Source organism: Lepidochelys olivacea, assembly GCF_965140295.1.
Source record: "Lepidochelys olivacea isolate rLepOli2 genome assembly, chromosome: 2".
Classification (NCBI taxonomy): domain Eukaryota; kingdom Metazoa; phylum Chordata; order Testudines; family Cheloniidae; genus Lepidochelys; species Lepidochelys olivacea.
Window position 1 is genome coordinate 208,525,368 of NC_140412.1, and position 135,634 is coordinate 208,661,001.

Here is a 135,634-nt window from a genome sequence, read left to right on the forward strand (position 1 = left end):
GCAGGAGTTCACACCAATCCAGATTAGACTATGCCAGAGGCTCTGCCTCCTGTCAATCCCCTGCCTTCCCCCAGCTCAGCAGAGTAGAGGATTGTTCATCCTGGCAGCTGTGGCTACTCCTGAAACAGGCTATTTAAATCAGTGCAAACATTCAGCTATAATAAGCAAACCAAACAAAGAAAAAGAGATATGGACAGAAGAGAATGGAAATGGAAAGGATGTGGGAGAGGGAAAGAGCATAAGGAAACCAGAGGGAGAGGAAAGGAGAAGGAAAGAAGGGATAGAAACACAAGAGGAAAGGGAAAGAGCATAAGAAAAGATGGGGAACAAAGGGCAAAGAGTGATCTGTGTGGAAATGGAGTAAAGAAAGAAGATAATGGATGAGAGAGCAAATGGAGAAGTAGGGAGATGTGGCTAGCAAGGAACACAGAAGAATGGAAACAGAAAGGAAAAGAGAGGGGAAAATAGGGAGAGGGACGGGAAAGATGAGAGGAAAGGATCTAGGAAGAGTATGGTTTAGTCTACACTCAGTTTACCCTCAAATAATGGTAGGAAATGATGTGGCCAGTTTATTAACAATGGAAACTCCACAACACTGGGACATGGTTATTGAGAAAAAAGACAATCTTCCTCCCTAAGTCAATGATTTAAATCCAGAGTCTAAATCAGAACAAGATGATACTTTCCATCTCTCCAAAGAACCCTATGCAATCAACTTTTCAGATTTAGGCACTGATTTTGGAGGCCTTCAGTTTTGGGGTGCACAGCCCTACAGACTTTGGGCCTGGTTTTCAGGTGGACACCCACATGTACGTAGCTATGAAGCCCCTTTTGTGCCCATGAAAGTTCTGACATGGTCATCCAGGGAGGTGGGATTGGGGGTCTTACTCCCCCTTGATCTTCAGCGCAGCCCACAGACACCCAGCCACAATCTAGCTTTTGAGAAGTAATGGGTCTACTCATGGTAGCAAGCACTGTTCTTGGTAGCATGCACAAGTTCAGGCCCCAAATTTGCATTTCTCCTCAAATGTATCTCGATGCAGAATGGACACTTTTGCTCCTAGATGTTGTGACTTTCTCAGAACACTGAAATCTGAAGATCCTAGGCCAAATTCTGCTCTTTAGTTTCAAGGGAGTTTCGATTTACTGGCATAACCAAGAGCAAATTTGGGCCAAAGAAAGCCTAAACAGAACGAAACTCAGTCCACCACATTTGTTATTGAAGACAATGGAACTGCAAGTGCTCATCATCTCTGAAAATTGGGCCACAGTGTTCAATTTTACACCAACTTTTCAATACCACCTTGGCCTGATGATTTTTAAAACTTATTTAGAATTCTAACGGGCATACTGATTTGAATAAGTGGCCTGGCATATTGTGATGCTCTCCTGTGCCCTGCTCACCTTCCCATCCATCCTGTCCAGGAACTGAATGGTTTGACAGTGCCCTTCTGATGCCCTGTAGACTCATGATGTGCCTCTTGATGTCTGAGTGTTACTCTCTCTGTCTGCTAAGAAATTAATTTCAAAGTACACCATGTTTTTCCTGAGAACTCCCATTCGGTCTTTAAAAAGAAATGCTTATCCTTAAGAAGGGCATAGACTCCATTTATTTACCTGTTACATATAGTGAAAACCCTTGACTGAAAGCTCTTTGGGGCAGTGACTGTCTTTGTGAAATGTGCTCGTATATATAGTGCATACTAAAAAAGGGACCATGGTCCCTGACTAGGGTCCTTATGTGCTACTGCAATAGAAATAACAAAAATTAAATATGCTTCCCAGTTCTAGGGTCACAGTGATACCATTGTCTCCCATTCTGGTCATGTTCATTGTCCCACATGTATTCATATTGTCATTTAATTTCCCAACCCTGATATAGTCTTTATGTAAACAAGACAGTGCAATTTATAATGTCCATATACTCTATGGAAAGCACTAGTATGATGTAGCATTTTAACCTTTTAATGTCCTATATTTCAGCTGGCACAGGTGCTCAAACTCAAATCAAACAGATCCAAATCCAGTCAGGTTCCAGGCTATGTAATCAAGGGGGATTAAACAAGGTAATGGTATAAATGTATGTTATTCATTAGTTAGACCTCAATCATATAACACGGATGCTAGGGGCAAGATTGAGGCATTTAACCACATGCCTAAATAGGGGGCATAATCCTTCCTGGAGCTACTAGGGAAATTGGGTCTGTGTGGAATGGAGGTAAGGGGTACAGTTATGCAGACCTTGGGTTTCCCCAAGTGCAGGGGCAGTGATTGTCCCTGGCCCTTGTACTCAATGAGATAGTTGAAGGTTCTGTCTGCTGTCCTACTGCACAGAGGCCTAAGAACAGGAACAAGATTCCTCCAGGCCTGTAATAACACCACAGACAGAACAAAACACACTCTCAGGGGTAGTTATTATTATAGCTATTTTACACAGCACAACAAATACCATTTAACAGACAAGTCCCTGCACAGAGAGCTTAGAAGCTAAGATATGACCTGATGAGGGATGTGATCAAATGTTGATTAGCAGAAGGAGGGAGAGTTACAACAATAAGCTCATGTGGTTGCTTCAGCCATTAATGAGCACATCATAAGAGTTATATGTAAGTAGGATGCCCCTAGGCCATGATAGTATATTATAAGGCAAAGCAGAAATATAAAGAGTAGAATAATTTCAGAGACAAAAACTGTTTCCAAATTTATCCACTAGAAATAAAAAAAATAAATGGGAGACTAGATGCTCAAACCCTTGAACAGGGAGTATCCTAATAACCAGTAAGGCTGCAGAAAAATCAGAAAGAAGTCACTAAAATTTTACAAAAAAAGATAATTTCTACTTTGTTTAAATTCCATTTTCATCACAACTTCCCACCAAGCTCTACCTGACCCAGATTCTGCATTGTGCAGTTCTCAAACAGACTTCTGGACACGTGCAGCGCCCTGGCACTGGTAACAATCAATAAACCACACATACCATATTTTTCTCATTGCTCCCAATTAACTTACTTCATAAGTTAAAAGTGCTCCACAAAAGCTGGAGTGAAATTTTCCCAGGTCGCCAGATGGATGATAAAAGATGTTGTGCTCAATTTCTACAAAATGTTTGCTTTCACAGAAAAGTCCACATGCACTGCTGTATTTTTGAGACTCTGTGAACTCTAAAGGTCAAATTTCAAATGCTTTCACTTTTCCAGCAAATATTTGGCACAGTTCTACAGCTGACCGTACAGCATAAACCCAACTTGTACTGACATCTTGCTAGATCACCAGTGGGAGTGAACTTGTGGGCTTTGCCTAGGGCCCAGTGGACATTTCATTACAATCACAAAACCTACCAAGCTGGCACCTTTGTTGGCATTCTCAGCAGCGACACAAGGAATATGAGTGGACAGGGAGACTGAACTAATGCACTTTCGTTTGCAGGGCAGCTGATGTGATGAATCTAGCAAGAACCAAATTAAATTGATAAAAACAGAGATGTAGAACTAGAAAACCAGCGAATGCTGCAAGTTGGAACCAGTAAGCATTAGAAAAGGAAAGTGTGGAAGTTTACACAAGGCCTTCATTATACTTAAATCTAGCCAGTATTAATCATCCCTCATTTTCATAAGCATCACATTCAGTCGCTTAAAAGAAAAACCCCAACTCCAAATATCAAAATGAACTGAATGAACATAGTAAGTCACTATGTTCACTCAGTTCATTCTTCCTAACCCAAGGGGGCAGAAAATAAAGTACACTCAGGTACTTACATATGCTGAGGCATCCAATTGGATCAGCTGAACACATCATAAAAAAGACACTGTGGCTGAAATTCTGGCTCCACTGAAGTCAAGGAGAGCTTTGCCATTGACTTCAATTGAGTCAGGATTTTCACTTCTCTGTTTATTTCATTTCCTCCAGATTTCCCCTTCTCTCCTCCTGGACATTTCTCCTACTGTTTCTCCTCCCTCCTTCCTCTCAACTCTTTTTTAACTTTCATTGTTCCTCTGCTCTTCTTCTTTCCCATTCGTTCTTTTCTCTTCTCTATGTCTTACAACCTACCTTCCTTTCTGAGCTTGTCTACATTACACAATTTTGCCATGTTCCAACGTAGCTGTCAAGTTAGCTGACACAATGCTGTCTACGGCTTAGTCCTCAACAGCTTGTCAGCTAGCCAGAATTAAACCCTGTTGGGAGAAAAATTCCACCTCTTCCTGCGGGGAATCCCTGGTGCAAGAACTAGATTTGCAAACGTCACCAATGTTTTAGTGTGGCAACAGGCTGTGCACCATTGACGTCGGTTTGGAGCTCAAACCAGTTAGCACATGTTGCGCCAACCCCTTCAGTACAAAAATTCCATTGACTTCAGTGGTAGTTTTAGGCGCAGAGGGAATACAGAATTGGGCCTTGTGAGGAGGGGGAAAAAAGTGAAGCAAACTTCTATGCTAATCAAGATAAATCAAGCCATGACGTAGAACATAAGCACCATGCTCCATTCAATTCAACTAGGGAGCTCAACTTGTTCAGCACTGTAGGTTCTTTTCCATTTGTAATTAGAGCAACAAAGAAACAGCCTTTTCCTGTTCTGCTCCATCAGCACAGCTCCAGCAAACATCCTCATTTTCAATAACTCTTCCCCTTTATCTCACTCTGCCTGATGCCTAATAAGCTGATTGCTATTTACTTTGGACCAACAGCTAATCTGTTAATGATTGATTTTAAATTTTTACAGCCATTTGTCTCTGGCAGAACTTGAGACTGTGAGCAGCAGTCTTTTCCTACCTGATGAATGGCCTTTTCTTTTAAAAAAAAAAAAGATTTAAGTCAAAAGTCTTCACTGTTACGTTTTGCTGACAAACAGCTGATACTCAGTGAGCAAGGCTGAGAAATAAATGGTAAATCTTCATATAAAATTCACCAGCCTTTGAAACCGTCAGCAAATAATGTAAGTGGATATTTTGTTAATAGTGGTAAGGGGGGTAAAGACCTTCTACGTGTGAAGTAAAACATAATTGTACAATAAATTTACAGAGCTTAAAATTCTTAATTAACAAAATTGATGCTCATCAGCAGGACTGGGTAGGGGGAGTGTAAACTAATACAGTTACTGTCCTCGAAAATTATCTAAATTGTATACCATATGATATATGCATTGGCATGATATATGCCTAAACGGGAATTTCATTTCCCATTAAAGGACTGCCAAATAGACAGTAGTTATTTTAATTGGTAAAACACAGCAGTGCTGTGCAATTTAATTGTTGATTCTAAAAAGGGAAGAGTGAATGACAGCTGGGCTTATGTATTCGGAAAAGAACAGGCAAAATTCTACACCAGAGGGCTATGCATATTTATAAATACTGATTCTTCAACAAGCATTTAAGGATAGGCCCTTTAAGGAAAAAACTCCTATAGTGCTTTCCATCTGTAGATCTCAAAGCACTTTACAAAGGTGGGTAAGCATCACTGATGGGGAAACTGAGGCAAAAAAGGTCTGAGTTCAGATTCCAAATCCCCTAAAATTCAGACGTGGTCAGATCCAGAGTTTTGGTTCAGGTCCACACCTAGATAATGATCTAGCTCTTTGGATGAAATGCAACAGCTTTGTACTGAACTATCAATATACTCTAGCTATAAACTCTGTCTTATCCAGCTCAGAGACAGTGGTACATAGTGCAAGACTGATCCTGCAGGATCAAAGATGCAATGTAAATGGATTCTATGCCCTGAGGATGGCAGAGGGAAAGGGTGTGATCAGGACATTTCTATGCCATGTCAATCCTGCACTTCATTTTGGCTCCCTGTGGAAATTACAGGCAGGGTGTAAGTTTAGAGCAACCTTTAGGTTGCTCTAACACAGCACCATAAGCAGCTCAGTGAACGGGGTGCTTTAAGCCACCTTTGCACACCACCCATCCCATGCCTCACACTTTGTGCATTTTGGCCATATGTGTAGATCTGGACCAAAATACTTACCAAATTGCATCCATAACCTCTCAACTTCAGACAGAATTACACTAAGCTTAGCATCTTCAACATAAACTTAACTCTTTCTAAGGATGTTTTAAAATATGGAGTATCATTTTAACTAGATAAACAGGAAATTTACTGGTGGGTACAGTATAGCATTTTGGTATTACCAGTCAGAGTTACCAAATATTGTTATAGAGCCCTTGCTTTACATTGACAGGCTGGCTATTTGCAGAGCACCAAAAAGGAAATGCTCAACTGTCTGAGGGATAAAAGCTCTAATATTATTAATATTTTAGAAGCTGCAAGACATGGAGGTTCCATCCGCTTTCAGCAGTATCATGGAAAGAATCAAGCCAGCTTGAGAGCAGGAATCATGGGCCTCCACAATGGTCTATTGACCTTCTTGTGAAGCAGATATCATGTGACAGAGATTGCCTATCTCTGCAGACACAATGGAAACAGGAGAAAATGTTAAATATAACCAGGTAGACAGTGATGAATTGACACACTGAAAAATCGAACGCTTCAGTAATCAGCCTAAGGATCTGATACCAACAACATTTTTCAGTTTTGTCCAAATTCATTGAAAGGTGTAGTTTAGCAAGTTCACTTCTCATTGGGAAGACCTTTAATCTTTATGCCGGTTTTCTGATTGGATTCTGTGCCATCATCATTGGATTCTGTGTCATTGTTGTTCTTTGCATAGCAAACAGACAAAACATTTGCATACAATCAAAATATCCAATGGATCAACACAGCAGAAATTGTTTGAGTAGTAACACTCATTAAATAGAGAGAGAGAGATGGCCATGGGAGCTCAGGGTCAGATTGTGTCCCCACATTTGCATGGCTGCACAAGATCTCAACAACAGTGAAACTGTGGTTCGGCTACTATGTGCTGGAGACAGAACATGGAGAAGTCAAAGATGGAGAATCCATGTCCCTGTTTAGCAGTATTCCACTGTGGCATATGCTGCAGCAGTGTACAAAGGGATGCTGTGGACAAGTCGGGCATGATCTGGGAGAGTGGCTGGGGTATGGCCACTAGCTTCTCTGGTGATAACCCACCCTAATGTGTACACTGGTGCTGTGTGCCCCACCACCAGGCTGGGAGGGCAATTACATCTCTCCAGCTCCTGTATAGGTCTCTCACACTAAGCTTGTTTACTAAAAACTTGAAAAAATGAAATATTACCAGTGTATTTAGCACTCTGAAGCTTTTGTAACCATCATTCTAAATTACAGAAGTCTTATTAATGTCTTTATGGCTTCATTAAATCTTTAGGATATTTATATTATCCAGAGAAATAATCTCTATCCATTAAGAGTATATAAATCCTTAAGCACAACTTTAAAAAAAATGCTATAGATATGCTTATTTCATTGAAAAATACATAGAAAATTTAAAGAAATCCATTAACAGGATTATTATACCTTTCCTCCAAAATATATTTTGACCGTAATATTTTACTACAAAGGTCTGACTACTTGTGAAGAAATGCAGGGGGAAGATGTACTAAAGCAATTAGCTGAATGGCCAAATGGACAAAAATCATTCAACCAATGTTTGAAAGATCCTTCACCTGCGAAAAGTTGGACATACCTTTTCTCGGTGTAAAAAGCCAGGTTCCTTTTACCTCTAAATTAAAGAACAGGGGAATTTTACTACGTATATCCATCTCAGTTATGTGTATTGAAATAATGGGGGCTCATTACCACAGTTATAACCTACATGTGTTAAAGCCCCAATCTACCAAAGTGATGCATACAAGCAAGTGCATGTGCCCACACAGACTCCTATTGCCCAAGCTTTGTGCAGGACCTGGGGGCTGCCTATATGCATCATATTGTAAGATTGGAGCCTCACACATTAATTGCCTCAGTCTGACACACTGCCCATTCAAGTCAATGAAAAAAAACCCGGACTTCAATTTGGATCAGGCTCTGTGCAAGTATTAGTTGTGCAAGTACTAAATAGTTTCTCCAAAAGTTTGGAGAAAATGTATGTGTAAAAGAAAAGCAAACTTAGCATCCCTAGAAAATGTTTTGAACAGAAAACTGTACTCATACACACATTGTTTGGGTTGCACACACATGCATTTCACACTCACACACTGTTTCGGTTGCTAAGATTTAAAACAATGCTTTCATAAACTCTTAGACTCTTTTTAAAAATATCAAATGGCATCTTTCAATAGAGTTATCCCGGCCCTTAGTTTCTAGGATGAACCATACTGTTGTTGGGCCATTGCCACATGGGATCACAAGTCCATAAACAAATTTCAGGATCTGAAAAACATCATTATGCCGGAGAAATATCATCCTGAAGATATTTTGATTCAGCCCCATCCTGGTGTGGTTTGAGAGTGCAGTAATGTCATGACTTTGTAATGAATGAGTTTGTCCCAGATAGCAAATGCACAAAAGTGTCAGCCCATATCCACCAGGCATTTCACATGGGATGTATCGTCCTTTAAGACAATTTTGAGGGATTAAACATGTGATTATTATTATTTATTTGTATTACTGTACCACCCAGTCATAGTCCATAATAGGAACACAGAACAGAGACAGTCCCTGTCCCCAAAAATGTACATGTTGCCCCTGTTATAGACATTCTATTTGTAAGAGTCAAATACTATGACCAGCGTGTTTTTCCTAATCGTTAACCTTTTTAAAACAAGTTCACAGTTGTTGGTAATAGTTGTACAAAGCTTGAAAATGCAATATATTTCCTTAACTATATTGTCTTCTTCTACTGTATGAAACGCACTGATTGGTTATTGCAGGGTTACTCAGGAACACTAGACTGCTTACTTTTGCTTACTTTTAGAAATACAAGAATTGAACCATTTGGTTTTTAAAAATTTCTATGTGGATTTTGCAAACAGGTATAATAAAGAAGAATAGGGCAGAGTTTCGGGCCTACTAAACTTGGATGAATGTCCTTTCGACCCATTACACTATCAACATAACAACACTGACTCATTGCTGACAATGGTTGTCATCAGTGTGTCACCTAGAACCAATGATATTAATGGTTTTCACCCATCCACACTTTCAGCACCACTACAAAACGCCTATCAAACAGACTTCAGGGTGAAGAAAGAGTTTGTCTTCAACAGATAGTTTCTTAGCTTACATGGGAGTTTACTATTGTAAGCAGTGTCAGGATGAGCTCCACCCTGACATCTGGTGGTGAGGTGTGGCAAGTTGTGGAAAAGAACTTCAGGGGCTGATCTCATTTGCATAGGCACACCCCCCACGCCTAGAATGAGACCATAGCTGCCCAAATGGTCACTTTGGCTGCTGTGGGATCCCCAGTGTCTCTGTTATTGGGGCAGGAAGAATAAATTGTTATTACCCTGATTATGGGAACTGTGCTTGGAACTGTATGTGGCCTTTTGTTATGATGGAGGGATTCACCATCAACTAAGTAGCACTCGCTAGGCAAGGGTCATGGGTTCCAAAACTGTGTGAATAGAGAGAGGCTGGGGACAAGTATTAATGCCCTTGGTGAGGGCCTTACATGCTAATTGCACTTCCTCCTCTCTTCACTGTGGAATATCAGAGCTAATTTTGATTTCATTAGAAGTCTAGTTATAGGCTGCTGAGCTCATTTTGGGCTGACAGTGTACCAGCACTGGGGCTCCCCTACTACAAGCTGAATTCACCTAAGAGCTGAAATCACTGAGTGTTGTGTTAAGTAGTGGGGGAGCCTGAAGATATATTGTGGAGCAGTTTGCGGGACGGCTGGAGTGCCTTGAGGACCGGCTGGTGAAGCAGTTCGACGCGGAGCAGTTTGTGGATGGCAGGAGCTGCTTGTGGGCCGTGGAGCTGAGTGAAGGAGTTCGTGGGGCGGCTGGCAGAGCGGAGAGCAGCTGAGCGAAGGAGTTTGTGGGGCGGCTGGCGGAGCGGAGCGCTGCTATGGAGCTATGGGGCGGTCAGCTTCAGATCATGTAAGGTGCCTCTTACCCCTGTCCCATTTCCACCCAGGTTGGGAGGTAAAGCTCCGCAGATAAACTTTTGAACTCTGGGGCTGCCCTGACCAGGGACAGAGACTTTTGGGGCATTGGACTTTTGGGACTTTGGGTGATTTGGGGTTGCTGGACTCAAGAACCAAAGGGAAAAGGGCATGCCCCAATTTGCTTGGGGTGGGTTTTTTTTTGCTCATGGGTTGTGTTATGAATCCTGTTGGTGGTGTTTCCCCAACATAATGCCATATTGTTTCTCTCTGTTATTAAAAGGCTTTTGCTACACTCAGACTATGTGCTTGCGAGAGGGGAAGTATTGCCTCTTGGAGGCGCCCAAGGGGGTGGTATATATTTGTCCCAGGTCACTGGGTGGGGGCTCGAGCTGGTTTGCATTGTGTTATTCGAATGGATCCCCTAGATATTGAACCCGGCCCTTGTTGCTGCCAACTCTGACGGGCAGAAGGGTTACACTATAAAAAATATGGAAGTAAATTCTATGGGTATAAATGGGGCTATGAAGGGGTTTGATGGCACTGGTTACGTCAAAGAGCAATGCAGGTAGGTGCTGTGCAAGCTTCCCTCCACAAAGTCCTGTTGGTGCACCATACATCTTGACTTGCAATACTACTGCTCAGCTGGTCCTGGAATTCTTTTGAGCCAAGACAGAGAACTGTGCTAAGAGATGCACAAATATTCACTATACTAAAATGACACCACCAAACCAGGGCTCAAATTCAAGGAGAACACTAATTTTTAGAAAAAGATATTAGCTTAATATATCTGGGGAGCAGATAGATATTCAGGACAGCCTCATCTTATTCATCATATCTTTGAGAGCTTAGTCATTCTCAATGGGAATTGGTACAATTTTAGGGCCTTACCCAAAGCCCATTGAAGTCAATAGGAATGTTTACTTTGATTTCATTGGGTTTGGGTCATCTCCTTAGTACATCTTCTTGCACATTGAAGGCTGGGAGAAAATACCTATCAGTGACAGTCTTAAAGAGCTCAATTTCATTTAAGATTGAGAGGTGACTTGATTACAATGTATAAGTACCTTCAGGGGAAGAAGATACCGGGTATTAAGGGGCTTTTTATTGTAGCAAAGAAAGGTATAACAAGAATCAATGGCTAGAAGCTGAAGCCAAACAAATTCAAAATAGAAATTTGGCACAATTTTTTAACCGTGAGGGTGATTTACCACTGGAACAAACTACCAAGGGAAGTAGTAGATTCTCCCATCTCTTGATGTCTTCAAATCAAGACTGATGCCTTTTTGGAAGATACACGTTAGCCAAGCACACATTATGCTAAAGTCAAATTCAAGTTAAACAAGGGTAACTAGGTGAAATTAAATGGCCTGTGATAGGTCACATTAGGTGATCTAATAGGCCCTTCTGGCCTTAAACTCTATGAAATCTATGAATATCAGTATATTTTCTTCACATTTGACCATAATGGATGACTGCAAGGACTTTCTGAAGTTTTTACATTTTTTTCTAGTGTCCTACTATAATGCTGTGGGTTTTGGCTAGACAGAACTAATGTTAGTGGGGATGAAGCAGTCGGGCACATAAAATTCTATTTTCAGTTATTTGGAGCAAATATTCAAGCAGATTTATCTTCAGATGTTTGTATTAGTATGCAAAATACGTACATAAACCTATCTCCAGGCTGAAAATTTGTCTCAGTGATTTTCTGCTAAATACCACAGAAAATTTGTGGTCCTTTCCAAAGACTGCCAACATTTGTAATTCATATAGCCCATAATCTCCTCAATCCTGCCCTTATTAGTTGACTGATTTCTTGCAGGCATCAGGATAGAGGTGAGTCATGAAGGATTTTGATAGTTGTCCTACTGTTCCATTCACGAAGATCAGCATCAAAAGAGGTCTGCAGAAGTGGACAAATGAGCACTCAGGAACGGCTGTATTGGCAGCAGGAGTGGCATTGCAATAAGCAAGATAAGAGCAGAGCTATACAGATCTTTGAAGCAATGACAAGGTAGCTTGAACATAAATAGAAAGGGGAAGTCGGTGTAAGGATTCAAAGTGGTGAGGGGTGGACGATGAGGCTAGATCAAAAGTCTATTTTCTCAAGGCTCCCTATGGCATGTTCCCTTACCCTTCTGAAATCAGGTCACCTGTCCATGACACAGTTTCTCCATTCAAAGAGGAGTTTGGCCTTTTCTGGACTAAACAGCTTCTTCTTTGTCCCTTCCCAGGGCTCAGCTTCCCCCAGTTGGTGTAAGACAAGTGGAACTTCCTCATATCCTCTCCGGAAGCCCCAGCCGTGAGCCTAAAGCTGCAAGCCAATGCTCAGTTCCTATCCCGAGCCATCTATACTCCTTTGCCCATATGCCCTTCTTTCGTTTATTTCATTCCACCCAAGAGTCCTATCTATGCTTCTCTCCAGGAATTTTCTCACAGCCCCCTCCCCAGGCTGCTTTCTCAGCTGTAAAATTTTCTTCATCCCTGATCACCCTAAATTAAGAAAGAAGTTTGACTTATACAGCCCCAACCCACAGTTAACACGGTTCCTGGACTACACTTCCCATCCAGACTACATTCCCCAGAATACTTTTTTTTAGGCCATGCTTGAGCAATAGTTTTCTTAGAGGGCCAGTGTAGAGCCCATTACATACATTCCCCTTTTTCTGTTCTTTACCCCCTTTGCTCCCTGCATTCCCTTCTCTGTTTCCTTCCATCTCTTAAATCCACTGCCTCTCCCTGCTCCCCCACACAATCCCATCTCTTTCCCTCCAGAGGTCAGACTCCGTTCTCTCTTCTGCGCCCCCTCCCATCGTGCCTCATTTAATCTTTGCTTCTTTATGGGGTTTCTATTCTATTCAACTCCCAAATATGCCTACCTTAATAAAGCCAACTTTTGCTACTGTTGAGATTCGGGGTACACGGGTGTCCCTTGGGTCTCCCTTCATTCTCACCATGTTACTTCCGCTTTGTGTCAGAAGAGCTGTTGTTGCTAGCAAGGGTGTTTGTGGGAAGATTCCTCTATTCTGTTCTCCCCAACTTGTGTTAGCTGCCTGCAGCTGGGCCAGGTCCTCCATTATATTTCCTCCCATTGTGGCTGGAGGCTTCATTGGCAGTTCAGCAACTGGAGTTTATATAAGAGCTGAATGCCATCCAGAATCTGAATAACTGTAATAGCTGGAAGTAGAGCAGCTTTAAAAAAAACTTAACACATTGAGATAATTTTTCCCAAAAAATCTTTTAGTGGTGTTCCTCAACTGTTAAATTTCAAATCCCAACATTTGTCACCCAAAAATTTCAGGGTTTTTTATTTCCTGCCCACAATTAAATGATAATTCTTGAGAATGAACACTGACTAATAAACTCTTATGTGTTGCATTAAGAAATACTTTATCTGAACCCTTTTGAATTTGATGGGAGTAAGATCACGCCTGCTACAAATACAGTAACATTTTCCAGGGAAGTTGCATATATCAGAGCTTTGCCATTGCAAGGTTGTAAACTGAAAAATTGATCAGCATTTAGGCACATGAACATTATTAATGAAATCTGGACCTTATTCAGTTTTCTTTAGGTCTCAATAGTGTACATTTTCCCTCAGAAGACAGAGTTAGGTAGGGTTTAGGTTTCCATTAATGTAAAATTGAAAATAAAATTGAAAATAGCCCTAAAAACACATTTAATATGCACACAACACCTTTTTTCTTGGACTGTTGGAAGTCAAGGAATTTAAGCATTACAAAGAAGAGTATATTATAATGGGAACGTTTATGATGAACTTCATTGGACCTGAAAAAACAATATATTGCAGCTAAGCAGCCTTTCACCAAAGGGCCTGGTAGTCAATGTATAATGTATTCGTTTAAATCATAATCAGAGTCAAAGAGGTTCTCTCTTTTTCAATTAAATGAATTCAAATTATTATGAGCTCTGTGGAGGTTGGTAAGCCTCAGATTGTATTTCTACATTTAAAATGTTACATTTCCTTTCCTGTTGACCTTCTGAAACCTGCAATATAGTTTTTTTATTCAAAATAACTGAGCACTTTAGTGCATTTTTGAACTCAGAAGAACAATTCCAGCACTTCTGAGTGACCCTACAAAATTCAAAACATCCCGTGGTTCACTAAATGTGTATTAGTATGACAGAGGTATGCACGTGCTCATGCCACTTATTCTTAAGGGTCTGACTGCTCCACTCTTAGCAGTCACCAGTACACTCAAACTGTCCGAGGCCCCTCCTACTCTCACAAAAACAAAGTCATCAGGCACAGGGAGCTGAGCAAGCGTGTGTCAACATCTACAGTCCAAAACACAATGGGTGACTCACACTTTTGACCTACCAGCTTTGATAGCAGGCATTTAGGGCCCAATTTTAGAGATGCTGAACAGTAGGAGCTCCCATTGACTTCAGATGGCGTTGTGGCCAGGACTTCTAACATGTGAATGGCTTAATCTAAAAGCTGCATTCAGAAATGGATGGGAATCCAGTGAATTTTCATTACTCAGGAGAAACAAGATGCATTTTTCATAACAGTTACATGTTACACTCATTATTCCATAAAGCACCTAGATACATTGACTCTTTCTCAACAAATCACCCTAATCACTCATCTGATTCTATTCCTTGAAACACTGATATCTATAATTCTACCTGATGCATACTGTGGAAAGTATAGAAGATCTTTTATAAACACAAAGCATGAAAAAATGGGTGTTTACCACTATAAAAGGTTTTCTCTCCCCCCACCCCACTCTCCTGCTGGTAATAGCTTATCTAAAGTGATCACTCTCCTTACAATGTGTATGATATGCAAGAATACTTCAATCTCTCTGGTCACGCGATTACAGACATGAAACTTGCGATATTACAACAAAAAAACTTCAAAACCAGACTCCAGCGAGAGACTGTTGAATTGGAATTCATTTGCAAATTGGATACAATTAACTTAGGCTTGAATAGAGACTGGGAGTGGCTAAGTCATTATACAAGGTAACCTATTTCCCCTTGTTTTTTCCTTACCCCCCCTCCCCCCTCAGACATTCTTGTTAAACCCTGGATTTGTGCTGGAAATGGCCCAACTTGATTATCATACACATTCTAAGGAGAGTGATCACTTTAGATAAGCTATTACCAGCAGGAGAGTAGGGTGGGGGGAGGTATTTTTTCATGCTTTGTGTGTATAAAAGATCTTCTGTACTTTCCACAGTATGCATCCGATGAAGTGAGCTGTAGCTCACGAAAGCTTATGCTCAAATAAATTGGTTAGTCTCTAAGGTGCCACAAGTACTCCTTTTCTTTTTGCGAATACAGACTAACATGGCTGTTACTCTGAAACCTATCATTCTACCCTGTGCCAACTTAATTCCATGCAATTTTGCACTGTATCCCGCACATCACTCTGCTATATAAATCAGCTCAGGTTTCACATACTGGAGTCTAGAGTCAGAGACAGTGAGATGATGGTACAAACCAGAGCACTAGGACTGCAGAAGCTGCTTTTTTAGTGGGAAAAGCCAGGTTCTCTCCGCAATCACCAGTGAAGGTAAAGATGACTACAGTGTCTGTGCCAGCTCCTGATTTCCAGCCCTTGCTTCCTGCCCATTTCTACCCTTCCCCCCCAACACATACACTTTTTCTTCCATCCCTGTCTTTAATGAACAATGTGAGCAGTTTGCTACTTTCTTTCTTTCTTTTGAAGAAAAAGAAAAATGTATACAACTGAAAGTCTGCTTTCAACACAGGAATCTCATTTTCCTCGTAACCTTCTAATTGAGCAGCATCAAAAGACAGACTCCGAACACAGAGGCTGGTTTAAAAATGGGGTCACCAAAATCTTCAGGAGTCCCAATGCTTGGAAGAAACCTTAGGGCTCTGGACACCGATCCTATCAGGCTAATAGATAATCTGACCCTAAACTTCCTTATCTCTACTTCCAGAACATTGTTAGAAATCATCCTCACTTTGACTCTGCCTCTGCTGAAATCCTATTTATACCTTTATCTCTTCTGATCCACCCTGACTACTAAATTTCTTTATTTTCTGGGCTTTTAAATCCCTATTGACTAAACTTCAGGAGGTATCTAGATCCTGACAACAGCAGACTACTTTCTTGCTGGAGGAAGAACACTATTGACCATTGACTTCTTTTCCATCTCCAAATCCAGTTCCGTGTTGTCCTGCTAGTTTTCAAAACGCTCTATGCACATGTCAACCTTGGCTCATATAATCTACTTCCCAGCCTGTTTAAGCTTGGTCTAGAGGTGAAGGCCAGTAATTTCTGCATTCAAGCTTCGGATGTGCCACTGGCCTTGACAAGCCATTTAACCTCTCTACATTTTAGTTTCCCCATCAGTAAAATGGGAATAAGAATGTTTACTTAGCACCTTCTTAGGGTGTTGTAAGGATTAGTTAGTTATTGTTGAGGAAGCAGTTTGAAGATGAACAGCACTGTATAACTGTAAAATATTATTGTTATTTATCTTAACTCATTCACCTTCCCATTATTCTCTGCACCAGGGATGGAGGGGAGTTTTCTCTGATGCTAGTGCTACTCATCTGCTTGACATTCACTTTGAATGTCATTTCCTCACTAAATTTTCCCTAAAAACCCAACTCTCCTCTTTAAATTACGATAGACTTTCTGTATAAAAACATTGATATTCTGTGGTAATCTAGCTGAAGAAAGCTATATGCATCTCAGTAGCATTACTCTAAACATATACCCAAGCGTAGAAGGCAGGCAGGCCAGTAACAGTGTTGTATACGCACCTTGGATGTGTTATGAAGTATGGGAACATACACTAAGCTTCTAGGGCACCCAAGAAGGGCAATATGACTAGAGTTGAACAATTTTGTTTCTTCCATAACCACTCCAGTCTCAATAGATATGCACAAGACACTGTCATTATCCCTGAATAATTGATACGATAGACTGGAGTTGTTTTGGTCTATCATGTCAGTGTGTACTTAGGGAGTCCTCAGTCCATGGATCATTGGCATGCTATACTGTAAAATCTCAGTAGGAGCTGCTATGGTGTAGCGAGTCAATGCACACTTAGGGACTCCACCATTTGTGGATCATTTACAGTGCATCATGTCAAAGTATATTTGCGGAGCCTTTAACCGACAGGTCTGTGCATACAGAGTAACTCTGTATCCTAAAAATACAGATGGAATAGTTGTTTTAGTGTATAAGCTCACTTCATCGGATGCATCCGATGAAGTGAACTGTAGCTCACGAAAGCTTATGCGCTAATAAATTTGTTAGTCTCTAAGGTGCTACAAATCCTCCTTTTCTTTTTACGGATACAGACTAACACGGCTGCTACTCTGAAACTTGTTTTAGTGTATATACATTTCCAATGAATTTAAGTTGTGAAAAAAGAAAATCCTAAAGGCATAAACACTGCTAGTTTCACTACTATGTATCATGCACTGTAAATCCATGGACCTCCCAAATTTCTAGGGATCTCCAAAATCTCATTGTAAGAACAAAGGCAGAACAAAACAGCAGCTAACTGAATTTTTTTTAGCCTTCTGTACCTTTTAAAATGCTTGAAACCATTGTTTTAAAAATACTGCTTACAAAATAAATTACTCCCATGAGTCTTCTGTGCTAAAGGATCATTGATCATTTTCATAAGGGCACAGAAAATACTCTTTCCTGAAAATAATGAATAAATTGGTGATCCAAAGATGAGAATATGATGGCAGATAAATACTTATCAGTGGGTTCAATTTTTATTAGCCCTAATTTTGCACCCTCTATCAATTACAGGCCCAAAGTAAAGAATGTAGATTTCTAACACCCTGACTGAATCTGCAAACCAATCAGTTTGTTGTCTAAATGTGATCATTTGCACCTGCAATTTTGTAATCACAACAGATGCCAACTACAAAACTGGAAGAGAGACTGAGCTCCCTTTAAAACTGTGTCCCTCAGTGGCCTCAAAATCAAGCACCTGATCCTCATCTGGTGTCAATCAGCGTCATTCCATTGACTTCAAGGGAGCTATGCCACCGACACCAGCTGAAGATCTGGCTTCAGATTTGGAGTAACGGGTTTCCAATGCTAGCAGGGCTGCCACCCCCTTCATGCGGATGTCAATATATAGAATTCCAGGGCCATCTGATCAGGAGGGAGTTTTTCCAAATATGATCTTAAAAAAAAAAAAAAAAACCCACCAGCGCCCAGTCTGATCTGCCTTGGCATCACGTCTCAGCCCCTCACATGGCACTGGCTGCGCGTAGGGGAGCAGCCAAAACACCCACCCTTTTACCACCCTCAACACGACAGCCGGCTGCCCCCGCCGGGCGTCACGTGGCTGCTGCCTTCCCGCGGCCGGCGGTTTGTGGGAGCCGGCGGGAGCACGCGCGCAGTCGAGCGGCCAAACCCCCCGGAGAGCGCGGCTGCGCCCAGCACCGGCTCCGGCGGGAACCCGACGGCTCCGCCCACTGCCCCGAGTAAAACCGCCTCGCCCCGGGCCCGTCATAAAACGCCGCCCAGTTTCTGCCCGGCGCTCACGGGTTGCCCCACTGACACCCGCTGCCCCGCTCCCACCGAGCCCGGCGCACTCAGCGGGCTCCCCAACGACAGCCCCGGCCCGGCCCGGCCGGCAGCAGCGCCCGCCGCCAAACGGAGCCGCCCGCGCGCCCGCGGCCCCCTGCCCAAGAGTGCGCGCGCAGCAGGAGCCCGGGCGGCGGGGCTCGGCGGCAGAGCCGCGGCGGTGGGGGGAGGGGAGAGGACGCCGGCAGGGTCAACTCGACTCGCGTGGAAAACGGACTGCCGGGGACGCAAATGGCTTTTGCGCCGCGCCCTCGCCTGCGCCCTCGCCTGCTTGCCCGGTGCGCGCGGGCTGCGGCAGGGACCCCGAGGCAGCCGAGCTTTTGTCCCGTGTAATGAGCTCATACGCCTCCCCCCCCACACACACACACCCCCCCGGGGCCCGGCTCTTCCGGCCCGGCTCCGGGGGGAGACCTGGCTCGGGCCTGACCTCATCTGTCAATCAAAGCCGAAAGACAGGGGAGGAAAGCGGGGGAGATGCCTATCTCTCGCTGTAAGAAATTCCTAATGAATGTTAAGCAAATTCCCTCCAGCCTGACAAGGTGGATCTAATTAATATCCTAGAAATGTCAGCAGCATATCATTCTGCAGCTAGGATTTATCACCTTGAACCGCTGCATAAGGGATGGGCACCCCCATCAATAGGTTACTTATTGCAGACAGAAATGTCAGGCTATGGCTCCTCGGTTGGCTCTCAGGCTCCCACTTCTGCCTGTCTGATAACACAGGGGAAGGGTAGTGACAACAGGACACGGGGGGGGGGGGAACAAAAATCCAGCCCAAGGCGGCAGAGGGGGCACAGAACAAACTAGGGAGGGTTTAGCTTAGGCATTCTGGTTCTGCCGCTCCTGCTGAAAGTTTAAAACAACTAAGGAGAACTTAAAGAGCTTTGCCAATTAATGCTGCAAGGGATTAGGGTAACTGTCATTACATTTTGGAATGGTGAAACTACCAAGGAAAAAGGGGAATTTAAGGTTGTCCAAGAAAGTGTAACTAGGAGTGATGGGATGAAAGAGCACAGGAAAATGTTGGCAGAATAACAGGAAAGATTTCCTACCAGTGAGACCTGAGACTGTAATAGTCCCCCAAGGGAGGTGATAGAAGCCCTTGCACTTGAGTAATTTAAAATTAGATTGCATAAAGCACTAGGGAATATTCTGTTGGGAGCAGTCCTGGACTGGTAGTGGAATAGAGACAGGATAACCTAATTGGTCTTTTTCAGGCAGAACTGGGAGTCTGATATGAGTGATCTGCCCCTCAGGTATTAGGTCTTAGCAGGACCATTTTGTATCACTAAATGCCTGTTCCTGATTTTATGGATGGACAAGTCAATGAACTTCTAGGTTTGGTTAGCGGACATCAATATTGTAGTATCTGATGTGAGACAAAGAAACATTAGTCCTGGAAGTAGCCCTGATGACAGATAACAGGATTTGTGATTCTGAAGCATAAAGTTGGAGTTGCAAACTAACTTTTTGCTACAGAGTTGAATGTGTGGCTACCAGTTTTCTTTTGGTGGTCGTGATATTTTGATGCCTTGAAAAAGAAAGCATATGCTCTTAGCTAGGGTCATTTAGATAGGCTGAAATATTTATCTCTTATGGCCATCCTGAGATGATTTTCATTCTGGATCCCAAAATATGACGTGGTTCAACAATGAGGTTCATATGATATATTGTGTATTAAAATACAACAGAATGCCACTGATGTGTTAGCATCTCATGTGTAGATAATTGTCTTATTATTTGCCTGTGCTAATTATGTGCTTCAGACATCATATTGAAAGACGTTTTAAACATAAATTTAGCAGTTAAGCTCAGAATATTATTTGGGGATTGACAAATGTTCATTCTGAGTCCCACAATTACAGGTGTTTGTCTCCAAAAGGTATTTCTCTCACTTTTTGTGGTACCCCAATATACATGAACTCATAGCTTTTTTTTGTTATTGTTAAATAGAACCATTTTTTGTTTTCCCACACAAAAGGTAGAGGCAGCTAGACATCAAGTTGAAAGCATGCTAATAAAGTGATACATTAAATTTTTTGATTATGTGGACACAACTACCCAATGGCCTAATACTTATATCCAGATGCTCTAGTCTTCATTCAGCTAAACATAGCTTGTGGAGTCAGGTTATAACTGGCTACAGACTCGGACTGTGAGCTAAAGGAGGATTTTCATTGCTCCACAATTAAGAGGTATTTTAAATGAACTACACACGTCACACAGACACACACTCCTATGTGTGACGTATTCTGTCTAGTGCACAGAACACAATGCAAGCAAGTACATAACATGGCAAGCATCACTCCACTCATGAGTCTGTGTGCAGTATTGTTCCTGTTGTTGTTTTTGAAATATGAGAATTTATTGCACATTTCTGATCCTAACATTCTAACACCCAAATGTTGGTTTGCTTTATTTTAGTGTTTATTGGAACTTCAGTCTCGTAAGAAATAAAACATGCAGTAGTCTATTGAATTTTAAGTGCTGGGTGGATGCAGAAAATCTCTACCTATACATTACTATAGTCAGATAGCAGTACATTTATTTACAAAGTGAAATTAAAATATGCATTCTCAACACCCTTCTTAGAGGATGCTCCTGTTACAAGTTCAAAGCAGGGAAAATCAAAATGGACAGCAGTTTACCAACGTTTTTAAACTATGAACTGCAGCTAAAGAGGACCAATGGTCACTTTCTTTTTCAGCAACTTCTCAAACCTACGCTAATGAGTAGACTTAGAGATTTTCTTCATTTAGCATTTCTCATTATTAATAAATTTTGCACTGACAACTACAAAGTGAACACTTTGGATTTATGCACCTAACCTAATTACATATGCTGCATGTACGCATTTCATTATTTACTTGACAGATTCATTCCTTGGCATCATAAATAATTAAAGAAGGATCAAATATTAACAATCAGACACATGTTAATTCTCCTCAAATCTGTGGAAACAAACACATTTTATTTTCTGTTCAACAAATACTGAATAAAATGTTTGCATTTTGAAGGGTTGATGCTTTTTGTTACTAAATAAAATTCTTGATTTTCATTTTTATTTTACTTACAATGAAAACTTAAAATGTACAACTGTTCCATGGTTCCTGGAAAACTTGTAACTATTTTTAATAATCATAAAATGTTAGTAATTCCTTCCTGACAGCTAATAAATTAAACATTTTGGTTTGGTATTTGTCAGGCAATTTCAAAGTTAGGGAATTTAAAAGATAAGGTCTGACCCTACTCCCATTAAAGTCGATGGCAAACTCCTCAGCTGGCACAGGATTGGTCCCATAGTTTTCATTATTAGCCAATAGCAATAATTTGTGCCTCTCTCAAAAATGAATAAATAAATGTGTAGGCAAATGATCTGGTGTTTTCTTTCATCAGAACAAAGACCTGATTCTGTGCTGAATGCCCACAACTCGCAGTGAAGTCAATAGGAGTCACAGGTGCTTAGCACCTCTCAGGTTCATACCCCAGTATTAATAAAGGGCCAGATTCTCCCTCCGTCCCCTTATTCACTCTGATTAGTATCTTACTCTGCAAGGAGTTCCACTGAAACCAGTGGGGCTTTCCGTGAAGTAAGGTACTACATAGTGGGAGTCAAGGTAGCACCGTCTGGCCCAACAGCCTATATGGTACAGCCTGCCTCCTGTGAATTGCTAGCGCCCTTAACTCCCAGTCACGGGAGGCACTCAACACCTTACAGGATTTAGTTTGTTACCTTTTACTGCTTTAGCTTTACATTATAATTAAATATTCAAGTGAATTATTTGTGACCAGAACTTCTTCCCAGTAACAAACCTGTCTGAACTCTCTTGCTTGCTGTGTGAGCTAAATTGATGTTTAAATATTTTTCTACACATTATTCAATCTCTCCATTTGATCAGAAATATTCTCGGATTTGATCAAATTTACTTTTGGATATCACCTCCCACAATTTCATCATTTTAAAGGTGTTAAAAATTCATAAATTGCCACATTATTCATCATGCAAGATTAATGCCAACCTGACAGGTTTTGTAAAGATACGATTTTTTTTTTCTGAGTGCACATAACCATATCTGTGTGAGATATACCTCGGTTGTTGAATATTGATTATTCCTATCTCCTTTCTTATTTCTGATGCGAAAGAGAGAATCTTAGGGTGTGATTGTCAGGGTTAGTGTCTCTCTGACCTACACTTGTATGATTAATAATTTATGAGTTGATTTGAAATAGATCTCTGTGAAATGAGCAGGCAATAAGCAGAGCTGTCTGAGATGACAAAGATTCAGAACAGGGCAACTCATGTACATCAGCTTCTCAGGTTCAATTTAAAAGCAAAATGAAACAAAAACTCAATGTGCCTAATTTAGTAGTTAGGAGTTTGTTATCTGAATGCACAAAAAATATCACTGTTCCCTATTAAAAGTTAAATCTGGAAAACAGTTGATTTATCAGCTTTTGGTCAAACTTTCTAAAGCATTCAGTTTCTTACAATATATATTTTAGTGGAGAATGAATGAGCACTGCAATGTGAGAAAGAAGAGAATTTGTTGGTTAACCCTATAGCTGCTGACTATAATTGAGGTGTGAAGCAGTATTAGTTCAGGAACACAAACCCACTCTGCAAACCCATATTCACATGCGCAGTTCTTATGTGAGTAATCTCCTTGACTTCAAAAGATAACTCTGAGGCAAGTAAGGATCAGGCCCCAAAAATGAGACCCTACTCTGTTGTGCACATTTGGTAGAAGCCAAAGAGGTGCTGAAGCACACCTGCTAACTGTCTACACTACCATTTATGTCAATATAACTTATGTCACTCAGGGGTGTGCACCAGTTCTAAGTCAGCTGCTAGGCACCAGCCAAGGCAGAACGCCATCCCCCACTCCATCTCCGTGGAGGGGGAGAGGGTACTTTCATCTCAACGAAGCCACTCCTTGCAGCATTCGGCCCTTTAATTTTAAAAGCTCATTGCATTTGTTTTGCAAACAAGGTTCATCACTTAGGGTAGGATCAGATCCTGCAAACATGTACTCACAACAGTCTCTCTGAATTAAACAGAGCCAGGTCCTGATACCTTTATTCATGTCCAATACTTTACTCCACATATAGACCCCTTGACGTCAATAGGATTATTTGTGAAATCATGTGCTATTGAGCAAGTAAAGGTATCAGACTAGGACCCATAAGGACCACCCACATGCATGTTTATAGGAGGGGCCTCAATGGGATTGCTTCTCTGAGTAAGGTCCAGGTTATTGATTACCAACTCTCAGAATGATCCACTTCTCCTGTAACAGTTTTAAGTCCAAAACAAAACAAACAACATTTAGAATGATACAAACATGATGTACTCACCGTATACACAGGCAAAAATAAGAGAAACACTTGGATGAGCTGCCCATTGCTTTTCAAAGGATATTCTCAGTAATTTTGCACTAAGAAATGGACTAGCTGGTAGTTTACCAATGAGAGAGAATAATATTACTGTAGTACACTGATGGCCTAAATGTATAGTATTTGGCGTCACTGCATGGACAATGTTCTTTTACCAGTTATTTGTAACTCATTGAAATAGTGTTGTCTAGTTTGCCCGTCAAACACATTTATGTGATCCTAAAATGCTTAATCTGGATGGAGACATCACAGAGCTTTTCCTTCTGTGATGTGCTACAAAAAATGTGGATCAAGGAAATGTGCGGTTTACCTTATATGAAGGAGAAAGGAGAATGTTATTCAAAGCAACATACAGCCAACATGCGGAAACCTAGAAACTAGTTAATGCCTTGTAACAAGTCTGAAATGAAGATGTTCAACCAAGAAAATGACATTAAGCAGCACTAGCTAAGGCAGAAAAGAACAGCTTGTCAGAATCATGTTAGTGTTGTAGTGACATATAGACAATAAAATGGGATGACACAGGCTCTTCTCAGTGGGAGTGTTTTCTCCTGCTGTCTCTTGGGAACTTCAGTGCACTTTCTTTGTAGGAAACCTTTCCACTAAAAAATGGCAGCAAGCCCCTTGGAGGTCTTATTAAAATTCTTCTTCTGTGCTGTAAAATATGTTGTATATGGCAGATGACAGTACCCCAACAGTTAATGCTGTATAGTGTAAAAGAAAGTAGCAGAGGCCGTCATACCAGCTACTGACATATTCCAGGAAAACCGCACAGTTGGCATCTTGGAAAGGGAAATTAATCAGGGGGGAGAATCAGTTCATAATCCCATGTGCAGCAGGTGTCTAAAGTCATTATTTATTATTTACCATACATAGCATCAAATGTGTGTTTCACAGACAAGGGCAAGGTCCGTGCCCAGAAGAACTTACAATGTATACACCTAATCCTGAAAGATGCTGAGGGCGTCCTGGAAGGAAATGAGTACCTTCACCTCTAACAGAAGATAATTTTTGCACATCTCAGGAAGTCCTGCTTGCCTTTCTCACTTGAACAGTCATACTGACCCCTAGGGTTTTCTAAATCTTGTAAGTAAAGGGAGGATTTGTCTCTTGCCATGTGATCTTAGGTAAGTCAAACCCTTGAACTCTCTGTACTTCAAGTTTCTACATTCATATACTATTGGTACCTTCCTACATGACAGGAGAGCTCTGAGACTTCAGCCTGGGAGAGACTGTGAAACATCATGGACTCACATGCCAGAAACATGCAGACAACACCCAGATCTTAGACATCGCTCCCATCAGGGATCCCAAAATTAGCATGCAGTTGAAAAACAGCCAGTGAAAGCTAAACCAAAGCAACACAGACATGAGTTTAGTGAAACAGGGAAAGAGTTCAGAGAACTGGCCAAAGTGATAACAACTGAGGGTGTTGCTCCTCCAGTCATTCAGAGAATGAACAGTCTCTGGGTCATTCTAAACCAGAAACATCTTCCTCCTGCTAGCCAAAAGGCTAAACCTCATCTAAACAGACATAGACCAAGCCACAATGATCCACACATTTGTGACCTCCTGCCTGTTACTGCAATGCACTGTAGCTGGGAATTAATCCAATGTCTTTGAAGAAACTTCAGCTGGTGCACAATATGACAACTACCCTGTTAAGTAACACAGGTGAATGCAAACACAGCCCCTCAATGCTTTCTGCATACTGCACCGACTTCCCAAAGAATTTTGGATAGAACTCCAAGTTTTGGCCTTGATCTTTATGGTTTCAATCCTGCAAATGTTGAACTCTCTGACCCTGAGCCAGCAAAGCACTTAAGCAAGTGAATCTTCAGAAGGAAATGTAAGACTCATATCTTTCCCACCAGAACCAACCCCACCCAGGGAGATGGGAAACAAAGAGGGGAAGACTAATATGAAAATCATACTAAGCGAATGGATGTTACTCAAGGGAAAGAAGAGAGCCTCTTACTACAGGCTCATGGAATAGAGGGAGAGAACAAGAGTCCAATTATTTAAGATTCCGGCCTTTATTAAATTTATTGTAATGCATTCAGAGGCCACTGTGATTAGATAGGGAGACAGACAGACATATGGCAAAGCATCTGAAGTCCTCAGATGCAGCCCCTGACACCAATGGGCACAGCAGAGGGTGGGCGGGAGTAAAGGAGTCAATTGTTCCTTCAGTCTCAGGCTGTCTTTATGCCAGCCCCGGCATAGTTTAATGCTAATGAAAAGAAGCTGTATTGTTTTATGTGAAGAATACAAAATCAGGGCCAATCCTGTAAAATCCTATTCAAGGGTGTCTTAGTCATAGGCATAAGGACTCTTTCTGTCAGTCAAAGTTGCAGAAATGTGTCTTAAGTATGAACAAGAAAATATGTTTCTCTGTAATTGCTTGATGGCCTCTCTGTTAGCAATGGAAGACAAAAATCTTACTCTGTAAGTGCATGTGATTTCTGGTAACATGCAACACATACCTGTGAAATAAGAAACAAGATTTTGTTTTGTTTTTATATACAAGCTGTTTGCATAATTCTTCCTGGCCAGAAACCTGTACAAATGGCATTAAGGGGAAAAGACCTTTTCAGAAAAGAAAATATGTATCTCAATACATTTTCAATATATTTGGTTAAATTGATTGTCATATGCTACCAAGTTTTATATCTCTAAAATGATAAGTTGTAAAATAAGATCAATTTTCAAGAACTAATTTTATTATAACATGAGGAAATAATAATGGAGGGCCATATGATAGCATAATTTGAACAACAGAACTCCCACTTATGGGGAGTTCTGCTTGAAATTAACAGCCCAGTGTGGCCCATATTTATTATAAGATATATTTAAGACACTTACTCAATGAGTAGTCCTTACTTATGCTAGTAGTCCCAATAACGTTATTAGGGGCTACTAATGACTGCAGGATTGGCCCAAAATCAATATCTTTCCTGCAATTTCTAATCAACACCAATCCTGCTTTCTCAGGCACCAATTCCAATTGATATTAACAAGACTACAACATTGCTACTAGTTTCCCTAAATGGAAATTCTGTTGATGCTGCCCATTTAACCAATATGTAGAAGCATACACTAATTACCTCCGTCTTCTCTCCCCTTCTCTGACTCTGTAATCAGCAAGGTGCGTACGCTGCTTCTCGCTTCCCCAAAATAAACACAGAACTCTACTATGGGTGCTGTAGCCTGAAAAATACTTTGGCCAATGTTATCAAATGTGACTAGTGATTTTAGATGCCCTGGTGTTTGAGTGCCCAACCTGAAATGCACCAAAAGGGACCTGATTTTGAGTGGATGGGTGCTTATTGCCCTCTGAAAATTAGGTGTTTTTGAGATGTCTTGAGTTGGGCATTCAAAAATTGAGGCCCCAGAAATCATATTTTTAAAAGTACTCTGCATCCACAATTGTGGCCAGATTCTCAAAAGAGCTTGTTACCTAGCATCTCCCATTGGGAAGTCCTTTATAACACAGAAATAGGCAACGGACAATTGCTATTCCTTTCCAAGATCGCAACAGACTTTCTGTGCAACCATGGGCAAGTCACTTAACTGCTCTATGGCTCAGTTTTCCCATCTGTAAAACAATAGTACCTACCTCCTGAGGTGTTTTGAGACTTGATTAATTGTTTGCAAAGTGCTTTGAGATCTTTGGATGGAAAGCATTAGAGGAAATATAAAGTATTTTTATTAATTGCCCTGTATCCCTCCTTCAGCATCACATGTAAGTGATGTGAAGATACTCAAACAAAAAGGTGTTTTAGATCTGCTGTCAAAACTCAATCACCAAGATCAACTGATAGTATACAGTGGTCAAGGTTTTTTTAACAACAGTTCTGTATTTTATGGGCCAAGAATGATTTTCCTGATCTGGATAGATGAAGTCACATTCTGCTTCTTTCCCCATTTCCTTAGCCTTTACAAAGCAGCAATAACAAAGGACACTGAAGTGCGATCTTTTATATCACCAAGAAGTAGCAATTATTGGGAAGCTTAACATGAACAGCGTGTCTAATGCATTTTCCAGCCCTATACTATGAAACTATCCAACCAGCTGCTATACATAAGGTACACAGTATGGATGAAGCTGTATCTTGATGCTTGGTGAAATCAATGTAGTAAAATTCCCATTGTCTTCCATGGAGTTAGGATTTCACTCTGAGAGTGCGGGCGAAGGTACTACATGCTGTGTTACTTTACAACCCATCTAGACTTATACTAAATTCCCCAGGGAGAAGAAATGGGTCCCAAATATTGCTAAATACCACAAAAAGCAAAATATAGTCCTGTGTCTACAAAAAACACTGAGGGCTTGTCTACATGGGGAATTCACAGGTTAGTTAGTGTGAAACAGCTAGCGTATGCATTAAAACTGCAATAGCCATTCCATACTATCCCCTGGGCGGGGCGGGGGGGAGGAAACACTCTGATTCCACATTAGGGCTCCATCTACACTGCACACTACTGGCATAGTGCGTAGTGTATGGGGTGCAATCCAAACCAGTGAGGGGTTGAGTCACAACCTGCCCTGTAACCCTGGGTCCATGAAATGCCCCGCTACTGTAGCTCACAGCCTAGATACTAGCAGCCAGCAGAAAAACATGCAGGTCACACCCAAGTGTCTGTGTGCTGTACATCCCTGGATCAGCAACTCCGGCTCCAGCATCCTGTCTATAGCACAACAGCCCCACCCTGGCCACCACCAGCCTTAGTTACTTCTTACAGGGTGACCTCAACACACTTCCAGTCCCAAGTTTTCCCAAACCGTGTGCTCTGCAAGTGACAAAAGTACATTACAGCTTATTAACTTGACTGAGGTAAATACACTTTTCCCACAGAAAACACAGAGTTGGTTTATAGTAAAAATAAAACAGATTTGTTAACAATAGGACATGGTTAAGTGATGCCAAGTGAAAGAAATAAAAATAGAGATAGTTACAAGCAAATAAAAGTGAAAACGCGTAGTCTAAAACTTAAAATCTAGCACAGTACAGGCTTTGTTCAAGATGGTTCCTCCTGACAGTCATTCTTCTTCCCAGCCATGGCTGACTTTCCTTCAATCAGGACCTTCCACAGAAGCACAAGGTGCTAGGTTCCCTTGTCTTCCAAGGTGAAAAATCTTTGCCAATGCAGGTTTCTCACCTATATTCAGTTCTCAGAGACTGCAATCCCTCCTTAGTTGAAGGACCCATCTTTCTCAGCTTGCAAGAGCTCTGGCCTCTTGTGTCTGTCCAGTGATGGATGACAAAATGGCTTTCTCTCTCTGCTTAAATCTCTCACAGTTTAGTGATCTTGTTTCAAGAGGCAGGTTGACCTCATGCTGGTCTTCCCTTCCTGTGGGCTTCCCATTCCTTTGCTGATTTAATGTAAATGAAGCTTCCATTGTTGTTGTCACACCTTACTTAATTTCATTGGTGACATATAGATTGCTGTGATGGTCCCTTCTGTCTGGGAGAGACATGTTTGTTTGGTCACAGAGTGTAAAGCATAACAGAAAGAAGTATTCATAATTCTTTATGTAGTATTAATACATAGAATTAACAATTATATGAATCATCAGTGGGTTTTAAACTTTCAGAAAACACTTCACTCGTTAAACTTTTATTGTACAGTAATATGTACATAATCAGGTGAGTCAGTTGCTTGTCACTTGAGGTTCAGACCCCTCTCTTGATAGCTCAGATAAAATTTCTCTCTACTGCTGGTGTGTAGACATCTTGCCAAGCTGTCTCCTTCCCCTCTTGTTAGCTTTGTTTACCTTTTATGTAAATGGTGTCTGCCTGAAGACCAGACTGGTCAGAGAAGCAAACACTTTCCTTTGTCTAGAATAGACCTGTTTACCAACTCCCCATGACATGCCTGGTTTAAACACACTTTAGTCATAACTTCAGCATATGTCCATAACTCTTAATACACACCACAACATACACCACACAAGAATATTAATGATCAGTGAGTTATTAGATTTCCAATGACATATTACATTATACCTTTTAGATATAGTTTATAACCATAATGAGTTGGGGTACACTGAATTGGTCAGGCCAGCTGAAACTCATTACCTGATACCAGTGAGGTCCTTGCCCTCTGGCACTGGCATGATCTTAGGGTAACAATGGGTAGCTATACGCTGCAGTGAAGAGCATAGATAGATGTAACTTGAGAGAAGAAATATGAGAAACAGAAATGAGAATGGTGTTTACAGCCTTACTCATCATCATTACTATTTATTATTCAACATTCAAGAACCAGGACCAAGAGAAAAAGTAGACATCTAAAAACGTTTACTGCATGAAATCAATTGCATTACAATACAGATTAGAAAACAAAATAATCAAAAGTTTGTCTACCATGTTTTGCATAAATAAAAATACATCCTGATAGTATTTGAAAATATACCTAAACTCGAATCAGACTTTCATCGGTTTTACAGGCAAAAACTAACTACATTCAAAAGGCCACCTGTTGGTTCAAAGAGGACATAATTTTAACCTAAGCTGCATGTAGGAAAGGGCACTTTTTCAATTTGAGCGTAAGCAGCAAACAAGGTGGTACTAAAATAATGGTAAAAATCCACCATTTGAATGAAATCCTGGCCCCACAGAAATCAATGGAAGTTTGGCCATTGACTTCAATGGGGCCACCATTTCATCCTTCATTGGGTCTAGGTAGAAATTTGTATTTACCCTCTATAAATAAACTAAACTTTTAATGAGCCATATATGTTTGTATTCTTCAGGTACAAAATATCTGAAGCAAAAACGAATTAGTCTGGAAGGTTTGACTATACTGAATTATAATATACATAGTTTTTGCCTTGCATTGTATGTTAATCATCTCAAAACAAAATAAAAATCTGATCTCAAAGTTTCTATGACATGATGTTTGTTTTTTTAATCAACATATATCTTGCAAAAACCTTCACTATTACTAAAAATAACCACTAATTTTCATTTTGCAAGCATCCAAAATATAAGGTAATATTAAGAAAAGAATGTAAATGATTCATACTTTGAATTTGGTCACCTGAGAGAATCAAAGAGGATGAAAATACTTAAAAATACAGGACCTACAAATAAACAAAGCCTTAAACATGCTTTGTTTTGTTGTTTTTAAATAACGTTAAGCTTCACCATATGCCAGCGCATTTAATTTAACAAGGAAATTAGTTACGCTTGATCAACACTTAATGAGAGTAAAAATTTGGTAAAATGTATACTTACAGTGTAAACTGAGCCGTTTGCTGTTCTTGATCACTTAAGAAAAGCAAGTACAGAATCGATTAAGCGACTATTAGGACAGATTCATGTAAATCTGTAAAAGATAAATGTTGTCTTACCTGTGGATAAATAAAAATCTCCATGGCATATGTTAAGATTAATTTATCAGGAAGCAATAAAAAGATACACTTTAAAGGGGCATGATCAACTTGCAATCTGGTCTTTTTTAAATAAAATGAGTTAAACCTATTATCACTATTATTATCTAACATTTATATGGGCAGGCTAAAGGCCACCATTGTGCTAAGCACTATCCAAATGCATAATAAATGATAGGTCTGCTTAAAGAGCACAAATCTAACTGTATTTTTGGCACCACATTTGCCCCCTGTCAAATGTTGTGGTTTCACAGCCATATTTGCCTATTTTTAATGCTGTTCTCTCTCTTTTGCTATTGTGCAGAAGACCCACACAAATGAAAGAGAGACCTAGTGCACTGACTATGCTGGGGAAACACTGAAAGTGACTAGATACAAAACTTGCTGTCAAATGCACAAAGTAGAGAAATCAGAAAAAAGGGAGAAATGTTTTTTCTTTAACGTCTTTCAGTAAATTGTATTAGTAACAATAGTAGGTAAAAACTTTATAGACAGAAATGTGATTTTTAAGTAGATGGGATCTGGTTCAGTGCATTTAGTGTTCCTTCTAAGAACTTTATTGGTTTTCTGCGCAATAATTTATGACTTGCCACGGAAAGATAAAAGGTCTAAGACTGTTTTCTTCCAGATATAAACCGGAGTCTGGATACCTTATTATTACATTAGTGCCCAGAGACCACAATGGAGATTGGGGCCTCTTTATGCTACACACTGTGCAAACACATAGTCAGAGACAGTCCCTAAATAGGGAAAACAGACAAAGGGTGGGAAAGGCAGTATTATTATCCTCCGTTTTACAAATAGGAAACTGAGGCACAGACGAATTAAAAGCTTTGCTAAGGTCACACCAGTAGTCTGTGGACACGCCAGAAATTTAACCTAGATCTCTTGATCCAATCCCTTAACCATTAAACTACCTTTTCACACTGCTTAAGAGATGACTCATAAATTCTGCACAGAGGGACTAAGGCACATATTAAAGTACAGGAACCTCAACAGATTCATTATTTTTGCACAAGACTGTGTGTAGCCCACTGTCTAGGAGACAGTAAGTGTGCTCCAGGGAAGGCCAGCCTGCATTATGAGTTGCCCTGGTGTGCTCACTTACAATTAAAGCATTGCACCAACTCCCTTTTGGCCTAAACCTAGAATCTCCTGGCTTCTGCAGCCTTTGACTCTCAGGCTCTGCGCTACAGGCAGAGAATGTTTTGCAGAAACGCCTGCCTCCTCACATTTTAAACCTTAAACTTCCCCCAGAACATCTTCAGCCTGTGGTCTTGTCCTCTCCTTTTAGCTCCGGGTAGCTGCACTCTCGTTGTGATGGGTATTAAGGTTTTCATTCAGCTGCAAATGCTTGGGACCTATATAAATATTAGCAGAGTGAGCAAAAGGGCCACTCTTCCCTACACCACCAGGGTAATATCTTCTCTCCCTCCCCACACACGCACACACACACTTTTTTTGTCTCCCCTATCACCCATTATCCCTTTAACGCAGAGCAGGGCTGCTGATTACAAAAGAGGCAGTTTGACTCCAGCAATAGGTCTTCTTCACTAATCCTCACTGTCATGGAAACTCCAGCTGCTGCAAGAATAAGAGGTTCAATCCATATTTGCCAGCTCTAATATGAAATCTGTCAGAGCCCAAATTAATGAGTTCCAAATTCCTTACATCACGATAACAGGTTAAGACTGGTCAATTAATTACATAAATCCTTCCCGATTCATTGTGCATTTGCAGGCAAGATTGTGTCTTACATTACTCCATGACACAGGGCCTTTTGGCTCTTGTTGTTCCGCAGAAAGGCCCCCATTTAAAGGCAGCCTGCCTGCCACAGCGAAGTGTTAAATGTCACGCGTTAGATTTTCACTTTTCTGTAATTGCTTTTGTTAAAAAAAATAAACTAATTAAAGGGCTTAGAGCTGCTGTGTGTGTATGGGGGGGAGGATTAAGGAGTGGGCCCCTCAGAAAGCCATTGTCTCTGCTCACACACAATCTAACACCCCAGCACACTGCCACTGCACATGGGGAAGGTGGATCTATATGTATTTTGTAGCAATGGATCCTTTTCCTTGGCTAAAGAGATGCCCAGGTTTGGGAACTGGCTGGGTTGTGTGTGTGTGCCTGTGTGTTTTAAATGCAATGAACTCATTAAGCTCTCTGTGTCTGGTGCATACTCCTAATCTCCACCTCTTGGGAGGGTCCCATACAAACCAGAAGGGCCCTGTCACCCACCACAGAGATTTAATGCATTGTTAAGAGGGGCTGGGGAACAGATTGCTGGAGTGGAATGTCCCAGGGAAGGGCAGGTGGCAGCGGCTCAGCTTTGACCTCTGCTCCCAGCCCCTTCAATCTCCCCGGGCGGGCTCTCCGCCTGGAGCGCCTCCCTCCGGCCGGTAGGTGCATTACACACAGAGGTACCAAGAGGTCCCTCGGCCCAATCGGGTCAGGCAAACTTGGTGGTGGGAAGCAATGCCTGCCTCATGCCCAGGCAGGATAGAGTCTCCCCATCATCATGCACAGAGGCGATGCTCTCTTCCCAGCAGAGTCTCAGACTCTGCACTCCCATTGCAGGCACTAGGTTTTCTAATCTAATGTAAAGGAAGGACTGACCAAATTGCATTGGCTTGTGGTCATGTGAGCAATGCACAGAGGTTATTTTGCTAGTCTTTTACTTAAAAACAAAAAAACCCACCTCACAAAGCATCAGTTCCTTCCAGTCCCGGGGGAAAGAATTCGTGGGGGCACAAGTGTCGCTGCAACTAGATAAAGCCATAAAGATTTGATGGAAGGTGGGGATATTGAGGGCAGCAAACAGGAAAGTGTTGGCCACGCTCTGGTAATTGCGTTGATTGGGATTTGAAATGTAACTGCAGAGAGGAGCGGGCTACCCCAAAACGAAGGGACCGGCACACTCCTTTCGGATCCCGCACTCCTGTACACACCCACACACCCCCCCTAAAAAAAAACAACACCAACACGGTTTCCTCTGGCTCGGAGCCTCCTCCAGCCTGCCCCGAGGAGCCCAGCCCCCTGGGCTTCTGCCTACCAAAGAATCCCACCGGCCCAGGGACTGGCACTAGAGGCCGCCTCCCATTCTCCCAGCCTGGCTCGCACGCACGCGCCCCCCTCCCAGCCTTTTGTTTTACATTCGGGGCGGGGGGAGGAAGATACATTTAAGAATAAATCAGCAGCGCCCTGAAAATGTTCGATCTCTGCAGAGCTCCCCAGGCACCACCCCCCCCCCACCACGCTCCTCCAAACTCTGCTTCCTTGGGTGTTGAGGGGGATGCTGCTGGCTCCCCCCTCTATCCCCCCCCCCCAGGCGGCAGCATCTCCTGGTGCTTTTGTATTTTGCAAGTGGGGGCGGGTGGGTGTGGAGACCCAGATCTCACGCACGAGACTCCGGGGTTCTGGCTCTGGGGGCGGAGAAGCGGCAACTTGCTGCGTCTCCCTCCCCTCCCTTTTCCATCCCGGCCCCCCCCCCTCCTTCCCCCACTGTTGCTATGGGTTGCGGTTGCTACGAGTTACCGGATCAAGGCCGGCGAGCTTCTTTACCTGACAAACAGCCCCCGGCAGAGGCCGGGCGCATGGAGGCGCCTGGAACACACACTCCCGGGCGGGGAGGGAGCGAGCTGCCGCGCGAGCCCCCTGCACACACAGTCAGTCTGGGCTTGCAGCTGCAGGAAAAGCCACAGCAAGTGGGGTGGGGGGGAAGAGAGGATGAAGGCCCTGAGGTAAGAAACTAGCAAAACTCAACTGAAAGGGCTGCCAATGCTGCCTCCAGGAGGAAAGGCAGGAGGCGATTGGGGGGCGGGGGGGGGGGGAAGCTGCTGATGACTCGGCACTTGTTGGAGGAACTGTTTGCCTCTTAGCATGGAGCCAGATGGCTAGTGAGGGGAATTTATAAAGTTAGGAATTCATGGCAGGAAAAGGTAGCTTGAAAGCTTCACGGCGGCCTTGCGGGAGAGCACAGGCAAGGAGAGGAAAGGAGCAGGCGCTGGAAGAGTTTGTGCTGCTAGATCAATTGGTGGCAAATGTAAAAAAAACTGGGGGAACTGTGTTCCTAACAATTAGGAAAAGGTTTAGTTACAGGATCAGTTAGTGAAAGGTTTGCCATTCTGTAGGCAAGAGGAACTGCTTACTAACATACAGCTACCAAGAGAGAGCAAGGTTTTGGAAAGTATATTTGGGTTGGGAAAGTTTCTGATTTGCAGGTTTTTCAATATGATTTCCAGCAGATGTGCTCAGCTTTGCCTTAGTACTTGCAGAGATTTCCTCATGGAACTGGAACAGTTTTGTATTTGCCAAACTGTAGATGATGATTTTAAGTAGTATATATTGTAATTGCAAACTTAGATTGTAGAGTTATCGTATCAACCAGGTATTATTATTTAACTTTCCACCAGCAATCCTACAATAAAATAGCAAAACTGCAAAACATAATATTGTATAATTGCTCATGGAAAATTGATAGGATTAGGAATACTTAGAAATATATACATATACGTTATGGGTATCTCACAATTCAAGAACTCTAAATGTTCCAAACCAAAAGGAGTATTTTTGGTTCCTGTTACAAAAGATAATTCAGTTATCTTCTAAATATGGTTTATTCAAATAGGCAAAAAAGCAGTTTAACCTACAATGGAATATTTTTAATTTTAAGAGGGAAAGTCTATCTTTCTTTAAGTATTGAAGGCCTTGCATGAGCAGAATCAGTCTTGACAGTGGAAGTACTGAATTACATTTTTGTGTTTAAAAGAAAGAGTGCAGCATTGTAAAAGTAGTTTAACAACAACAAAAACCCCACCTTTTTGGGATAAACATTGATCATCATTATTGATCCTACTACTGTTGTTATAACTACTTAGAAACGTATGGTTTTATTTTACCCAGCCCTTAAAAGGGTTGCTAACTTTACACGCTTCTTGTATTACAAACAGATAATGTCACAAATATAATTGGATACTTTTTAATATAGTTCTGAAAACCTATCTTCAACAAATCACAAAAATATTTCTAGAAACAAAAATGCACAGAATTTGGAAAAGGGGGGTACAGAATTTAGAAATGTGTGTTGAGAAAATAACTGTCAAGTTTCTTACTCTTAATGTTTATAAAAACGGAGTTGTCTGTTATTGAATGGTTTTCTTTTAAAAGAGGATTTTTGTTACCTTGTTTATAGAAATGTTTCAGTTGCATTATGAGTAACAGGTTGTTGGAATGCTGATTTAGAATATCCTTAAGTTAAATATGCATTACAATTCAAAAATGTAAATGACTGGAGCTATTTATGTTTGTTTAACAACATAGCAAACACAAAAATATGTGAGAAACAGAAAACTGTGGAGAGTTACTAAAAGTCATGACAAAAATAAATTAGGAAATGGATTTTAAAAATAAAATAAATCTCATTTACAAGTTAAAACAGAGCAATTTATTTTTGTCATTTAATTACTTAAAGTTCTGTTTCTACTAAACTTTCTTATAAAAGTGTAAGTGTAGCAAAGCAGCAAAAGAGGAACAATTAAAGTGATGTAAGGTTTTGGATGCAGGAGTGGCACATTAAAAACCCTGACTGAAAAACTAGACAGAAATGTCACTTATAGTCAAAAACAACAAAAACCAAGAATCAAAACCTCAAAAAGATGTTTCTTGTAGAAAAAAAATATTTGATGTAGTGCTAAAATCACAACACACACTAATTAAATATAAAACTTCTTAAAATTTTTGAATTTCACAAAATAAACATATCCTAAAACATTTACAATGTTTACAATTTTTTCTTGCTACATAACAAACCCTAGAACAGAATATTCTTCATTATCATTTAACATGAACGTTTCCACTAATAATAGGTATACAGAGAACTCAAAAGAGTAACATTTTAAATTAATTTCCATGCAGGATAGGAAGAAGGTAATGCAATAGATTTTAGAGCACAGATATAACTTGTGAAGAGTGTGATAAAGTTAATAATACAATTATTATGAATCCCAAGTATTTATCACTGAAACAGGCTGCTTTGCAAAATCTCTTTAATACACAAAAGACAAGATCCCTGAATTATAGAAAGTAGTCACAAAGATTCTTCAACTCTTACATTTGTTTTACTTTCAAACAGACAGTCAGGATGTGTGTTAGCAGGCCACAAAGCGTAAAGTGCATTCAATGATCTAGCTCAACATTTAAAAAAAAAAAAAAAACCCAACCCCCAATAGTATGGTAAACAAAGTGATAATTAATTTCCTTCTCTAAAAATTATTCCAGTTCTCAGTTTTTGTTCATTTCAAGATTTTTTCACTGATGTTTTGGGCATCTTTGCTAAATAATAAGTCTATCAATGAGGCAATATATTCCAAAAGAAGTCCGCACTTTGCAATAGCAGCTATCTTGCCATGATAACTTGTTGCTTTAATTAATGCTAGTGCTGTGATATGAAAATATTTTGTTGACTCTTCTACACACAAGCAGAGATGGCAACTAGATATATTTGTGCAATTCAACAAAACTGAGCAAAAGAAACAGATATTTATCTTATGAAAGTGCTACCATGAAGAGAAAACTGGGTCAGAGTAACTACCTAAGAGATGAGATGTTATCCTCAAGATCTTAAGATACACCTTTCTAAAACTATACAGATTCCCAGCTGGATGATTTAAAAACACATCCACACTCACTTTTATTAGCTGGCCAATTAATTATATATTGTTTCTGTAATTCACAGGTTAAAAGATACTAACTACCGCATCTTTGTCAGAGACAAAATCCATACTGGACCTGAACTTGCAGCACTGAAATCCAGGGGAGTTTTGCCATTATTTCAATGGGAACAGGATCAGACCCACTGCGTTGTTTTTAATAACAGTTAAACATCAAATATAAACAAACATTGAAACATCTTTAATTTTTTTTTTTAGCAGTTCTTTTAATGGGTTTCAGAGTAGCAGCCGTGTTAGTCTGTATCCGCAAAAAGAACAGGACTACTTGCGGCACCTTAGAGACTAACAAATTTAGTGGGTGACACACAGGAGACCATTCTATTCTTGCATCTTTTCAATGGTTTCTTCCTTGTATTGACAGGCTCTGGGACAAGCCAACTCATAGTTGCTGCTATAAAGAGCAAAGTAGATTATAACAAATGTTTGTGGTTAAAAAGTTGTGTCCAGGCCTGCCATTTGTGAAAAAGTCAATATTTCAATGTGTTGACTACAGTAAAAGTGAAATAAAAAACTCCAGTTATTTCAGTTTGTACCCAACAGCTTAGCGTTCTATATTTGAACAATGTGTTATAGCTATGTGACTATCAGCCTTTTGGAACAGGGCCATCCAGAGGATTCAGGGGGCCTGGGGTCTTCGGGGCACTTCGCCAAAGACATGGAGCGGCAGGACCATTGCCGCCGAAGACCCAGAGCGGAAGAAGCAGCGGCAGGTCTGCGGCAGCGGGTCCTTCACTCCGCGTGTGTTCGGCGGCACTGAAGGACCCGCCGCCAAAGTGCCACTGAAAACTCTCGTGGGGGCCCCTCTGGGACCCAGGGCAAATTGCCCCACTTGCCGCCCTCCCCCCGCTGGGCAGCCCTGTTTTGGAAAGACAGTTTCACTTCCTTTAAAATGTTAATCTAGAACAACTTAGCTAACATTTTCAGACATAGGTCCCTCAGTTTGATACCGAGAGTGAAATGTTGGCTCCGTTGAAGTCAGTGCAAAATGCCCCATTGACTTCAGTGGGGCCAGATTTTCACAGGGAGGGAGCAATCATAACTCCTGCTACCTTCCATGAGAGCTGAAGGTTTTCAGCACCCCTGGAAATCATTTCACATTTATGTGCCTAACTTTAGGCATCTATGTTTGAAAATGTTGGCCTCTGGCTCTTGTGCATGATAAGAGCAAGTTTTCCATAAATATTGGAGAAAGTCTATATCTTCAATGGTCAGCAACAAATACAGTACAGATTCTGTTTTCCTTAAGTCACCATGCTGTTTTAAAAAGTTAATACTGTGGTCTATATAACTTCATTACCAATGTTACACAACTGTTTAGAATGAAACTTCTCTGGTATAAAGTACACAAAGTTGCTTTGAGTATATTTTAATTTAATACACAACTTTTAAACTAATGTAAAATACCTTTACTTTTTTAAGATCTAAAATACAGCGTCACCCAGGGAAATATTTTATCAGCCATACTTGGCAATAAAGCAACAATGGCCCAATATTTGTCAAGATTTTAATGGCTGCATAAACCTAAATACAGTAGGCGACATGTAAATATAAATCAGTGCAATTTAATAAAAGCAACAAACAAAGAAACAGTTTCAAAGCTGTTTGAAAATTGAGAGAGAACACATTATTTTGCTGGTCTTAAGATGGCAATATACAAATGATTTTTCAGGATTCTTCGGGGACTGTGCTTGCTTTACATCTATGTGAAATGCTGTCATCACTGGTGTGTCCAAGCCCGGAGGATGAACTACAGAGAAGGGGACAAAAAAAATAAAAAATAAAGAAAGGAAATTGGTTTTCACAACACACTCGAAGCCTGAGTAACAGAGGAGAACTTTAATTATCTCCAGTCACAAAGAGAGACAGGAAATTTGGACTTTTAATTAGCCATTTGGAGTGCAGTTGGATATTTTTTTAGCAAGATAATTTAAACGCGAATAATTCAAGTCTGACTAAATGAAATTCACATAATCAGAATGCAGATAATTGAATTTCTACTGCATTCATTAATTCAGTGTGGAGGTGTGTGTGAAGACTTCTATGATGAGCTGTCACAGCTCAATAAAATCTCAGTCAATTAATTTTTTCATTATCTTAGTATTACATCAACAAAAAAGTGAAGTCTGTGTATGTATATATGTATGTATATCGGAATGTAAGGAAGAAAATAACCTCTCTGAATCAGAATCTGCATCATTTTTTCCTCTTTTTCTCTCTTCCTCTTCAATAGGAAAACGTCGTTTCAAAGAGGCAAACTTATGAATCGCATCAGCAACGGAATATTTTGTCTGTCCAGATACACAAGCCTCAATATCTTCTGGACTTAGCTGAGTCTGTAAGAAGAGGTGAAGTCTACTGTCCGAAAGCAATAATGCATTTTGTAGGATCCTTTAAAAAAAGAAAAACACACAATGACTAGAACAATTTCTCAAAGGTGTCCTGCTTTTAAATGAATCCCAAATTAGCTTCAGAATGCACTGCACATAATAAAATGATTAGGCATGTGTTACCTTTTTATTACATTATCTGGAATTTTAGGCGAGTAAAAACATGAAGTTAATAGTTAAGAACATCTGTTTTAAGAATAACTTCAAGGGCGTTTCTTCCATTTAACCATCTGTTATTACCATGTGGATCAATTAATGATTGTAAGGGGGGGCAAAGGCACATGCACTTATGGAAATTTGGTCTACATTCAAGAATTGTCTATATTTAAAAATACTAAACTACTTTAAAATTTCAATTGCCTGATTTCTCTTGGGGGAGTGGAAGAAGGTAAAGGAGTTTAGAAGCATGAAAAGTCAGGACTTTGACATACTTGTGAAATAGAATGCATGTGCACCAACAAAAACTAGAAGTACATATTTACACTTTTACAAATTTATATATATTTAAGGGATAGTAAAAATGCCATTGATGTACATTGATTTAAATCTGCTTATAAAATGTTTTCAGTAAGTTCTGACAATACTCTTCATTTTAGCTGTTTTTTGAAAAAGTCTGTCTTCAACTGTAGTTTATGTTTGTGAAAATAAGCCTTCAAATGCATTTAGCATAACCTGTTTAATCATGTGAACTGTGTAATCCAAGTACAATGCATTCAAAAAAAACTGGAAAATTAAGAGTTTCTCTACAAGGACTGAAATCTGAGTATTAGCATTGCTACTCTGAAAATGCAACGCTCCTGCAATATTTGTATAAGGAACAAATTACACAATAGATCTATTCTAACATGATCAGCAGACGACAATAAGGGTCTATATCTACAAAATGCTGATGTGCATGCATAACTTTACTCATGGGAGTAGTCTTTTTGAGCTCAATGGGAATACTCAGCATTTGCAATATAAGGCCTATGACACTAACAACTAACATTGCGTGCAAATTTACTGCAGTATATTTAAGCAAGCCAGAACCATTCAGAATTAATGTTCGCCTACTTACAAATATTTAAGTTAGTTTTTAGTTATCAATATCTTTTCCATTTATTTGGCAACATTACTGAATATAATCGGATACAAGACAATAACATAAGAACTGGTGAAAGCAAAAATAAATAAAAATCAACTGTATTATAAATACCCTAATTAACATGAAGGGTATAACAGACTGGTTCTTCCAATTTTAACCATGTGTTTGGACTGTAATATTTTAAATATAAATGAACTCTGAAAATTGTTCTCTATTGTGACCAATATACTAATAATTTTTAATTATGGTAATATACTTAAGGATTTCTGTCTTTCTGTTAAAGGAAAGCAAAATGAAAATAGACCTATAATATTAAACTTTAATTTTTGGGGTATTGTGTGTGTTTGCACACACACTTGAAATTGATAAGTTTGCAGTAATGAAAAATATTTGCAGTGGCCCATAATGATCTATCACATTCCATGTGAAATTATATATATCTGAGAGAGTGGGGCTGCAACAGAGATCACTTTTGGCTACTGTCCAAGATAAGGACATTTTTAAACATTGATAAAACTCAGCTTTTATTCTGATAATTTTCTTAAAAATAGACATCGCAAATATAGTCTTTCTTAAAATCCATGCCTACAAAGTATTAATGCACAGTACATTTAAAAATATCTTCTCAGTAACCCAAAAGAAACCACCTAATAGTGTACAAAAATGAATCAAGCCACAGAACCTACAAACCCACACACCTCCCTCCTCGACAGCAACAACTTCATGAATACAGTTTGAAAAGCCATCATTCATTGGCCACTCCTGGTCAACGTGAAATCCCAAACAAGAAATGACACAAACATCATGAAACAAAAAGGAAAAAAAAAAACCCAACCATACCACACAATTAATACAGATTCATAGCGTAAGCACTGGAGGCGTAAACTCATTCCTTTTGTTTCCTTAAAGTAAATCTTACTGGGATTTATGTTCCAGGTTTAAAAACAGATAACAGTGAGGAGATTCACATTTTTGCAATACTAATGTCTGCATTTCTAATTCAGAGTAATATAGTAAAAAGCCAGCCCATTAAATTCAACGTGCATAAGCTTTAGTCTCCCTAAAGATTTTCCTGTATTGTACCTTTAGTAGCTTCCTGCCACCCAGGCTAAAGCGCAAGTAACTAACTGTTCATGAGATTACGCTATACTTGCAGCTTTGTTGCTGCTTGAAATGTATTTTCTTTTCTTTATAAAATAATGGATAATCTTTAAAATTGATTTTAGATGGTTTGAGGCTTTACACCACAGAAGTAATGAGCACTAATGTCAATGATATTGGACACAAATTCATTTTAGCTTTATTTCATGTCCACAGCAATTCTACTAAGCCTTGAACTGCTGAAGCACTATTATTAACTTGCTGGTAACCTAACACATGGCAACAGCAAACAAAACTGATAAGGGTACAGGTTGATCAGAACCTCAAGGCTACTGTCCTTTTTCAGCAGCTATAATTCAATTTCCAATTTTACTGTACATTGGACTCATTATTTCACAGTTATTTTCTCTTCTGCTTAATAGTGCCATCTGGAGGTTAAATGAGTGAAGACACACAGAGAGGAAGAATTAGAGAAAGATGTTCATTGAACCAATCACACACACCACATCTGTAAGGGAAAACATTTAGAGTTCTTTACCAACCACTGTAAGCCAACATGTGAGCAGTCATATACGCACTCTTCACCTAGGTATGCCTGGTCTACTCTTTAATTGAGAAATGACAACTTCTGCTTTTTTTCCTTCTGCACCAGCCATTTATATTGCTTGAAGGATGTAATTAAAAAGCAATCAAAATGAAAAATAAAGTGTCTACACTATCCAAGTTCTAACTTTTTGTTTTTATGTTCAAAATATTCATACCTCCAAACAAGGACATGCAAGCTTCGTCACCTGTTGTTGTTAGTATTGGTGAATATTATTACAGTAGCCCTCAGGGGCCCCAACTAGGTTGGGGCCCCATTGTGCTAGGTGCTGTACAAGCACATAAAAAATGACAGTCCCTGCCCCAAAGAGCGTCCAGTCTAAACGACAAGACATGACATGTAGATGAGACAAACAACTAGGCAGGAAGAAGTGGAGGAGGCAGGGGGAGGTAACATACAATTAGGATGCGGCAGCAGTGACTAACCATGTGTGCAATTTTTAGCCAATCAGCAATTATCACAATGTTCAATGAACATCAGCCTGTTCATTATTGCAAGTACCAATACAGGAACAGATTCTGACCTCGGCAGCTCTGGTATAAATCTACGGTAATGAGATCAAAATCTGGCCCACACAGTTAGTCTATTTTAAAAAAAAAAAAAAAATCACAGCTCACACTGATGATTCTAGTATCACCCGAAAAAAACTGAGTAGGCAGATTTAAAGGAAAGTCAAACTTTTCCTATGCCTACCTAGGATAGAAATTAATGTCCTAATCCTGCAAACCTTTCCCCATGTGAGTAGTCATTACTCTCACATAAGAACTCCCTTACATGAGTAAGGGTTTGTGGAACCAGGCCCTATGTTTGAATTAGAGATAATAAAATCTTTTTTATTTGTTGTCACAAGGATCTTGGTTTGTAAGCAGTCTTGGTAAAAATTTATAATATCTCGACCTTTACAGAAAGAGGGCATAAAATACGTAGTCTTGCAACCCGACCGAAACCCAATGGGACCTAACTATAGGTGTTGGGTTCAGGTCAGTTTGAAGACGAAAATGAGTTGACATGCTTAGATTGGGTTCGGGTCAGGCTTTAAAATTAGGCCACAGCAGACTGGGGGCAGGCGCAGGGTCACAGGCAGCCGTAGGGATGGCTTGGTAGGGTGGTGGTAAACAGTCCTTTGTCTACATGGGTCAATGACTGGTGGAGGTGCTGCCACCAGGAGAGGTGGTGCTGTATTCACATCAGCTGCCTTAGGACACACATGGGTGCGGTTCAGGTGTGAACAGAGAGAAACAACAAGCTGGCTGGGACCCCACACCAGGCACTACCTGCCCTGCACCTCACCCCTCCTGCACAGCAGGAGGCTTTCATTGGGGTCTGCAGATGGGTACCCTCCCTGCATCACCCCTGGGCCCATGCCCCCACCCACCCTGCAATAGGGCCAGGCAGGAGGTGGCAGTGGAGGAGAGAAGGGGAGCTGCCCTGTGCCTGGCAATGGGTCTGTCCTGCCGTGTGGCTGCCCTGGCTGGGAGTTTGGGGGACTGAGGCTTCACTGAGGTATGGGCAACCCTGGGCTTCTTGGCGCAGCTGCAGGGGAGAGAAGGGGTGTGGGCCAGGTTTCTGAATGGCAGAAACACCTGGGTCTCTTTGCAGCATCCTGGACATGCTGCTATGCTAGCTCTGGTTCCTGCCACTCCATCCCTGACCTTGCAACCTGACATGGCCTGACTATAAGGGTCAGGTCAATTATGAAAATGACTTGAGACTCTCAGATTCAGAGTGGATTCAGGTCAGCTGTGGTCTAGATGACCTTTAAAATTAGACCCGAGCAGACCTCTAATAAAATTCCAATTGATACACAAAAGAAAGCACATAGCTTTTGAGGAGATGCTGTATGCTACATGGGGACTGTTCCCTCGCCCAAGCTAAAGAGAGAACATTTACAAAAGGCAAAACATGTGGTGTGTCTGATTTGGACAAAGGCCAAAATCTGGTTTTCTTCAATGTGATTTTATTAGGTATATTATACATTGTTCTGCTGGAGGAGAACAGCATATGGCTGAACAGTACAACTTAATCCTAACTAAAGATTTCCTGTATCTACTGTAACCTAATACAATGACAGATGCCCACTTGAATGTGTGTGGAAGGTTAACACTCTGATTTCGTTTTCAGCAAATTTACTCTGCCCACTTACATCAGATCACGAGAGGGGGAAAAATAAAACTTACCAGAAACAACTGATCACAGCCTGTGTTCTGGTGCCCTCTATTGAACACACACACATATTCAAACACAGAGAATGGGGAAATACAGGCCACAGTCAAAAAAGCTCTATTTCCTCATTTGCAAAATGTCCTATATTTCTTCATACTTTTTATAAAAGAGGAAACAGTACTGAAAATAGGCCAGTGTGAAAGGCAGCAGGTGCTAGTTGGGAATATGAAAGAGAATTTAACTAAATAGAGCAGCTACGAGGGGCTGCTGGATCCCATACTAAGTGTTACTCATTTCAGCACAACTCATCAAATTTGAAATATTTGGAGCATTCTATTAAGAATAATGCTAATAGAAAGATGGGGCCCAATTCTGCATCCCTTATTAGCCTGAGTAAACCTTACAGGTAGTCAATGGACCTGGTTCACTATTTTCCTGTACCTTGTGTAGTCATTTATACAGTGCAAAGTGAGAGTAAAGTACAACCAGATCAGAATATTAGTGTTTAATATCCACTTTGCAGTGATGCAAATGACTACACAAGGTACAGGGCAAAAGTGAACCAGGCCCATTGGGACTACACACATAATATTTACGCATGCAAGGTAGGGAGGCAGGATTAGGAACTGGTTTGGCGAATCAGAAGTGGACTTTTAAAAACATTATTTAAATCTATTTCCATATTAATCTCTTGTCAGGAGATGTAATATTAAAGCATGTTTCCCAGTTGTAATTTCCAGGAATAGCCACTCTCAAGAGATTACTAATAGATATTTACCTTTTTTTCTAAACCACACATTGGTAATGAGCAAATAACTCCAGTTTCATTCAATTAAAGCAAAATAATGGAATGCAACTTAAATACAATAAATTGCTTTTGGTAAATACATATTGGAGTTGTTATAAACAGGAATGCAAATAATCATTTTAGGTAATTTTAGGCCCCAAAATTAAATTTTGTGCAGAACAAATGGGTGAAAAGGAAGAGGGTCTAACAAAACTTAGTATTAGTAAAGATAATTTTTGATTTTTTTTCAATTCAGTAATAAGCTTTCTTGTTTGAATTTAAAGGAGAATTCATCAGCATCACAATATGTCTTCAGGAATATTTCCAATGGGAAATGTGTAGTTTTCCTCATTCCCAAAAAGCAATTGATGACTGAAAATTAGCAATCTGACGTCTAGCTAATGGAGGCAGAGTTCTCAAACATTGAACTTGACAGTAACAAGGACTGAGTTATACAGTTCTTTTGTCAATCAAAATGATAATCCCCTATAAAACAAATGGGATCAGTGCTGGAAATATATGATAAAGCCAGATTCATCCAACCTCATCTTCCAACATGAATTATAATGCTTTACTTCTGTTTCAAACTAAGGGTCAAATCCTGGCCCTGATTTATGCATCAGGAAGAGCTGCAGAAACCCTGTATGTCTAAGTAACTAGCTGTTCAGAGTTAACTAATCCAGAGGATGGTGTGTGGAGGTGGGGAACAACGAAGATCCACATCCACTCTCCAGCTGGGTAGTACAGAGTGCTTCAACGGTGCAGGGTAGGAACCTCATGCAAATGAGCCTCCTCTCCCCACCAGCCCTCCATAAATTCTCGCCCCTCTGTCTTCCGTGGGTGCCCTGGGAGCTGCTGCAGTAACCTTCCCACACAGAGAGGTGGATGGAGGAGAGGAAAAAAAAGAAAAGAGCTAGGGATGGTGCATTACATTTTCAAAAGCAAATAAGTGATTTAGGAGCATAGGTCACATTTTCAGAAGAGACTTAGAAGCCTAAGATTCAAGGAGGGTTTTTGAAAATTTTACCATGGCCCCATCTTCCTCAAGCTGATTAGCACGTGTGGCTTGTGATCCCTGTTCTGCTCGCTCCCAGAAGAAATTGCCAGGCCCGGGGGGGAGGCACGCTTTGTGTCATTCTGCCTGACAGGCACCTGTCTCCTTGCCCTGGCTAATAGCTCACTTTTGCTGTTTTGGCCTGTAGGGTCCCATTCAGTTTCTCCATGACTGATTTCCCCTATTGCTCCCCCTGGAACACTGGAGGCACCAAACTGCTGTGTGGGGGTGTATAAAAGCACAGAGCATCTGTATAAGTGCTACCTTGCTGTCTCAAAGGATGTTCCGTCTCCCACAGGAAGTGGTTGTTTACAGATGCACAGCCTGGCGGCCCTAGGGAGCTGCTGAGGGCTCTGTGCTATAGGCACTGTGGGGCAGAATTTAGACCTAAAGTACTAAGCAATGTCAAAAAAAAAAAAAAAAAAAGTCCATAAATGTACATAAAATCAAGACAGAGGAATCTGAAAGGCCTCAGACTAACCATATGTCAGTGCCACTATTTTAAATTGTTGGAGCATGTGTCATACAAAAAAAAAATCTGCAGTGATCCAGTGCTGGAATTATGCAGATCTCATGCTTGTCAACGAGTCACATAAATACAGCTTCAGGGAAAGAATTCATGACATTATGTTCTAAAAAAAGAAAAAACTCACAATCTCCAAAATAGAGGCGTCCGGAGCAGCATTCTAGTTCAGCTAATGGAGAGAACTTTTCTGCAAACTGGGACGTCTGACATTCCATCCAGCAGAGGGCAGCGCCACAGGATGTCAATGCCAAGCCAATTTATCCTAACACAACCATATTTTTAAAAACTCCTTTCAAGTCTAGTTTTCCCCTGTGGCTGAGAATGTCTGGGAGAACGATGCCACCTTTCATGCAGCACTGAAGCACAAACATTTAAATCATTACTATAAGAGGAAAAACCCGGTTTAAAAACTTTGATGCACCGAACACTAATCATTTTAATGTTCATGGAGCAATATGCTTGAAATGCTCAACATTCTCCTATCCCAGTACTCAGTTTAACTACAAGTATCCAAAAAGCTGAAAGAAAGTACATTTCTGTTTTAATGTCATTTCTGGAAACATAGCCACTGGATGGAAATACTGTGTGTCCTGTAATAAAAGTCACTTTGGAGCAGTTTGGGCTGATCACCATTCCTGCAAGTTTCATTTTAAAATTAGAGTATTTTTAAAAAATAACAATTATCCACATCATGGCACAGAGAAAGCTGAGAGCTCACACATGGATACCTGAACAACCACAGGCTTTGTCCAAACCATCAGTATTCCCAACTCTTGAGTTGTTTTTAATCAGTGAGATTGAGGGGCAATCCCTAAATCCTCCTCCACTCTCTGTATTAGTGTCATGTACCCTCAAGCAGTGTCATGACTAAAGTCCTGGCCAACAAAGATTAGATATGACTCTATGCAGGAACAGACAAGACTGTTCCTGAAATGACTAATGGGGTCACAGTAGACACACACCCTCTTGCCAGTTATTGAGCACACTGCTAACACAGATCTTCCCTTGCTTTTCCCAAACTAGGAGCAAAGGACTCCGCTTAAAGCTACGTGACACTGGCCAGGAAGAGCATGCACCAAAAAGCATAGTAACTTGCTTAAAAATTCCTGCCTTTGCTACTACTAGTAGAGGTCCACACCGGTAAGTTCTACGGAGACTAGCATTGTAACTCTCATGTCATCTACCCATGCTCAGAGTAGCTCTAAACAAAACAATGGATAAAAAGCTGGTGGCTGGTAGCAGCCTGACTTACTAGTGCTCCTACCACTGCAGCCACAAATGGAGCTGCACCAGTGACAGCAATGGTAGGACATTTTACAAATGGTAGAAAAAGCCACAAGATGGTACAAACATGGTTGGTCTAGTGCAGAGGTGGGCAAACTATGGGTCCGTGAGCCGTTTTAAGCTGGCCCGTGAGCTCCCACTGGGGAACAGGGTCAGGGCTGCACCACATGGCTTGGCCTCGCTCCAGCCGGGGTGCTGGGTCAGGAGCCGGATCACGCGGCTCGGCCCTGCTCCAGCACTCTGGCCATGGTGCAGGGTCAGGGCCACACTATGCAGCTCAGCCCCGCTCCAGCCAGGGCACTGGGTCAGGGGCTTCTCCGACGCTCCAGCCGGGGCGCTGGGTCATGGGCCACACCACGCAGGTTCTGGAAGCCGCAGCATGGCCCCGCTCCGGCTCCTATGTGCTCCAATAACCCCTCCAGCATGCCTGCAGATGGGCAGCTTGTAGAGCCACATGGCCACCCCTCTGCATAGGAGCCGGAGAAGGGAGATGCCACTGCTTCCGGGAGTCACTTTAGGTGAGGTAAGCGCCGCTTGGAGCCTGTACTCCTGAGCCTCTCCCCATGCCCCAACTCTCTGCCCCAGCCCTGATCCCCGTCCTGCTCTCCAAACCCCTCAATTCCAGCCTGGAGCACCCTCCTGAACCCCAAACCTCTCATCCCCAGCCCCACCCCAGAACGCACACCCTCCAGCTGGAACCTGCACCCCTTCCCACACCCCTGCCCCAGCCCTGATCTCCCTCCTGTCCTCCGAACCCCTCGGTCCCAGCCCAGAGCACCCTGCTACACCCCAAACTCCTCACCCCCGCCCCACACGAGAGCCTGCACCCCCAACCAGAGCCCTCACCCCCTCCCACACCGCAACCCCAATTTTGTGAGCATTCATGGCCTGCCATACAATTTCTATTCCCCGATGTGGCCCTCGGGCCAAAAAGTTTGCCCACCCTGATCTAGTGGCTAGAATGCTAGGCTTGGACTCAGGGGACCTGGGTCCCAGCTCTGCAGCTAGCTGCTGGATGATTTTGAACAGGTCTCTGTGCCTCAGTTTCCCCATCTGCAAAACACAGATAATGATACTAACCTGCTTTGTAAAGTGCTTGAGATCTACAGATGAAAAGTGTTGTATAAGAGCTAGGTATTATTAAACAGCAAGAGTGTTGAGCTAAATGCCATGTTAAAACCGTTCTTAAAACCTTTTTCTAGCTCAGGTTGGACCCTAGCCTAGGAGACTATTTTAAAAAATTCTTTTGCTCCATCCCTTTAAACAATGTTTTCATAAACCATGTCCCTTGCAAGAAGAGACAGGGCCTGGTTCTACTGTCCAAGTCTACACTGGAGAAATTTACCAAAAAATTTCCACTGGTGGTGTCACCAGTTCGGGTGAAGGAGTGTTGGTGCTGCTGGGAGATTATTTTGATCACTGTTTTAGTTATGCTTGCTGGAATAAAACTTATTTGGCAAAGTGGTAAAAATGGTGCCAATTGTGAGATTGCCTTATCTACACTAGGGGACCCAAATATAGGTATTAACCCCAGCTCAGCTAAACCAGCTGTAGTATGAGAGGGATATTTTTTTTAAATGATTCCTTATTACAAAGTGTTTCCCAAAGCCCATTGTGTTTAAGCAGAGTTTGCTAGAGAGGTGTTAACACTAGTTTCCTCACCACTGTAAACCTGTTTCTTTGTTTTAACATAGTTATCTCATTCTTGAAAGATAACAGATTTTACCAGAAGAGCATTTTTAACCAAAATAAGGCCATGAAATAATTTAAACACTGATGCTTCACAAAAATGCCAATTTCTAATCAATACACTGAAATGTGCAGAACTTCAGCTGAAATTTGGTAGCAACAGTTCAGCTGAAGTGGTATATACAAAAATGTGTCCATGAGAGACAGAGGAAATCTAAAAGAGCAATATATAATGCTCACCACAAGATGGCTCTCCCGTACAAGAGATGAGCTGTCTAATACAGCAAATTAGTGACTTCAATAAAAACACACTAAGATGCAGTACTTACTTCTCAAGAAATTCTTGTAGGCCCTGTCGACGATGGTCCACATGATGGGGATTATTCATATTAAAAAAGGGAGTTTTAGATGGAAGTTCAGGTAATTGGCTTTAAAAAATAAAATACAGAGTTAAAACCAAAAATGAAGTGGCTGAGAAAAATAGTTTATGCGAGTGATCTAAGTTTAGGAGGATAAATTACAACATCAGGCCAAAGGAAAAAATATCTTGGACAAATATAAAGCAAAGCCAGTCTCTGATGAATGGAGGGAAGAGAGAGAGAGAGAGAAATGTATCTTTGTGTACACATTTTGTCATTTTGGGAGGTGCTCAGATACCACAGTGATAAGGACCATATGAGAACCTTGGTATATAGACACCTAGACTCCAAGGATGAACAGTTGGGTCAGGAAAATGTAGAACAGTGTAATTTACATTTTTGTTATCTTTAATGGTTCATCAAGAGCACTAGCTGTTCAAACTTGTATACAACAAAATATAAGATTAAATACGTTAAGCCTTACTAGTTTGGGGAATAGTTACCAAAAGGTAATAGTGGAAGCCCCACTACTTGAGATGTTTAACTCCAGGCAAGGCAGGGGTACGTCTACACAGTGATAAAAAAAACTGTCAGCTGGCTTGGGTTCTTGGCTGAAAAACTGCTGTGTAGACATTCAGGCTTAGGCTAAAACCCAAGCTCTGGGACCTTGCAATGGTTACAGCCTGAGCCCGAACAGCTACATAGCAGTTTTTCAGTCCCAGAGGCCAGGTCAGCCACAAAATTTTTATTACTGTGTAGAAGTACCCGCAAACCACTAGAAAATATATTGTGGAAAACAACCTTGCACTGGTAGGGTACAGAGGATATGGGCTAAAGTCTTGCCCAACTCTAACTTATATGATTCTTTAGTAATAGTTCCGAACAGATAAAAACCCTACCTGCGTGTCATCTTCAGAGTATTAAATTTGTATTTGATGGAAGAAGGTAAATTAAAAAAAAAAAAAAAAGTCACTCACAGTAGCACAGCATTCTTCTGAAGTCTCTGCCGCAGCCATACAAATTCTCGAAAGCGTCGTCTAACACAAGATGTTTTCCTTGTAAAGCACATGCTATTTGTCTGTTGGGAAATGAGACTCACTTTACCTGTAAATCCTTTAGACTTAAGAAAACAGCATAGATATTTCATACTAAAAAAAGGCACTGAGAATTCTCTCCCTGAAAGCTGAAGGACTGACTTCTATTCAGTTCAGTATAATAGCTATGTAAACAGTTGCATCTTGAACCAGATCAGGATCAGTTTCTAACTTCTCAGGGAAATATATTTTTCTTCACTTTGTTTTAAAAGCAAAGAATGATCAGAATGAAGACATCAATTACATCAGGTGAAAAAGTTTGTCAGAAAATGACTTCCAACAGAAAACTCCAATTTTTGCATTTAAAAAAGGGTGTTTTTTTTAAAATAGCTTTGGTCACTACCTTGCAAACACTTACTCCTTCCAAGCATGCATAGTCCCAGTTAAATCAATAGGAAGAGCCCTGCAAATCCATGGGTATCCACTTTGTATCCATGGACTATATCTGCAGATACCATTGCAGATGCGGAAAGGCTCTGACAGTATCTGCAATGTGGCGCGGATCCTCCACCTGCCTTGGGAGTAGGGACAGGATTCATGGGCTGCTTGGGTCCCACGCCCAATGCAGGTGGAGGGTCCACCGCAGCTCCCCACAGCTGCCTGCCCAGCTGTTATTGTGGCTGGTCTGCAGCTCCGAGCTACCCCCTTCCTGGCCGGAGCCCGGCTGGGGAGAGCTGCGCTGGCAGCTGTGGAGACCTTGGGTCCCTCCACAAGTCCTGGGTGGGGGGCTGCTTGGGCCCCTGGCTAAGTTCGCTGTAAGCTGTGTCTCCGTCCAGCAGCCTTCTTTGCACAGCGCAGGCGCTCAGAGAACCCACCCAGGGACCTGCCGCAGCCAGGGAAGGCCACAACCTAGCCCGGCACCCAACCTGCTGCGGCCGGGACGCCCTTCCCCCGGCCCCAACTCTGCCACAGCAGCCCTCCCATGGCCTGAACCCAGCCCCAGCCTGGACCTGCTGGGGAAGGAGCACCTATACTGCCGCCCTAGCTCCGAAGCTGCTGCAGAGGGAAGAAGCACCTCTTCTTCCCCAGCCCAGATGCTGCTGTGGGGAGAGAGAGCTCAGGGGAGTCCTCTCTCCCCATCATAGCCCCAGAGCACCCTTCTGCACCCCCTCACATCACCTCCATATTGCTTTACATAACAAAATTCATTCCGCACATGGGTGGGAAAAATTTGAGGGAACACTGCTCCCTACCCAGGATAGATGGACGGTCCATCATGGCCCCCCACAGCTGCCAGCGCATCTCTCCCCGACCGGGCTCCAGACGGGGGGTGCCTCGGAGCCTCAGTTCAGCCCCCAATGTAGAGCTCTGCAAATCTGCGGATATCCGCATCCGCAGATAATTTTTGCGGATCGCATGCGCAGGGCTCTATCAATAGGACTAGCATGAATACTTGCTACACAGGGAAAAGCAGATGTAATGATTGGGCCCTTAGTTACCAGTCACTTGATTGTTTGCCCTTACTAAGATGAATGCTTTCCTCCCACACACAAGTAATAAGTGCTGACAGACTTGTGGCTTTATTTAGCAATCATATGACTTTATGCTCTCAAACTCTCACCTCAATATTTGAGTAATTAAGCAAGATTTTTTAATTTATATTTTCCACCCAAAAAATAAGAAAAGAAAAAAAGGGAGGGAAAAGAAAGGAAGGGAGTGGAGCAGGGAAGGAGAGGAGAGTATTATCTCAGTTTCCATCCACTATGAGTTAATCAAAGACTTCTAAAAAGTCGGACCAAATCTGTTCAAATCTGTTTGAGGTCCTTCTTCTCAGAAATGTTACCTGCTCTTTAGCTGCTAGGTCAGCCCAGTTGCTGAGCCAAGCTTCTAGCCCTGAAGGCAGTCTGCCCTGCCACCTAAGCAGTATGAGACGTTTGGCTACCAGCACTGCTCTAGAGAACAAGTTTTCCATGAGGTGGAAAGTTTCCAAGATGATGCGATATATCCCAAAACACAGTTCTGGGAAGTAATTTATAAAGAGATATCCATTATCATATTAATCCTCCTGCCCACTTCTAGCCAAAAGGATTGTATCCTGGGACAGTCCCAAAACATCTGAGCTCTGGGAGACCCACATCTCCAACAGCAGTTTGTTTTGGCAAAGCATTGTAAGCTGTGCAGTGACCAGTGTGAATGAAATATAAATTTTCTGTTGAATCAGCCTCAACTGTAGATACATACAGTTTTTAATGCTTTGTAAGGTATTTCTCCGTTGGCTAGTTTTCAAGAATATATACAAATCTTTGTTCAATGCTTGTTGCTAGCAATCTAAATTAAGGAGGGGTTTTTGGGCCACAAAGTCGTAAGAAGCTATAACTGGTCAGGTGAACCTATGGAGTACTCTCCATATCTGCAACAATTCTGGAGTCTCTAGTGCTTCCAGTATAACAGGATCAAATAAATCCTTCAAGAGAGGCTTAAGCCGAAGGTAATGGCAGAGAGCTGGACAAGGTATGGTGTACTGCTGTTGGAGTGCTTGGAATGGCAGAAACCGAACCTCTGAGAGACCCAAATTATCCTCTTATGCATTCACTCTGTCCACATTACCAGTTTCTTGTCAATTTTCCAACAATGGGCTTCCCCAAAGTACAGCATCAATGTGTGACAAAAGATGTAATTTCACTTTTCTCCAACGTGATCCATGTTTGTCTGATAGCCAATATTGTAGGGGACACTTTACACTCAAAACAGTAATAGGCTGAACCCAGTAATCCTGCCAACATGAGGGGAAGAACGAAATTTTTCATACATCATATTTTTCAATCTCAGGATCTAGATTGAGGAAATTATTATAATCCCTTCAATGTTTCATCCAGCAAAGTGTGGTAATGGAAGAATAATCAGCAATATTTAATTAAATGAAATGTATGGCAGATTTAGGATATGATAGAATCACAATTTCAAACGTATCCTTATTAAAATGCAGTACACTAAAATTATAAGCATTAAGAAAAACACTTGAAGTACCCAGATACCACAGAACTGGGCACAATATAAATGTCTAGCCACATTGAACATTTACACAGTTATGACAATCAAATAGCTTGACAGATAAAACAGCTTCAGGAATTTTGATTATGAAGCAAATAACTGGATTATTCATTGAAAAGAGAGTTGTATAAACACGGATGCTTGAAATCCAATGGTTTTTCTTACTATGATAAAACCAGTGACTATGAAAAGTCTGCCACATTGGTCGTCTTGCTAAGAATTTGAACCATGAACAGTATCTGCCAGAGAACAGAGCATACTAGAGCACACAAATGTGAGCCAGTGTGTATCATGATTAAATTCCCAGCTCTGTCACTGATTTGTTGCATGACTTTGGCCAAGCCACTTTATCCGTTGCTTTGTTTCTCCATCTGCATAAAAATACCTGCTAATGTCCCAGTGCTGCTGTATGGCTTAAATCATTAATATTTCTGAAGTGATCACAGCCTTGAATAGATGTGCTACATAAGTGCAAAGTATTTTTACTATGTTATTTTCATACTTACATGAATGAATATCTCATAGTTTATATGTGAATGCCAAGAGTCTTCCTTCTGTATCCTAGGGTCCCGTACCAGGACGGTTACAAATTCCTGTAAGTGCATAATAAATCAAGCAATTAGTTTTAGAATAAGAACGGAGCCTGAAAGATTCTTTGATTGTTTTGCTTTTCTGTGTTCAGACTAAAAGCTAAACTGCTGCTTTATAGAAAGTTGCAATCCTTTAAAAGGAGAAGCAAAAACCAATGAATCATCTGAACTACAGTACATGTCCGGAAAACTCCTTGCCACACAGCTAGCTAAAAAGGGAATTTTTAAAATTAAATAATATTGTAGATTTTTTAACTGTCAAACACACTATATTCATGGGGACTCAGTGATCTGAGTGGCGACAAACTGATTATCTAACTTGTAAATCACCGACTAAAAATAGTTGTGTAGAAGTTTTTTCAAATGCCAATCATTTCATTAAATAAAAGAGGCTTTACAAAAAATACTCCATGGTATAGAATGACTACTACATTTTATTAGCATGCTGCTGAATCTATGTTTCCTCACCACTCTGTACAATTTTTCTTAAATCAAAATATCTGAAATTAAGTTATATAAATGCTTAACACCAGCCCAAGGAGGCAGGAATTGTCTTTTTCCTATGGTCTAGAAGATCATCTCTTTGTGATCCACACCAGAGTAAGGGGAGCACATCACAGGCTACTCCAGGAGCAACACAAGTGGAGAGATTTTGCCTTGCAAAGTCACAATCTCTCTCCTAGCTGCTCTGTGGAGGGAGGCCTACACCCGTCACAGCACATGCTCCCTGATGCACCAGTGAAACTGCATAATTGGGCACACTGGAGGGGAGCCGAGTCAAGGCTCTTTCCCACCTACCTGAACGTAGCAGCTCTTCAGAGCCCACTTCTCCCTACACACAGGAAGCGGTGGTACAGTGTATTGGTCCAAGGGAATAAGGGACACATGCCCCCTCAAGTCCCTGGGCTGGCTTGTGGAATGGACCATGATGTGGCCCAGTATTTATCCAGTGCCCAGCAGAATGGAGTTCCAGTCAGGACTGAGGCCTTTGGGCAATTCTACACTATAAACATGTACTGCTAATAACAGCCGTATGAGATTGAAGAAATGCAGACACTTTCAGCTAACATCTCTGGAAGATCCTACATCATGTTAAGGAAATTGGCATAGCAAGCCCTAAATTCATATGTGAATATTAAAGTATCCTTTAAAATATAAATATTTGGCAGTGTATCTAACTAATGTGTTTGTATGGTAATTTAATAACCTGTTCAACTTTTGGAGGATAGTTACTGAACCAAATCATTCCCCCAGAAAAGAGCCCAAAATAGAGAGGAAAAACTGGACAGGATGCTCAAAGACATATGAATACATTAAGAGCTTGTCTACACATAGTTGTTGCAACGATTTAGTCTCTAGTATGGATAGTTATACTGGTATAAATGTGTTTATATTAGTGTTTGAGCCAAAACAAGCTATACCGATATAAATATCTCTGTAAATACCACTGTAATTTCATCCACACTAAAGGGTTGCACTGATTTAACTAAATCATTTTTTCCTATCAGTTTAGTAAAATCAGAGAAAATACCGTGTTAGACAAGCCTCCAAGATGGAGAACTGACTATGTCCCATTACTGCATGTGTGGTGATAATACACTTTAGAAATGCTCTAAATTACATATAGAAACAAAAAAAAAATCACTTTAAGCTATACTTTTTGAGTGGCAGGGGAAGAACAGGAAGGGGAGAATTGCATCAGCTCTGTTGGTAAGTGAAACAATTCTGGGAAAAGGGGCAGAGTTACTGACAAACTAACTTATTTTAGAAGAAGATGGTGTTAAAAATGCAATGATCTATTTAAAAAAAATGTTGCATAGAGAAGACTAGACTGTCAGCTGATGTAATTTTTACTTCAATCGAGAGCCACCCTGATTGACATCTGCTATGGGTCTGGCCCAGAATTCTGAACTCAGTGTTATTTATAGACTAATTTATACTTTTCTTTTCAGAAACCAAAAGTACTGACACAGAGCGCTCCCAAGAATACTTCTACCACCAACCCACAGATACCGGAAAAGACTGCTTAGTTCTTCAACTGAATTCTTCTCTGCCTCCAACCCATCCAACCCATATACTCCCACCTGTAAACTGCTAACTAGATAAACAAGTGGATGTTTTAAGAATTGTGACATCTGTGACAGGAAAGGGTGTGTTCAGATTGAAAGAACATTTGTGCATCACATGTGCAAAAAGACATTTGTGGTCTGGATTAAATAATTCATCAGATTGAACAACTGTTTTCATGGTGATTCCATTTCCTCTTCAGCACCATAGAAACATTCAGGACCTAATTCTCCATTGCCTTGCACCTTGTGTAGCTTTTAACGCTAGTGCCATCTGGATTCTGATCTGGTGGCATTTTACACACATGTCAATGGCACAGTGCAGAGCCATCAGAGACCATAACCTTTAGGGCCAGATTCTCAGCAATGTAAACTGGCACAGCTCCACTGAAGTCAACAGCGCTATGACGATTATTTCAACCAGCTGAGGACCTGGCTCTTAGTTTGCAGATCTATCACCTGTAGGGTAACCACAGGTTTAAACTGAAAGAAAAACACACAGCTGGAACATGCAATGGGAGAGTTGGATGGGAATGAACACTCCCTCTCCAAAACAGAAGAACTCGACTTATCAAGTAAAAACCAGGGCAGGAGAAAAGTTAATCTCCCAGTCTCAAATGTCTATACTGCATTTTCACTCTCCCAGTCTAATCCTATTTTACTGTCTGCATATCTTGCTCCCCATGCTTACATTTTGCTCTTCTCCTGCTAGATTTTCTGTTTCTTAATCTTGTTTTGTCTTCTCTTGTTTGAGTTTTTCCTCTGCTCCTCAGCCTTATCTCCCTGCTCCATTTTAGTGCCATGTACTCTTTTACTCTTCTCCTACATGCTGTTCCCTTTCTTTCCCCACCCCCAAATACATAGCTTCAGCTAGCTGAAAGAAGAGGTCTCCATCAGGAACTGGGTCACTGTTCTTACCTTCCACAAAAGGCTTCCACCCCGGGGGGCAAAGTGGGTTGACGTCTTCTTGCAATCTGACCTTTGATTCCTTTCCCTTCACCATTCTTTGTATAACCTGCCCATAATACCTCCTTATACATAGGTCCCCTAAATTATATTATTTCCCAATAAACTTTAACTCCCCCGCCAGCCCCTTTGCAACAGATCAAAAAAGCCATGTAAGTAAAATGTTGCTTTCAAAATCTGTTATTCCAAAGTATTGACCATTTAGGGTAAATACCTCCAAATACCCCCAAACCAACACCCCAAACATTTTATGCCCAAAGTTTGATTCAGCCCTAACCTCTATGATCCCATAGTAGGGCAGTAATAGGCCAGCTAACATCTTTCACATTCTATTTGTATAACTAACAAAACAAGAACTGGCTTCTGTAGTTACTATGTACATTAGTAGCTACTGGGTTCATCATAAACTGTACCATTTTCCGATGAGGAAGTGTGGCAAAGAGCTAACTCAAAGCTCATCTAATTATATCATTTTAATGAACACAGTGTGACTTTCACTTATGAACACCACAATCTCAAGCTAACAACATGTAGCAGGGTTTTTAAAAAAAAAAAAAACAAAAAAACACAACAACAACAAAAATACCAAGGCTAAAAGGAAAGAAGGAAGCAAGACAAATATTAACTAATGGGAAGAAAAGAAAATGTACAGCATTTCCCAAGATCTATGAAATTTTCAATATTAGTGACTTGACTCCAACAAGCGGTGAGCAAACCACAGCTATTGTTGCAGTCAGTGCTCCTTTGAGCCAGGAACTGAATGCTTAGAATGCCCCCACCCCTCTCAACTCGTAGGCACTGTCTACACTAGAAAGTTGTACTGATTTATGTATACCAGTCTAATTAAAAGTTTCAGAGGGGTAGCCATGTTAGTCTGTATCAGCAAAAACAATGAGGGGTCCTTGTGGCACCTTAGAAACTAACAAATTTATTTGGGCATAAGCTTTCGTGGGTATAACCCACTTCATCAGATGCATTGAGTGAAAAATACAGTAGGTAGGTATAAATATACAGCACATGAAAAGATGGGAGTAGCCTTACCAAGTGGTAGGTCAGTGCTAAGGAGGCCAATTCAATCAGGGTGGGTGTGGCTCATTCCCAACAGTAAACAAGAAGGTGTGAGTATCAGAGGGAAAATTACTTTTTGTAGTGACCTAGCCACTCCCAGTCTTTATTTAGGCCTAATCTGATGGTGTGAAGTTTGCAAATTAATTCCAGTTCTGCAGTTTCTCACTGAAGTCTGTTTCTAAAGTTTTTTTGTTGAAGAATGGCCACTTTTAAATGTGATATATGCCATCATGTTCCAGCAATGCCCGTCTGCCATGTACATTGGCCAAACTGGACAGTCTCTACGTAAAAGAATAAATATACACAAACCAGATATCAAGAATTGTAACATTCAAAAACGAGTAGGAGAACACTTTAACCTCCCTGGACACTCAACAACAGACTTAAAAATGGCCAATCTTCAACAAAAAATATTGGTGCTGTAAATTGAGGCTGCCTTATGATTATTACATCACAAATGTTTCACAGAATATATGCTTAAGGTGCTGTTATATTCTTAAAAGTATAATTATTTGTGATGCAGTAGCACCTGAAAGCCATATTCAGGGATGAGAGGCCCCAACGTGCTAGGAACTGGTCAAACATAACAAAAAGACAATGGGAAAAATGGCATCATGAGGTTCTCATTTATTCTCTTTGAGTAACTTTATAACAAATAGCTAAGTTAACAAATAAAACATTTTTTTCCCCTGCCAGTCCTGTAACCTTCACCTGGGATCCAACAGTCATGCTTGGTGTTTTCTGGCTCAGATACCATGGCCAGCAGTACAAATTCTGCAATTAGAATTTAGGACTCATCTACACAGGGAAATTAAGTGGCAAAATTACACCGGTACAACTATACTGATATAGTTACACTTGCATAACTCCCTAATTCCAGCATAAAAATGGCTTTTTCTGGTATTGCTTAAGCTACTTCCAAAGTGACATAAGCTGACCCAGAAAAAGTCACTCTTATTCAATGTAGGGAACTGCCAGTATAACTATAGAGGTATAAATTCATACCTTACACCAGCAAAGAGTCCTGTGGTACCTTATAGACTAACAGACATATTGGAGCATAAGCTTTCGTGGGTGAATGCCCACTTTGTCGGATGCATCCCACGAAAGCTTATGCTCCAATACGTCTGTTCGTCTATAAGGTGCCACAGGATTCTTTGCCACTTTTACAGATCCAGACTAACACGGCTACCCTTCTGATACTTGATACCTTATACCAGTATAACTTTCCTGTGTAGACAAGGCCTTAGTTAAGAATATTGTTGATTATGAGGAAGAATGCAACCTCAGCTTACTTTCCTATATCTGAAATAGCTACAGAGGGCTAACATATCTTTCAGAACAGCAAGCAGACAGGGCTTGGAATACTAAGAAGTCCTAGCTATTTAATAAGCAGGTACCAGCATACCCTCTCTTCTGACCATAAATGCACTTCAATGCCTCTCTGCCTTTGTCTATACCACCCTTTTCATCCAAATATTTCTCTCCATTGCAAAGATTGGTGCAGCTCCACTGATAAGTGTAAACAAGGCACCAGTGACGTTATTACTAACATGTTGTCTGGAATGGGGGCATTCCAGACATGTAGGGATACATGTGCATGACACAGCGATCAAGATAGTGCAGGTGGCTTTTCTACACTAGCACTCTCACTGCTGCTTCCCATGGTGGAGCTGCATTGGTGTTGGCAACGGTGGGAAATATGTAGGGGGAAAAGGCTAATATAGACACAACCACTGAAAGCTGAAGGTATCAGGAGTCTTCTTGTTACGATTAGCCATAAACAGGAGAATACGTTGCAAAAGGAACTGAAGCAAATGCAAGAAATATTCTTAAGGTTTGCTTCTGCTGCCAATTTCATTTGTTCACAATAAAGCATGTTGCTTCGCAATAACTGGCAAACCAGGTGCTCTGTACAAAGTTTGAGAGCAAAAGCACTAGGTCTCTGAGAAAGCATAAATAACATGAAGAATTGTGGTGGGTTTTTATACTTTTAATTGTAAAATAGGATGTCTGCCATGGAAATAGCTATCTTTAAAATAGTAAAAATTACTATGAAGGATAAAAGAAACCCTCTCATTGTTTAGCTATTTACTTCATCTACTCAGTTGTGATTTCAGTCAAATCACTGTAATGAGGGAAATATCAGGTGATAACCTCATGTTTTAGAGTGTCTGAAACCACAACTGGTACTCATCTACTTATTCACTAACTCCAGTCCAGTCATTTTCCATGAAGCTCCCTTAAAAAAAAAAAAAGTTCTTCCAATCAGTCTGCCTATTATTAGCAAACCAATGACATAACTTCAAGGATGAAAATGGCTACGTAGCCATCACATTTCTCCAATGCATCCCAGCACTCCTGTTATTGTTATATTACACGTTCAATTCTCTTTAGTGAGTCTCTCACCTAACAGATCTAATTCATACTTTAAAAATTCAAATGTCTCATATTGCCCTCCAAATTAGCCAATGGAACTACTTTGACATACATAGTGGAATCTGCTATTTCACCACCTCAAACACAACAAAACAATGGGTGAAAAAGGAGGATCGGTTCCAAAAGAATTTGGTCTTGTATTGCATACAGGTCCTAACTGTGTTTTAATTGTTTTCCAAATTGTGCCGAAGTCCTGGACAAAGAATCACAGAAATTTAGAGCTGGAAGAGACCTTGAGAGGTCATCTAGTCCACACCCCCATGCTAAGGTAGACTAAGTATACCTAGACAATCCATAATAGATGTCTATCTAACCTCTTCTTCAAAACCTCCAGTGATGGGGATTCTACAACCTCCTTAGGTAATCTATTCTAGCACTTAACTGTCCTCATAGTTAGAAAAGTTTTCCTAATAACTTAAATTTCCCTTGCTGCAGATCAGGCTGATTACATCTTGTCCTACATTCAGTGGACATGGAGAACACTTGATTACTATCCTCTTTATCACAGCCCTTAACATATTTGAAGACTGTTATTATGTCCATCTTCATTCTTCTTTTCTGAAGACTAAACACGCCCAGTTTTTTTAGCCTTTCCTCATAGGTCATACCTTTCTAAACCTTTTATCATTTTTGTTGCTCTCTTCTGGACTCCGCAGTTTGTCCATATCTTCCTTAAAGTGTGGTACACAAAACTTGACACAATACTCCAGCTGAGGCCTCACCAGTTCAGAGTAGAGCACAACAATTACCTCTAGTCTTGCATACAACATTCCTGCTAGTAGACCCTAGCAGAATATTAGTCTTTTTTGAAACTGCATCACATTGTAGACTCATATCCAATTTCGGATCCCCTATAAATCCCAGATCCTTTATGCAATACTACTGCCTAGCCAGTCATTCCCCATTTTTGTACTTATGCATTTGCTTTTTCTTTCCTGATTGTAGTACTTTTCACTTGTTTTTATTCATGTTCATCTTGAGTTTCAGACCAATTCTCCAACTTAACAAGATCATTTTGAATTCCAGTCCTGTCCTCTAAAGTGCTTGCCACCCCTCCTAGCTTGGTGTCATCCACAAATTTTATAAGTATGCTTTCCACTCCATTATCTAAATCATTAATGAAAATATTGAATAGTACCAGACCAAAGAAAGATCTCTGTAGGACCTCTCTGGATACATCCTCCCAGTCAGAGGGTGAACCACCGATAATTACTCTAGGAGTATGGTCTTCCAACCAGTTGTGCACTCACTTTATAGTAATTATATCTGATCATACTTCCTTAGTTTGCTTATGAGAATGTGATGTGGGACCGTATCAAAAACCTTACTAAAAATCAAGATATATCATATTTACTGCTTCCCCATCAAGTAGGCCAGTAACCCTGTCAAAGAAGAAAATTAGGTTGGTTTGGCATGATTTGTTCTTGACAAATCAATGTTGGCCTATTATTCTCTAGGTGATCACAAACGTATTGTTATAATTTGTTGCAGTATCTTTCTGGGTATAGAAGTTAGGCTGCCTGACCTATAATTCCCTGGTCCTTTTTGTTTCCCTTTTTAAAGACAGAATCTACTGTGACAGACTGTACCCCTGTATTCACCCCTTGCACACTATTGTAAGTCTTTGTGCAAGGTATGCCTTCTGAGGTATCATTTGAAAATTTACAGTTTTGGTCATTATGGTCAATAATGCTGGTCATTATTGTTCTGGTAAAATATGTGTGGCAACACTGTTTAATGTAAAATTATAAAATTCCACTGTATGGTGTTTCTAACACATGTTCCAAGTCTGGGTAGTGGCCAAACCAGTTCCTCAGAGACAAAGTCAAGCTGGCACCTCAGCCAGGTGTAAACAAGGCCAATGGGCCATTACCTGCTAAATGGCCTTTCTTTGATAGGAAACAGGGCACAAAAAAATTTACATCTTAGCAAAGAAACAGCATAGGGTTCCCATCCACACAGACTGCCTGTCACCATGCTCCCAGCTGGAGAGGCTTCTCAAAGTGGGGAAGAGGACTATAGAGAGAAAGGGGAGATACCCCAAGAGTGCCCCCCTCTCTCTCGCTCTCTGCCCACAGAACCTGAAGGACAAAGGAAGCAGCACTGGACAGGGAGAGAAGTCCTGACCTAAGAGTATGGCCAGTAATCTACTAAAGCATGTGGTGAGAAAACCTTGCTTTGAATTTAATATAGTTTGTTAAGTTAGGCACCAATTGTGTTTTATCTTTATTTTGCTTGTAACCATTTTTGACTTTTATGCCTCATTACTTGTACTCACTTAAAATCTCTCTCTCTCTCCGTAGTTAATGAACTTGTTTTATTGTTTTATCTAATCCAGCGTGTTTGAATTGAAGTGTCCGGGAAACTCCATTTCTATTAATTAAATGACAGACATTTTATAAGCTTGTACTGTTCAGGTGAGGGCAGGGCAGTACAGGACATACATTTCTGTGGGGAAATCTAAGACTCGGAGTGTGTTGGAGTCACCCTGCAGTATAAACAAAATGGGTAAGAGTCAATGTGTGGCTGGCTGCAGCACACACACACACACACACACACAAAACTGGGAGTGACTTACATGCTGGAGGCCTATTTGTGAGCAGTCCAGACTGGAGGCTACAACAGCAAAGCAGTGTAAAGGGCACCCCACGTTAGAGGGCAGGGGGACATAGCTACTCATTAGTCTGGATTGTACCCTGGATATGTCACAACTATGTTTGTTCTTCTCCAGTCCTTGGGACCTTAACCATCCTCCAGGAGTTCTCGAAGGTAATCATTAATGGTTCCAAGATTGCTTCAGCTAGGTCTTTAAATACCCTAGAGTGAATTTCATAGATTTCAAGGCCAAAAGGAAGCATTGTGATCATCTAGACTGAACTCCTGTATAATACAGTCCATAAAACTTCCCCAAAATTATTCCTGGAACATATATTTTAGAAAAACTTCAAATCTTAATTTTTAAATTTCCAATAATGGAGAATCCACCACAATCCTCGGTAAATTGTTCCATTGGTGGTTTTTTTGTTTTTGTTTTTCACTTTTACCATTAAAACTGTATACCTTATTCACAGTCTGAATTTGTCTAGCTTGAACTTCCAGCCATTGGATCATGTTATACCTTTCTCTGATAGACTGAAAAGCCCATTATCAAACATTTGTTCCCCATGTAGGTACTTACAGACTAATCAAGTCACCCCTTAACCTTCTCTGTTAAGCTAAATAGACTGAGCTCCCTGAGTCTATCACTATAAGGCATTGTTTCTAATCCTTTACTCATTCTCATGGCTCTTCTCCGAACCCTCTCCAATTTATCAACATCCTTCTTGAATTGTGGGCACCAGAACTGGACACAGTATTCCAGCAGTGCTTGCACCAGTATCAAATACAGAGGTAAAATAATCTCTCTACTCCTACTCAAGATTCCCCTATTTACGTATCCTAGGATCACATTAGCTCTTTTGGCCATAAATTCACACTGGGAGTTCATGTTCAGCTGATTATCCACCATGACCCCCAAATCATCAGATCCTGCCCACCTGAATACATCTAACTTATCTAAATATTCTTTAACCTGTTCTTTCCCTATTCTGGCTTGTGTTCCTTCCACATTGTTGTTAGTATTAATTGTGTAAGCATCTGTCACCGTTAACCTTTTTAGTGAAGACTGAAGCAAAATAGGCATTAAACTCCTCAGCCTTCTCGGTCATCTGTTATTAGCTCCACTAAAGAGGGGATCTACACTCTCCTACATCTTTCTCTCACTCCTAATTATAAAACCTTTTCTTACTGCCTTTGTTAGGTGCAACTCAATTTGTCCTTACATGCTTGTGCTATTCTTTTGTACTCCTCCTTAGCAATTTGTTCATGTTTCCACCCTTTGTAAGATTCCTTTTTGATTCTGAGGTCATTAAAGAGCTCTTGTGGAAGCCATATTAGCCTCTTCTTATTCTTCCTATCTTTCCTTCGCATTAGGATAGTTTGTTGTCCTGTCTGTAATATTGTCCCTTTGAGGAACTGCCAGCTCTCCTGAACTACTTTTTCCCTTAGTTCTTCTTCCCATGGGACCTTATCTACCAGTTGTCTGAGTTTGTTAAAGTACTCTTTTTTTGAAGTCCATTGTCCTTATGCAGAGGCGCCGAATTTCCAATATGCCAGGGCATGCTTGACCCCACCAGCTCTGTCCCAACCCCCACCCTACCTCTTCCACCCCATCTCTTCCTGCCCCGTTCTGCCCCCTCCCCCAAGTACACCATGCCCTCGTTCCTCCCCACTCCCTCCAAGCGCCTCCTGCATGCCACGAAATAGCTGATCGCAGCAGGCAGGAGGCACTGGGAAGGAAGGGGGAGCTGTTGATCAGCGGGGGCCAACAGCAAATAGGAGGGGCTGGGGAAAGTGAGGTAATGGGGGGCTACGGGTGAGTGCTCAGTACCCACCATTTTTCCCCTGTGGGTGCTCCAGTCCCAAGGCATCCACAGAGTTGGTTCCCATGTCCTTATGCTCTCATTTCTTCCTTGCCTTAAAATCTCGAACTCAGACATTTCATGATCACTTTCACTCATGTTGCCTTTCACCTTCAGATCTGCAAACAATTCCTCTCTGTTGGTCAGAATCTATGACTGCCTCACTTGTTACTTCCTCCATCTTCTGAAACAAGAAGAAAAACAATGAGGAGTCCTTGTGGCATCTTAGAGATTAACAAATTTATCTGGGCATAAGCTTACGTGGGCTAGAACCCACTTCATCAGATGCACAGGTGAAGTCAGTTTTAGCCCACAAAAGCTTATGCCCAAAAAATTTGTTAGTCTCTAAGGTGCCACAAGGACTCCTCGTTGTTTTTGCTGATACAGACTAACACGACTACCACTCTGAAACCTGAAACAAGAAGTTGTCCCCAGCTGTGATGGAGATGTGCTCCCCACACTCACCCTGAAGGGATTAACATAGGCCAGAGGGTGCAATTAACCTAATAGACTGCAAACCGTGAGACATTTACCTTGAGAGGAGAGCCCTAATTAATGGCCACTCACCTGTGCGGGAACAGACAGGGCTTCTATAAGACCACGGAGCTGGTAGCCAGAGCCGCCCCTTGGGTACAGCGAATAGGGGCGACTGCTCCGGGCCCTGCGCTTCAGTGTGTGTGTGTGGGGGCGCTAGGTCAGCCTGGGTCAGGTGAGGTTAGGGGTGCCTGGGGGGCCAGACCAGCCTGGGAGGTGGGATTAGGAGTTTGGGGAGGCCAGGCCGGCTGGCAGCGGGGGGCCTGGCGCTGGAAGCAAGGGTCGGGCCTGCACTCACCAGCAGGGAGCACCCTCCAGCACATTGTATTTCTTTTTCTTGCTTGGCATCGCAGGGCTCAGTCTCCAGCAGTGACCCCAGCCCAGCCCCGCTGGCTCCCAGCATCAACCGCCGCTGCACCAGGCGCCAGCATCCTAGCGCCGCTGGAACACGCCAGCGCCAGGCTGACCCCATCCATTGCCCTTCCACCCCGATCCCTCCCTTTTCTGGGACCCCCCCCCACCAAAATAGGGGGCCCCCTCGCCCCTAGCACATGTGCCACCCTGCAACTCTCCATCATCCCTCGCCCCCTGGCACTGGTGTCCCCGCCCCACACCAGATTTAACCCGTATAAAAAATGTTAATGGGAGCCCATACAGGCTGATTTGTCCTGGACCCTGCACCCCTCTAAGGACAGCGCTGCAGGTAGCAGAAAGGGGGCTGCAGGGAGGAGAGCTGTAGTCACTTTCCCTGGGACAAGGAAGAGTTTGTCTAGCAGACTCAGAGACAGGGGTTTAGCTAGTCGGGCAGACAATGCAAGCTTGGGATAGGCAACATAGGAACTAGTTCTGGGGCATGACAGGAAGGTTTGTGGTAGTATTGACCTTAGCTGCTGGAGACAGGGCCCCTGGGCTGAAACCAGTATAGGGGATGAGCCTGGGTTCCCCTACCAGCCACTGAGTGAGTGGCACAATCTGGTCAATGAATTTGACGACTGTCTAGGACCGTTCATTCTAGTCACTGAGGGAGTGGCTCAGCTAAGGCAGTGGAGTTAAGGACTGCCTGGGGCGGTGTGGAAGACTGACAGTACTCCAGATGGGGAGGACTGCTGTGACCTGGCTGGAGGGCTAAGGCACGAAGATGAGGTGTAGCAGCTCCTGAGGAGCAAGAGAAAGGCCACAGAGCAAGAGCGTGAGATGACGGGCCTAACAACTGCAAGAAGAGACTCTCAGGCTGGCAGAGCTACTCCCCAGACATGGCCAGAAGGAGGTACTCCGGTGATGAGTACAGGTCCCCATGACACCAACACATTCCAAGAACTCATTGGACATTTTGAGTTTTGCTTTATTACTTTTGCAGCACATATCTGGTAGTTAAATTCCCCAATTATCACCAAGTCTTGTGTTTTCGATATTTGTTATTCTAGAAAACCCTCATCCATCTCCTGGTTTGGTGGTCTATAGTAGACTCCTACCATTACATCTATAGTAGACTCCTACCATTACATCACCCCTATTTTCCCCCCCTTATATCTTCACCCAGACACTTTCAACTGGTCTGACTCTCACCTCTTTCTGAACCTCAGAACAAGTGTATATATTCTTGATGTACAAAGCAACACCTCCTCCCTTTTTTCTCCTACATGTCCTTCCTGAGCAAGCCATACCCCTTTATATCAATATTCCAGGCATGAGATTTATAGCTCTTCAAACATAGCTTCCCAATTTTGTTCTAGGCCAATGCAGTGGAGCATAAGGGCTGCCTACACAGCAAACATTATCATTTTTGGGGATTCTTCTATAACACAAAAGTCCCCTGATTATGATGAAACAGTTTGGTCTTGGCTTGTCTAAGCAAAATGCCAGTGCACCCATCCCAGCAGCAAATTACAAGTGCCCCAGACCAGTTCACCTGTACAGCATTGGAAATAGAGCCAAGACTCCACCCAATCCCCACCTACCTGCTCTGAGTGCAGGGAGCAGCAGGCATGAGCACTGGCTTACTCTTGTGTGCCTCAATCCAAGACCTGGGTAGTCCTGATTCTTACTCTCTGATCCCCCCTGCGTGAGCTTATAGTTCAAGTCACTAGCCATTAGCGGGAACATGCAATTTGCAGCGTTCATCAGTTTAAAAGGGAAATATTTCAATAATGTACCTCTAAAAATACACTCATTAGGCAAGCCACTCAACAGAAAAAAATACCAGCATGGTACTTCATGGCAGGAGCCACAATAATGGAAGCAATATAAATCTCCAAGGAATCGTACAGCAAAACTGCCTGCTATGTTTATTTTTCAGTTATAGCAACTCAACTTTCTCATGGTTTGTGTTTTTGTTCTGTCACATTAAACAGAAATGTTGATTTAGTTTGGGCCAATAGATTAGTTGTCATTCAAACCCATAACCATAGATATATATTTTAATTGTAAATTAAAGCTGTGTGCATGAATTAATCTATGAATTCATTTTAATGTCTAATAATAAATAAGAAAAACCCGTACATAGGGGTCTATCAAATTCATGACCATGAGAATCACGTCACGGACTGTAAAATCTGGCCTTTTGTGTACTCTTACACAAAAAAAGTAGGGTAAAAGTATACAGAAGTACACAGCATTTCTCAAAGTGGGGATCCTGACCCAAAAGTGGGCCCCAAGCCTATTGGGGTGAGGGTTGCAATATTATCAACCTTACTTCCACACTGCCTTCAGAGCATAGCAGCTGCTGGCCAGGTGCCCAGCTCTGAAGGCATCATCACTGCCAGCAGAAGCAGAGAAAGGTGGCAATACCATACTACGCCACCCTTCCTTCAGAGCTGGGCACCCGGCCAGCAGCTGCCACTCTGCCTTCAGAGCTGGGCACCCGGCCAGCAGCTGCCACTCTGCCTTCAGAGCTGGGCACCCGGCCAGCAGCTGCCACTCTGCCTTCAGAGCTGGGCACCCGGCCAGCAGCTGCCACTCTGCCTTCAGAGCTGGGCACCCGGCCAGCAGCTGCCACTCTGCCTTCAGAGCTGGGCACCCGGCCAGCAGCTGCCACTCTGCCTTCAGAGCTGGGCACCCGGCCAGCAGCTGCCACTCTCCACTCTGCCTTCAGAGCTGGGCACCCGGCCAGCAGCTGCCACTCTCCACTCTGCCTTCAGAGCTGGGCAACTGGAGAGCAGTGGCTGCTGGCCGGGCACCTGGGGGTGTAAATTATTACAGACACATGGAAGAGGGGTGCAAACAAATAACTATTAGAACCACTGCCGTCGAACAGTTTCCCCGTGTACCTGTAGCTATAAGAGGGATCCAGAGTTCCTGGACAGCCTCCCACCTCTTTTTCACCAAGATCTGGATACCCTTCAGTTCAAACACCTTCCATTTCAAAAGCGTTTGCAGGGATTTTTTCTTCAGTCACTATAGATATTTAAAGTGGGGAAAGCTCCATCCTATCTTAATTTTTGAAGACTGAAGTTTTCTTTTCAGTTTTAAGCTGTTCCCATTTGCTCTGATGGTTCCTCATTGTTTTTTCCTGGGCTAACATTAGCTAGGTGCTTGAAGCCAGTTGTATCTTTTTGGGGAGGTTGCCCCTCTCCAACTGATAACTTCACTGCCCTGTTATAAGGTGATGCTGAAGAAGTTGCACCACAGTTGCAATTACAATTTTCTTCATCATATTATATGTATAAAAATACGCACACATACGTTCATCACCGTAACCTGTATTCACATCTCATCGTGACTATTGAGCTCAGTGCATTACAAGCTTTCATAAAAGAGCTTACTCAATATACTCTGACAGTTAAATATCACAGTATGCAAATAGTTGGTTTAACTGCTTATTTGGGGTGGGGGGTTAAACCTTCGTTTTTTATTCTTGAGGTGCCTGGACTTTCACAGATGTATCCCCCTCTTCCTCCACTACCATATACCCCTTTTCTATTGTCAGTTTTCCATTGGTCACTCAGCTCTAATGGTCCCCAAACTGTGGGACATGCCCCCTAGAGGGTCACAGAGGAATGTTCAGGGTGCCATGTGGCCAGACCCAGGCCAGCCCTCACAGGGGGTGGGGCGGGAGCACCACACTTCCATCCCTTCTCCACCCCAGCCTCGCTCCTCCCACAACCCCGTTCAGCCCCCAGTCCTGCTCTGCCTCCAGGCCCAGGAGAGCCCCCATGGGGGCCGGGAAGGGAGCGCCATGCCCCAAACCCAGCTTTGCCACCACCCCCATTCAGCCCCTAGTCCTGCTCTCCCTCTGGCCCAGCTTCACCTTCAGGCCAGATCCACCCCCTGACCCATTCCACCCCCAACCCAGCTCTGCCTTCATTCCCTCTCTGCCCCAGACCAACTCCATCTCTAGGCCCAGCTTCTCCCCCATTCCCAGCTCTGCCTTCAGCCCAGGCTCTACTGCTGAGGAAGCTTTGGTTGTGTAGTAATGGAGGGGGGACACAGACAGATTCCGTTGATGGTGGGGCGGAGTGGGGGCACAACTGGAAAAGTTTGCACACCACTGCTCTAATGGTTACCCAACAAGTTAGCTTGCCCCTATGATCTTCCAAGCTCCAGTCTACACGGCTTTGTATAGTAAAATTCTATCAATACTCACCATCAAACTTGGCATTTATTTATTATCGTTAAAGTCACATACCTGTTTTTCATGTTTTGGGGTCATCCTCAAAACAGAAGCTAAAAATCAACCTGTAAAACAAAATGGGAAAACTAGTTAGCCCTTAACTTACTGTAAAATAGGGCTATGTAATCCTTCTGCCACAAGAGAACAGGCCAGATCAGGTTCTATATAATATGGTGCCTAGGGTTATAGCTAGGGGGTCTCTGAGAGAATAAACAAGTGGCTTGAACCCCTACCTAAAACTATACACTTCAGATGGAAAACGTCAACAAATGGAGTGGAGGCACAGTGCAAGTTCCCTCATGGGCATTTCTCTGGCACGCAGGAGTCCTTTGTAGACAGAGATGGAGTAGGTGCTGCCTATGCCTTTCTCCCTGCAGCCTCTGCACAGTCCTGTGTGCCTGAGTTGGGGGAGTGGAGGACACGATACACTCCATCCAGCTACAGATGGTCCTTTGAGGAACTACAGCAAAAACTGGGGTCTAAACTGCAACCTTGGAGCTGGGGCCAAGCAGAAACTCGAGGAGCTGCAAATGGCTTCCTGACACTCTCTTCTGCTGTGTCCAGGATGATCTGGATTAAGTAGATTACCTGACCCATTAACTTTCTTTGCACAATAATTTATAAGTATTCATAGAATCATAGAATATCAGAGTTGGAAGGGACCTCAGGAGATCATCTGGTCCAACCCCCTGCTCAAAGCAGGCACAATTCCCAATTTTTTTCCCCCCTAAGAGATTGAACTCACAACCCTGGGTTTAGCAGGCCAATGCTCAAACCACTGAGCTATCCCTCCCCCTGCTCTGAAACAGGAACTGGAAAAGCATTTTGCAAAATGTATTGTGATATCTTATTTCATAACTGCCTACAGCCTTACTTGGTGAATCACATAATATGCTCAGTCCAATTATACCAGAATATTACCAAGATCTTGTCCACACTAAAACTGGAACCATGCCAGCAAGAACCATGACATAGGGTTGTTGTTATCTGGATTCCAGCACAGCTTCCCTAAGGAGGGTAGAAAGGGGTCCTTCCCTCCCCACCTGCCCCCCAGCCACAGTATAAAATCACTAGAGTAACTTTTTGAGACAGATTAAATGTTAATAAATACTGTGCAAAACAGATAGTATGAAAAGTAATGTGGGACTTTCCCTGCTTCTCACAAAATTATAAAACTGTGCTATAAATTACATAATCCATTCTCATGATTCATAAGGTCATACCTATAGGCACAATATGGATCATAAAGAAGCACACCGATATGAATTAGAGTGCAGAACTATTTTTGGAATCATATTATACATTAGGGAATAAGACAAAGAACATCTGCATTAGGATTGATATAGGGATTTTTTTCATAAATATGTCTTAAAACATGCTATAGATAACCTAGTCTAGAACATGGTTGTAAAGAAAAATCTTCCCACACTATGAGCGACCTTCCAGAATACAAGCTTTAGGTGTGGGTAAATTTCATGGAGTCAGAGTTATGTTGTGTGTGTGTGGGGGGGTGTGTGTTAAGTTCTTCTCTAAAATTAGTGAATGTGTTCAGGATAGATGAATACCGCTGAAAAGCTAGACTGGGTTGTATGCAGTTTATATAGCTACACACAAACCCCTATGTGGAAGTGGTGCCCATGTCCAAAATTAAGTTATAATGCATATGGCTCTACAATGTTGCATGCACCTCTGACCATTGCACCTACACTCTACCCACTAACCTAGTCTCTTCCGGGAATACATTCCAAATCTCTGAGTAGTTTCAAAACAACTTTTTCTTTCCAAATCTACCTGAGAGAGAGTGCTATTTCTCCCTCAGGATTACCCACAGCCCACAATGGACAATATTTATCTGTGCACCAGTGAAAGGTTTCAGTTTCAATTTCACATACTTAAAGACCAAAAACAGGAGCTTATACCATTAGAAAGGGTAGACCACCACATCATTGGTACCTTCCAAAGGATATGGACAGCACTTGCGTCTCACTCTGGAATCTCCTGAGCTATCAGACTTTCCAGTCACTGCATGTTATATCTAGAAAATATACTACTAGTAATTTTAGAAGAGAGTCTTACACGTTTATTAAATTGAACCTTATCCATATGGAAACTAGAACCAAAATAACTAAATTGTACCTAATTCACACCTCTAATTATTTAGGTACAAGTCTGTATGTGGACATTCTTAGGTCCCGATCCTGCTTACACACATACTTAACTTTACTACACTGAGTAGTTCCATTGATTTCAATGCAATCACTCATAATAGCAAGATTAAGTATAAGTGTAAGTCATTTCAGGGTCAGGGCCTTATTTTGGAATAAGAGTGTCCAGACTCAAGCCTTCACTGAAATAGCAAAAGTGAATTACAACAAATTTAGTTATTTCAGTTCCAATTTCTGTGTAAATAAGGCCTTAGTTTTATTTTCCCTGCCCCGAAAGTCCGTATAGTTGAATTCACAGCAGAGAGATACAAAAATGTAGTCCCAATATATTTTAAAAACCTCTACAATATTCCAAAAATACTTTTTCTGCAACATATGGCATATACATAGTATATGATGATGTTGTTTAACATAAAGGTTTTATTAACATGCCTGCGGGCGGAACTGATTAGCATATTGTGTTTTGATACTCTGAAGGTGAAAGTTGTCCTTCAAAGCAGACATAAGATAACATGTTTCACCCATTACCAACATGTCCAAACCAGTTTGGAGGAAAAATTATTTTATTACATCATTAAGATGAGGTGACCCCATCGTTTATGATGAGAACTAGGGTTGAACAAAATAATTTCAAAAATAAGAGTGGCAGTGGGGAATTCTGTGAAAATGTTTATAATACGTATTTCAAGCTGCTCTATTTGTGAAGTCAGTAGGTTCTATTCTATAGGTTCTTATACCACTTGTGATGCTGTATGATTGAAATATAATCATTTATGTCATTAATATTGCCAGTTAGACAAGTACAACAAAACTTGTACAAAGTATATCATGTAAGGAGTCAATGGAAAAGTTATGATTCATTAAAGATGATTATCTTCTTTAAATCCATGTATCACCACTTTATCTGAAGTTATAAATATTGGCTATAGATCTATATCCCAAATGTGTTTGTTCCTGAGCTAACACCCTCCTGGTAAAATCTACATTGAAGACAGACAGCTTTGTGTTGATGGCCCATCAAAAGGCAATTAACTCTCACAATGGGCCATTGAAGAAACTCATTCTGCCCAGATGGATCTTCCTGTAGATTCCAAATGGCCAGTGGCTGCACCTGTGAGTCAGCAAGCCATGTAAGGGCATGTGACATAATCAGGTGACCCTGGACTCCATCTTGTGCCAGTATCTTTCCATAAACTAGGCTATGAGCTTTGTTTGAGATAGTAAAATTCCATCCACATGGCAGAGGATATAAAAGATGCCTGGAACATCTCCATGTTGCCTCTTTCCTGTTCTAATACTCTGGACATATAACTAAAAGGAGCACTCTGACTATGGACTGAAGACCTTCCAATCTTTTGGAAGCTACCAGAGACTTTTCAAGCCAACAGTCTGTAACACCACTGCTACAAACCTGATCCAAAGGAATGATTGTGTGAGTATACCATTTTAACCTCTCTTCTTTTCTCTTAAACCTTTAGATTTTAGTTATGAAAGGATTGGAAGCAGCATGATTATTGGGTAAGATCTGAGTTATATATTGACTTGGCAATGTGGCTGATCTCTTGAGATCAGAAGAACTGGTTTAAACTGGTTTTCAATAACCATTTAAAGTCTAAAAAAGAAAAGGAGTACTTGTGGCACCTTAGAGACTAACCAATTTATTAGAGCATAAGCTTTCGTGAGCTACAGCTCACTTCCTCAGATGCATATCGTGGAAACTGCAGCAGGCTTTATATATACACAGAGAATATGAAACAATACCTCCTCCCACCCCACTGTCCTGCTGATAATAGCTTATCTAAAGTGATCATCTAGTGTCTGGGTGGTGAAATAAGTGCTGGAATGCCTAAGGAGACTGCTTTTAGAACAGGAGTACTTGTGGCACCTTAGATACGAACAAATTTATTAGAGCATAAGCTTTTGTGGGCTACAGCTCACTTCATCGGATGCATAGAATGGAACATATAGTGTGCGTGTGTGTATATATACACACACACACACATTCAGATAAGGTGGAAGTTGCCATACAAACTGTAAGATACTAATTTATTAAGATAAGCTATTATCAGCGGGAGGAAAAAAAACTTTTGTAGTGATAATCAAGATGACCCATTTAGACAGTTGACAAGGTGTGAGGATACTTAACATAGGGATATAGATTCAATATGTGTAATGACCCAGCCACTCCCAGTCTCTATTCAAACCCAAGTTAATGGTATCTAGTTTGCATATTAATTCAAACTTAGCAGTTTCTTGCTCGAGTCTGTTATTGAAGCTTTTCTGTTGCAAAATTGCCACCCTTAAGTCTTTTACTGAGTGGCCAGAGAGGTTGAAGTGTTCTCCTATTGGTTTTTGAATGTTATGATTCCTGATGTCAGATTTGTGTCCATTTATTCTTTTGCATAGAGACTGTCCAGTTTGGCCAATGTACATGGCAGAGGGGCATTGCTGGCACATGATGGCATATATCATATTGGTAGATGTGCAGGTGAACGAGCCCCTGATGGCGTGGCTGTGATTAGGTCCTGTCATAAATATAAAGGGAAGGGTAAACCCCTTTGAAATCCCTCCTGGCCAGGGGAAAGCTCCTCTCACCTGTAAAGGGTTAAGAAGCTAAAGGTAACCTCGCTGGCACCTGACCAAAATGACCAATGAGGAGACAAGATACTTTCAAAAGCTGGGAGGAGGGAGAGAAACAAAGGGTCTGTGTCGGTCTGTAGTCGTCTTGGCCGGGGACAGAACAGGAATGGAGTCTTAGAACTTTTAGTAAGTAATCTAGCTAGGTATGTGTTAGATTATGATTTCTTTAAATGGCTGAGAAAAGAATTGTGCTGAATAGAATAACTATTTCTGTCTGTGTATCTTTTTTTTGTAACTTAAGGTTTTGCCTAGAGGGGTTCTCTATGTTTTTGAATCTAATTACCCTGTAAGATATCTACCATCCTGATTTTACAGGGGGGATTTCTTTACTTCTATTTACTTCTATTTTTTATTAAAAGTCTTCTTGTAAAACACTGAATGCTTTTTCATTGTTTTCAGATCCAAGGGTTTGGGTCTGTGGTCACCTATGCAAATTGGTGAGGCTTTTTACCAAACCTTGTCCAGGAAGTGGGGTGCAAGGTTTTGGGAAGTATTTTGGGGGGAAGGACGCGTGCAAACAGCTCTTCCCCAGTAACCAGTATTAGTTTGGTGGTGGTAGCGGCCAGTCCAAGGATAACGGGGGTAATATTTTGTACCTTGGGGAAGTTTTGACCTAAGCTGGTAAAGATAAGCTTAGGAGGTTTTTCATGCAGGTCCCCACATCTGTACCCTAGAGTTCAGAGTGGGGGAGGAACCTTGACAGGTCCTATGATGGTGTCACTTGAATAAATACGTGGACACATTTGGCATCGGGCTTTGTTGCAAGGATAGGTTCCTGGGTTAGTGTTTTTGTTGTGTGGCGTGTGGTTGCTGGAGAGTATTTGCTTCAGGTTGGGGGGCTGTCTGTAAGCGAGGACTGGTCTATCTCCCAAGATCTGTGAGAGTGACCGTTTTTCAGGATAAGTTGTAAATCTTTGATGATGCGCTGGAGAGGTTTTAGTTGGGGGCTGAAGGTGACGGCGAGTGGCATTCTGCTATTTTCTTTGTTGGGCCTGTCCTGTAGTAGGTGACTTCTGGGTACTCTTCTGCCTCTGTCAATTTGTTTTTTCATTTCAGCAGGTGGGTATTGTAGTTTTAAGAATGCTTGATAGAGATCTTGTAGGTGTTTGTCTCTGTCTGAGGGATAGGAGCAAATGCAGTTTTATCTTAGAGCTTGGCTGTAGACAATGGATCGTGTGGTGTGTTCTGGATGGAAGCTGGAGGCATGCAGGTAAGTATAGTGGTCAGTAGGTTTCCGGTATAGAGTGGTGTTTGTGTGACCATCGCTTATTAGCACAGTAGTGTCCCGGAAATGGACTGCTTATGTGGATTGATCTAGGCTGAGGTTGATGGTGGGATGGAAATTGTTGAAATCATAAGTGAAATCCCTCTAGGGCTTCTTTTCCATTTTTGACTTCTTGTTAACCAGTGTGGTGAGACAGAAGCTTACTTCTGTTTCTGGCTTGGTATATCTAATGGTAGAATAACCACCAGTTTGCGGGTGAGTCTGCCTTATTTCTCAGCAGTTTAACCTGAATCTGGTATTCTCAGCTGTGACCCACTGAGGCACGGTGACACCACCCTCATCACCACAGCATCTGAACAACTTTCAATAGTGCATTAAGCAACAGGACTAACATCCGTGGTTCATTTTTCTCTCTCATCCTCTCCTCATGGGGGAAGCTGTGTGCACAATGTAGCATTTTGGTAATTTTGATTAGGTTTTTATATGTATAAATATGTACAGGCTGTTAAGTGCGTTAGTGAAGGCAAGGATGAGGAAGTGGACCAGAAGGTAGTAAGGTTTGCATTGGGCCTTACTTCCTGTGGCAGTCAGTTCCACAGTCTAGGACCAGATGCTTGTGCAAGTTGGGTTACACAAGCAATTCATACAAACCTGAATCTCTAGAGAGAACTTCTGTCTTCAGCAGCCAGTGTTTGAACTCAGGTTTCAATAAATAGTCTGAGAGGACTAGAATGAAGCCAAATATTTGTTTCTAAGACCAGGAAGCTGCAATGCCATCTCCTCCATCACCTGTACTTTAACACTGACTATATCTGTGGCTAGTACCTTTCAAACCAGCTGGCTCTCTATGTGCCCATTTGCCACCTTCACCAACCCTATTGTAGCAGTATATCGGGGAGAAAAGCTGCACCTTTCTGCCTCCCCAGGACTTGTACCCAGGCAATTCTATCTGCTTCCTTCATCCCTTTTGGGAGGCCAGAGACTGTTCACTCTGTGTCAGATGCTGGCTATCCCCAGATAAGCAGCTCAGACCCCATTTCAGTTTTCAACAATAATATTTTATTGGCAATTGTAAAGATAAGAGAGACTGATTAAAAATAATTGCAATATTCAAATGCCTTTAAAAACCCAGGGTCTGATTCTGCTTTCCCTTCCATCAGTTTTTTACCAATGTAATTGCCTTGACTTCAGGGGAGTTACTCCATATACGCTAGTATAAATTAGTGCAGAATCAGACCTAGTATCCCATTTTAAAAAAATTTGCTTTATGATGAAGTATCTACTCCATGACTCTTACTGTCTATTACAGTAAGCCTACCATAAAGCTAACCTGAAAGTTCAGCAGAAAATGAGAGGTATTACTGCTTGCTCACTCCAGCAAGCGTGGGCTACAGTGGGATCCCATTTCTATGGGGCAGCTGATTTTTTTTTAATTGAAAAATTCAGATAAGTTAACAGCAGGAATTGTATGAAGAGCAAGTATGTCATATATGCTTGGTACGTCACTAAATCTATTGAGCATAGAGGTAGTCTACAGGTGGACCACAAGCCAAATCCAGACTGCCAGATGCTTTTGAACAGTCCCCGAAATCATTTTATTTACTAACTTTTTTTTATTATTATTTTCTCCGAAGTCTGGACCTTGACTGTACCTTGACCAAAACATTTAGACCTTGACAAAAAATAGTTGACTACCCTGGCATAGACCAAAAAAGTAGTCGGAAACAAGGAAAATCCTATAAAGTTGTAAATCAGCCAAAGCTCTTGGCATTTGAATGCATGAGAAAAGGAAGAAGCCTTCCAAACTTTTGTAATGCAATTACTATTACTACTAGTATTATGACGGGACCTTTTGTATTAGAAACTTTAAACACTAAAACTTGCAACAATTTTTAACAATTTCTTGCATTCAAATAGCAAATTGCATTTCCCATTTCACAAATTACATAGTCATGCCAGCAAGACAGCAACATTGATTTGACTTAAATGGGGCCAAGATTTCATTCATAAAATTTTAAACATTTTGAAAAAGAGAGTGATTTTTCTTCTTCTGTAATTCGATAAAGGCATTTGATATATACTGCAGTTTTCTAGCAAGTGCAAGACTCACTGAAGCACTGAGTGCAGGAGTCAACAGTTCAAATGTTTGCTTAAGCCAAGATCCTGTTTTAAAAAACCACAGTTGTGATGGATATGGCCTACAGAAACAAAGCAGAAAGCTGCTAGTTCTCTCAGCCCTGGTCTACACTAGGAGTTGAAGTCGAATTTAGCAGCATTAAATCGATTTAACCCTGCACCTGTCCACACGATGAAGCTCTTTTTTTCGACTTAAAGAGCTCTTAAAATCTATTTTCCTTACTCCACCCCCGACAAGGGGATTAGCGCTTAAATAGGCCTTGCCGGGTCGAATTTGGGGTACTGTGGACACAATTAGACGGTATTGGCCTCCGGGAGCTATCCCAGAGTGCTCTATTGTGACCGCTCTGGACAGCACTCTCAACTCAGATGCACTGGCCAGGTAGACAGGAAAAGGCCCGCAAACTTTTGAATTTCAATTTCCTGTTTGCATGGTCACCTGCAGCTTGCCATGCTGGCCAGAGCTCATCAGCAGAGGTGACCATGCAGAGCTCATCAGCAGAGGTGACAATGATGGAGTCCCAGAATCACAAAAGAGCTCCAGCATGGACCAAACGGGAGGTACGGGATCTGATCGCTGTATGGTGAGAGGAATCCGTGCTATCAGAACTCCGTTCCAGTTTTCAAAATGCCAAAACATTTGTCAAAATCTCCCAGGGCATGAAGGACAGAGGTCATAACAGGGACCCGAAGCAGTGCCGCATGAAACTTAAGGAGCTGAGGCAAGCCAACCAGAAAACCAGAGAGGCGAACGGCCGCTCCGGGTCAGAGCCCCAAACATGCCGCTTCTATGATGAGCTGCATGCTATTTTAGGGGGTTCAGCCACCACTACCCCAGCCGTGTTGTTTGACTCCTTCAATGGAGATGGAGGCAACACAGAAGCAGGTTTTGGGGACGAGGAAGATGATAGCTCACAGCAAGCAAGCGGAGAAACCAGTTTTCCTGACAGCCAGGAACTGTTTCTCACCCTAGACCTGGAGCCAGTACCCCCCGAACCCACCCAAGGCTGCCTCCCGGACCCGCCAGGTGGAGAAGGGACCTCTGGTGAGTGTACCTTTTAAAATAAAAGGAGTACTTGTGGCACCTTAGATATGTATGTGTATGTATGTGTAGATATGTGTATATATAAAGTCTGCTGCAGTTTCCACGGCATGCATCTGATGAAGTGAGCTGTAGCTCACGAAAGCTCATGCTCAAATAAATTGGTTAGTCTCTAAGGTGCCACAAGTACTCCTTTTCTTTTTGCGAATACAGACTAACACGGCTGTTTCTCTGAAACCTTTTAAAATAGTATACATGGTTTAAAAGCAAGCATGTTTAATGATTAATTTGCCCTGGCATTTGGGGCTCTCCTGGATGTACTCCCAAAGCCTTTGCAAAAGGTTTCTGGGGAGGGCAGCCTTATTCTGTCCACCATGGTAGGACACTTTACCACACCAGGCCAGTAGCACGTACTCAGGAATCATTGTAGAACAAAGCATTGCAGTGTATGTTTGTTGGCATTCAAGCAACATCCATTCTTTATCTCTCTATGTTATCCTCAGGAGAGTGATATCATTCATGGTCACCTGGTTGAAATAGGGTGCTTTTTTAAGGGGACATTCAGAGGTGCCCATTCCTGCTGGGCTGTTTGCCTGTGGCTGAACAGAAATGTTCCCCGCTGTTAGCCACGGGGAGGGGGAAGGGGCTAGCCACGCGCTGAGGGGAGGCAAAATGCGACCTTGGAACGAAAGCACATGTGCTGTGTATGTAACGTTAACAGCAAGGTTTACCGTGAACGAGTGTACCCATTGTTCTATAAAATGTGTCTTTTTAAATACCACTGTCCCTTTTTTTTTTTCCTCTACCAGCTGCATGTGTTTCAAGGATCACAGGATCTTCTCCTTCCCAGAGGCTCCCCTCCCACACTGTGAACCCCCTTCCTGCACCCCAACCCCCTTCTGAGCCCCCTTGTACACCCTGCACCCTCCTCTGCCCCAATCCCTTGCCCTGAGCCCCTTTCTGCACACCGCACCCACTCCCACACCCTGCACTCCCTCCAGCACCCCAAACCCTTGCCCCAGCCCTACATTCATGGCCCTGCATGCAATTTCCCCACCCAGACATGGCCCTCGGACCAAAAAGTTTGCTGACCCCTGCAATAGAACATTCCCAGGAATATCACTATCTTGAAAACTAAGTTTTGCTATTAGATGAATAGCTATGACACTGGCAAACCAGGTGCCAGCTTATGCCAAGGTTCCCATGCCTCACTTGAATACTGACAAACACATAGCTGGAATCAGTCTGGTTCACCTGTGTGTTAGTATTGTTAAAATGGGTATAAGAATTATAAAAACATGTTTAGCTTTTACTGAATGTTTGTAAGTTGTTGCATGCATTAATCTCACTTATAACCTCTGTATTATATATTGTAAGGTAATGTGTGAGCATTTGCTTTGTAAGCCTCTAAAACTGCGTAAATCACCAGACAGGAAACAGATACTAACTACTGTGAAATGCTGGCATCCAAAAGAAGGTGTCAGGTCAGGGGTAGGCAAACTCCGGCCCATCAGACCTTTGGATTCAGCCCTGAAGCTCCATTGCCTCGCTTCGGCCGGGGAATGGGGTCAGGGGCTTGCCCCGCTGCGTGAGCCCAGCGCTCCAGCGTGTTCAGGACCTGCATGATGGGCGTGAGGGGACACGTTACTCCAGCTGCATAACCCAGACGCACCTCATGCACCGTCAGAGCCTGGAACATGCAAGCCCACATGCCTGCTACTTGTTGGCTTAGGTGACGCTTATGTTTTAGTAGTGTTAATTTTCCATTATTGAGGATAAAACAAAGAGTAGTTGGCCAGGGAGTGCTCTGTGGCTGTTTCAAAGTTATGGGCTGTCAGAACCTACGTGGAGGAGAAGGAGATTTCTGAGGGCAGGGGGCTGGTGAATCTCAATGAGTTCCAATGACTGGAAGCTGATGCCCAACAAATCCGGGCTAGAGAGAGAGGGCGTGGAAAGGGGGTAAGTTTGGTTTAATTATTGTAATACGTTGTTACGATGGTATATTTATAATAAGGTTTTTGTTTTTTTCACACTAGAATGTATCTTTATTTAATAAAGTTTGTTTGACTATCTCTGAATTGTTAATTTTGTGAGCATTGATGGCCCACCATACAATTTCCATACCAATACCCAGATGTGGCCCTCGGGCCAAAAAGTTTGCCCACCCCTGTGTTAGGTCCTGCCAGAGAAAGCCCATCAACACCAGATAAATTACTGTGGAACATCAGAGAACAAAAGACTTTGTTGATTGCACTCCGCCCCCATCGCACCCCTCCATGAAAAGGAGACATGCAAGTGAATTCCTCCCATCAACTAAGTTTGCAACTCAAAGCAGAAGGGGGAAAGGAATAAAAAGTCCTAGAAAGGAGGAACAGCATCTCTATGCTGCTTGGACTCCAGAGAGCAAGGTTTTCTCGGCATAAACAAGAGATCCCCAGTGTTAAGTCTGGATTAGCCCCAGGGAACATATAGAGCTTGCTTATTATAGAAGCTTCTATTACCTTTTGAAACTTAAAACTAACTCATTTGTGTGTATGTTTACCTGCTTTAACCCTACAAATAACTCATTTCCTTTTCCTAGTTAATACATCTTCAGATAGTTTATTGTAGGATTGACTACAAGTGTTGTCTTTGGTGTGAGACCCCAGGTCAGTTGCACCTAAGATAAGTGACTGGTCCTTTGGGAGTGGATGTAGCCTAAATATTGTTAAGTATCAGAAGGGTAACTGTGTTAGTCTGGACCTGTAAAAGCGGCAAAGAGTCCTGTGGCATCTTATATACTAAGACGTATCGGAGCATAAGCTTTCATGGGTGAATACCCACTTTGTCGGATTCATGTAGTGGAAATTTCCAGAGGCAGATATAAATATGCAAGGAATCAGGGAGGATGAGGCCCTCTTCTAGCAGTTGAGGTGTGAACACCAAGGGAGGAGAAACTGCTTTTGTAGTTGGCTAGCCATTCACAGTCTTTGTTTAATCCTGAGCTGATGGTGTCAAATTTGCAAATAAACTGAAGCTCAGCAGTTTCTCTTTGAAGTATACTGTTGTGATTTTTGGTATAAGGGACCATCTATCACAAAGGCAAGCTTGTTTAGATGGTGAGAAACATCAGGTTCCCAAGAGGACTGTCTGACTTCAGGGTTAGGCTGTTACAGTGCTTGAAGAGTTTACACTTGATAACTGGCTGGTGAAATCTAAGCACAGAACTCTCAACCAATTTGGTGTTTGTACTCTGCTTCTTAACAGTCTCCCCTGAGATTGATACACTCTTGAGCCACTGCAGGACAGGCTGACAGTAACAATTTCCCTACACTCCCAAACCTAACTAATAGCCAAACTTAAAGCAATACTATATAGGCACAAAAAATTGCCAGTGTGAGTACTCAGGGATGGCCTGAGCAAATAAAGCAAATAAACATGATCAAAAGAACCAATTGCTTTCTGCCCCAGCATCCTATTCAAGTTCTGCAACTCACTCAGGGATTGGCAGCCTCTAAATCACTGGCAGCAGAATATGGAATAAAGGAGAGAGAAATCTCTCACCTCTCCCAACAGCTTAGGTTGTATTTATATTCGATTATATGGCAATTGTATGATCAGCCTTTTGTTATTTGGTGGCATCTGCTGGTTCTTTTAAGTGTTCTGATATTATTCACAAACCTCTAGTCCATTCCACAAATCCTCTTGTTATGCTTCCCGTAAACAAGAAACACTGATCCCCTATTCAATATACATCCATCCATCTTATGTTGGCTCCTTTAGAGATATCCAAACAACCAACTTCAATTGTTGCTACGGAAGAGTAATTTTGTTTTCAGACCTGGGTAACAGTTGACCATTCACTACCAAAATCTACCACATACAACCAAAGCCCTCACACGCATTTTCTGGTAGTTATTTCACAGAATTTTCCTTCTAGGGTTCCCTGTGACAGATCATAATTAAATCTCTAACAATACTTAACGCTCACTGTATTCTCCTTTCTCCCTGACTTTGAAAAATTGCAAGGATGACAAGTTATTTTGAGTATCTCTACAAATATAAAATGATCCTTGCCATTTTACTGTAGTCATGATGAGGGAACAACTAATGTTTAAATTTTATCTTCATGTGGATTCCATTCCAAATAACCTATAAAACTCAAATGCACACTGAATTTACTATGTTCCAGAATGAAGGATCTTCCATGGGGATTTGTAAAGAAAATGCAGATACTGAGAGAAAAAGTGAGCAAACAGGAGGGGAGGAGCTTAATTTTAAAATAAAAAAGGGATAATAGAGCTGGCTATTTCACAGGTGATTGTGTTACTGGGACATTTTTTGTGAGGAGTCAGAAGTCCTATACACGGAACACAGGACATCCAGGGCCTCCTTCTGGGAGTGACTGACTATTGCTTTTGCTTAAGGCCCAGGCTCAGGGCTATTTCTAAGGGTATGTCGACACTGCAATTAAACACTCACAGCTGGCTCATGCCAGCTGACTCAGGCTCGTGGGATTCAGGCTAAGGGGCTGTTTAATTGCAGTATAGATGTTCAGTATTGGGCTGCACCCCGAGCTCTGTGAGCCTCCCACCTTGCAGAGCCCTAGAGCCTGTGCTCCAACCCAAGAGTCTACACTTGGATTTTTAATTGCAGCATAAACATATCCTCAAAGACCACATGTCAGGCAGGGGTATGCACTGGATGTTCTTCCAGCTCACTGTTAATAGATCAGAAGAAATGGGAAGCAATATCTTACCCGGTTATTGAACACAGTTGTTCAATGGCCAAGTATTTTCAAAATTTAGACATCTAAATGTAATTAGATTTATAAAATGCACATTCTATAAAGTGAGACAAGGTGCGTGAGGTAATATCTTATTGGACCAACTTCTGTTGGTGAAAGACAAACTTTTGAACTTCTATAAAGGAGTAAATGGATCATACCACCATTAAATCTTTTATAGAACTGGGATATGTACCTATTGCAGAACTATTGTCTATCATCTCAGGACCACATTAGGGGTATAAAAGACATTTCAGGAAGAATGAGTTCCACTTTTTACAGAGGCTTACCTACAGGTGGAAGCTAATTGTCCTATGTGAAGTGAGTTGGTAGTATCTGTTCAGGTCACTGTAGCCACCACTGCTAATTTCAGCAGAGGCAAAGGGTGTGGCACTGGGACTACCCTCTCACCCCTAGAGTAGTCCTTTCAGAATAACAGAGTTTGCAGCACAATGGAGAGAAGAGGTGGGAAATGACTTGGCACTGCCCAAAGCAGGACTATTTCTGTTTATTAAAGAGCTTTGGTTTCCAATGTTACCAGTCTGGCACCTTTTACAGGTACTAGACATTTAGGCTAGGCAGGATTCGATATAAATCAATAGATATTAGCAAACATGGGTTTCAGCTGACACACTGAAATCAACAACAAAAAATATCCATTGGTAACAAGCAAGTTCAGCCTCACCCCCCACACACGCCTTCAGGGATTGGTTGTCACCGGTCCTGTGGCAATGCAGAGAGCCCTCCGCAATCCTGCTGCCCTAAGGTGAGTGAGTGGAGCTGTGCGGAGCTGCAGAGTGCTCCCTGTGCTGCAACAAGGCTGGCAATACCCAGGCCGGCAGGTACAAGGAAGGTTGTGGTCGTCGTGGGGCACAGCGGAGACCCCCATGACAGCAGGGCTGCAGAAAGTTCCCTGCAGTGACACCTGATCCCTGCAGGCACAAGGTCCAGGCAGGCTGAGGATGCTCCTTCCAGGGCAGAGACCTCTGGCCAGTAGTGCAAGGAGCCACCGCCGCTAGGGTGGCAGGAGGCCACTCTGAGGCTGAATGGCTCAGTCCCTGGGTAGGAGTCATTCATCAGCCAGGTAGCCTCCCCCAAATGGGGGCTTGTCCTCCACCTCTGGCTAGGTCCTGCCCTGCCAGGACTGTAGTCTTCCTTACACTTGCAGGGATCCAGTGTCACTGGCCTCTCTATATTCAACATAAAATTCACACACACACAAGAAATACACTGCATTAACCAGCAACTCCTCACATCACAATAAGCTCTCCTGTTTCAATTTCACTTCCTCTTATGTTTCATTCACATGTGCTTCCATTACTCCACATGCAGATCTCTCTAGACAATTTTGAATCAATTCAGCTCTGGTGTAAGCTATTGACTTCAACCAGTGTTATACCAGCAATGAATATGACCCTCAGTGTATTAATAAGTAGGGTTGCTAGTTCCCTTTTGGCTATAGCCTATGACACTCAAGTGGGATTGTGAAAATACTCACTTCAAGCTGCCAGCTGAAGTCAAGCTATTCTTTCATAGAGTATAAAATCAGAAGCGACCACTGTAATCATATAGTCTGACCTCCTGCCTAACATAGTCCATAGGATTTCCCTGGATTAATTCCTGTTTGAACTACAGCATCTCTTTTAGAAAAACATCCAATCTTGATTTAAAAATTTCTAGTGATGGAGAATCCATCACAACCTCCTGAGTTGTTCCAATAGTTAATTATCCCTCACTTAAATTTTTTTGCCTTATTTCTACTCTGAACTTGTCTAGCTTCAACTCTCAGCCACTGGATCTTGTTATAGCTTTGTCTGCGAGACTGAAGAGCCCTCTATTATCAAATTTCCATAGGAAGGTACTTATTGACTACGATCAAGTCACCTCTTTACCTTGTTAAGGTGAACAGAATGAGCTCCTTGAAACTTTCACTATAAGGCATGTTTTCCAAATCTTGGATCATTCCCGTGGCCTTAGCGAATCAGCTGGGATAGATGCAGATGGACCCCATCACTAATATGTTAAAAGACACAAGACTACTTACATAAAACATACAATAAGTTACTTCCTGAAACAAGGAAACAACTTAGTATTAAAATTTTTAACAGAGACATATGGGGCATTTGTGCCTAGGTCTGAATCGTTCTTCCCACAGACAAAGGATTTTGTCCATTACTCTAGGCCATGGACATGTCCATTTCTGTTTGTCCAAACAGGATCTCTGCTTCTCTCTCATACCTCAGTTTGGCATTCACAGCATCAACTTGTCCTTCTTTTGCTGCCAAGCTGCAGTGGAGCTGTGGTTACTAGAGCACTGCCCCATTGAAAATATGAGGAAATAATCAAAGGAAAATAAATGTATCTTAATTCTATGCAGTATTCAGATATTAATTTAACCAAATTAAAGATCCATGAGGACCAGCTGTCCTTGTGCCTCAGGTTGCCAATACACATTCCAGTCATGGTCTTCCACACCAGCAGCAAAAGCACTTCGTTGACGTGGCTATTAAAAGGAAACAAGGACAGTTTCAAACGAAACTGGGCACTTTTCCATAAGGGACTCCATATTATCAGCAGGATTTCGGCAGCCACAACCAGTGTTTAATTTGTGCTGGGGCTCAGCCCCAGCATCTCTAGGCTTGGCAGTTCATAGCCCCAGCACCTCTGGGTTTGCTGCATTGGTTATGAATGTAAAAAAAATTGCTTGAGCCCCGGCACCTCTTTCATTACAATTTAAGCACTGGCCATAAGCCAGCAATGAGGGACAATTTCAAAAACAGCCCTTTGGTAAAGCATGCTGAAGCAAGTTACAGAGTTCCTCCTGAAATTTGGACTTTGAGCAGCCACTGCCAAGAGGCCGAGGTGAAACTGCTCACATTCATGCAGGACTTCAGCTCAATGGCTGATGAAATGCTCATCTTATACAAAGATTTCTCTTTAACGTCATGATGCCTACTTCCAATCAAGCATGCTCACCATTCTACTATGTGGCAAGCATCCTTGCTATCAAGAACTGCTCTATCAGAAAATGAATTGAAATCACCTAAAAAACATTTATCTAGGAGAATGTCATGCATTACTCAGGAACCTGGGAATCAAAGAGCCATTAATTTAACTAATCAAACTTGATCATCATCAGCCCTCCCCCAAAAAATAATTATACACACACCAGCACGTGGCAGTGACAGACAGGTGATATTACATGACTCTGCAAATGAAATTTATTAAGCAAGTCTGACTGTGTCACCTGCACTCTGTCTAATAATCCCTCTCTAGCTGCAGAATGACTCACATTCCAAACCTCTGAGAAGCTTCAAGATGGCCATAATTTAAAAAACAAGACATCCATACACAGCCTACAATGTATTTTCTTTTTCTCCCATCTTCCCATTGTAGAGTCCTCAGATAACAGACATAAGCTCCATCAAGGGATCTCATACACTTTCTGCTATTTCATCTGGTTGCTTACCCATTACGTCAGTCTAATCTTGGTTAGAGAACACTCAAAAGGCCAGAGCTATGCCAATTATTAGGCAACTATTGGAGATGGTAGGCATGGGTGGTGGGACTGATTTTGTGATGTGTGTCAGTTTTCATCATGACACCTGGTTATTCACTGGGGAAGGATGTGAGTTTGTTGCAGTCATTCTGGAAGCCTTCAAAATTCTTCTTCTATAGCTCCAGCTCTCCAACAGTGCTCCATGCAGAACGTACTGCTGGTCCACAGAGAGATGGATTGTCACATAATGTGGGCTCTGCTACTTGTTTGCAACAGCCACTAACTACATTAAATAAATTTCCTAAAGTTACTTTTCTGTGTAAGCAATTGCTGTAGTTGTCAGAAGGGTATTAGACAATGGTCTATGAGAGGAGAGATCTCCACAAACAGAAGGGCTGGTAGCTCACAAGACTATTTCTCTGTTAATATGTATTCTTGCCTTATGAAAATGTTTGTGATTCCCTTTTCTGTACCCTGAGAGAAAATGCTGTTTTTAATCTTATCTTACAGCTTTATCCTGGCACCTATTGCTTCAGTATCTGAGCATCTTCCACGTAAAATCAAAAGTTTAGTGTAGGGAGTCAAACGTGTGTTGATTATTTATATTCAGTTACAAAATACAAATACGTAGATGTGCATATATACACTTATAAATACAAATATGCATAAATAAATTATAGATATAGATATATATACACACACACACACACACACAGAGATCAGGTGCTCAAATGCTATGGGTGATGGGCAGCAGTATAAGACCCTAAGGCAGACATTTTTGTATGATGCAGTTACAAACAACTAAACTGGAGCTTTGTCACTTATACTTATAGTTGGAAAGAGAGGCAGCAGCAAGGATCCCATGCAGATAAATAGAGACTGAGACCTGGATCCTCAAAGGAAGTCAGTTAGTTACACAAATAGATTAGGGGATGTGGGCGTGACCTATCAGCATCCTGGAGCCTTGGCCAAAATCCTTGGTTAGAAGGAAGATCTTGAACCTATGTCAGAAACAATATGGGCATGTCTAAGGAGTTATTACATATTATAAATGTAAATTAAGTCTATTCTGAAAAGTATTACTTTCTCAAAGTATGTCTCTAGAATAACAACCCTCCTTGTAAGGGAGGACCAAATGCTGTCCTTTTAATGCTAATTGAGCAGAGCAGAAGCTAGTGAACACAGTGCATGCTTACTGCAACACTACTTTTTCAAATAGACTCACACATGCAAAGGCTGCCACCATCTCATCCTTCCCCTCCACACTTTCTCCTTTTAACGTTCTGAACCTTTTGCATACTTTGTGATCTGAGGTCCCAGCTCGGGCCTAGCTCCAATCATTTCTTAAACTTCTCATCTAATTTATGTTTTCTGTATTTAAGATTTCTGCTACTTTGAATTGCCTTTCCAAAGAGTTACATAATCTTTTTTTTTTTTTAAACAACCTTCCTTGTTCTGTTTTGCATGGTGTGTCAAAACTGGTATTTTTGAGAAGCAGGGTCTAGTCACCTGTAGGAAGTGTGCTACAATCTGGTCTGTTTCCTGAGACCAACGAAGTAAAATGAAAAGGAGACGCCTGCTCTGAAGTCCAGAACTAGAACTGCCAGCCCAATATCAGTGGTCTGAGGAGACAGGGTATATATATTGTAAAGTAAAATAACCATAATAAATGCAAAGGTTCTCATCTCTTGAATGACAGCATCCACTACACTTCCCTGAGACTGATCAATCCCAAACAGCTTACACAATTGCACCACAAAGTATGAGGAAAGATAAGAAAAAGAGTTTAGTGAGTGAAGTCAGCTCTCTGTGCATTTTGATCAGCTCTACTTCAAGTCGCTGTGCTTCTAGGATAAACTTAATTTACCAATTCTTATGCTTTAAGGCCAGAAGGAACCATTATAATGATCTACTGTGAGCTCCTGTATGACACAGACCTTAGAATTTCACCCAGCTAAAAGAACAATGAAGATACAGTACCACAGATCCTGGCATGGGTTAGTAACGCATGGACATACCAGGGTTCTGGGCAGGCTTATATGGTACATGCTGCTGCATCTTCATTGCTATTTTTAGTTGAACTAGCTAGATTAAAACTGCTGAGGGTATACCTATCTGAGCGGCAGTCACACTGCCGATCCCAGTGAGACATACCCTTTGACCTCCGAGGAGATATTAGTTAAATAATACGAGGCGGTAAAAGGCTAGTTGAGAATATCTTATAATTTTAAAAAGAACAAAGAGAGATGTGAAGACTTGGCTAATCATTACTTTGACCACTTTACTGGTACGTACCAACTCTTTCCTACACCGTTCATCAGTCTGTCATTTTAGACTGAAAGCTCACTGAGTTGGACTATGCCTTCCTATATTTGTTAGCACAGCACTTAGCATACTTTTAGGCACCTCTGAATATCAATAATAAAGTACAGCATCCAAGGCGTCAGACAAGTAGCTTCCCTGCAAACTGGGGGCACATCTCATACCTGCGTTGTTCCAGAGTTCTCAAGTTTACTCCTGTATGTTTGGGAGAGGTAGCAAATTGGGCCTCGTCTATACAATAAACTTCACTAGTTTAAATCAGTTTTTAAAAATTATTTAAACAAGTGCAAACCCCTGTGTGAACATTATTTCAGTTTGAGTGGCTTATTTTATTTTATTTTAAGCATCAACTTTAAGCTAAACCCAAATTAGTAAATCTCAAACACCACCTGTTCCAGCCAGCCTCCTACAGGTACCTCCTCAGTGGGTGGCACTGGTCAGCTTTGGCCTGTGCCCAAAGCCACTACAGGGAAGGTTTCAGAGTAGCAGCCGTATTAGTCTGTTTTCGCAAAAAGAAAAGGAGTACTTGTGGCACCTTAGAGACTAACAAATTTATTTGAGCATAAGCTTTCGTGAGCTACAGCTCACTTCATCGGATGCAGTGAGCTGTAGCTCACGAAAGCTTATGCTCAAATAAATTTGTTAGTCTCTAAGGTGCCACAAGTACTCCTTTTCTTTTTGCGAATACAGGGAAGGGAGACCAAGGCAGGCTAGACCCATCCCTATCTGAAGGAGGCAAGGAAGTGCAAGGAGCTGTGCAAGATGACACTCTGCAGCCAAGGTGAGAGCACTACAGGTCACCCTGGGTGGAAAAAGGAGGAAGCTTGGGACTGGTTACCTGCCCTAGAGGCTACGGGCTGCTGTGATATCAGACCTTTGGTCATTGCCTATCCACCACAAATTGGGACCCACCCAAATTTCCATTCCTAGCTACACCACTAGTGTGGACAAAGTTAGAGAATTTAGCCTTGCTGAAAGCAAGTTCAGTCACAATGGCAGTTGTGAACACTTGTGCACGGTTGCAAATTCTTGTGAGTGGGGATGTCATAGGCACGTTAGACATGTTGACACGGCCAAAATGCTCTTTTATCAACAAGGCATATGCCTACATATGTTACTTAGCTATTGCCCTTCCCCCTGTAAAGTACTGTCTTCCATTCAGCTTTTGAATTTACCCTTTAATTCTGGATTTTTAGAACCTCTTTCTCCCCCAGTCTGAGTAAAACATCTTGGGTGAAATAAAAATTCCCATTCCCAGAACGTGACCAAGATCTCATTACAACAGATACCAAAATTATGACTAATCCAAAACTTACATTCCGACTACACAAGTGATTAAAAATGACAAGTTTATTAATAGACACCCAATTATATTATAATTATTGTGTGTATACAAAGAATTGGCTAGGAGTTAGGACCTTGAGGGAAAGGAGCAGCAGGAAGCTGGAATTAAGATTCCGATAATTTGTTGGCTGCACATACACGGAAAGGTCACAGTGTTTCTCCCCTAAATGAAACACTGTTCACATTCCAGTAAAGTGGGTGTTTCTCTTCCATCTGTCCACTCTGGTAGGGAAAAAAAAAGTATTTTCTTAAGCCAGAAAACCCCCAAAATACTAAAGGACAGACACTTCAAGACACCAGCAAGGAAAAAATCATCATCATGCTCACAAGACATGTTTTCATTTCACACTCAGAATTCCCCAAGACATCTTATGGAAGATCTTATGGTACAGAACCCTTATGTTTCAGTGTTCGTTTGTTCTTAGACAATGGAAATACACCAGCACACATCCTGCTAGACCTCTCTGTGGCATTGTATGCCACTGAACACAAATAAATCCTGTCTCTAAGATGATGCAGGAGCAAACAGAAACTCATTTGAAATGGCTTAAGTCCTTTCTTTCAGGCCAAGACTATAGGGTTGTTATGAGCCCTCTCCTGCAAAGTTCAATCCTCTTGCTCTTACTATTTAATATCTAGTCATTGAAGCTACTGAGGGAGAGAGTCTGACGTGCCAGCAGGATGCAGACAGTACCCTACAATGCACCTCTTTTACAGCAAATGTAAACAGCTCTGTAACAAGGTGGTCTGTCCACTTTATGAGCAATGGAGCCTGGGGGCCAGCCAACCCCTGTTCCATGATGTGCCCTCTTTATGAAAACCAGTGTTCTAGGGATCAGCAGCCAAGCTGGGAATGGGGCCAGGTGTTAATCAGATGCCTCTTGACATGATAAAACCCAGTACTGAGCTGCGGAAGAGAAGCAGAAGCATAGGGTTAGGGCCTGTGGAAAGGGTTCCTGGATGGGAACCAGCATCTGCATGTTGGTGGGCTGAGGATATCTGCCATAAGTAAGCCCTTTTGTTTTCAGTTTAAACCAATTTTTACAGAAAAATTCCTGGGTTTTACAAAAAGTATTATTCAGTTTTTTCTGATTTTCACCCTGCTTTTGTATCATTCAAATATATTTAAAAAACCAACTTGCTTTATTAGGAAAATAAATACCTTATATTATCGTAATACATGTATCTCACATGCATTAGTCTGTGTCTTTATGCAAAGCTGCCTGTTGAAGTAAGGCTATGTATTGGTTTGGTTTAGAAGATACACACTATAAACAAACAGGTATGTACACAAGCTCTGAAGTGTGTGTGCATCTGAATGTGCCGATGACTCACATGCCCAACATGTACACATTTCAAGCTGTTCACAGATAACAATTTAAAGATTTGACACACTAAAATGGGAAAACAAATATCTGTATCAGAATATGTTTCAGAACATAAGAAAGTATTCAAAAGCTTTAAAAAAACAAAAACAGGAGAAAAGGATAAAGTTGAGTGTATTCGCTGCAAATGGTGCGGCCCAATTATTAAATATTTATGGGCTAATAGTTCTAAGTAAATGGTTTATTCAAATGAAAAGTTTTATTTGGAAATTAGAGATATATTGTTTTCTTAAACTCAGAGGTGGTATTGTGTTTTGAGTTCTGTTTTAGTTCTGCAGCAAACCACATTGGTGAATGGAATTCAAAGCTACTGAATACTTTTACCCCCCGTCTTTCCATTCATCAAGATAAACCCCAATATTTACTCAGAAAAATTAATAGTTTTTTTGCACTGCTTTTCACCTGTTTTTATTGTTGTGGTAATGAACTGATAAATTCCCAGGAAATATTAAAATGAAAACTGAAAACTGAAAACAAAGGGCCCTAGCCATAAGTTACAGTACAGCCCCAGAACCAAGGAGAAATAGAGCGTGAGTCCAGAGACCAAGGGAAGCTTCTTGGAGCAGGATCAGAACTCAGATGCTGGTGGGATGAGGAAGCTTGACTGAATCACAGCCCAGCCACAGGAAGGAGGGCTGTGGAGCCCCTGAACCAGGGGTAAGCAGTTTGAGAGTCTAAAGACCAGGGTACAAGGAAACTGTGGGAAAGACTCCCCAGAGAGGTCAGGAGCTGGAGCATGACAGTCAGCTCTCCAGGGTCAGAGGAACTGGGACCTGAAGCCCTGGAACAAGAGTGAACTGGAAGCCCAGAGAAGGAAGGATAATGGCTCAGAAGGGCCAAAGGAGACTGTAATATGTAAGGACTTAACAAATTAGGTCCCAAGAGGGAACATGTAGTTTTAGTATTCTACACTGCGAATGAATTATTGGGGAAAAACCTGAGGGAATTGAAGGCAGGGTGCCTGTAGTGCCTTACCATGCCCTAAGGGGGTGCGCTCTGGGACTGAATCCTGCTACAAAAGCCATCTTCCAGTTATCTTTATGTCAGGAAGAAATCAGGACCTGGATGAAGAGCAACTGGCTAAAGCTGAGCTCAGGTAAGATTCAGACAATGCTGGTAAGAAGAGGAGAAGGCTTCAAAGAACTTGCTTCTTCTGTAACATTCCTCACTGATGAGGGCCTGATCTGTCCTTGGATTGTCAAACTGGTTTTCAGGGTTTGGGATCTTTTTGCAATTCTTAGGGCCAATGGGTGCCCTAATAGCCATGGGGGTAAACAGTGTCTGCTTCCATCTGCAAATGGACAGAAGATTGTGTCCCATCCCAGTGGATGTAGGCTGCCCATAGAGATCCATGAATTCATTACCATTTGGCTTGATCACTTCATCTCATATATAAGAATAAAGCTCCAGCTCATATAAAAAGCAGCAGCCAGTTTCCTTAGCATCACAAGTCACTGTTAATAAGTCATTGCAATGCTCCACTCTCTGCAATGATTTCCCATTGAATACAGAATTTGGTTCAAGATCCTGTCTTGATGTTCAGAGCCCTCAGTTAGGACTGTTCATAGCTGACCAAATTACCTCCTCTCTTTCTCTCTCCACACTAGTTTCAATGGAACATTCATCCTGATGACCAGCAGAGGAAGGTTTTCATATGAGATATGCACCTAATTAATAGATCTAACTCAGTGACAGGAGTGGCCACAGGCCTACCCATTTCCGAAAGCTAAATGCCAAACTCATTTCCTTGATATAGCTCAGCTTCAATAAATTCTTCCCCCACACAAACAAATACATGTTTCAAAACCATATACATTAACCAATCTATTTTTACAGGCTGGGAAAGGAGAAAGAGAGATTAATTGTTTCTATTTTTAAATAGTGGGCAGAATTTAGATATTATATTGACTGGACAATATAAATACCTAGACAGATAGATTTGGGGCTAAATTCTTACACATAGCCCCTTTGGCTTCATTAGGGCCTTTTGAGTGAATGAGTAAGATGAGCAGGATTTAACACTCAATATCAAGATTTATTTTGTCTGGAGCCTGGAATTCCTGTAGGATACAGCTACAGTTTTCTCCTAGGCTCAGATCCTCAAAGAAATACAGGCTCCTAACTTCCACTGGTTTTTATGGAAGTTAGGCGCCTAAATACCTTTGAGGATCTGGGCCCATTTACTTTTAGTATCAGAAAAAATAAGCTGCAGAGTTATTTTCCTGTGATTAAATAGGTTGTAGCAGAATATTTAACTAGGAAAAAGATCACCTGATCTTAAATTATCCAGATGCAGCACCTTTCCTTGATTCCAAAACCAAGAGCCTATGCATGCTATAGATCACATATGAGGAAGTGATATCAATATATTGCAGAAACATGCCACATTGAATTAGTCACCTGCCCTCTGTCAACTTCTCCATTTGGGCCAGGATTACTTAAAACATTCCACACCTCTGATCAACTTCTAACAAGTTGTTGCGGTTTTTTGTTTTGTTTTTAAATCAACCAGCCAGAGAAATGTTTCCTTCTTTTCTTCCAAATGTCAAGAAATTACAAAAGAGATACGACAAACATGTAGGAGTTTGTGGTGTCCCACACGAAGGTCATCAGGGATAGAATTAAGAGGAGTTTCATTAAAAGAAGTTATAAAAAGGAGCCGGTACTTCTTGATAGCCGCACATACCTCCAGGACAACAGCTCCACAGTTGATCTACCAATACCAAACTGGTTAACGAAAGACCACTCGCAATCGTGATGGCAAGCTTCCAGACAGCAATAGCCACATGCGTCTCCATGCTGAAGGGAGCTGTCATGTATGTGTTCCACTACTATAGCATTGAGTGAGCTCTGCACAGATTTCTAGTAGAGTGGGCTTTCTCATCCTTAAGTACCAGTACCATTGCTAGTCTTCCCAGGTCTGCAGCACTATCCTGCTCACTAGGAAGTGCTGGTTGCCTGAGTCCAGAAGTGGCAGCTCACTAAGAGAAGCCCTTGCTCCTAGAAAAGATTGTACAGAGGTCACTGCTCAATTTCATCCTCCTCCTGTGCTCATATTGCCACAGCACCACCATGGCTGTCTCTCAAGTTACCCAAAGCATGACTGCCAATACATGTGCATCTGCCAGTTTGTATTAACTACCATCAGGATCACAGCACTCAGCCATGTCTCCCCGCATGCTGCCTGACAGCAGTCTGACAATGGCACTGGCTTCCAAAATCCAGATGAATAATAGGATAAAAGGAGAGGAATCATGGGAATTTTTTCATTTGACCCCCAAGTCCCAGAATTCCAGTGGCTTCTAGTAGGTATCCTATTACGTGCCACAAGAAAAATCCCCAAATGCATTGAGCCTAGCGGCAGAACATTGCACCATGGGATTTCTGCCCTGAATGCTGTGCACATATTTCAGTAAAACACAGCACCATAGGGACAAGATGATTCAAAAAGCAACCAGCTTTAACGGGCATAAAGCAGTGAGGACAAGCTGCTTTTGGAACAATTGTTCCTAATCAGTTAACACAAACAAACAATCTGAAACAACTTTCAAGTGTCGACAAGCCCTGAGAGAGACCATGAAGGATAAAGATAATATTTAGCCAGCCACATCACAAAATCGGGAGCAAGGAGAAACCAGAAAACTGAAAGTTTATAGGGGATCAGACTTGAAATATTATGCTTATGTACCACAAGGACAAAAAAGAAGTGATGTTTTTCCATTGGGATGGTAACAGATTGTGGGCAAAATGCACCTTAAAAATCACATAATTCTAATTACTATCTTTGTCAAACGTGCACTTTAAAGAAGATAGTATTTCAGCCATCACAATCTCAAAACAGCTAGATCTAGGAAGTAATACTTGTAACTTTATAATGTGAAAGCTGGGAACTACTTCTTTCAGGTAGTATAAAAGCATTAATCTCTAACTCTAGCAGTTCATGTTGCAGCCAAATAGGAAGAAAATGGGGATTTTAGAATACACAAGCAAAATTTCACTGGTGGTTATCGATTAACTGCCATATCTGGAACTTTGGACCTCTCCTTATGAACTCACCTAGAATTAGTATAAATACATTCAAGTAATACAGCTGTATTTTTTATTTAGGTATATAAATTCAAAATGTATTAAAATGCTGGTAGAATTTCTTAATGAATTTTCAGTGTTATGAACAGTTGTGGATACACTATATGCCATATTAAAACAAACTAATACTAGTGTCCAGTATTGGATTTATAAGAAAATGATAGAAAAGTGAACAACTTTGTATGAATTTGTGAAAACTAACATGGCTGTTTTAAAAAAATCAAGATGGGAAAGAAGAGAGCAGAAATGTGTGGGTGGAGGCAAAATTAAATATAGGGGAAGTTAAAAAGTTACGTTGTAAGTAATGAATATATTTGTCTGTCTATCCATCAGATGTCTCTTACATTAGATTGTGAGCTCTTTGAGCCAGGAACTGTCTTTTTGTTCTAAAAAGAAAAGGAGTACTTGTGGCACCTTAGAGACTAACCAATTTATTAGAGCATAAGCTTTCGTGAGCTACAGCTCACTTCCTCAGATGCATATCGTGGAAACTGCAGCAGGCTTTATATATACACAGAGAATATGAAACAATACCTCCTCCCACCCCACTGTCCTGCTGGTAATAGCTTATCTAAAGTGATCATCAGGTGGGCCATTTCCAGCACAAATCCAGGTTTTCTCACCCTCCACCCCCCCACACAAATTCACTCTCCTGCTGGTGATAGCCCATCCAAAGTGACAACTCTTTACACAATGTGCATGACAATCAAGTTGGGCTATTTCCTACACAAATCCAGGTTTTCTCACATCCCCCCCCACCCCATACACACACAAACTCACTCTCCTGCTGGTAATAGCTCATCCAAACTGACCACTCTTCAAGTTTAAATCCAAGTTAAACCAGAACATCGGGGGGGGGGGGGGGGAATTAGGAAAAAACAAGAGGAAACAGGCTACCTTGCATAATGACTTAGCCACTCCCAGTCTCTATTTAAGCCTAAATTAATAGTATCCAATTTGCAAATGAATTCCAATTCAGCAGTTTCTCGCAGGTGAGAAAACCTGGATTTGTGCTGGAAATGGCCCACCTGATGATCACTTTAGATAAGCTATTACCAGCAGGACAGTGGGGTGGGAGGAGGTATTGTTTCATATTCTCTGTGTATATATAAAGCCTGCTGCAGTTTCCACGATATGCATCTGAGGAAGTGAGCTGTAGCTCACGAAAGCTTATGCTCAAATAAATTGGTTAGTCTCTAAGGTGCCACAAGTACTCCTTTTCTTTTTGCGAATACAGACTAACACGGCTGTTACTCTGAAACCTGTCTTTTTGTTCTGTTTGTACAGTGCCTAGCACAATGGTTCTGGTCCATAAGTGGGGATTCCAGATACTACACTAATTATTATTATTATATTTTAAGGGGCCTGATTCTGATCTCACTTATGCTCTAAGTTTACTATTTACTGCTTTACACTGAAGGATGAGAGAGCAGAATAAGGCTCAAGCTTTATAAACCCATCTGGTGCCTTGGTGACGTGAACATACCACTTACAATGTTTTTAGAAAAGCTCAGTGGAATTAAAGCCTTATTAGATAATGCTGGGCATAGTACAGGACTTCTTATTTATAGTCAACAGCAGCAGTTTATCAAAGAAAAAAACCCTATGAAATCACAGTAACAGTGTTCTGTGTGATATAATTTTGCTTAACAGTCTAGGACAGGGAGAAATTATTTCTCTGTTGTTCCAATTAGTACTTTATACTATACTGGAGAAGCAAGTCCTGTGATAGCTAACAAATTTGCAAGAAAGGCATATTCTGAAAGGGAATCAGTAATAGTTTTATACCAAATGTGGGATCTCAAATGGAAAAAGTCCCCAGTGTACATATAACAATCACACCCTTCGGCACATACTGCTATAGCCAGCGTCCCCAAAGGTGGCAATAGCTCAGATCTAATTCATTCACCTAAATTTCATTAAAAACTGCATCCCTTCACTCCAGTAAGCCCGCCCAAACCAGCGGCCCATTCTGCAGGAACTGGGTCTGGCAATAACCACTATGTACTGATCTATACTACTACTATACAGTAGTGCCTTGATTGTGTTACAGTACGGTTTGGTTTTCCTGCATGCACAAGACCAAATCCTGTTGCAACTATGGTACCTGTAGTACAATTATTGTATCATTTGCCCCAATCCATAGCCCAGACTGGGTCTGCACTAAGATTTTCTTAAAATCTCCCACTCATTACACTAGCACTAGTATTGCTGGTGAGAGTACTAGCCTAGACCCGTGGCTAGCTGGGCTCAGGGGATCCCCCCTCACCTGACTTAGTGGTATGAATACAAATAACCAAGGTACACGTTTTCCCTCACCACTGCTACTGCAACAGGGGGAGAGCTACCTAAAATTGCCACGGTAGGCATGGACTCGAAGAGCGAATACCAGACTATATAGCCCGTGGCATCTCCTATGACCGTCCCCATTAAGCGGCAGTGTTGGGGCAGCGGTGCCTTAACATCCACTCGAACACATACCAAGAAATTCATTATCCCTTTTGGCGCTTCCCAGACAACTCAAGACAGTAAGGGCTGGTCGAGGGGGGACGCGCTAAATCTCACCGGCCGCCCCTCCCGCTTGAGCAGGGGAGCCAATGACTCCCCTCCTAGGCCACCCGAAAGCAAAGGCGGCTCCCTTGGACCCAGAGGGTTGTGAACGAGGATCCCCCGTCTCCACACACCCCGACATCCCCATGCCCGGCTGGCGCGGAGCCCCAGACTCAGGCTACCCGGTGCGTCTGCCTCCTCCCCACGGGCACCCGAGAGCCGCAGGGTGACAGAGCCGCCAAGCGCCGGCCCGGGCAGAGCAGAGAGCGACATGACGCCCCGCCGCTCCCGCCCCCGGTCCTCCTCCCCCGCGGGGCCAGGGAGCCCGCCCACTCGCCCCCCGGACAGCGCAGCTGGGGCCCCCGCGTGCCCCGCTTGTCCTGTCCACTCGGAGCGGCCGCTCCTAGCCGCCGCTCGGGAACGAACCCCAGCCGGGCCCCGCTCTCGGCCAGCGGCCGCGCCTGCCCTACTCACACCAACAGCGGCGGCTCCCGCGCTCCCCAGCCGCGGCGTCGGCACAGGCTCGGCAGCCCGGCCACAGCCGCACACCTAGTCCGAGCCAGCCACGGGCGGGGACTCGGCGCTCACGTGTCCCGCCGCGGGAGGAGCTGCGGCTGCCGCCAGGGCCGGCTTGGCGGGCGGGCGGGCCCCGCTGGGAGGGCGCGTGGGTGGCTGGGGGAGGCGGGAAGGAGGACACTCGTCCGCGCTGGAGGCAGATGGGGTCTGCTGGGCGCCGGCGTCTGCGGCTGCACAGTCAGTCACGCCATCCTGCGGCTGCTGCAGCTGTGCTTCCGCGGGGGGATGACAGCAGGTGCCTCTGGCTGGGTGTCCTGTGTGAATCAGGCTGAGGATGACCTCACCACATCCGGATATTAGGGGCTTTGGTTTAGACATGCAACTATACCCCCCTCCCTCTGAACAAAAAACAAAACAAAACAAAAAAAGTGTCCTGATTTTTCTCACTTGCTATCTGGTCACCTGATCTGATTTAGCATAAAGCAAAGTTCAGTAATAAAATATTCTGGGAACTTAAAGGGCTCTCTGCAAGCCAAAGCTTGTCTCTCTCACCAACAGAAGTTGGGCCACTAACAGATATTACCTCACCCACCTTCTCTTTAAAACATCCCTTTGATATTCTGCAAAAAGAAAAGGAGGACTTGTGGCACCTTAGAGACTAACCAATTTATTTGAGCATGAGCTTTACAGCTCACGAAAGCTCATGCTCAAATAAATTGGTTAGTCTCTAAGGTGCCACAAGTCCTCCTTTTCTTTTTGCAAATACAGACTAACACGGCTGTTACTCTGAAACCTTTGATATTCTGCACTCCACTCTGGTTGCCTAACCACCCATTTCAGGATCCCGCTTCTTGTCTTCAACGTTTTCAAGGGGGCAATAAGGCAGATGAACCCCAGATTGGGGACAGGTACTCTCAGCTGTGGAATTTATTGCCTCCATGAAATTTACAACCTCTAGAGCCTGAGTTTTGCCACCTTAAGTGCAGCATGCAAGGCTTATCCCGTTCAGCTAGCCTTTTGCTAAGCACATAGTTGTGAAATGGCCAGTTACGTGCCCTGGGATAGAGGTCACATATTTTATTTCTGGTGAGTTAGGCCCATTTGGGGGCTTAGAAGTACATGGGACCACAACAGACTGGGGACCATACAGTGTACCAGACTGTACGAGGTCAGGTTGTGACAAACAGAATTAAGGAACAAAAGACTTTCTATCTTAGATATAAAATAAATGACCCAAGACTGCAGATGCCTTCATACGTAGAGATTTCACTCAGGCATACTAGCACTCTGAATCTCTCAAATGTATCAAGGCAGAACATCTTTTCTTCTAGGAGTCCAGCAAATCAAACTTCCCTTTATTCCCTCTTCAAGAAAAGCTGGGTTTTTTAAGTCTTTTATTTAAGAAAAAAGAAAAGTGAATTTAAGAGAGACACCTCCAGCTCATTTTAATTTAAAAATAGATTTTGGGGAGGAATCCATTATGAACTCAGGATGGCAACAGTAGTAGCTGTCAGTGAAGAAAGGCAGAGGCAAGCCACAAAAACCACATTTCAGGAATCTACCCCAGTTGTTACCCTAGATGTTGTAATCTAGCAACTTCTGCAAATGAAGGAAGAGCAGTAAGCAAGGAATTCAGATGGGCCCATAAGCCAGTGATCAGCTAAGGGGTGGGACGTATAGTGTAGAGTCCAGGGACTTGGGACTTGTCTACACTGGCAAGTTTTTTTGATTAAACTAATGTCACCAAGGAAAAATCGACAAAAGCAAAGTCACCAAAGTGTGTCTACATTTTCTCCCTCTGTCGACAGATTGTGTCCACATTCTGGGCACCTTTGTTGACAGTGAGAACAATGGACTATGGGTATGTATCCAACAATGCCTGGCGGCACCATCCGTCACTAGGTGTTGTGGGAATGCGGAAACGGAGCATGGCGCATCCTGGGATGTGCAAAATGTACCGTCATGCACCGCTTTGTGTCCCAGCCCTCCACAGGTCTTTGGATTCCTTTCGCACTGTTTTTCCAACTGTCATTCTTTTGTAGTGTGCGCCAGCATCTGCAGTGAGAGAGGATGAATCCCGCACTTCTCTCCTATGTGCTGTTAGCTGTCAGCTGTCGTGAGGACATCGCGCATGGCAGCACAGTTACTCGCAAAGTTAGCAGAAGATGAATCGCAGGCACCCGAGTGTGATATGGACGGCAGCAACTTATCAGTGCTTTGTGCATTCACAGAGCAGCTGAGTATGGTAGACCGTCGCTTTTGGGCTAGGGAAACAAGCACTGATTGGTGGGATCACATTGTCATGCAGGTGTGGGATGACGATCAATGGGTACAGAACTTTAGGATGCATAAAGCAACCTTCCTGGAGTTACGTTTCCTGGAGTTACGTGCTGAGCTATCCCCCAACCTGCGGCACAAGGACACCAGATTGAGAGCTGCCCTTCCGGTAGAGAAGCATGTTGCAATCACTGTGTAGAAGCTGGTGAATCCAGACTGCTACCGGTCAGTTGCAAATCAGTTTGGAGTAGGAAAGTCCACTGTTGGGGCTGTATTACTCCCAGTGTGCAGAGCAATAAATCACATCCTGCTGCATAGGACCATGACTCTGGGAAATGTGCATGAAATAGTGGATGGCTCTGCAGAGATGGGTTTCCCTAACTGTGGCGGGGCGATTGATGGCACACACATTCCAATTTTAGCGCCAGACCACCTTGCCTCTGAATACATCAATAGGAAGGGATACTTCTCCATAGTGTTGCAGGTGCTTGTGGATCACCGGGGGTGTTTCACGGACATCAGTGCAGGCTGGTCTGGAAAGACACATGATGCATGCATCTTCAGGAACAGTGGCCTGTACAGAAAGCTGCAGGCGGGGACTTTCTTACCAGTTCACAAGTTCACAGTGCGGGATGTGGAAATGCCCATGGTAATCCTGGGAGACCGGTCTTACCCCTTACAGCCCTGGCTCATGAAACCTTACACAGGGCACCTGGACAGCAGCAAGGAGCATTTTAACAACAGGCTGAGCAGGTGCCGCATGGTAGTCAAATGTGCCTTTGGCCGTTTGAAAGCTCGCTGGAGGTGTTTAAATGGCGGGCTAGACCTTACCAAGGATAAAAATATTCCCGTGGTCATAGCTGCATGCTGCACTTTGCATAATCTGTGTGAATCTAAGAGTGAAATGTTTGCTCAGGTGTGGAGCACTGAGGCAGAGCGCTTGGCTGCACAGTTTGAACAGCCAGATGCTAGGGCTGTCAGAGGAACCCAGAGGGTTGCTATTAACATCAGAGAGGTTTTGAGTCTCTAAGATTTCTGGTTTATTTAAGCCATATTAAAAAATTGACTTGAAACCTGAATTGAGTGTCACAGCTAAATACAAGGTGGAACAGGTTGTTTAGCAGAAGGAGTTAGCACATATCTAAGCCACTTCGTTTTCAGCTTAAACCAATTTTTACCAAAAAGTCCCCGGGTTTTACAAAAGGTATTATTCATTTTTTTCTGATTTTCACCCTACTTTTGTATCATTCAAATATACAAAAATAACTTGTTTTATTAAGAAAATACAATACATTGCATGAGATATCGTCTATATCAGTAATACATTAGTCTGTGTGTATATGCAAAGCTGCCTGTTGAAGTAAGGCTATGTATTAGTCTAGAAGGTGCACACAATAAACAAACAGGCAGGCATGCGAGCTCTGAAGTGCGTGTGCATCTGAATGTACTGATGAATCTCACACCCACCACGTACACATTTCAAGCTGTTCGCAGATAACAGTTTAAAGATTTGACACACTAAAATGGGAAGAAAACAAAAATCTGTATCAGAATACATTTCAGAACATAAGGTAGTATTCAAAAGTTAAAAAAAAAACAAAAATAGGAGAAAAGGATGAAGTTGAGTGTATGCGCAGCAAATGGTGTGGCCCAATTAAATGTAAATAGTTATAGGCTAATAGTTCTAAATCTACCACAATAAACTGTTTATTCAAATGAAAAGTTTTATTTGGGGATTAGAGGTATCTTGTTTTTTTAAACTCAGAATTGGCTTTGTGTTTTGAGTTCTGTTTTAGTTCTGCAGCAAACCACATTGATGATCAGAATTCAAAGCATTAATCTACTGAACACTTCCCCCCCCCCCCATCTTTCCATCCACTAAAATAAATCCCAATATTTACCCAGGAAAATTATTAATAGTTTTTTGCCCTGATTTTCACCTGTTTTTGTTTTTGCAGTAATAAACACCGATAAATTCCCAAGAAAAATTAAATAAAATAAAAACTGAAATTGAAGGGCCCTGCGCATATCTCATGGGACCATTCAAGGTGAAGTGGTCCGTTAACACCTCTCCAGTCACAGGGGACAGAGGGGAAAAAAAGCTGGTGGGCTTGTTAGTGATTCTGCTTCAGTTTGCAGTAGCGTTAGCAAGCAAGCTTCGGCACTGCTGCACAGCCCAGGCACTGGGATGTGGTGTGGGCACCTTGGCCTTCAATGCGTTCTACTTGCTATTGCCTTTATTGTCTCACTAGCAATGCACAAAAGTGCTGCATCTTTGTCTGCCAACTCATTACAACCTTTTGCTCCAGTGGACAAAATGGCCAACAAGGATGAGAGAGTGTGACTAGTTGTGCATGACCTAGTATCATTTTAAACAACTCTCTGTGCAAGTCTATCAAACTCAACAGAGACTCCATCACTGAAGGCAAGAGATGAGTTGTGAATTTAGTTCTGAATATAGGGAGGCCTGGGATCCTTTGTTTTCTTACTTAGTGCTTATATCAAATATGATCTGATCTTTCCTGTAAGACATTGAATTGAATCAAGTTCTAGGGGGAAACTATGTTGTGTGGCCTCAGACAATAGAAAGAAGATGGTTATTATTAATTTGAATGACAGTAGTACGCAGAAGTTTCAATCAGATCAAGGTACCATTAGGTCAGGCACTGTGCAAACCCTTAGGGACAAATGTGAACAAAGGTGACTTAATTGTGATTACTTATGAAGCAACATGCTATCCAGAATGAGTAAAGGTATGAGAATCTGGGCCCTAACAAGAGATACTCCCTGCCCCAAAGACTTGCAGTGGATGTAAACAGTGCAACACCCAGCTTGTGTTTACATCAGTCTCTTTTTCTGAAAAATTTGCCGTTATTGCTAAAGCTGATGCAGTGTTAGCAATGATGGGAACACTAGGCAGGGTTCTAGGTGACTTCTGGGATTTTAAATCACTGCATCCTGTAACCCTGCTCAGTGTAGGTTTATATGATATGATGGTAAAAGCACTGATGTTCATCTGCACCTTGTCTGCATGAAGGCTCCCAACTTTGCCACATACTAGGGAATTTTTAGGGCAGGCCAATAGCAGAGTCTACCTGGGTCAGTTAGTGCACAACACCTTAATGTGGACTAAAATTTACACCCCTCTGGTACAGACTAAAGCACTGTGTAGATAAGCCCTAACACTGACAGGGACACAGAGTTACGTACACTAGCTATGTGCACAATTCAGGTTTCAAGTCAATTTTTGAATATGGCTTAAATAAACCAGAAATCTCCTTGAGACCGGTAATCCCCCACTGGCCACCTGTGAGTCATTTGGTCCCATTTTCTGCCCTTGCAGTGGATTATTCTGGCAATGGTAGTTTCAGTTTGGTGATTCAGGCCTGGTCTACACTTAAAAAGTTCTGTCGGCATAGCTATGTCAGTTAAAAGTATGAAAAAAATCACACCCCTAACCGGCATCGCTGTGCCAGCAAAAGCCCGAGGTTGATGCAGATATATTGGCAAAAAAGTCTTTTGCCAGTTTAGCTTATTTCATTCAGAGAACTGGTAAAAGCTATACTGGTAAATGAACCTGGAATTAGCTGCATCTCTGCTAAGCAGTTCTGCTGGTATAGCCTAAGGCATGGTCTACACTTAAAAGTTTTACTAGTATAACTATGTTGGTTGGCAGCGTGATTTTTTTTTTTTTAACTGATACAGTTATACTGGAAAACACACTAATGTGGACGCAGATATACTGGTATAAAGGTAACTTATCAATATAGTTATTCCCCCATTCCCATACAAGAATAGCTACACTGGTATAAAGCGTCTATATACTGCTATATCTTTATCCACACTAGGGGTTTCAGAGTAACAGCCGTGTTAGTCTTTATTCGCAAAAAGAAAAGGAGTACTTGGGGCACCTTAGAGACTAACAAATTTATTTGAGCATAAGCTTTCGTGAGCTACAGCTTACTTCATCAGATGCATTCGGTGGAAAAAACAGTCATGGACAGGGACGGTGGGACATTCTGGGTCCTGTCCCAATGCCCCATGATGCATCACTTCGCATCCCAGCAGTCCCTGTGCTTCCATCCACATTTGGCACCATCTTTCAACATTTTTTGTACTGCGTGTGCTGTCTTCCCTTTCAGTCTGCAGGAATGGATCCCGAAGTGCTGAGGAATATGCTGATGGGTCTTGCCAGCACGTCACGTTTGGCAGTCGAGTTACTCCTTAAGCTACAAACTGACAGTGAGGAGTCCGACGACAATGTCGACTCGCATAACGCATATGACATGAGATTGCTTGTGGCATTCATGGACATGCTCACCACCGTGGAACGCTGCTTTTGGGCTCGGAAAATGAGTGGTGGGAGCACATCGTCGTGCAAGTCTGGGATGACGAGCACTGGCTGCAGAACTTTCGGATGAGAAAAGTCACTTTCATGGGACTGTGTGATGAGCTCGCCCCTACCCTGCAGCGCAAGGACATGAGATTGAGAGTTGCCCTGATGGTGGAGAAGTGGGTGGCTATTGCAATCTGGAAGCTGGCAACTCCAGACAGCTACCAATCGGTCACTAACCAGTTTGGAGTGGGAAAGTCGACCACTGGAATCGTGTTGACGCAAGTTTGCAGGACCATTAATTGCATGCCGCTCAGAAGAACCATGACTCTGGGTAACGTGAATGACATTGTGGCTGTCTTTGCATAAATGGGTTTCCCTAACTGCGGAGAGGCGATAGATGGGACACATATTCCAATTCTGGCACCAGCCCACTTAGCCTCTGAGTACGTTAATTGGAAGGGTATTTCTCTATGGTTCTCCAGGTGCTTGTGGATCACTGTGGACGTTTCATTAACATTAACGCAGGCTGTCCCGGAAAGGTGCATGACACATGCATCTTTCAGAACACTGGCCTGTTCAGGAAGCTGCAAGCTGCGATTTTTGTCCCAGACCAGACGATCACCATAGGGGAAGTCGAAATGCCCATTGTGATCCTTGGAGACCCTGCTTACCCTTTAATGCCGTGGCTCATGAAACCCTACACAGGGAGCCTTGACAACAGCAAGGAGTGGTTCAGCAACAGGCTGAGTCGGTGCAAAATGACTGTGGAGTGTGCTTTTGGCTGTTTAAAGGGCCACTGGCACTATCTGTATGGGAAGCTGGACCTGGCCGATGACAACATCCCCACAGTTATATCCGCGTGCTGTACCCTCCATAACATTTGTGAAGGGAAGGGTGAAAGATTCACTTAGGCATGGAACGTGGAGGTTCAACACCTGGAGGCTGAATTTGAACAGCCAGAGAGCAGGGCTATTAGAGGGGCCCAGCACGGGGCTGCAAGGATTAGGGATGCCTCGAGGGAGCAATTTGAGGCTGAAAATCACCAGTAATGTTTGTTGCCCTGCACAAGAGTGAAAAGCAGTGGTTCCAATGTTAGTAGGAATCGGTGTTTGCTATATTGACTTGCAGTGCCTGTAGCTTTCCTGGGCTAAGGTATCTTTAACTTAATGCAATAATAAAGAATGTTTTCAAAGCCAAAAATCCATTTATTGAAAAGAAACACAACTGCTTGGGAAACAGAAAGGGCCAGGGGGTGGGGTGGGGAACGGTTCAATCACAGATTTGCGTATGTCCTGGTATAATACTCAGCCTTCCTGTCTGGAGTGCTGTGCAATGAGTGCTGCACTTCAGGCTGGCTAAAATGCATAGTGATGGGAGTTGCAGTGGGTAAGGGTCATAGTTTGCAGGGCTGGGTGGTGAAACTACAGGTATTGGAGGCAGCTGGTGGCGATAAGAAAGTGGGTTGGAGGTGACATGGGGACACAAGGGAAAGAGTTTTGGGACAAGGGCTGGGGGGGGGCAGCGGGCATGGTAGTTCTCAGCCTGCATTTCTACAGCGCTCCATAATGCTTTGCAGCTGCTCCGTGCTTTGGTGCCGGCGATCCGCATTCTGCTGGCGGACCCTCTTTCCACTCTCCCACCACTCCTGCGCTTTCTGATTTTCATTAAGGGACTGCCGCATTACTTCATGCAGCATGTCCTCTTTGCTTCTACGTGGCCGCTTCCTAATTCTTTGGAGTTTTTCAGCTGGTGATAACACGGACAGCTGAGATCTCAGAGTTGCATCTGTAAAGCCAAAATGCAACACTTAACAGAGGCAGCATTGTTCACAGCCCCCAGAGCAATGATTCCCCCGTACTTAAAAGACAAGCACAGTCTACACAATAGCAGAATTTGCCCATCCCAAAGCGAGTGCACATAACCCACAGGATCCCCAAAATGGTGAGTAAGCACAGGGGCAAGGGGGACTGATTGTTTCACAGCTGTACTGTCCTCTGGGGTTCTGTGCCTTGGGGAGAACTAACAGCTGCAGGGGGCCCCTATACTGAACACTGTCCCCACATTTTCCACAGGAGTTTGTCCTGGAAGATATCTCGCTGCTGAGGGTGACCTGGGAAGCAAGGGATGGTCTTCTACTACAAAGTGGCTTCCACCCTGGCCCATATGCAGCTTGCCTGTGTGCAGCAGTGGTCCCCCCGCCCCTCATGACACAGTGGCGCAGACATGTTAGCCTGACTGGGACAAGGAGCACAGTAGCTCTGGAAAGGAACCTGCACAAGTTCATTTCCCAGCTTCTGCATGAGACCTTTGAAGAGATCACTGAAGCCGATTACCGTGATATGAGAGAGCACCTCAACGCCCTATTCCGCATCTAGGCATACATGCAGCCCTAACTCTCCTTACCCCAAGAGCCCACACTGAACAACTTCCTTCCCAAACTAAAAGCCGCTTACTGGGAACCTCCTCTGGTGTTTGTCCTTCCCCACGCACCATCTGCTGCGACTGGCTACCTTCCTCCTGGCTTGAGAACAGCTCCTGGCTGCATGCATCTAGGGAGGCTGGGCTGTCTCCCTCCTCCTCCTCCTCCTCCTGCCTTATTGAACTGGGCTCTGACATGTCCATGGTGGTCCTCGGAGTGGAGGTGGTGTCGCCCCCAAGTATTGCGTCCAGCTCTTTGTGGAAATGGCAGGTCGTGGGGGCAGCACCGGAGCAGCAGTTTGCCTCATGGGCTTTGTGGTAGGCATTCTGCAGCTCCTTCACTTTAACCCTGCACTGCAGTGCGTCCCAGTCATGGGCCCTTTCCATCATGTCCCTTGGTATCTGCCTGAAGGTATCATAATTCCTACAGCTGGAACGCAGCTGGGACTGGACAGCTTCCTCCCCCCAAACACTGATGAGGTCCAGCACCTCGCCATTGCTCCATACTGGGGATCGCCTGGTGTGTGGAGGCATGGTCACCGGGAAAGATTCGCTGACAGCACTCCATGCCTGGCTGAGCAAACAGGAAGGGGATTTTCAAAATTCCCAGAGAATTTAAAGGGCGGGTCTGACAGTTGGTTACATGAGGGCAGGGCAGTAGAGTTCAAAGTGACGACCAGAGTGGCTAGAACAGGCATTGTGGGACACCTCTGGAGGCCGATCAGAGCGCATTAATAGACTAGGGCGTCCACACTGGCGCCACGGCGCTCCAGCTGGTGCTCAGCAAGTGTTATGCTTCTCGTTGAGGTGGATTACCAGGAGTGCTCCAGCCGTGGAGTCTGGGCGTTCTACGTGCCTTGCCAGTGCAGATGCGTCGGGAGTTAGGGCGCCCAGGGCTGCTTTAATGCACTCTAACTCGCAAGTGTAGCCATGCCCGTAGGAAGAACTTATGACACTTAAAGAAAAGTATTTTTCACTTGCAGCAATTGTCCTTCAAATACCACTTTCAGTATTTACTTGTTTTTAATGTAATTTATTTTATTCCTGTTTCAGATTTTTATATTCTGTCTCTCTTGCACATCATTTTGAATTGGAACTGTGCACTACATTTTGCTATAAGGATAGGGATTGCAGACATTTTCCAGATGGAACAGAGGTTGGAAAACATCAGGACTCAGATGACTGTATGAAGTGAGCTACAGAATGTACTTGTGAACTATACAAACTTTCCTATAGGACTATTTTGCTCTTTCATACTCCTATGCTATAAAAGGACCTGGGCCAAATCATTCCCTCATTACAAAATACAGGGTCCATGGAGGGTACAGTGTTCATGGAGTGGAAGACTGCACCAGGATCTCCTTGATGAGTTTCCTCAACAAGAGGAGGAAGGGTAGGGTTTGGACAGCATTCTGCTTCCAAACCTCATGGATTCCGAGGGATCTACAGTAAACACACATGACCCTACTGCTTTTGCCATTGCTATTATCCTGCACTGGTGGTGAATTATGCATCCTGTTTTTGCCAGTGTAGACCACACATGCCTATCTCCAGCTTTTGGCTGGTGGCTCCAACTTTATATTCTGTTCTTCAGCCACCACCATCTCAGGCTTTTAGCTAGCTGTGGATGGGTTGGGGCCATTGGCTCAACCTGCATTCCTTCCTTCTCCTGCCAGCCAGTCAGGCTGCCTTCAACTCTTTCATGATCTCCAGTGAGAGACTCAGAGGATGTTGCGGGGAAGAACTCAGAGTAGGAACCACTGACCTGTACCAAGGAAGGGAGCCAGGAGCAAAACTGCAAAAGTAGAAGGAGCTCCTGCAGCTGCTAAGTAAGGGGCCCCACCTAGCCCATGTGGATTCACGTGGGGGAAATGGTGGGAAGGGCTGAGGGGGCTGGAGGAAAAAAACTGAGGGTCTGGGGAAGGACTAAGGCCCAGATGCTCAATGGTATTTAGTCACCTAACTCCCATTAATGTGAGGTAGGTGCTTAAATATCTTTATGGATTTAGGCCTAATAGAGTGGAAGAAGAGGGGGAATTAATGGATTGTAGGGAGGGATAGAAGTGGTGGAGGAGGGAAAATTAATTCAGTTGGGGTTAAGCAGAAGACGACTGTGTTTGTGGACAAGTTTTGCATGGGGAATATTTACAGCAATATTTAAAGTTTGCAAAAAGGAAACAACTGTTCTTCAGATATCACTATTTTTGTCAGACTTTTTGTACCTGACAGATTTTGCATAGACACAGCTGCCTAAAACTGTGTCTACACCAAAATTTTTGTGACGTTCTGTCACAAGTGCAGCTCCAGCTGTCATAGAAATGATGTAGACGAGCTGTTGGTGTTTTTAACCACCCCTTTTCCAACCCACTGTGTGAAGGGCTTGTCTACATGGGGAAACTGACCAGCAAAACTATAGCAGAATAATTGTAATTACTCTACTCAGAGTGACCTGAAGAAGAGCTCTGTGTAAGCTCAAAAGCTTGTCTCTTTCACTAGCTGAAGTTGGTTCAATAAAATATTTTACCTCACCCACCTTGTGTCTCTACTATACTGGGACCAGCACAGCTACACCAATACTGCATCCACTCAGAGTAGTTATTCTGGAAAAGGTCACTTTGATTCAGGAATAAAATAATATTGGCAAAGATATCACTATGCCGGTCATATTCCCCATGTAGAAAAGCCCTAAGTATCACAGTGGTTGAAATGCCACTGTTGTCAGGTGTGATGGGTGGGCACTGAGTGGTGTTGGTGGAGGTCAGACTTGATGATCTGGTGGTCCCTTCTAGCCTTCAACTCTGTGACTCATTAATACCTTGCCTGAACTGTCAATTGTCCCTTCAATTGTGTTCTATCAGTGTCGATCCCATGCACCCGAAAAATGCCACATTGGTGCCTGGTTGATCACTTTACAGGATCCATCTCATATGCACCAGTTCATATATGGGCAAGCTGTACTTCTTTGACCTTGCCTTCAATAACAAACACACACAGCATAATACATATTAAATAAAAACAAAATGAAAAAACTCTCTCTCTTGCCCTTGAAGAGAGAAAGAGGGAATCATACATGACAAATATTAATCTTTTGTTCTGTTTTTGTACAGTGCCTAGCACAATAGGGTCTTGGTCTGAGACTGTGGCTCCTAGGCACTACTGTAATTCAAAAAATATAATAGTCACACTGCTTAATGCATTTCTGGAAGGCCTGTAGATATGGTCATCCATGGTATAAGAATCTGAATAGAAAAGAATGTAGCAGTTTGTTTAATTCAAAGGGAACCTTGTCAAATGCTTTATATTTATTATTGTTCAATAGCTGAAAACGCTTTCCCTCAACAATTTTGCCCTTTGCATTTGGCGAATAGTGATTCACGTTGTTTGTTTTCATTTAAACAAGCACGAAACAAGCAGGACACATTCAGTTTATTCCGTGTGTCTGACTCATATATATATTTTTATCCTATTTTCAGAAATATACAAAAATAGAAGAAAGGAACTGAAAGCAGTTGGATAATATAACCACAAAATAACTCATTCCATCGAACTGTTTTGACAGATAATCTTGTATCTAAAATTGCTGGAGGCATAAAGCTGTTGGCCTTGTTTTGTCTTTGTGTGCGTTTGTGACTGGGGGAGGGTTTTGAATAGGACAGAGGACAAACAAGTTTTTTAAGATACACAGTTACTAGAAATTCTAATGACAGAAATGCACCTGACTCAAATTACTTTTTCAAGTGAAACACCATGTATGTTTAAACAGTAACCCCAAACTTGCAGTCTTAAAGGCGCCCTGCATTAGAAATAAAAGAGTTTGTGTGTTTGTGGTCTGTTTTGTTTGCCTTATTTTTTTAAGAGCATGAAAAGGGGTTGTTTTGGTTTTTAAAATCTGCTTGGTTTTTTTACATTAGGAATTCCAATCTTATGTACCCTATTATTCTTGGATTACTCCATGGAAGACTTGATAACTAGTAGAAATATGACACCACTAGTCTGAAGAGAAGAAACTGAGCAATGGAGAGAGGAAAAATTGTTTAATGAAAACTTAATTTTGTGATCACCCATTTAATTCAAACAGCAGACTAACACTTTAGGAAAGATTCAACATCCCTACCTCCTTCCCTGAGAGCTATGAAAGCTCCAACTCCAGCTCTCAGGTACTCCACAGAGTCCTCCAGCAAAGAGGGAAGACGAGCAATGATATTCTCTCTGTTTGTTTTTGCACATCACTTTTAACAAACCCACACACATAAATACTGAGTTGAATTGTACAGATTTCTTGGTTCAAAAGTTGTGGCCATAGTTTGTTAAAGTGATGGGTTCCGTGTGGTCAATTCAGTTCCATAAAAGGTGGTGTGGAGGTGCAGGTCCTCCTTCCACCGGACTTTTAGGCGTGTTGGTGGCTTGGAGGATGCAGAACATAAACTCATGTTGTAACTGACTGGCTGTTGAGTTGGCAGCAGCATCCTTAATCCTCCAACAGGGACTGGATGCTCCCCTATTCCTTCAGTCCCCAGGGTGGGGGGGCATGACCGCAAGCCCTAGAGCCAGCCCCACCTCAGAGACCCCTGGAGGCCCTGTGCAGTTCTAGCACTGTCAGGGCTGCCCTATCCCAGTCCTGCATCCAGCAGGAAGCACAAGCCCCAGCCTCTGCCCAGCCCCATTCACCATGGCCTTCCCTTTATTGGGGAATGGGGCTTAGAGAAATGGTAGGCAGCAGCAGGGGAGGGTTGGGGGTGGGAATGTGGGGCTTTGGGGAGTGGAGAAAAGGGGTGGGGGAGGGTTTTGGCCCGGCGATGTTTTACTGGGGGCATTTACTGGGAGGGTTGTGCAACAGGAGACTGTGGCAGGAGGAGGGTTTGGGACATGGGCGGCACGTAGCTTAGGCTGGGGATGGCTGTGCCTCCCCAAACAGCTCCACGTGGCTCCGACCATGTTCCACCCCAAGGCCCCCTCCTGCTGGCCACTAGTTGCCCCACACCCCAGCCCAGGCAGGCTGCCTCCTCTTCTGGGAAGCCTACTGGGTGGGGCTGGGGCTGAGACTGGGAGTTGGGGTAGCACTGGGGCAACACCGCCTCGTGCTCTTTCAGGGGGTGGGGTGCATCACCCACCCACACGGCACTCCAGGGTTGGAGGCGCTCGTGTGGCCCAGGGCTGGGGGGGATGGCCTGGTGGCCGTGGGGGGGAACTCTCTGGGCTTTGGCAGGGGAAGGGGGGTGGGAGGAGCAGGGCCTCAGGTGGAACGGGCGAGCGGGGGCAGGGACTAGCCCTCCCCGCACCCATGGTTCACCCACCGCCCATGGTTTGGGTTTATCTGGGGCCTGGGAGGGAGTTGGGGTGTGTAGGATAAATATGAAATTAAAGAATTAGAGTTAGCTTAAGTTTGGTTAAGGAAATATATATGTGTTGTAAAGAAAGGCCCTGACTAGCAAGTAGAAGGAAGGCCTTGAAAATAATAAGTGGAAGGCCAGATGGAATAAAGTAGGGAGGATATCTGGTTCAAAGAATAACTAATGAGATAAGGAGAAGTTTCTAAAAAGAAGGCCTCTGACCAACAGGGGTAACTGCAGATGATTTTAAATAAACAAAGAGAACCGGTCTCAAAATGAGCCAACGTGCATAGGCGCCAACTAGGAGGGTGCTTCGGGGCTGGAACACCTATGGGGAAAAAATGATGGGTGCTGAGCACCCACTAGAAGCACCATATCAGCTCCCCCCCAGTCAGTGCCTTCCGCCTGCCGGCAGCCCTGCTGATCAGTGCCTTCCCCTCCCTCCCCGTGCCTCCTGCCCACCGAGATTAGCTGTTTTGCAGTATGCAAGAAGCTCTGGGGGGGAGAGGGGAGGAGCAAGGATGTAGTGTGCTTGGGGGAGGGGGCGGAATGGGGTGGGAAGGGGTGCACACACACCCCCGGCTGATTGGAAAATCAGCACCTGTGCTAACATGGACCTTCCCAACCCCCACACCAGTGTTAAAGCTGATGTGAACCCACCTGCAATGGAAAAACGAACAGCAAGAAGGAGGGGAGGAAAGGCCTTGGGAAGAATGGAGGTTGTAAATCTTATCTGGATTAAGACTGGAAATAAAGGTGAACTCAAATTGGTTTTTAGATGAGGTCAGAATGACATACCTTGTTTGCTGAAGGGGGTAAAAAAGTAAACTCTTAAAGGCTTCATTGCTAGTATCTGCCTGATCACACTGGGGCCAATATGGATCTAAACACCCCTGGAATTAGCCCATGTGTAAGTATCTTGATAAAATGCTTATGAATGTTTTGTTACTTTTCGGATGTAGTAAATTGCTTATTGTTTAGGCTTTTTAGGCACATTTAGAACAATTGTATAAGTCCTTTACATTAGTGTTTGGTGGTTTCCCATATTAATAATTTCAAATATTAATAATTCCAACTGGGTGTGTTTATTTGGGGATGGGGTAGCAGGGGGTTGAATGGGTTTAAACAGGAGCTGGGGGTTGTGTGGGGCTGTGGGAACGGGGTGGGTTGGGGGTTTATAGCAGGGTGGAGGGGTTGGGTGGGAAGCTGTTGGAGGGGCTGGGAGCCACAGGGAGCTATGTGATGGTACCGGTGGCCACAGCTAGCTATGGCTGTGCCTGGCTCCCTCATCCACAGTCATTCCCCCTCTCCTCTCCTCCATCTGTCTCATTTACTCACTCCATGGCCCTGACCCCAACCCCAGACTTCACTTGAAAGCACCTGGGAAGGACGGATTGCTGGCCCGCTGCACCAGGGACAGGGCTGGCTTGCTGGGAGCTGTCTTCACTCAGGACAGCCTCTGTCCACAGCACCATATTGTGCTGCAGACTCATCTCGCTGCCGGTCACCAGGCTCTAGTAACTCTCCCTTGTCTTGCTGCTGCGCAGCCAGGAGGCTCAGCGCCAAGCAGGCCCTGATGCTGCGAGTGGCAGGGCTTTGCCTCCCAAGCTGGCCTGTGTGTGGGGGTAGTAGGGTAACTCAGATTGGCATGGGACTGAGTCCCTTCTAGCCCTAGCTATCTGCCACCTCTGAGGAGCTCCCTGGAGAGTCAGGTCTCACCCCATATGGGTCCCCGGCCCTGTCTTCCTCCTCATCCACCACTGTCCCCATCCCATGCATAGGTCACAACACCACTTACTAAAATTTGGCCCAGCTGCCTCTCCATTATGATGGAGGCGCACTCGGGCCAAATTTGAGTGAGTGCTGTTGCAAAAAAGTTGCAGTGTGTGTTGAAAGTTGTGGTTTCCACAACAAGATTGTGGCCAGTGATTTTCTTACAGCCTTACTTATCTATTAGTCACAAACATAAGTAAACAAACAGCAAGTGAAAATGATAAAATATATATGCTTCAATTCAATTTTCACTTTTGTGACAATAACAAATCAGACTATTATCATATAAAATGTCTGTTAATCAAATTTGTGTGGTTTAGGTGCTATTTAATTTATCCAGAAGTTTCTTATTACATCCCAAATAAATAGTTTCTGTGTTTGTATTTTGCAGAACTTTAGATCAATGCTTTGGCTGTTTTTGTTCAAGAAAAAGGACAGGGGCTTCTCCTCTACCTCCCAGTCCCCCTTCCTCCCTAGTTCTCCTACCTCTGGTTCTGTGTAGTAGACATCCACTAGTCGAAGGACAGGAAGAATAGGCAGCTAGGCCTATTCCCTACTGCGCTCTTCATGGGTCATCTTCTTGGTGGGAGTGTTAGGAAAGATATGGTCCACTGCTGATCTCAGTCCATATTCCCTTACTAAACAAAACATTGAACAACAGGATTTCTTGAGGATACAGTTTCACATGGAGCAACTGAAAATGGCATTCCAATAAGCTGGCATCTCAGCAGAGGAAAACATGCATGGGATTTGAAGATAATATGGGAGAGTGGTCCATCATTTGTCTCACACCACAGTCCTGATGTCTTCAGAGATAGTAAGAGTAAGAAAGAATAAGAACAAGCCACCAACAGTCTGGTGGTCTGTCAGGGAGCCCAAAGGCCCAGGCTACCACATGTATTTGTCCTTTGTTTCCTTTAAGGCAGTGGAGCCAATGGAATTTGAAGAAACTTCTGCTGAGATGTTGCCCTCAATCTGCAGAATTTTGTGATTAATCGTACCTTACAAACCTTCAAAAAAGAGCTGCTTTTAAATCTGTTTTACAGATGCATTTCTAAATGAAGATCTCTTCAACATGGCAGGTTACTCTGATTTTCCACTACAGGGTTTCTTGAACTTTCCTCTGGAACTGGCCACTGCCAGAGACAGGATATTGGGCTAGATGGACAACTGATCTCATCCAATATGGCAGTTCTAACCACCCTATGTTAGCCACCTCACTAGTGCCTATCTAATTACTGTTGCTAAGACAAGCTTTCACTGTCCCAGGACAGAAAACTCAGCTGGGTGTCAGAGTCTACAGGATTATTATGGAGAGAGCACAGGGGGAACCTATAGTGGGGAACAGACGGAGGGGGAAAATGTTTTTCTGAGGAGAGATAAAGGAAAACAGGAAGACTTGTTGAGGAAGGTGCTGAGTGATACACTGAGTCTGGGATGAGCGTGTTTCCTGGGAGGGGTGGAATTGAGAAGAACATGCAGGCTTACTGACCAGGTTGCTTTGGGAAGCTGTGATTAGGGCAGAGAGACAGGAAATGCTGGAGCTGGGAGAGCACCCAGGAAAGCAGAGATGTCAGTTATGGAGGGGAGTTTGGGGGAAGGCCAGAGCCTGGAACTATTGGGCAGAACCTCAACAAAGTTTGTCAGATAAAATGGCTGCATTACTACATGGATTGGGGAAAAGGCTGGTATCCATCACAACTTAGAAGAGTACAGTTGTTCTCCTGGTAAAAAGGAAAACAATTCCATGGGTGCATTGGCAGGGAAACTGTCCCTTTCCCACACCAGCACACAGAACATTTCTGATTTAGGGAACACAAGGATGAAGAGTCCATTCTAACAAAATTATAGGGCGAGGGCATAAAGCAAACCACCTTTAAATGTGCCCTTAATGTTGATTTTTATTATTAGTTTATTCATTATATCAAACTGGAGGGGTCACGAGGTTATTACGTGGGGGGGGGGTGGGTCGCAAGCTGTCAGCCTTCACCACCAAACCCTGCTGTGCCTCCAGCATTTATAATAGTGTTAAATATAAAAAAAAGTGTTTTTAATTTATAAGGGGGTTCACACACATAGGCTTGCGGTGTGTAAGGGGTCACCAATACGAAAATTTGAGAACCACTGATACATAGCTCCATACGATTGTTTTTATCTTGACTTAATGGATTGTCAAGTAACTTGAGTACATAACAAAGTTTGTAAAGCTAGAGTGGATATTCCCCACACAGTCCAGGCTATTGTTCTTTAGACTAGGGTAAAGGTGTGTTTACCCTACATGTGTATAATGATTTATAATACAAATAAGAACAGATCACCTGCTCTGAGGAGCATGTTTGTTTCTACACTCAATTTTTGTACTGCTATAACTATTTTAGTTACAGGTGTGACGTTTTTACCCAAATAGTTGCACTGGTACAACCCCAGATATGGATGGAGCTTTACTAGAAAAAGGTACCTTGGACTGGTTCAGTTTATTTTCTTTCCCTGATGGACAGAATATACACAAACATAAGACCCTTCTACACCAATATAATTGCCTCCACATTAGAGGAGTTTCAGAGTAGCAGCCGTGTTAGTCTGTATCCGTAAAAAGAACAGGAGTACTTGTGGCACCTTAGAGACTAATAAATTTATTTGAGCATAAGCTTTCGTGAGCTACAGCTCACTTCGTCGGAAGTTGTACCACATTACCTATACAGATATAGTTAAAGTGTTACAACTTGTATATGTAGACAAGCTTTTTGGCTGCTGAATTTAACATGAACATTTAAATGGCTGTAGTTAAATGATGGTATTAACACCTCAGTTACAATATTAACACCTCAAGGGGGTAAGTATGAAGGGGAATAGGTGCCACAAGTACTCCTGTTCTTTTTGCGGATACAGACTAACATGGCTGCTACTCTGAAACCTGAAAATAGTGCATTCTGATTCAGCTGGCTTGTTTTAGCAGGGAGGAGGAGGCAAGCTGAAATGCCCTAAGTTGTTATTGGGAACTACCTCTTTTTAGAATCCTCTCAGCAGCACGTTTCAAGTTCCCTTCACAGAGGTCTTGGCTACATAACAGGTCATCTGCATCAGAAACAGTACAGTGCCACAAGCCTGCTATTGTCAGATAAACTGCGCTATCAGTACTGTCCATGTATCACGTACATCTTAGGAGAATGACTCCATATTCTCCTGTCCCACAGAGGCTATCGCAGAGAATTAGGACAGTTCTTAAAGAATAATTTTAATAATTAGTTTTTACTTAACCTCTGGCTTTTATGGCACAAGGCCACACACCATTTATGAAAATATGTAATAGGATTTTTCCTCACGTAAATGTTTGCATGGCCATTTTATAAGTGCAATAACAGTTTAGGGCATGTGTGATGCTGGACTATTGCCTCTTTTTGGTAGTGATGGGACTAAACTTTCTGAGCCGAATTGCCTAAGGTGCAGCAATATCTCATCACCACATGAATCATTACAAAGCCAGGAATTCTATTGCCTGATATCCTCTGATATGAAGAGTCACATCAAAGGAGGTGGTGTACTTTGCATTGCTATGATAACACAGACTGTTGCTTTGTCTGCTCTAAATTACTTGCTTAGAGGTTTGTTTGATATTGTCTTAGCTGGCCAAAGACTTTCAGGCCAAGGAATATTTTAGGTGTGTAAATATTCCTTAGCTATCCATTCTTTCAGACAGTTCATTGGTTCATCACTTTCAAAATATGGTTTGATTTACCTATCTCAGATTACAAATCCCAAAACTCTACAGCCATGTCTTCGTTAGGTCTTCTAGGAAAAAAAATATTTGGCAGCACTAATTAAATCCTTAGTATAAAAAGGCTCTGGCAGTTTGGGGGCATTTAAAATCATCTGATAACCACCAATGCCAATATTAGTGCAACCAAACCAGAGGGGGCGCTGGTGGGAATTTTTTTGAGTAGACAAAACCTATTGGATTCTCAGCCCGAAGAATTACTGGGGTTGTTTTGTTTTATTGGAGCCAGTGTTAAAATCCTAGTAGAGACAAGACACAGGTAGTTTTTACCTTGATGTAGCTAGGTGAGGTCAACTCTGGATAAGGGTTACAGTGTCAACCTCACTTAGCTACCTCAAAATAACAACTGTGTCTTGTTTCCACTAGGATTTTACAGGGAGACAGCTAACTCATGTCAGTTATAGCAAGGCTGCATACGTCCTGGTTTGCCCACTGCCTTCTTTAACAGGATCCTTTTCTGCCTCTTGGAGACACACCTCAGGGTAACATCCTCCAGGATAGCCTGCAGATGAGCATGTGCAATTACTAATCTGTCCCTTGGGAACCCGTATACACTTCTCGGGGCACCCAGGACTGAGAGTCACCTTGTTGGCACCTGCCTCCAGCAGGTGAGGAGGGAATCTTGCCTGTGCCCACTAGATGTTAGCTCCCTAAAACAATTAGCCTGTCAGCCACTCAAGGAAGCACTCTCCTCTGGACTATACAAGCCCTGTCTGTCTTTTCCTTGCAGGGTGACAACAGATGCGCCCTAGCCCCCTAATCCCTTAAAAGTGTTCCCCTGTGGTATCAAGCCCCTGATTACTGGATATCCCTTAGAAGTCCCAGATCCTCTGTTCCCAAAGGAATAGTATCCTCCAGTTTACAGTTTCATCTTAGCCCCCAGGTCCTGTATCCCACACAGCACTTGAGTTCAATTATAGTAAAACAAAATGAAATTTAAGAAAGAGTAGACATTCAGATAGAAACAAGTCTGAGTGCTTGGAAAACAACTATAAAACAAAACCATAAAACACAAACTAGGACCTTTACTTATTAATAGCTACCTTTCCTATCTAATAGCTTCTCACTCCAAAGTTCAGTCTTTTGCAGTACTTGCAAGCCCCAAGGAACTAGGAGGACCCACAAAAACAACATGGAGTCCCGTGGCACCTTAAAGACTAACAGATTTATTTGGGCATAAGCTTTTGTTGGTGACACTGGGCACTACTCTAGGTAACTCGGGAGGGCGGAAGACCACGAGTGTCGAGGAAGCCCTCTTGCTCTAGGCCCAGGCAAACTGAAGCCCCTCCGCTCCTTGAACTTTTTGTGACCCTGTCCGACTATGAGGAAGCTAGCACACAAACAGACAGGTTTGCACATGGCTCGCTAGCCAAGGCCAGCTTCGGCCTAAGAAACGTATAAATAAGACAAAAATGTGTAGCAAAAACCAGTAACAAATAGAACCAAATAAAGCAAGGCTCGGGCAATGCTACTAAGAAATAACATAACTGACTGCTTTAGCTGATTGGCTACGGTATTGTACGGGGCAACAAATAATTAGTTGCATAAGCTTATATAGTAAAATAAAAAAAGGTATAAAATGTATACTGGAATCTGCATGCGGGGCTGTAGGATTTAAGACAGTTCAGTCTCCCTGCGCCCTATCTGAAGCTTCAAATAAAACTTTCTGCTTCTCCACCCCGTTGTGGTCATTGGCGCGACGCACACCGGACAACAAACCCAACTGTTGCTTGCCTCGGGCACTCTGTGCTGGCAACAGTTCTGTGGATAAAAAACCACTTCTTCAGATGCATGGAGTGAAAATTACAGATGCAGGCATTATATAGGAGGACCCAGTTTTTCATGAAGCACCCCCACTCATCAGGGTATCTCAGAGAATGGATCCAGAATAGAGTGTCTTTCTCCACCCTCTGATATACTGAATCTTTTGTCTTTTGTCTTTATTCACAGATCCCCTCCCTGTCAAAGCTTTCCTGTTCTTTTCCAAATGGTTTTAATGTTTATCGTTTGTGTTTGATGGCTTTCCATTGACTTCTCCAGATTGGTGCAAAGGTAGACAATTGAGCAATACATTATATAATCAGGTTTCAGAGTAACAGCCGTGTTAGTCTGTATTCGCAAAAAGAAAAGGAGTACTTGTGGCACCTTAGAGACTAACCAATTTATTTGAGCATGAGCTTTGAGCATCATGAGCATGAGCATCAGCTAGCCAGGGAGGGCCCCAACAACTCCTTTCCGCTTGAATGGGCCATGACCAAGACATATTTCCTGCTGATGCACTTTCACTCCAAGATAAGAGCATAATTCTTAATATAATTGCATTATTCCTTAAATATTACCCATAAACACATCTCATAATGATTATGAATATCTTTAAGTTACAAGCTTTCAGTAGAGACCTCACATACTATCCTTTATGGATAAATACCATAAAAACAGGGTATTAGGTGTAGTGAGTTTGTCAGGTCTGAGACAGGAGCAGCTTGCAAAGAACAATGAATTATTTTGTTGACCTAGCTACTACCTCCCAGAGAGGCGATTAACTACAGCAATGGAAAAGCCCCTTGTGTCAGGGTAGCAGTGTAGCTGCAGTGCCGAAGCTATGCCTCTGTAGCCGCTGTGGTGTAGATGTGGCCTGGGAAGAGCAGAAGGAAAAGGAATTCTACATGGAGAAAAAAAGCAATATATTTTCATTCTTGCCCTGAACACTAGTATTGGGACAATAGCTAATAATGTAAGATTTTTCTCTTCTCCTGGCACCTGATGCACCACAGACCTCACAGAGAGAGGCATTATCAGTTGCTGAACACCTGGCAAAGAGAGAGGATGAAGGACATATTTGCTGACCTTGTCACAGCATCCTAGCAGAGGGCCAAAAAGACAGAAGAGTGGAGGGAAGGTTTCATGCTCTGGAATAAGAATAGGGAGCCATCAAGGAAACGTATGGACAGAAAAAGGGTCATTCAGGAAAAGATGCTAGGCATGATGCAGAAGCAGACCAACTTCTGGAGAACACTGTTGCTCATTGCAACCTAGTAGTGTTCTGCAGATGGTTGAGAACACAGGATACTGAAAGCCCCTTTTAAATCCTCCAGCTACAAAGGGCAGGCCCTTCCCATGCTATTTTATCCCCCATAACAAGGAGAACCACCACAAGCCTACCTCTCTCCCCCCTACTCTCACAGATGTTGTGGAAAACATAGCAAGCAGCTATAACACAAGGCAGTTATTTCTCAGAAACATCCAGTCTTATCATTAGACACCTCCACCTTCAGAATACACACTCCACTGCGGTTCTGCAGCTACTCTGGGTACAGTTAAACAGCTCCTTTCTCCTATCCAAGTGCTTTATTAAAGGGTTCATAAGCCAGAGAAGCAGAGGGTAAGCTGGCTATGTTTCCCAGAATGACAGGGGGGAATCACAATATTATTAATGTCTTGGCAGGAAAAATTCATTTTTTCATTGCATAAAATAAGAATAAGTGTCTAAGATCCTGGTGTCATGGACCTTTCCAGACCAGCACACATTAACATTGGTGACCAACCAGACTTTGCATCATCATGGAGAAAGTATCTCTTTCTGTGGACAAATTCTAAGGCCTGGTGGTGGGAAAATAATAGGCACATGGGTCCCATCAATGGATCCAATACAATTTGGGAAGCTCCACCATGTTGTGATGCTCCCACAAGAGCATGAGGACCAATCTCAGGGCAGTCTGTTATTTAAAAAAAAAAACAGGGCACAAACCCCAAACTGGTCATAAGTTCGAAAACTTAGATTTCACCAACCAAGTCCACCAAGTGCAAACTCCTCAGGCATATTATCAGCCTTAAACAGAGCCACACACAGTCCCATTGTATACTCCGGTCTGTCTTGCCACTCAGGTGAGTGTATCTTTGTGATAGGTTTCAGAGTAACAGCCGTGTTAGTCTGTATTCGCAAAAAGAAAAGGAGTACTTGTGGCACCTTAGAGACTAACCAATTTATTAGAGCATAAGCTTTCGTGAGCTACAGCTCACTTCCTCAGATGCATGGGTGGAGGGGATGTGAGAAAACCTGGATTTGTGCAGGAAATAGCCCAACTTGATTGTCATGCACATTGTGTAAAGAGTTGTCACTTTGGATGGGCTATCACCAGCAGGAGAGTGAATTTGTGTGGGGGGGTGGAGGGTGAGAAAACCTGGATTTGTGCTGGAAATGGCCCACCTGATGATCACTTTAGATAAGCTATTACCAGCAGGACAGTGGGGTGGGAGGAGGTATTGTTTCATATTCTCTGTGTATATATAAAGCCTGCTGCAGTTTCCACGATATGCATCTGAGGAAGTGAGCTGTAGCTCACGAAAGCTTATGCTCTAATAAATTGGTTAGTCTCTAAGGTGCCACAAGTACTCCTTTTCTCTTTGTGATAGATGGCTCTTAAAACCAAGAATTGCAGCAATATTCAGGTTACTCCTAGTTCTAGGTTTGTTTGAAGCACTAGATAATATACTGTAGGGAACAATTCTTCACTGGTGGTTGTGAGCATTTCAGATTACTTATTATTTCTACTTAATATTTACATCACAGTAGCTCTGAGAGGCCCGTCAGGACTGGGACCCTGCTGTGCTAGCTAATGCACAAATACATACAAAAACAGTCTCTGAGAGATCTTCTCCATCTCTAAATTATATACAACTTAATATGTATTCACATCTACTTCATAGCATAGCTCTTATCATCCAGATTTCTCAGAATGGTTCTTATAAAAATTGGCACTTGTGAGAAGATATTAGAAAAAAGTCTCGCATTGAGAATATGGTTTGGTTTTATTCCCACTTCCTCTCTCAGCAAGCCTTGTGGTAGTCTACTGATCAAGGACTAGTCACAGTTACACACAGCCAGTACCTGAACTCTTCTAAAAGGCCCAGATCACCCATTAGCAGGTATTATGGCCACAGTTGAATTTGATTATCCACTATGTGCTTGCTGAAGGATACTTTAGAGCAGCAATATTCAAACTGAGGCTCGGGAGCCGCAAGTGGCTCTTTAATGTGTCTCCTGCAGCTCTTTGCAGCACATGATAGTAAGGGCTTGGCTACATTTGCACGTTATACTGCAATAAAGCCACCCAGAGCGCTCTTCCTCGCTCCCCGTCCACACTGGCAAGGCACGTAGAGCGCTCTGACTCCCTGGCTAGAGCGCTCCTGGTAATCCACCTCAGTGAGAGGAATAATGTCTGATGCGTATTGCCTGAGATGCCCCAGCGTGAATAAGGAGTTACATTACTGCGCTCTGATTGACCTCCAGAAATATCCCATAATCCCCTTAAGCCAAGTGGCCACTCTTCCCATTGCTGTGAAACCGGCTGCAGGAATGCAGAAGTGCCCTTTCAAAGCTCAGTTTCAGACAGCGGCTGCTTATCTGGACTGAGAAAAAAGCAAACATTTATATTTGCTTTGAGTGAGTGAGAGAGACAGAGGCGGGGGGGGATTTGAACTTACAAGACAGCATGCTGACACACTCTCAGCACCCCAAAAACCCACTCTCTTCCCCCACATACACACAACACACTCCCTGTCACACTCCACCCCCACCATTCGAAAAGCCCATTGCAGCCACCTGAACGCTGGGATAGCTGCCCATAATGCACCGCTCCCAATGCTGCTGCAAGTGCTGCAAGTGTGACCATGCCAGTACGGTTGTAGCTGTCAGTGTGGACAGACTGCAGCGCTTTCCCTACTGCGCTTTCCGAAGGCTGCTTTAACTCAAAGTGCTCTATATCTGCAAATGTAGCCAAGTCCTTAAACACTGCAATTTAATTATTAACCAATCTAAGTCATTAACCAATCAGGATGCCTTTACTATGTTATTAACCAATTGTAGTTGGTTATAATAATACTTGGTCAGTTATTTTGCTGTTGAGAAAAAATAGATATAGTAAATGAAACCATGAATTCACACTACTGTGGCTCTTTTGGGTAATGTTCATAGATACTAAGGTCAGAAGGGACCATTATGATCATCTAGTCTGACCTCCTGCACAACGCAGGCCACAGAATCTCACCCACCCACTCCTGCGAAAAACCTCTCACCTATGTCTGAGCTATTGAAGTCCTCAAATCGTATTGATGGCTAAGTTAGCTCCTGAGCCCCTGAAGTATGAGTATCACTGCTTTAGAGCAAATGTTGAACATAGCCAACTGGCAACTAGATGAATTTGAACTTTGACTACTGCAACCATGACTAAAGCCTGGTCTACACTAAATAGTTAGTTGCACCCAGCTACATCACCCAGGGGTGTGAAAAATCCATATCCCTGAGTGATGTAGTTAAGCAGACCTAACCCCTGGTGTAAACAGTGCTAGGTTGGTGATGTAGCATTGTAAGTGTAGACAAGCCATTACTATTAGTTCAGAACCACTGATGCTTTGCAGACAATTAAGAGATGTTCAGTCCTTCCCAAGAGAAGCTTGCAGTGTAAACCAGATATCACCACAACAAGGGATGACAAAGGGGCAAGAAGTAGGGGCATAGGAGGTCAAGGGTTACAATAACTAAAGATTTATGTACAGTTATGTAATGCATTTTTTAAAAAAAAGTATTGAAATATGTGGGGACTCAGGGCAGAATGACATCAAAGTGGAGGTTAAGGATAGGACAGTAGGTGGAAAAAGTGCATTTGAGAAGGGACACCAAGGAGTCTGATATTGCTTGGTGCAATGTACAAATTATGCAGCACAATTAACCAAATTGTATTGGGCAAAAAGAGGAACATTTTCTTTTTTCCAGATCTTCTGTGCTAGTCTGCACAGCTCCTCCCTGCCAGAAGGTGGAGACAGTCCATTGAGACCTTTTGGTGATGTCAACCCCTGTATAGAAGGGGCTTACTGACTCCCATAGTTCAAAGCAATTCACAACTCTGACTTGAAATGTCAAAAACAAACAGAAATTTAATATACACAGTCACACTGCATAGACTTCTTGGGGAAAAAAATTTAACAAAGGCAAATTTCCCTCTCTTCAATTGTTTTGGCAAACCTAGATACTTCTGATCTCCCAAAAGAGTGCTGTGCCATACGTTAGAGAGAAGCACTTTCTTACTGAAAAATGCATGAATTGATGGTATTTAGAAAATGTAAACAAATATTCCTGGTGGCTGCCTCGCATATCTCCAGTAATGATGCACACAACTTTGCCACCCAGGACAGAGCCAACTTTCAACTTGGACTTTGAAAGCATCAGGACTTGTTTGCTTGAGCTGAAAAGTAGTTCCTTGACAAGGAGCTTTATCCAGTTGAAGAGAATGGACCTGAACTCTGTGCAGTCCTACAGCCCTTTCAAGAGATTCATAGCAGTCCTGTAAGAATCAGATAGTGGGTCCGAGTTTCAAAACGGTTACGGAGACTGGAGCAGGACAGCAATACGATATCCTGGTTTAGGTGAAAGGATGGCGTTGTCTTCTGTATAAAGCACAGAACCGTTCTAACAATGGCTTTGCCTTGGGGAAAAAATCAGGTGTAGTTCTTCACAGGCAGGGCTTGAAGCTCTTTACTCTCCTAGCAAAACACATAATGCTTGGCCCTCACCTTGTTGTTTTGCTTTGAAAAACCCTTCCATTCCTCTACACCTCCCCCCAGCTCCAACGCAGCCAGCAAGAGGAGGAAAACCACACTGGTGGGCTGCTTTCTGTGGAAGTCTGGCAGCATGGGCACTTCCTAGCTTTGGAGCTCCTAGAAGAGCCATGCATGTTACATAAGAACAACTGTACTGGGTCAAAAGAAAAGGAGTACTTGTAGCTCACGAAAGCTCATGCTCAAATAAAGTGGTTAGTCTCTAAGGTGCCACAGGTCCTCCTTTTCTTTTTGCGAATACAGACTAACACGGCTGCTACTCTGAAACCTGTACTGGGTCAGATCAAAAGTCCATCTAGCCCAGTGTCCTATCTTCTGACAGTGGCCAGTGCCAGGTGCCCCAGACAGAATGAACAGAACAGGTCATCATCAAGTGATCCATCCCATCACCCTTTCACAGCTTCTGGCAAACAGAGGCTAGGGCAGTGATCTCAATCTCAAATCACCACGAGGGCCACAAGAGGACTAGTACATTGGCCTGAGGGCGACATCACTGTCACCTTTTCATATAAAGATTCAAAAGCCCCCTGCTCTGCCCCTGCCCCCACTCCACCCCTTCCATGAGGCCCCACCCTACCTCTTCCCACCCTTTCCCCGCTCCTATTCCAACCCCTTCCCCAAATCCCCACCACCGCCTCTTCTCTACCTCCACCCGAGCGTGCTCCATCCCCGCTCTTCCCCCCTGGAAAGTCCTAAGTGCCGCCAAACAGCTGTTGGGTGGCGGGAAGTGCTGGGAGGTAGGCAGAGGAGCGGGGACACAGCACTCGGGGGGGAGGGGGGAGGGGGCGGAGGCAGGGGAGCTATGGCAGGCCTCAGGAAATAACTCTGCGAGCTGCATGTTTGAGACCTCTGGGCTAGGGACACCATCCCTGCCCATCCTGGCTAATAGCCATTGATGGACCTATCCTATATGAGTTTAACTAGCTCTTTTTTGAACCATTGTTGCAGTTCTTGGAGGGCTGACACAAACCAAGTGCGAGCTGTTGGTCTCTTGTGCAACAAAAGCCGAAATTCTGTGTGGTCTAGTCCATTTTCTCTTTTGCTCAGTCCAGTAAGGGCACTGATACTCCACCTACTGGTGACAGAAACAACTGAAGTCTGGGACTGGGAACAGGCAAGTATATGTCTCCCAGAGAAGAGAGCCATCTACTGCATACTCCCCATCATTGCCTGAAATGTTTTGGTTAGACTTTGTAATTGGATAGCATTTGTATCAAAAACAGCTGTCCTGGAGATACATTATCCTACTTGCTTAAATGCCCAAACCCAGCAACTACTGTATTTCAAACTATCCATGAATGACAACATTCTTCAGAGGAGTAAAAAGGAGAGCGAGGGAAAGAGGTCAGCAAACAAACAATCATAAGTACTGGTTTAGATTTTCTTTTTTTAATTGAGATAGTATATGTGCTGTCAGCAGCCTCCCATGGAAGATCAATCCACATGGATGCTATCTTAAGATACATGACTATAAAAGGAAAAATTCACAGGAAAGGGAAAAAAATCCATAAATTCTGAGAATTTGGGATCTCCCTAAGGTTTTCTATGGAATTGTAAGAGGTATACCAATATAGTCCTTTCAAGTAAGCAAACTGAACAACAGCACTAAGCACACCCATCTCACCTGAATGCTAATAATGAAGCCTATTACTATTAAAATAATGACATTTAAATATTTCTCAGCTGATTGCAATAGTGGAAGCATCCAGGTAATAGACTATTTTAGCATGGCTTTTTGGTGCACTAAAAATATCAGGCTTATCTCCCCTGGTTTTGCTGAACAACAGGATGATGACATGAAAGCTGAACTGAGACACAAAGATAGGTTTAGTTCAAAATTTTGTTTTTGTTAATTAACTCAACCCCCTTGCAAATATGTAAGGCAATGAGTCAAGAGCCTGCTACTATGCACCTAAATTGAGAGTTGACAGAGCTCCAGGCTTCAGTTCTCTAATTTTTAAGCAAACATAGGGGAGACAAGATTTGATATTTGTAAAGAAAACCCAACAAAGCTACCATCCACCACCATCTCTTTTTATTATAATGGTGTGGGAATTTCAAGCATTCCTTATATGTTACACAGAAGGAAAAAAAAGTATATTCTTCTCCTCTAAGTCACTTTGAAAATAAGTTTGGTGTTGTAGAACTGGGAAAGGAAGTTAGCGAGAGCTTTCAGCTTATGAGAAAGAGAATCAGGCAACAAAAAGCAGTAGCAGATGGGAACACTGTACCCCACTGGAAACTCCAATAAGGAAAGCTTTCTTCAGAAAGCAGTAGTCAAGCACATGAGCCAGCAGGGTGCCCAGAGCATCTCCCCTAATCCACTAAACACATAATTTTTCCAGTTGTAAGATTATTTATAACTCCAGTGTAAATACCCAGAGTAAGGGCACCTCTACACTGACAAAGTTAGAGAGCCGCTCAGAGAGCGCAGAAGGAAAACCGCTGTTGTGTGTTCACACTGACAGCTGCCTGTGCAATAGCATGTTCACACCTGCAGCACTATTCGGAGCAGCGCACTCTGGACAGCTATCCCACAGAGCACCTCTTTCTCTTTTGCCACAAAGACTTGTGGGAGGGGGTTGCGGGGCATCGTGGGTCCTGTCCCAAGGCCCTGTGATGCACTGCTTTGCATCCCAGCAATCCTTGTGCTTCCGTCCGCATTTGGCACTATCTTTCCACGGTTTGTGTACTGCGTGCCCTGCCTCTTTCGGGATTCCGAACTGCTGACCAGTATGTTGCTCGCTCTGACCAACAAATCATGAGTGGCAGTGGAGTTATTCCTTAAACTACAAGGGCAAGAGAAGTGAGACATTGATCTCGCCACACGTAGTAGCTACGACACGAGATTGCTTGTGGCATTTAAGGAGGTGCTGACCACAGTGGAACGCTGCTTTTGGGCTTGGGAAACAAGCACTGAGTGGTTTCAGAGTAACAGCCGTGTTAGTCTGTATTCACAAAAAGAAAAGGAGTACTTGTGGCACCTTAGAGACTAACCAATTTATTTGAGCATGAGCTTTCGTGAGCTACTTGAGCTGTAGCTCACGAAAGCTCATGCTCAAATAAATTGGTTAGTCTCTAAGGTGCCACAAGCACTGAGTGATGAGATCACATTGTGATACACGTCCGGGATGATGAGCAGTGGCTGCAGAACTATCGCATGAGGAAAGCCACATTCATGGGACGGTGTGATGAGCTCACCCCAGCACTGCGGCGCCAGGACAGGAGAATGAGAGCTGCCCTGTCGCTGGAGAAGCACGTGGCAATTGCATTGTAGAAGCTGGCTACTCCAGACTGCTACCGATCTGTCACTAACCAATTCAGAGTTGGAAAGTCAACCATTGGACTTGTGTTGATAGAAGTGTGCAGGGTCATTAATCGCATCCTGCTCCAAAAGGCTGTGACTCCGGGCAATGTGCGTGACATTGTGGATGGCTTTGCACAAATGGGCTTTCCTAACTGCAGAGTGGCGATAGATGGCACACACATTCCAATTCTGGTACCATACCACCTACCTCCCAAGTACATTAATTGCAAGGGGTATTTCTCAATGCAGCTCCAGGCACTTCTGGATCAGCTTGGGCATTTCACAGACATTAATGTAAGCTGGTCTGGAAAGGTGTATGACGCATGCATCTTTCGGAACACTGGCCTGTTCAAGAAGCTGCACGCAGGGACTTTCTTCCCAGACCAGAAAATCATTGTAGGGGAAGTTGAAATGCCCATTGTGATCCTGGGAGACCCCGCCTACCCCTTAATGCTGTGGCTTATGAAGCCATACACAGGGCAACTTGACAGCATCAAGGAGCGGTTCAACAACAGGCTGAGCACGTGCAGAGTTGAGTGTGCATTTCGCCATTTAAAAGCCCACTGGCGAAGCCTGTATGGGAAGCTAGACATGGCTCATGACAACATTCCTATGCTTATAGCCGCGTGCTGTATACACCCATAGTATTTGTGAAGAGAAGGGTGAAAGCTTCACTGAGGGCTGGACTGCAGAGGCGGAGTTTGAACAGCCAGAGACCAGGGCTATTAGAGGAGCACAGCATGAGGCCATAAGGATCAGGGATGCCTTAAGGCAGTAATTTGAAGCTGAAAGCCACGAATATTTGTTGCTATGCTCAGGATGGAGGTGCTTGTAATTCTAGGAGGTGATTGGTGCACATGATGCAAGAAGGGGCCTTAACCTAACTGAATGTTGCTTTGCATGCTCTTTTTGCTTTCACTTAATAGAATAGAAATTGCTTTCAAACAAAATTATTTTATTAAAAGACAACTGGAGGAAAGACTCAAACAAAAAAATTCATCAGCAGGGAGGGGGATGGGGAAGGGGAAGGGAAGGTCTCAAGGAGGGGTCCTGGGTCAGCTACAGATTTGTTTATGTCCAGGGATCACACCCAACCTTCTCCTTTGGAGTACAATGCAGCAGGTGCTGTACTTCAGCAGGGCCAAACTGCAGAAGGATGGGTGTTGGTGCAGTGAGTAGTGGGAGTCGTCAGTCCTGGACTGTGAGGAGGGAGGACTGGAATGCTGTGGGTAGACAGTGGAGCCAGGAGGTTGATAATGTGTTGGGGGTGTGTGTGTGTTGGGGGGGCAGCACATGGGCAAAAGTTTTGCCACAGCGGCTGTAGGGGAGAGCAGGTACGGAGCTGCTTGGTTTGAAGAGCTAGTATCACTTGGAGCATGTCCACTTGGTGGCTCCATAATGTTTAAGAGCCGCTCCATGGCTTCTTTCTGGTGTGCCGCGTTCTCCTTTCGATCCCTGTTTTCGCTGTCCCACCACTCCTTCAATTCCTGTTTCTCTGCAGTGGAGTGTATCATAACCTCATAGAGAAAGTCCTCCTTAGTTCTTCTTGGCCGTTTTCTAATTCTGCACAGCTGTTCTGCTGCCGATAACAAAGAGAGAGGCTGGGGCTCACAAGGTCATCTCTGTGAAGTTTAAATGCAACATTTTACAGAAGCAGTATTGTTTTCAACACAGACAACACTGATTCAGTGCTTTAAAACATAGCCGGTACTGACACCTGTCACTAACTGGCTGACCCCAAGCAAGCACACAAGCCACAAGACCCCCAAAATGGCGAGTAGCGACAGGGGCAGGGTAAATCTCTCTTCCTGGACCCTGCTGTACACTGGGCACATGGCTCTTGGGGAGAGCTAGCACTGTAGGAGGGGCCTGATAATCATTCCTGTCCCCACACTTTCCTCAGGAGGTGATCATTATGGGAGACATTCACCACTGAGGGTGAGCAGGGAATCAAGGGAGGGTCTTCTCCAAGCCTGTGGCTTCCGCCCTGGCCTCTATGTGGCTCGCCTGTGTGCAGCAATGATCCCCCCACCCATCACAGGAAAGTGGCCCGGGAAAGTTACCGTTAATGGGGCAAGAAACAAAGCACCTCTGCTCAGGAATCTGCAGCAGCGGATTGCCCAGTATCTCCATGAGAGTTTCCTGGAGATCATGGGAATCTCCCTCAGAGGAGCAAGGAAATCAACAGCCTGTTCCGCCACTCAGACTAGGCATGCGGTGGGAGACGAGCCTGCTTTCTGCAACCCTCCTGTCCCCAACAACTTGCTTCAGCATTTCCCAAAATCAGATCCACTTACTAGGGGCTTCCTCTCCTGTTTGCGCTTTGCCAAGATCCGACTGCTGTGACTGGCTAGGCTCCTCTGGGGTAGGAAAGAGCTCCTGACTGCATGCATCTCTGGCCTCCGAGTCATCCTCTGCCTCTGGGTCCCCCGTCCCCTCTTTCTCCAAGGATTTCCTCCTCCTGGCTCAGTCCACTCTCAACTGACATGCAAGCCAACGAAGTATCCACAGGGGCCTTCGCAGTGGAGTCACCACCGAGTATTGTGTACAGCTTTTTGTAGAACTGGCAGCTCGTGGGCACAGCACTGGAGCATCAGTTTGCCTCCCGCGCCTTGTAGTAGGCATTCTGCAGCTCCTTCACTTTGACCCTACACTGCAATGTGTCCCGCTCATGGCCCCTTTCTGACATGCATCATGAAATCTGTCCGTAGGTATAATTCCTATGGCTGGAGTGCAGCTGGGACTACACAGACACCTCTCCCCAAATGTAGATGAGGTCCAGCAGCTCGGCATTGCTCCAAGCGGGGGATCGCCTGGTGCATGGAGCAGGCATGGCCACCTGGAAAGATGCGCACAGACCATTGCATGGACCACCAAGCAAACAGGAAGGGGACTTTCAAATTTGCAAAGGAATGTATGGGCTGGGAATGACAGTTGGGCACGTAAGGGCAAGGCAGTAGAGTTCAAACGGATGACCAGGAGGTGAGAACTGGCTTCCTAGAGGTGTCCCACAATGCCTACCACAACGCTGTAAGTGCCACGGTGTCTATGCTGGCACCACAGGGCTGTAGCCCCAGCGCAGAAAGCTCTATGCCTCTCGTCAGGGTAGTTTTTGTTTGTTTTTTTAAAAACAAGAGTGCTACAGTGGCGCAGTTTCTGTGCACTGAGTGGCTTGGCAGTGTTGGGAGTTACTGCACAGAAAGCTGCTTTACTACGCAGAAACTTGCCAGTGTAGACAGGGCTTCAGTTGCATCAATATGGTG

General features: G+C 42.9%; 1 protein-coding gene and 2 long non-coding RNA genes across 5 annotated transcripts in view; all 3 read right to left on the minus strand.

Moving 5' to 3' along the window:
- LOC311515187 overlaps positions 1-3,071 on the minus strand; it is an 88,215-nt gene extending 85,144 nt beyond the window's left edge. Inside the window, exon 1 of the long non-coding RNA XR_014710074.1 lies at positions 3,010-3,071. This is a non-coding gene — a long non-coding RNA (uncharacterized lncRNA). The remainder of the gene's footprint in view (positions 1-3,009) is intronic.
- A 23,651-nt stretch (positions 3,072-26,722) lies between these two features.
- Positions 26,723-34,974, minus strand: LOC311515765. 2 transcript variants are annotated; one of them, XR_014710224.1, is made up of 5 exons: positions 34,845-34,974; positions 33,982-34,048; positions 31,132-31,164; positions 29,971-30,066; positions 26,723-29,356 (listed from the first exon to the last, which is right to left on the minus strand). It is a non-coding gene; the product is annotated as an uncharacterized lncRNA (long non-coding RNA). The 2 variants fall into 2 exon arrangements; XR_014710225.1 differs by having other exon boundaries at positions 31,132-31,222.
- A 2,159-nt stretch (positions 34,975-37,133) lies between these two features.
- SNX10 (sorting nexin 10) lies at positions 37,134-101,675 on the minus strand. Of its 2 annotated transcripts, XM_084619076.1 has the most exons (8): positions 101,500-101,675; positions 71,882-71,931; positions 66,697-66,907; positions 55,641-55,727; positions 52,027-52,127; positions 51,020-51,118; positions 40,184-40,399; positions 37,134-39,758 (listed from the first exon to the last, which is right to left on the minus strand). In XM_084619076.1, the coding sequence occupies exons 3-8, from the start codon at positions 66,820-66,822 to the stop codon at positions 39,677-39,679; spliced, it is 711 nt and encodes a 236-aa protein (XP_084475202.1). In that variant the 5' UTR covers positions 66,823-66,907; positions 71,882-71,931; positions 101,500-101,675; the 3' UTR covers positions 37,134-39,676. The 2 variants fall into 2 exon arrangements, with proteins under 2 accessions (XP_084475202.1, XP_084475203.1); XM_084619077.1 differs by lacking the exon at positions 66,697-66,907 and having other exon boundaries at positions 37,137-39,758; positions 101,500-101,670.
- Between the last annotated feature and the right edge of the window lie 33,959 nt (positions 101,676-135,634).

Bases quoted from the DNA above. Each gene is read 5' to 3' on its own strand.
- SNX10 (XM_084619076.1), bottom strand. From the start codon at position 66,822: ATGAGTGAAAGTGATCATGAAATGTCTGAGTTCGAGATTTTAAGGCAA. The intron at 52,128-55,640 runs GTAAGTATGAAA...ATTTCCCAACAG, and splicing joins ACTATGAGATATTCATTCAT to ACAAATAGCATGTGCTTTAC. The intron at 51,119-52,026 runs GTGAGTGACTTT...TATTTTTTAAAG, and splicing joins CAGAAGAATGCTGTGCTACT to CCAATTACCTGAACTTCCAT.